The 114,510-nt window shown below is 56.2% G+C and overlaps 8 protein-coding genes and 1 pseudogene across 17 annotated transcripts; 6 read left to right on the top strand and 3 right to left on the bottom strand.

Annotated features, from left to right (window-relative positions):
- Window positions 1–1,280: 1,280 nt before the first annotated feature.
- Window positions 1,281–3,225, top strand: SPEGNB (SPEG neighbor). The gene is made up of 4 exons (XM_029224489.1): window positions 1,281–1,408; window positions 1,754–2,061; window positions 2,650–2,791; window positions 2,988–3,225. Exons 1-4 carry the CDS (start codon window positions 1,281–1,283, stop codon window positions 3,124–3,126), a joined length of 717 nt encoding a protein of 238 aa, XP_029080322.1. The 3' UTR covers window positions 3,127–3,225.
- Window positions 3,226–3,796: 571 nt separating this feature from the next.
- On the top strand, window positions 3,797–10,734 carry GMPPA (GDP-mannose pyrophosphorylase A). Of its 3 annotated transcripts, none has more exons than XM_029225779.1 (13): window positions 3,797–3,888; window positions 4,766–4,826; window positions 4,932–5,029; window positions 5,919–6,022; window positions 6,291–6,477; window positions 6,830–6,889; window positions 7,947–8,077; window positions 9,154–9,288; window positions 9,402–9,499; window positions 9,668–9,714; window positions 9,877–9,969; window positions 10,071–10,239; window positions 10,435–10,734. In XM_029225779.1, the coding sequence occupies exons 2-13, from the start codon at window positions 4,787–4,789 to the stop codon at window positions 10,533–10,535; spliced, it is 1,263 nt and encodes a 420-aa protein (XP_029081612.1). In that variant the 5' UTR covers window positions 3,797–3,888; window positions 4,766–4,786; the 3' UTR covers window positions 10,536–10,734. The 3 variants fall into 3 exon arrangements, with proteins under 3 accessions (XP_029081612.1, XP_029081611.1, XP_029081613.1); XM_029225778.1 differs by having other exon boundaries at window positions 3,814–4,117; XM_029225780.1 differs by lacking the exon at window positions 10,071–10,239 and having other exon boundaries at window positions 3,814–4,826; window positions 10,435–10,732.
- Window positions 10,735–18,229: 7,495 nt separating this feature from the next.
- On the top strand, window positions 18,230–40,212 carry ASIC4 (acid sensing ion channel subunit family member 4). Its single transcript, XM_029225731.1, is given in 12 exon segments — window positions 18,230–18,298; window positions 18,300–18,596; window positions 18,599–19,222; window positions 34,716–34,860; window positions 34,947–35,074; window positions 35,265–35,427; window positions 35,942–35,998; window positions 37,878–38,031; window positions 39,223–39,314; window positions 39,391–39,470; window positions 39,801–39,905; window positions 40,111–40,212. Coding segments are annotated over 12 exon segments (2,016 nt in total).
- Window positions 40,213–41,332: 1,120 nt separating this feature from the next.
- On the bottom strand, window positions 41,333–46,289 carry CHPF (chondroitin polymerizing factor). The gene is made up of 4 exons (XM_029225863.1): window positions 45,689–46,289; window positions 44,071–44,644; window positions 43,377–43,556; window positions 41,333–43,045 (listed from the first exon to the last, which is right to left on the bottom strand). Exons 1-4 carry the CDS (start codon window positions 46,000–46,002, stop codon window positions 41,786–41,788), a joined length of 2,328 nt encoding a protein of 775 aa, XP_029081696.1. The 5' UTR covers window positions 46,003–46,289; the 3' UTR covers window positions 41,333–41,785.
- A 180-nt stretch (window positions 46,290–46,469) lies between these two features.
- TMEM198 (transmembrane protein 198) lies at window positions 46,470–52,631 on the top strand. 2 transcript variants are annotated; one of them, XM_029225865.1, is made up of 6 exons: window positions 46,479–46,491; window positions 46,610–46,829; window positions 47,142–47,346; window positions 49,554–50,129; window positions 51,182–51,384; window positions 51,740–52,631. In XM_029225865.1, exons 3-6 carry the CDS (start codon window positions 47,181–47,183, stop codon window positions 51,875–51,877), a joined length of 1,083 nt encoding a protein of 360 aa, XP_029081698.1. In that variant the 5' UTR covers window positions 46,479–46,491; window positions 46,610–46,829; window positions 47,142–47,180; the 3' UTR covers window positions 51,878–52,631. The 2 variants fall into 2 exon arrangements, with proteins under 2 accessions (XP_029081697.1, XP_029081698.1); XM_029225864.1 differs by having other exon boundaries at window positions 46,470–46,829.
- A 977-nt stretch (window positions 52,632–53,608) lies between these two features.
- Window positions 53,609–72,326, bottom strand: OBSL1 (obscurin like 1). Of its 4 annotated transcripts, XM_029225745.1 has the most exons (20): window positions 71,022–72,326; window positions 69,210–69,479; window positions 68,874–69,125; window positions 68,406–68,708; window positions 67,937–68,233; window positions 66,406–66,678; window positions 65,076–65,348; window positions 64,162–64,434; window positions 61,081–61,353; window positions 60,025–60,300; window positions 59,664–59,951; window positions 59,192–59,467; window positions 58,300–58,569; window positions 57,890–58,162; window positions 56,605–56,871; window positions 55,633–55,745; window positions 54,937–55,093; window positions 54,598–54,759; window positions 54,188–54,292; window positions 53,609–53,886 (listed from the first exon to the last, which is right to left on the bottom strand). In XM_029225745.1, exons 1-20 carry the CDS (start codon window positions 72,031–72,033, stop codon window positions 53,609–53,611), a joined length of 5,691 nt encoding a protein of 1,896 aa, XP_029081578.1. In that variant the 5' UTR covers window positions 72,034–72,326. The 4 variants fall into 4 exon arrangements, 3 of the variants coding, with proteins under 3 accessions (XP_029081578.1, XP_029081576.1, XP_029081577.1); XR_003793996.1 differs by lacking the exon at window positions 55,633–55,745 and having other exon boundaries at window positions 53,654–53,886; XM_029225743.1 differs by lacking the exons at window positions 53,609–53,886; window positions 54,188–54,292; window positions 54,598–54,759; window positions 54,937–55,093; window positions 55,633–55,745 and having other exon boundaries at window positions 56,764–56,867; window positions 71,022–72,325.
- Window positions 72,327–72,884: 558 nt separating this feature from the next.
- INHA (inhibin subunit alpha) lies at window positions 72,885–75,706 on the top strand. Its single transcript, XM_029225553.1, has 2 exons — window positions 72,885–73,344; window positions 74,715–75,706. The coding sequence occupies exons 1-2, from the start codon at window positions 73,083–73,085 to the stop codon at window positions 75,545–75,547; spliced, it is 1,095 nt and encodes a 364-aa protein (XP_029081386.1). The 5' UTR covers window positions 72,885–73,082; the 3' UTR covers window positions 75,548–75,706.
- A 5,921-nt stretch (window positions 75,707–81,627) lies between these two features.
- On the bottom strand, window positions 81,628–82,353 carry LOC114896541 (annotated as a pseudogene).
- Window positions 82,354–89,353: 7,000 nt separating this feature from the next.
- Window positions 89,354–104,135, top strand: STK11IP (serine/threonine kinase 11 interacting protein). 4 transcript variants are annotated; one of them, XM_029225820.1, is made up of 25 exons: window positions 89,354–89,408; window positions 89,579–89,664; window positions 91,734–91,939; window positions 92,154–92,228; window positions 92,507–92,602; window positions 93,000–93,107; window positions 93,233–93,304; window positions 94,334–94,460; window positions 94,691–94,794; window positions 94,924–95,019; window positions 95,271–95,312; window positions 95,510–95,656; window positions 95,834–95,918; window positions 96,461–96,757; window positions 96,930–97,135; window positions 97,443–97,559; window positions 97,658–97,835; window positions 99,893–100,117; window positions 100,212–100,315; window positions 101,353–101,450; window positions 101,554–101,732; window positions 101,930–102,011; window positions 102,216–102,286; window positions 102,765–103,012; window positions 103,731–104,135. In XM_029225820.1, the coding sequence occupies exons 2-25, from the start codon at window positions 89,604–89,606 to the stop codon at window positions 103,878–103,880; spliced, it is 3,174 nt and encodes a 1,057-aa protein (XP_029081653.1). In that variant the 5' UTR covers window positions 89,354–89,408; window positions 89,579–89,603; the 3' UTR covers window positions 103,881–104,135. The 4 variants fall into 4 exon arrangements, 3 of the variants coding, with proteins under 3 accessions (XP_029081653.1, XP_029081654.1, XP_029081655.1); XR_003794004.1 differs by lacking the exon at window positions 103,731–104,135 and having other exon boundaries at window positions 101,846–102,011; window positions 102,765–102,880; XM_029225821.1 differs by lacking the exon at window positions 97,443–97,559.
- The last annotated feature ends 10,375 nt before the right edge of the window (window positions 104,136–114,510 follow it).

Below are 114,510 nucleotides of genomic sequence, written 5' to 3'. Positions count from 1 at the left end.
TTGATAAATGGTAAAATTCTTCTCCCCCCTCTGATCTTGAGCTTCCTTCTCATCTCAATTGGAAATGGCATGTGAACTGCTTGTTCCAAACCCGGAGGAGCAAAGGTAATTTATGTCAGCAAAGCCATGTCAAAATTGCTCTGATCAAAAGGTGACAGTGCCCCAGACCTGGGCAGGCAGTTACAGTGAATTGAAGCAAGGCTTACCTGGTGCCCTGGCCTGGGCAGACTGGACTCCAGGCAAGTCTCAGAGGGATTAACCCCTTCATCCCAGGTGCTCTGATGCCCCTATGCACCAGCTGATGCCCAGAGAGGGAGCTTGGCTTGGGCAGACCTAGAGTTTTAGAGTCAGTATTAGTGCCAATCTCCAGGGACAGTGTAGCCCAGCCTGACCGACCATGTCACATGGAGGGGAGTGAGTGGGAATGGGGTGGCAGGAGAGGATGCTGTTCCCCAAAATCTTTAAGGTCCCCTCTAGGTTTATCTCAGTTTACCACCAGGAGGCACAGTGTGGAAATGACAACCCTAGACTCCTGGGGTGGGGGGAGTAAGGCGCTTCCAGATTGGTTCTGACTGCCACGTGACCCTCTCATAATTGGCTAGATGGGCAGTGAAGTCCATCGCTATTCTAGCTTCCGTCAAGGGCACCTCCACAAACACTCGCACCCCTTCACTGACTGTGTCCAGGAAGGACATGTTGTCCCACTGTCCAGGGACTGACCTGAGTATAAACTACCCCAGCAAGGAGCTGAGTCTCTTGTCGACCTGAGGCCTTGTCTGTTCCTCCTGGGAGTGGGATGGCTACCTCCTGCTCTGGGAGGGCATGGGGTCACATCCAGCTGCCCAGCTGTCAGGGTGCTGACGTGTGAGGCACCCCAGAGCCGCTCAGGTTTCCCCCCGGGGCTGCCCCTGTGGCTGAGTTAGCATCCCAGGCATTCTCAGGCTAAATAAGGAGCCTGTCTGGGTCAGGGGGCGGGGGCTGGGGTCCCCAGGGGCTTGGGGCAACCACGCCAAACAAGGCAAGGAGAGGAGAGATGTATAAAACCTGGGCCTGGGGCTGAGCACCTGCCCGCGCCCTTGCTGTGCCATCTGGAAGGGCTCCGAGCCTCCTGCTACACAGCCAGTGGACCCGAGTCCCGAAGTCAACCCCTCACGGTGAGTTCAGATCCTCAGGTCGGCCCTAGACACTCCCACGTCGGGAGATGTTCTGAATCTGCAGGGAAAGGGCTGAAGTTTGGAGTCTCTGTGTCAGCCTAGATCCCTTTGTTTTCTGTTCTCCAGATGTCCAAAGCAGCTCCTGCCAAAAAACCAGTGGCTGCAGCCCCGCCTCCAGGATGTACCCTGGATATCAAGGACCCCCAGGTCCAGAGGGCAGCCATTCGCATCCAGGCCTCTTACCGGGGCCACAGGTGAGGGGGAGCCTTGGAGAGCCTCTGGAGGAAGGGAGCTGGAGCTGCAGAACGCTCATGACTGCATTTGGGGGATGGATGCGGGCTGAGCACAATGTCATGGACCACTAGGGTCACTGGACTTAGGGGAGAGCAGTTACTGAGGTGTGGAAGGGTGGCTGACACAGAGTAGACAATTTTATTAGGGTAACAATTCAGTAGCCATCACCTTCCCTACCCACCCCCATGTTTAAGGGTCTACTGGGCTGAGGGGGTGGGCAGGGGACGGTGTACGGATGGACAGGGCTGCAGGCCGGCCGGGGCCGTGTCATGGGAGCTCTGGGCCCTGACCTGGGCTGCGGGTAGGTCCCGGAAGGAGCTGCGCGAGAAGGGGCCGCCGCGAGTGCTGGAGCCGCTGAAGGATGTGGTGCTGATTGAGGGCAGCGCGGCTAAGCTGACTTGCCGCATTTCGGCTTTCCCGGACCCATTCATCCGCTGGAGCAAGGACGGCAAGGAGTTGCGCGACGGGCCCAAGTATCGCTACGTCTTCGAGGACCCTGACGTAGTCGCACTGGTGGTGCGCGACGGCGAGCTGGCAGATCTGGGCCAGTACAGCATCAACGTAACCAACCCCTTCGGCCAGTGCTCCGACTCGGCACGCATCCTCGTGGAAGGTACGCGCGCCCTGGGTGCAGGGCCACCGTGCAGAGCAGCACCACACAGCGGGCGGCCGCAGCCGGCTCCAGCCGCGTTTACCTCTGAGCCTTGCCGAGTCCGGATGCGGATGTGACCCAGCCCCGGCACAGCCTAAGGCACGGAACAGGGCGCAGCGCCGGCCGCGCGTAGTCCTTTCCTACCCCAGAATTGTGTCCCATACAGCCTAAGAAGTCCGCTATGGGCTTCAGTCACTCGATTCCAGAGCCTCAAGGTCACAGCGAGCCAGAAGCAGAGCCAGGGTTAGAGCCCTGGTCTTCTGGCTCTCAGCCCAGGGCAATTTCCAAGGCGCCGGGAGATGTGTGAACATTCCCGGACTTTCACCCCTAGAATCTCTTTTGATCCTCCCTTCACCTCTGCGAAGGGCAGGGTTAGTCCCGTTTGACAGTTGACGAGATGATGCCCCAGAGAGGCTAAAGACTTGCTCAACGTCACACAGCAAGCTTAAATCCATCTCCTATTTAGAGCCGGGTATTAGCTGGGGAGGTGATGCCCCTGCCCGCCTCACCTCTAGGTTCCTCACTGGGTGGCCCTTTCCCTTCCTCTAGTACCGGCGAAGATTCAGAAGGGACCGGGTAACACTAAGGTGCGCAAAGGCACCACGGTAACGCTGACTGCCGAGATCATGGGCGAGCCTGCGCCCGACGTGGGCTGGACCAAGGACGGGGAAGACATCGATGAGGACGACAGGTGTGGGGAGGGCGGGGCTTGTAGCAAGGACAGCGCCTGGAGCAGGAGCTTGGGCGGGCGGGGTCCAGAAACTGGAGGGAGTGGGATGGGGGCGGGGAATTTGGGAGGCGAAGAACAGAGCTGGATAGTTAGCCCGACCCGACCAGGGTGCGCGTAAACTGACCGCAGGCCCTGTCCTCCCCTTCTTCCCACCTAGAGTGTTCTTCGAGATCGGCACTACCACCACGACGCTGACTATCCGGCGGGCCACGCCTGAGGACAGCGGCAAGTACGAGGTGTACGTGGAGAACAGCCTGGGCATGGACCAGAGCTTCGCTCGCGTGGACGTGGCCTGAAAGGGACCCTCAGACACTTCACCCTGGCTGGAGCCCCGGGTGGGTGGGACAGACAACCCTCCTTCATCTTGCTTAATAAAGCTGCTCTCGCTGACCCTCTGCGTCTATTCGGTTCTTTTGAGACGCCATTTCCCCTGCATTTGCACCCACGCTTTATTCCCAGACCTACACCCCAAGGTCACAGAATGTTGAGGTCATAATGTTTGGGGAGTGCCTAGTCCAGTGCTTCATTCTGCAGACGGTAAATCTGAGATAGAACTTCTCTCACGGTCAGAAGTTCCTTCACTTCCCAGACAGACTGGCAGAGGAGTCTACGACTCCGCCTTCTCTTCTTTTGTATGCCTCAAGCCCCACCCTCTCCTGGGGGTTTGCACTCTGGGCCCTCCCATTTCAAGGCTGGCCACACACCCCTCAGGACTCTAGCCTCGCTCTTCCCTGTGACCCGGCTCTAGGCTTTGGCTGGTACCCCTGGGCCCTTTCCTAGACAATTTAGGTCCTAATCTTAAATTCCAACCTCTGCTTCTCAGGCGCCATCCCTCTTATTTATAGCCGCCCCTAGATTCCTTGGCCACGCCCCCGTACTTTCCCATAAATCCCACCTCCTCCCTCGGTTAGAAAGCAAGGAGATAGTAAGAACTACAATTCCCGGCAGACTCCGCGAAGGAGTTCTCGCGACTTGCGAGAAGACACGTGCGCGGAAGGAGCAAGCAGTAGTGGGCGACAGACCTGGCAAAAGGGAACTAATGGTGAAGGGAGCCAGTGGTAAAGGGACCAGGTGGAGGGGCGGCGAAAGGGGTAGAGGGCAGAGGACGGACGGTAGACCGAGAGAGGCTCGGAGGCCTTGGCTGGCTCTCCGCACTTCCGCTCTTGTGTTGGTTCCACAACCCCTGGCTACGTGAGGCGTAGTAGTTGTGGGGTTCAGAGGGTCAGCAATCAGTTCTCCGAATCCAGAGATTCAGTACTTGTCGTCAGTATCGGTACTCAGGGCTTGGTAGGTTCGGTGTTTGGGATGCTAAAGGAATCTGTCTTTTGGGTCAGGGTCCATCACCTGGAGGTTGGTTTTAGGATTCAGGTTCAGCCTATGTAGGTTTTTTTTGCTAGGATTTGGGATGCATCAGATGCGGATCAGTATTAGTTCAGTACTTGGGATTCATTCTTAGGATTGTAGTTAAATATTTGGGGCTCACTCAGGGTCTGGGGTTCAGTATTCAGGCTTCACTATTGGGGTTCAGGGCTTAACATCTAGAGTGAGGATGCAACAATTGGGAATCGGTGGGTTTGGGGTTTCGGTTTTTTGAGATTTGGGGTCTGAGAAGGGCTTCTCTTGCTGAGTTTCTGAGTTTGCTGAATTTGTGGCCAGAGGGAGGTCTGTTAGGGGTCAAATTGTGGGGTGTGAATTTCAGAATTTGGGTGAAATCCCTGTGGGATTTGAAGGCTGCCTGGAGGCTGGGCTAGGATTTGAGTTGTGTGGGATTTGTGAGGTGTTGTGTCCGGGGCAGGTCTATATTGAACTTCGGATTTACATCCTCCGAGGGGACTAAGTGTTGCTATTTGGGTTTTGGGGGCTTGGCTGGGGTATGAGTCAGGTTCCTGGGTTGGGGTGTGAGATCTAAGCCTGACTTCTCTGTTGGGATTTGAGGTTTAGGTAGCAGTCGCCATCATGCTCAAAGCTGTGATCCTGATTGGAGGCCCTCAAAAGGGTGAGGAGCCAGGGGAATTGGGGGAGGAGGTTGGGCTGGAGTGGTCGGTGGGGTGGGGACAGAGGGAGGCCGGAAGCTGAAATGTGCTTCTTTCTCCTCTCCCAGGGACTCGCTTCAGGCCTTTGTCATTTGAGGTGCCCAAACCACTCTTTCCTGTGGCGGGGGTCCCTATGATCCAGCACCACATTGAGGCTTGTGCCCAGGTAACCCCATAGGCTCCCCTCTCCCACCTCACTTCCTGCTCATCTCCTTCTTGCTGTATTTCCCCCTTTTCCAACCATGACCTTCCCACAGGGACCACCATTTACAAGTGAAAATGTGAATGTCGCCCCCTGGAGTTGTGCAGTACAGCTGCTCTGCTGTCTTCCTCTAACCTAGTGTCTCCTCTGGCCTCCTGCTCAGATTGCACTCCTATTTATTTTTAAAGCATGGAATGTGAGATCAGGCAAGACTCTTAGAGACAATTTAACACTGCAGCAGGGGGAACCTTAATGATAGCAAAGCACAGAACTCATACCGTTGCTCATTGTGGAGCTAATTTCTTTATTGCTTTTGGTATTGAGGCAGGCATGGTTTTATTTGAATCCAGTCTCTGCCTCCTGTAAGGACTTGAGCAAATTTCCCATCCTTTCTGAGCCTTAGTTTCCTTATTTGTAAGATGGAGGTGATTAGACCTGCTTTGCGGGGTGGCAAAGCTTGCAACGATGTTTGTAAAGTGCCTTGTCCAGTGTAGGCGCCTGATAAATGATATCCTCATCTCAAGCTCAGATTGACACATAATAAATATGGGGGAAAATTATGGGTTATTCTTTAACGCAGCTTGGTAGGCAAAATCTTCCCTAGGGTGAGCCCCAATTCAGATGTGAGGGCGCAGGGGATAATAGAATAATAAAAGGTTAAAAGGTCAGGGACTGAGACTGCCTCCAACTTCCTCATTGTCCAGAGGAGAAAACGGGCCAGAGTGGGAAAGTGCGTGCCCAGGGGCCCCATAGCTGAGAATGAAACTGGTCTCTCCAGACTTATGGGCCAGTCCCAGGGATTTCTCCCTCCTATCAGATATTTTTTTCTTCCAACCTCTTCCCTTGTCCCCAGGTCGCTGGGATGCAGGAGATTCTGCTCATTGGCTTCTACCAACCTGATGAGCCCCTTACCCGGTTCCTAGAAGCTGCCCAGCAGGAGTTTAATCTTCCGATCAGGTGTCTGTGCACACGTGCTGTATGGGGCTGGGGGGTCAGTACCTTAAGCCTCTGGTTCTCGGGAGTGGGGTGAGTCAGCATTCGCCAGACTTCACCCTCACACGCTAGGAGGGTTCCTATTTGGGCATCTTTGAATCCCTGAGTATATTGCCTTCTCTGTGGGCCTCGGGCAGGTATAAGCCTGGGAACAGGAGGAGTCAGGTGCCCAGGATCCTGGTATCTGTCTCCTCTGATCTCACTGAGCTGGCCCTGGGGTCCCTGGGGACAGGTACCTGCAAGAATTTGCCCCCCTGGGCACAGGGGGTGGTCTCTACCATTTCCGGGACCAAATTCTGGCTGGAGGCCCCGAAGCCTTCTTCGTGCTCAACGCTGACGTCTGCTCCGACTTCCCCTTGAGCGCTATGTTGGAGGTCCACAGACACCAACCTCACCCTTTCTTGCTCCTTGGCACCACGGTGAGGGGGCCAGGGGGGCTGGAGGGTGCAGAGGGGGTGATCCAGAAAGGTTTCTGGAATGCAGGATGTCAGGGAGGCAGGGGCAGCCCAGGTGGTGGGATCAGGCATCAGATGTGCCTGATACCCCAGCAGCGGTGGAGGTGGTGGCGGAGACCCCAAGCCCTTTGGCTGCTCAGCAGTAGGGAGCAGGCGAGGAGTGGCGGCAGCTGTCAGTTCTCACCCTTGCTGAAGCCCTGTCCACAGCAGCAGAGATGCGTGCCAGGTGTTATAGGAGAGGGAAAGAAAGAAAGAGAAAACAGACCTTGCTGCCGTGGAGCTGGCAGGTCACTGTCTCGGTGTGTCTGTCTTTCAGGCTAACAGGACACAATCCCTCAACTATGGCTGCATCGTGGAGAATCCACAGACGCATGAGGTGAGAGCAGAGAGGGGGCTGGCTGGGCGCTTGCTCTGTGTATCATCATTCCCACTCCGCCTCTAGAGAATGCTGGAATGCTTTGGGATGGGCCCCAGTCTTCTCAGGCAGGTGGGGCATACCCTCAGTTCATCCTATATCCCTTCTAGAGAGATCGTTGAGAGTGAAGGGGTAACAGTGGATGAATGATCAGGGTGCTATGAGAGCACAAAAGGAGGCCCAACCCAGCCTTGTCTGGGTGGGGGAGGGGAGGGCTCCCTGGAGAAGGCAAGGTCTGAGCTGAGTTTTAGATTTGTTTAGATGACGGAGACAGGAAGGCATTGCAGGTAGAGGGACCAGCATGTGCAAAGGCCAGGAGGCAGGAAACAGCAGGCCTCCAGAATTATGGAGGGAGGCACATAATCAGCAAGGCAGAGCGTCTCTGTCCTTGTTTGTGAAGCTCCCTGTCCCTGAGTCTGACTGACCTTCATGCACCCCTTTTATTTGTTCAAGCTTTAGTATTAAAAATACATATAAACACACACACACACACACGCATTTTTTTTTTTTTTTTAAGTTTTGTGCTAGGCACTAGCTAGGTGTGAGGGAAACACAGCCGAACGACAATCCCTGCTTCTCAGGAACCCTTGGACTAGTGGGAGAGACAGTCAAAAACCAACCATCGCAAATGATACAAGTGCTACTGGTGAGGTGTGGCCAGAGGCCAGGGGTGCCCGGACCTGAGAAGCCAACTCTGGGGCAGAGTGGACTCATAGAGGAAGTGACAACGCCAGCTGGGTTTTGAAAGCCGAGTTTTCCAGATGAAGAGATGGGAAGGGACATTTCCGGCGCAGGCGTGCAATGGCATGGAGCCGTGTTCTGGAAGCTCTGGGAGGTGGGGAGGAGAAAGGCCTGTAGTTCAGATTTATCTTGAAGGTGAAGGCCAGCCGCAAGATGCGATGCAGTCTGCGTTTTAGGAAGACCACTCCGGCAGCAGGGAGGACCTGGAGGTCAGAGGGTCTTAGGGGGTGATGGCAGTGGCCTCTCCTCCACTGATCCCAGCCCACTGTGTCCTCAGGTCCTGCACTATGTGGAGAAACCCAGCACTTTTGTCAGTGACATCATCAACTGTGGCATCTACCTCTTTTCCCCGGAAGCCCTGAAGCCCCTTCGGGATGTCTTCCAGCGTAATCAGCAGGATGGGCAACTGTGAGGCAGGCCCCGTGGCCCTGAGACCCCAAGTGCCCCCGGTCGCAGACCGCCCCCCCAGCCTCTGCAGGCTCATCTCCTGAGCCCCCGCTCACCTTCCTTCCCCTTCTCATCTCTGTTTGTCCTCTCCAGCTGAGCCTCCAAGTCCCTCCCTTCCTAACCTCATTCTGTCCCTCTTCTTATCCATCCCAGTTCCTCTTCTGTCACCGCCTGCCCACTCCCCTTCTGGTCCATTTCTCTCAAGCCCCGAGTGTCCCAGAGATGCCTTTTAGAACAGACGGCAACACACACAGTTGGGTGCACACAGGCTTGAGTGAGAGACACACACACACAGACAGACACACACACACACACCCTCTCTCTCTCTCTCTCTCTCTCTCTCTCCCTCCCTCCCTCCCTCCCTCTCAGGCTGAGTGCCCCAGAGCCCTGCTCGCCACAAGCCAAAGTCCAGGGTCATCCTCCTAGGCCTGCAACCTGTTCCTTTCTGTGGATCCCTGCCTTTGCTCCCTCCTCCCCCACCCCTCTCCCCATCTCAAGCCTCATTCACTCATCACCATCTTCTCACTCCCACCCATCTCTCTGCTTCTCTCTCCATCTCTCCCGGCCTCTCTGTCTGTTTCTGCTGAGCTGGCATCTCCACCATCTCTCTCTTCTCTCTCTTTCTGTGACTGTCTCTGCCCCCACCAGCTGCCTTCCTCTGGGGTGAGTCTGTCTGTGTTTCATTCCATCCAGTGAGTGAGAGGGAGGGTGACCAGAGGCAGGGTTCAGAGGAGTGGATGGGGTGGGGGAGAATGGGAAAAGGGGGAGAAGCCAGGTCTGGTCGAACTCCATCTGGATGTGGGGCAGGATGAGCAGCAGGTCTGTGCCTGGGGACACAGACAGCTCAGGGAGGAGAGGAGGTGATGTGTATGAGGGTGATGGGAGAGCTTCCTGGGATGTGAGCATCCTTTTGGAACAGATCTGAGCAGACCTGGAGAGGTGGTGGGATTCACTCTCATTCCTATCCCCAGGAGACTGTTGGCCCCTGGTTGGGCTCAGCTGGGGAACTGATGTCAGCATCCCTTCCTCTGTGCCAGGGAGGACTCGTCAGGCTTGTGGCCTGGGGCAGGTACCATCCGCCTGGAGCAGGATGTGTTCTCCGCCCTGGCCGGGCAGGGCCAGATCTATGTGCACCTCACTGACGGCATCTGGAGTCAGATCAAGTCTGCAGGGTATGGGAGGGGCCTCTGATGGGGTGGTTGGGTCACCTGGGGCTTGAGACTTTGGGGTGCTGGGCACAGGCCCTGCTGGCCCCTGAGCCCCTGCACCACTTTCTGGCCCCCAGGTCAGCCCTCTATGCCTCCCGCCTCTATCTGAGCCAGTACCAGCTCACTCACCCAGAACGCCTGGCCAAGCACACCCCAGGGGGTCCACGGATTCGAGGTACCCATCCGGCCCCAATTCCTAACCTTTGCCCCCCAGCCCAGCCCCCTCTCCCCGCTGAGCTGTGACTCCTGACCTTAGACCCAGAGGTGAAGTCTCAGTCCCTGCCCTCCCTGAACCAGATGTGGTTTGGGGTATTTGCCCCCAGGTCCTCTCTTCTGCTTCTAGGAAACGTTTACATCCACCCAACAGCTAAGGTGGCCCCGTCTGCTGTGGTAAGTGGTGGCCCAGCCCAGGGGAAGCATGGGTGGGGCAGTGCTCGGAGTAGCGGTCTCTCCACTTTGTCACAGCCTGTCCTATGGCCTCAAGCCTTATCTGTTTTATGAGGGGATTGGATTGGGGGCCCTCCAAGGCTATGGGTGTGCTCTTCTCCACAGCTGGGCCCCAACGTCTCCATCGGGGAGGGGGTGACCATGGGCGAGGGTGTGCGGCTCCGAGAGAGCATTGTCCTCCATGGAGCCACACTGCAGGTAGGCACCCGGGCAAACACAGCAGCCGTGGCACCCCGAGAGGCTGAGGGGAGAGTTGAGCCCCTTCTCACCCCCTCACCTCACATCGTCCTGTTTGGCAGGAGCACACGTGTGTTCTGCACAGCATCGTGGGCTGGGGGAGCACCGTAGGGCGCTGGGCCCGCGTGGAGGGTACCCCCAATGACCCCAATCCCAACGACCCCCGAGCCCACATGGACAGTGAGAGCCTATTCAAGGATGGGAAGCTGCTCCCTGCCATTACCATCCTAGGTATGCTTCCCAGGGCCCTAGGCTGTGAGAAACCTCCACAGGTGATGGCCATGCCCTGTGGGAGCATGAGGCCAGGGCACAGATGGGCAGGGAGGGATCCCTCCCGGATGGCGGTGGCCCCCAGCTCTTTGCCCCTCGCCTCCCCTCCCCTCCCCTCCCCACGGCCTCCCCCTGGTGCCCTTGTCCACACTGCAGGCTGCCGCGTCCGGATCCCCGCCGAGGTGCTCATACTGAACTCGATTGTTCTGCCACACAAGGAGCTGAGCCGCAGCTTCACCAACCAGATCATCCTCTGAGGGGGGCTGCCTGAAGTCCCCCCCAGCTCTGATCCGCTCCCTTTGAGGCTCCTGCCTGCATGGCCAGCCTCTGTCCAGGAGGGACCGGAGGAAGCCAGCCAGGCTCTTCCTGTGCACGCGCACGCGGGGAGCAACGTGGGTGGCTGGGGGACTGGTGGCCTCCCTCTCCACTCCCTAATAAACCTGGGTGAACCTTGGAGCCGGTAAGCACTCCGCTTGTGCCTAGGCTGGGGGGTGAGAGTGGAAGGGGGCAGCTGACTCAGTCCCCCCCCCCCCACATTAGCATTTAAATTGGAGTCGTTGCTTCAGGCTCATGAATAATGAATCTGGAGCCCTGGTAAATCTCCCCCTCCCACTGCCTCAGCCTCTCGCGCTGCTCTGGAGGAAGGCCCTCAAGGCTCCCAGCCGGCTGGCCCCCGCCTTCACCCCTACGCCGACGCCGCCTTCCTGTTCCTCTTCGCTGGGCCTGGCTCAGGCTCAGAGTGGAAGGATTCCGAAGGGAAGCGGGGAGGATTTTGCTTGGGCAGTGGGGTGCGGGCTGGGAGCGCTGGGCCCGAGGTTGGATCCCCCGGAGCCGCCCTCGGGTGCTGCCGAGCCCCGGCCCGGCCTGCTTTCTGCTCTGCCAGCTCCATCTGCTCCCAGCCTGGCTTTTGGCGGGGTCGGGGGTTTCTCTCCCGCCCGAGGCCCGGTATCTGCCTCCTAGTCCCTGGCAGGCAGGGTGGGCCTGAGCTGGTGCCTTTCTCTCCAGAAGCACAGTGGGAGCTACTCCGTTCTGGGAGGGGAGGGGCCCTGGCCACCTCCCACCACCCTGGCTCTGCTCTTTGGGGGGGTCTCAGTCTTCCTTTCATATTCCTGAAGCCCCAGAGATACCCAGCCATCTCTAGTGTTTGCCCACGACCCCCGTGTGCCCCTCCCGGTGCCCCCCTTTCCCCAGCTGTGGGTGCGGAGCTTAGTTGCCAGATGAGCGGGTAATGATGGTAATCTGCTAATTGAGAGGAATCTAATTACCCGAAGAGAATGGGGGGGGGCAGGGCATGGGTGGGAGGCAGGAGGGGGTCCTGGCAGCAGGCAGGGGTGGCAGGCAGCAGGGTGCTGGGGCCTGGTTATCAGCACCAGGGTCTGGGACAGAGCCCAGGATTTCAGAGCTTCAGGGCTGGGCTTTTAGGAAGATGCACTTTCTCAGGAGCTGGGCTGACGGTGGCCTGGGGATTGGGCTAGGTGTGACCACCCAGCCCCTGGAGGCTCTGCAGGCTGTGTCAGAGCGCGTGTGCATGTGAAACAACCGGGGGTTTTAGCGGTCCTGACCTACAACCTGCCTGGACGCAGCCCTTCTGGTTCCCGTTCCTGGTCCCTCCAGTCTCTGCCTCCAGCCCACACCTTCCATCACCTCTGTATGGGGTCCGGAGGGGTCTGCAGATGCCTCCTCTGGGCTGGGGTCAACCCCCTGAGGGCAGGGCTGGGAGAGGGGTGGGCCGCAGGGCCAGGGGCTGGGTCCCTTCCTCTCCTCTCCCCAGTCCTGACCCTTCTGTTCCAAGTGGTTGGCAGAAGCCATGGCAGCTTCATCATAAATATGATAATTTAATTATTTTCTCAGCAAAACACCGTGAAATCCAATAAGTCTGTGTCAGGCCCTGGCCCCCGGGACCCCCCTCCTGGGCCCAGTGGGGGTGGGGACAGGCACTGGACAGGGACAGGGTCAGTGTTTAAAGTGAAGGGGGTCTGGTGAAGCTGAGGTCTCTGTGGAGCCCCCCACCCACCCCACCCCACCCCCGCCACGCGGAGGGCGTTACTGATGTACGCGTGCTCAGGTGGAGCAGGGTCTAAGGAGAGAAGTTCCGATGCCCCCCACTCCTCTCCAGCCTCGTCTGCCCTGGGAGGGCCTAGCATCCCTCCACCTCTGAGGCCACAGCCCAGAGCCCAGGATGCGGGAGTACCCTGTCTCCGGAGGGGAGAGGGCAGGGAGCCCCCTTCACCACCTCTGGGACCTCACTGGCCCTGTAAGGGTAGGAGGGTGCTGGCCCTTCGAGAACAGAGGGAACTGGGGTGGGAAGTAGGGGATGAGGGGGGGAGGGATGCGGGGGAGGGGTGCGCTCCTGCCATTAGTGCTTTTTTCGGTTTCCATAAAAAGATTATTCTGTAAAATCATCGAGGGGGAGCGAGCTGGGGGCCGGGGAGTGGGGGCGGGTCCCTGGCACTGAGCTGGATGGGGTGACAGAGGAGGAGAGCTGGGGACCGACCGGGACTGAGCGTGGAGAGAAATTTGGATGGGCTTCGGGAGCCAGCTAGGGGGAAGAGGCCGAGCCAAGAACGCAGACGGGGGGCAGGCTGGCCAGGAGGGGGCGGGGGGAGTGCCAGGGCCCTCATCTCCCTCCTGCCTGGGCCTCCTTCCCACCCCCACCCCCATCCCCTCCCCCTGGCACTTAGCAGCCATCATAGGGGAGCAGATTGCAGCCCCTTCCCCCTCTCCGGGAAGCAGGCACAGCTGGGGCCCTGCCACATCTGCCACATCAGCACGGAGCACAGCTGGGTGTGCCCAGAGCCGCGCTCCCCAAAACACAAAGTTGGGGCGGGGGCCAAGGAGAGCCCAGACCCCTGAGACAGACGCACTGACACTTCTGCCAACAGACACAGACTCCTTGAGGCGAAGCCACACTCACCACCACACACGCTCCCTCGTGTGCAGAGACAGGAGAACTGACAAACATGCAATTACTCTGCCCCGCCTGCCGCCCCCACCCCTTCCTCCTCCTTCCCTTCCTTCCCTCCAGGCGCCCCTCCACCGCCTTGGCCACCTCTGAACCGCTCTCGCCCTCGTCTGGAGGGAGCATGGGCTTCACCCTCCCTAGGCACACGCTTCTGGGAGGCTTGGAGAACAGGAGAGCAGTGGGTGGTAAGGGGCATCTGAGTCCGAAGCTTGAGCCTGGGGAAGCCAGTCCCCCGCTCCATGCCCATGCCCCTTCCCACAAAGAAACCCCTCTGAAGCACTGGTCCTTGCCACCCTGGACGTGATGGGGTCTCCATCCCAGGGGGGACTGGCTGGGCACCCTGGAGTGTGGTCAAGGTCCCCGTGACACTCTGTGTTCCACTGGCCGCCTCAAGGAGGTGCTGTATGTCCTGCACGTCCAAGTTCTAGCCAGAGCTCGGCTCTCAGGGCCGGGCCCTGGCACTCCCGTCCCCAGCAACCTGCAGTACCGTCCACTCAGCAACGCACCCCTCTGCTTAGCTTTGCTACCCAAAAGGCGCAGGGTATGGGGCCTCCGTCGGTGGCGGAAAAGTCCCCCCTCCTCGGCAGGGGTGATCAGGAGTCCCTTCTCCCCACCTCCACCATCCCGCTTCCCAGGCGATGACCACCTCTGGCCTCTGATTAAATCCTGCCCCTTGGCAGCCCTCGTTTCTCGCGCTCATCTCCTTGGCCCCGGTGTCTTGCCCTCAACCCTCTCCTCCCTGCCTGCCCCCACCCCTGTGTCCCACGCCTCGTCCCCGCCTCTGCCCCTCAGAGCTTTAATCCCTGCTGCTGCCGTGCCGCCTTATCTGCTCCCAGCAGCTTTCCCTGCTGCAAAGCCCTCTCCCCCTCCTTCTCGGGATCTTCTTCCCCCCTCCTTCCTCGGCTCTCTCTGCTCTCTGACCAGCACCCACTGGCCTGTCTCTGCCTCTCAGGCCCCCCATGATGACTCCTGGCTGACACCAGATCTGCACCCCAGTGCCCTTTGCTCTCTCTCCAGCCTCAGTCCCGAGGTTGCAGCTGCCCACCCAGTCCCACACTGATCTCCTTCCGCCTCAACACTCGCCCACAGGCCCCACAGACTTGGTCAGTTTCTGACCAGCCAAGATTTTCCATCTTTCTTCCTTCCCTGCCCTCCATCTCCTGGCCCCCTCCCCCGGTTCTTCCAGCAGCCCCTCAATCTTGGACATGGTCCCCTTCAATCCCAGTAACCCACTGCCTCGGCTTGGGTTGTTGGTGCCTGCCACAGGAGAGGGCTCAGGGCTGGGCAGGGCTGGGCTGGTCCTTGGACAGGGCAGGGCGTGCAGAGTGCTGGTGGGCAGTGGGGGCAGGGCCTGGTGGCGGGACGCTAACCCTCTTCAGTTGCCTCAGATCACGTCCGGGACTCCCCACCCCCTTCGCTGGAACTCTCATTAACCGCTTCTCCTGCCTCGTCCGCAGCATAAATAACCCAGATAAATCAGCCGCCGTCCGCCCCCCGCCCCTCGGCCCCGCACAGCCCGTTTGTCACCGCTGCTCGCTCACCAGCCAGGTCTGGCCCAGCCCTGGCCTCCGCAGCCCCTATCCATGTCCCTTCCCGCCCACGTCTGTCCCACGCTGGCTCGTGCCTTGGTCCGCAGCAGAGCCAGGCCTGGGACAGGTGTCTGATCTGGGCAGGGTGGCAGGGGGTGTACTCTGCGAGCAGGGGGAGACGGGGCCCTCCCCCTAGAATGCTATCTAGGAGTTTGGGGGTCATGTCATTTAGGAGTGGGGCCACCCAGGCTGGGAGTCTAAGGCCCACAAATGGGGGAAAGGGGCAAATGCAGCTCAGCTTGCGGGTCCCTGCTGGAGAAGAGGGAACCCCAGAGCTCGGGGTGCGGGATGCGCCTTGGAGCCTCCTTGGAGCCCCGCAAGCAGGATCCTGGGAGGTCTCCAGGTCTACCTTTTGGAGCATTTTGCCCAAAGATAACCTCCGTGCCCCCTACCAGGTGCTCTGAGTCAGAACCCTCCTGCCCTCCCTACCTCTCTGCCCCCCATTCCCGTGCCCTGCCTTGTCAGGCTGTACAGATGGCACTCTAATCTCTGCCTCTCAGTCCATCCACCATTCTCTCTGTTAGGAAGCCTAGTTCAGCCCCTGGGGGGTGGGTGGAGAATTGGACTGCGAACAAATCTGGGGAATGGGGACAACTGGTGGGCAGAGGATGCCTGGCTGAGGCTTCACATCCTGACCCTGCACTCCACACTCCCCCCCGCCCCCCCCAACCTGCACCCACATTCCCACCACCAGAGTCCTTGGCAGCCCCTCCCCCTTTGCTCACACCAGCTTGGGTCCTGGCTAGCCACACTTGGCCCTGATGCTCACTGCAGGGGGCAGCTGGTCCCCTGGGAGTGGGTGGGGGAAGCAGGGAAGGGATGGGGGAGCTTGGGCGCAGGGCTGGGCGTGGGGGTGGGGAAGAAACTGGGCTGGGCCCCAGGGACCAGCTGGGCAATGAGCCGGGGAAGCAGCCGGGAGGCTAAATGAGGGAGATTATCACCCAACTGCAGCCGGGCAGAGAGGGAGGCAGGCAGGGAAGGGGGGGGAGAGGGAGGAGAGAAAGGACGGGGGCCAGAGGGGAAAGGGGTGTAAGGGGACAGGGTGGGTGATAGAAGAGGCTGGAGGAGTAGGGGGAAAAGGCCAAGGGATGGGCTGAAAGGACATGGTGGGGGCTCCCACTGAGCACAACCATATTCCTGGGGCCTGGGAGACTGGAGGATGAGGGCTTGGGGACAATTGAAGACAGCTCGCTGTAGGGCAGCGGGGGGTGGGGGGCGGAAATGCAGCTAACTGCTGCTCCACTTCCCGCTGGCCTAGAACTCCCCTCACCACCCTGCCCCTGCCCCGCCCCCCAGTACCGGCTTACCACCCACCTTCATTCCTTCTAGAGGTTGAAGGCTCCCCGACATGCCCTCAGGAGAAAAGAGGGCGTGCTTCGGGCTCGTGATGGAGGCCAGTATGTTGGGGAGAAAGACCCTGTGATCTCATTGGATGGCAGGACAATTTAGTGACACACTGAGTCCTGGGCGGCAACCAGTGCTGGGGAGAGCTTGGGGGGCAGTTCCCCGCTTTCCTGGCACAGCCCCAGACTGAAGTAACCTTAAAAAAGCAATTAAATCACCTTTAAAAAAAAAAAACCCAGTAAAGAAAAATCAATACCAGGAGAAAGGGGAAGAGAGAGGCTGGGGAGGATAAGGAGGTGGGGGAGGAGGTGCTGGAAGGGTCTGGTAGTCTAGCAGGGAGGGGTGAGCGTGGGAGGGGGCTGCCCCTGGGCAGCCGGCAGAGATGGGGACAGTCTGTCATTGCTTGGGGGCTCTGGGTGCCAACCCCTTTCCCCTCTGGGATGCTGCCAGGTGCAGCCCCTGAGACGCCAGGGGTCTCAGCTCCCCAGCTTGGGGGAGACGGCTGGTGGGGAAGCCCAGCCAAGGGGCCGCTGGAGACAAACCCCAACAGGGTGCCCCAAAGGGCCAGGGTTGGTGGGCGGCTGTGTGTGGGTGGGCTCCGTGCTGGGGTGACCTGTGATGGACGGGGCCTGACCCGGCCTTGCAACCAAGGGTGAGCAGAGTGGTTCCCTGCTCCCCAGGGGAGCCATCCCTGGGCCCCTTTCCCAGGCTAGGCAGGGGCTGCGACCGGCAGGGCAGGCCCGCCGCAGGGGAGAGGTGGCCACTGGGCAGCGGGTGGACCTTGGACTCTAATGGCCAGCAGCTGCTGTTTCCCTCAGATCGATTCCCTTCTCACTTTTTTTTTCAGCTGCCGGTTCCGCGGCTCGGATCGATGGAGCTGCCTCCCCCACCCCTCTGAGCTTCCTCTTCCTGCTGCTCATTAGCGCCCCGATTAATCAGCCCCCCACCTTTCCTCTAGGGGACGAGTACTTCCTCTCCCATGAGGGCTCTCGCTCTCACACGGGCACCCCCCCCAGAGCACAAGCTGCTCACGGTGACCACCCCCACCCTGGGGGCACCCAGGCACCACCTCCTCTCCGCCGGCCACCAGGGGCCCCATCCCTGCCTGTGATAGCAGCCCGCATGCCTGCTTCCCCTCCGCCAGGCGGCAGCCACCCCAGGGCTCCCCTGCCCCTCTGCCAGGCGCCCCCGTATCCGTTTCCCTAGGACTGCGTTCCTTCCCATTCAAGCGCAGCACCTCTCTGCTCCCTCCAGCACCCCCATGTGGGCTCTTCCTGACCTCCGTTCCATACCCTCTCACCACATCACACCTCCTCTGCTCCCTGGCCTGTCCACCCAACACGCGCCCCCAACCCCCGGCCTGGCAAGGGATTTGGGAAACATTTGGCGAAGCAAAGCGGCCACAGATGTGCAAGTCAGCCAGGGTGCCCTCTGTCCCAGACACATGAGACACTGAGTTTCGGGGGTGGAGGTGAAGTCGGGGAGAGGGCGGCCAGCATCCCAGAGGGGGCAGGGGTATGGTGGGTGTTAAGTTGGGAGCAAAGCTGCAGGGAAGCCAAGAATCTTGGTGGAGCCACCATTGTCCCCTTGTCTGTCTCGCCTGCCCTTCTCTGCTCTGCCCTCCCCTCCCCTCCCTCATTCAAACAAGTGGCTCTCCCAAGGAGTTTCTGGAAGCCGCCGTGAGTGGGGTAGTGGGGCCAGGTGGTGGCTGGGTGGCTGCAGTCAGGAGTCAGGGAGGCCAGGAGGTCGGGGATGGAGTCGGCTGACCCTTCCTGGGGTGCGGTCCAGAAAAGTGGCAGAATGAGCAAAGGACTCCGGGTGCGACCCTCCTCCCCAGGTGGCCTGGGAGTGGGGCCATGCGGGGACCCCACGAATGGCTAGGGTGTAGCAAGAGTTTGGGGCTATCCCGACGAGGTCTCAGGCAGCAGGGACGGGCGATCCTTGTCCCGGGCTGGGGGCTGCCCCCTCCCCTGGCCTGGCTCCTGCCGCCCGTGCCGCCGGTGAAACGCTGTTGACATGTCCTGAATTATTAAGCACGGGGTGGGCTCCGGAGCACATGCTGAGCAGAGCGGCTGGGGCTGCGCGGCGTGGCGGAGCAGCGCTCGCTCCCTCGCTCCCTCGCTCGCTCGCTCGCTCGCTCGCTCGCAGGGACACACGCAGGGGCTGACAGCTGTGCCGGTGCTGATAAGGGAAGCCACAAGGAGACGATCGAGGAGAGAGACAAGCGGCAGCAGAGGCGTCAGCGGCAGCGGCAGCGGCAGCGGCAGCGCCAGGGCTGCGGAGTCGCCGGGAGTGGGAGTGACTCCCCCACCTCAGGCCCCCACCCTGTCCCCGTCCTCTTCCCGTTTGCCCTGAGTTTAGAAGAGCAGCCGCTGCCCCCGCAGCCACTCCGGAGGGCACCGGGGGCTGCTGGCCAGGGAGGGACAGGGGCAGGTAGGCTCCAACCAGTCCCAGCAGCTGGGCACAGATGCCGATCGAGATTGTGTGCAAAATCAAATTTGCAGGGGAGGATGCGAAACCCAAGGAGAAGGAGGCAGGGGATGAGCAGAGCCTCCTGGGGGCCGCGCGGGGGGCAGCAGCCCCCCGGGACCTGGCCACCTTTGCCAGCACCAGCACTCTGCACGGGCTGGGCCGGGCCTGTGGCCCAGGCCCCCATGGACTGCGCAGAACCCTGTGGGCACTGGCCCTACTCACCTCGCTGGCTGCCTTCCTGTACCAGGCGGCCGGCCTCGCCCGGGGCTACCTGACCCGGCCTCACCTGGTGGTAATGGACCCGGCTGCCCCAGCCCCAGTGGCGGGCTTCCCGGCCGTCACCCTCTGCAACATCAACCGTTTCCGGCATTCGGCACTCAGCGACGCCGACATCTTCCACCTGGCCAATCTGACCGGGCTGCCCCCCAAAGACCGGGACGGGCACCGTGCCGCTGGCCTGCGCTACCCGGAGCCCGACATGGTAGACATCCTCAACCGCACTGGCCACCAGCTCGCGGATATGCTCAAGAGCTGCAACTTCAGCGGGCACCACTGCTCCGCCAGCAACTTCTCCGTGGTGAGTCCTGCCAGCCGGCCCGCCCAGCCTGAGGTGGCCAGAGGCTGGCGGTGGGGGAGGGAGTGGTGCGCAGGGCATCCTCGTCAGGGCTTCCCCTCCTGCCGCCGCCAGAGGCTGGCCTCGTGTCGCCCCCATGCCCGGTGTTGCCCTCGGGCTCCCCAGCATGGAGCAGTGGACGCTCGTGGGGGCTTACCGTGCTGCTGCTGCCACTCTCTTCGGGCTCTGCCGCCGCTGCAGAGCCTAGGTCTGGGGGCCAAGGGTCCTGGAGTGGGCCCGGGGGCCCAGAAGCTGGTCAGCTTGCAGGGGAGGGATGCACCATGCCACAGCCGGACCAAGTGACCCCCGCTTTTCTCTTGCTCTCCTTTTCTCCTGTGGCCACTGGATTCTTCTCCCCACCCAACAAGGGCGATGGGGAGAGGGTGTTCTGGGGGCTCCAGCAAAGGGGGGACTCAGGGCTGCCTCTGGGGGAGCTGGCCCGGCAGGCAGCCTGGACAGAGCCGATCTTCACGTACACTGGGTGCCAGTGTCTCTCTCACACACCCCCTTTCACTGACTCACTCACACATCCCTCTTTCACGCTGCCCCTCCAGCTTCTCCCGCTTTGCAGGCCCTCCCTCTGTTTCCTGGTTCTTGCCCGGCTCTGGCTTTTACACTGAGGGTCACTCATTCACTCTTAGGTGCATGGCTCACCCTCACTGCTGCCCAGCATACACACACACCCCTACCACATGGGGACATAGTTTCCTGCACACTCTCTCACACACAGTGTCCCTGTCACTACACTCACGTGCACACCTGCACACCCACGCACCCAGAGAGCTGCTCATCCCCGTGCCCACATCCCAGCTCTCACTAAGCTGCTGAGGACAGGGTCACACCGTGGATGCTGTCCCCTCTTGTGACACCCCCACCTGCCTCAGCCCCTGCTCCCCGTCTCTCACATATGTGCAAACACACACACACACTCTCACGAGGAGTGGAGTGGAGTGTTGGCTTGGGCTACCCTCCCATGCACACCTCCCACAATCGGGTGTGTGAGGTGTGTGTGGGGTGTGTGTCTTGTATGCTGTCTGTCTGTCTGTCTGTCGGTGCTCCGTTCACCCATAGTCACAGGCTGTCTATTATTCCTGGTGCTTGAGTTGCTGTCCCCAGTCCACAGTTTACCCCCGGCATTGTGTACGTGTGGTGTGTGTGGGGTGTGTTTTCACTCTTGTGACCACCGCCCAGCGCATGCGAAAATACATGGCATCGACGTGGTGCCCATCCAGCTCAGCCTCCAGCTCCAGCCCCAGATGGGGACCTTTTCCTTCTCGTGGCCGGTGCCGCACGCGGGCTCTCATTCACTCACTGCCTCAGTAGCACCAGGAAACAAGCTCCACCCGTGTCCCTGCCCCCACCATGCCTGCAGCCTCGGGGTCCTCCTGCCATTGGGTGGCGGGAGTTGCGTAGAAATGGAGGAAGGGACGAGAAGGAGGATGTGCTGGGAGAGGAACCGGGGCGGGGAGGGGATGGCGGGGCCCTGTTGTCCAGCTGCACGCCCCTTCTTCCAGGAAAAATTCAACGCTCTCAAAGCGATTGTCCCTAAGGAGCAGTGTGTGAATGTGGCCTTTTGGGTCCGTGGGGCTCCTCTGTGAGACATCGTCACTCCTGAGTTTTGGGGGTGGGGACAGAGCCCGTGTCAGCAGGTGCTGTTGGGGCAGAAATCAATGGGGCCTTTGTGTCCCTGAGTGGGAGTTTGTGTCCCAGGCCCTGGTGAGGGGTGGAAGGGCAAGAGGAAGAGTAATGAAGCCTCGGGGGGAGGGGAGGGGAGGGGAGGAAGAGATAGAGGGGCAAGGAAGCAAGGTGAGGGAGGCTGGGGGTAGCTGCCTGGCCTCCAGGAAAGGAGAAGGTGCCTGGAGGATATGGGAACAGGGAGCCCCCTGATTAAAGCTGGCGAGTCCCTGTGAATCTGGGGATGGCCAGGCAGAGGTGAGGGTGGACATCCCACAGGCCCTTTCGTACCCTGAGGATGGAGAGAAAAGGACAGAAGTTTGTGGGTCTCTGCTCTGGGGCTGCAGCAGGACAATGAGGGGCAGAGAAGCAAAGCAAGCACGGGGGGGTCAGGGATTCCCCTTGGACCCACCTGTCCCCTGGGGAATTCCTGTCCCCCCCACTCAGCCTAGTCCCCATACCCTTCTGCCCAAACCCCACCCCCCATGTGCTGAGTGTAACTCTCCCTTGGACCTGGCCTTCTAAGGCTGAGTCTGCTGCCAGTTTACAAGGGTCTGGGATTATGGTTGGGATGGGATGATCCACGGTAACGGGGAAGATGGGGGTGTATTGTGTGGGCAAGACTGGAGAAGGGGTATGGAGGCAAAGACATCAGGGGTCTCTGATGAGGACATGAGGTCCACAGTAGACTCCGTGGTGAGAATATGGAGCCCATGATGGGGATTTGGGATCGATGGAGGGGTGATGGGTGCAGGAATCAGTGGTGGGAACCTGCCAGGGCACGTGTGCTGAGATGGTCAGAGACAACGACGCGCTTTGGGGAAGGTATGTGTTTTCTGTTGCTTTCCCCATTTCCTCCTTCCCACTCCCCACTCTGCTGTGACCTTTCTTCCGGAATCCAAGTTAATAAATGTCACATTTTCCAGCCTATTTTTACTCCGGGTAAAATGCCCTCCCCCAGTCCCCTCAGCTGCCGCTCTTGCTTCTGTTACCACTGCAGTCGCTCTCACCCCCATGCTCCCTAATATCCCCTCACTGATTCCCAATCAGTCACTCAATCAACACGGAGTTCTGAGCACCTACTATGTGCCAGGCTCGCTGCCAGGTGCTGTGGTGGAGAACAAAGAAGGGGAGCCCTGGTCCCCAGTCCCTGTCCTCAAGCAGCCTCCAGTCTTGTGGTGGAGCTGGGATGGGGACATTAAAATGCTTTACCAATGGAAGAGTTAACCAGCCATGCAAGCAGTGTCAGGAGGTGCTGGGATTGACTGCCAAATGAGGTTACATGGATAGTAAGAGCCTGGGTTCAGAGAGAGGGGCCATTCTGGGCTGAAGAGGGCTGGGAAGGCTTAACGGATGCAGCAGCCTGGGCGAGGTTTGGAGAGGAGGGGAGGGGAGAGAGGCGAGAGAGAGGAGTGATGCTTCCACCTCTCCACCCATATGCCCCTCCACCCAGCTCACCCCCTCTCTTCTCTTTGCTGCCCCCCTCCTCACCCAGTCTCATACCAACCCACTCCCACCTCCACCACCACTTATATGTTCTCTCTTCCCCCTCAATTCCTACCGCCGTCCGCTCCCCCAGGCCAGCGTGCCAAGCCCCATCTATACTTTCCCCCCTGCGGCTGCTCTCAGCCTGCCCACTTACTAGAAGGCAGAAATCACTCTTTCTTCCTAGGCTTCGTTTCTTCAGCTGTAAAATGTGGCTCTAAATTCCAGCGTCTCCTCTCAGCTGGGGACTGTACGGTGGAGTGGTCAAGTGTGTGGGTTCTGGAGCCAGACGGTCTGGACTCAAACCTTGGCTGGGTGGCCTTGGAGAAGTTAGCTTCTGTGAGCCTCAGTTTCTGTATTCGTGATATAGAATATTAGAACCTAAAAAAATTCGGGTGGTTGTGAGGATTAAAAGAGGTGGCTGTAAAGGGCGTAGCACACTGCCTGGCACACACATCACGTGCACTCAGAGTGTCAGCTGTTAGAAATGCCACCACCCCAACTCCTGGCTCTCTTTAACCTGACTGTTCCCAGCACCACCTGCTGTTTTCCAACCTACGTGCTGGCATCTTCGCTAGTCTCCATCACCTAGCCTTCCTCCTCTCTTGACCCTCAAGCCTCCGCCCCCACCCTATTATAGCATCCCCATGCTTCCCAACCCTCCCCAGTACTCAGGCATGCGTGTGCATGTGTAGCAGTGCATACACTTGAGATCCGTGCTGTCCCACAGAACACTCTGTGATGACGGAAATGTCCTGCATCTGCGCTGTCCAACGTGGTCATCACTAGCCACACAGGCCAGTGAGCACCTGCAGTGTGATTAGTGCGACAGAGAGCATGAAGCTTCCATTCAAACAGCGGAGTGTGGCCAGTGGCTGCCGTATCAGACAGTGCTGCTCTAGGTGGTCCTGGGGGCGTGGTTCAGGCTGCCAGGTTGGGCAGGGCTAGGCTTTCCAACGGGCATCAAAGGATAGAAAGTGATGGTGGTGGGCTGTGATCAGAAGCCCGGCCATCTACTCTCCGGGCTGAGGTCCCCGGTTGAGCTGAGGATGGGGCCTGTGTCTGGGGACATCGAGGTGTCTGGAAACACCACCGAACAGATACACCTTTCTTCCCAGGTGCAGGACGTGACCTTGGTCTTTTCCATTCTATTGTCTGGAAAATTGAGGCATGGGGAAGGTAAAGAATCCATGAGGAGGCAGGGGGAGGGCCAGCCCCTCTCTGTGGGGTCCTCTGGGGTCCAGGCAGCCCCTGGAGGTGCAGGTGACCAGAGACCTGTGGGCACTTCCCTGTTTCTATCCCCTCTCAGGGCTGTCAGCCTTCCCTCCCCGCCTCCCAACCCTCCTTCCCCACACGCTGGTGACTGCCTTGACTATTAATCCCTCGCCCTGTTCTCTTCCTCTCTGCTAATCAGGCACAATTAGACAAGGCCTCTTCCAGCTGGGCAGTCCTCCTCCCTGCCCCCTTCCCTCCTCTCCCAGCCCCACCCCAGCTCAGTCGGGACGGCTCTGAGGCAGAGGGAGCTGCGTGCCAGCCCTCCATCACTCTCTGGCTCCCCCAGCCCACAATTCCAGGCTCCTCCGCCATCCCCGGCCTTCTATGCAAGCTTCCTCCTGAGCCCGCCCCTTCCCTGGTGTGGTCAGGCCGGTACTGACAGTCTCTGCACCCACTCCTTGATTGTGGGAGGGGCTACTCCACAGACATCCCAACTCCAGGCCTCCGCCACTGGCGCCGAGGGCCTGAGGGCTGCCCCTTGCCCCCGTGACTCAGGAAGGGAGAGGATTCCCACTGCGGCCTCTCATCTACCGGATGAGCTTACCTCGGACCCTCACTCCCAGCCCAGCCCTCCGTGCCCTTCGGCCCCACCTTCTCCTGAGGCGTGAACCTTGAGAACATTTAGTTTAACATCTAGTTCAGGGGTGGTCCTGCCTTCGGGAGCCAGGCAGATCAGGTCGGAGAAGGCACACAGTAGGGAAGGGTGGGGTATGAGGGGAAGTGAAGGTCACTTACCCTTGAAGGGAGCAGCTGTTTCTTAGCCCCAGCTAACTGTTGCCCTGTGGTCAGGGATGCCCGGTGTTAGGGGGTCTTCCAATTTGTCCAGAGAAGCCCCGAGTCTTGATTATTTTAATTAAAAATTTACTGAGTAAAAAAAACATTCAGAGGGCTAGCTACAACTCCGACTGCAGGACCCAGCGTGCCTGCCCTCCCCACCGCCTGCCCCACTGCCGGCTGCTGCCCCTCAGGCCCTCCCGGAGGGGGCGCTCTCAGCCTGGCCGCCTCCCATTGGCCGGTGGAGTTGCTGGAGGGGATTTGAGCCCAGCAACCAGCGGCAGGGACTGTGACTGTTACCCGGGGCCGGCCTGCAAGGGCAACGGGGAATGCCAGGAGGGACGTGCCCCACCTGGCCCTGCTCTGCAGCCCCGTGGCCTCTTCGTTAATCAGGCATCAGCCCCGAGCTGGGCTCATTATCAGCTCCGCTCCTCGTGGCGCTGCCGGAAGATGCTGATTAGCATTTGAAGAAATGGCCCCCGCGTTTCCCGCTTGTCCTCCCTCTTTCTACCCGTGCTCCTTCCTGGACCCCCACCCCGGCCCTTCTGCTTCTCGGGAGGAATCTGCTCCCTCTCGCGGCTGGTGGCAGGCCTGTCTCTGCCAAGCCCAGGCCAGGGACAGAAAGGACCAGGACCAGGGGGCAGGGAGGCAGGGGCGCCCCAAGGAGTACTAGGAGTGCAGGGTTTCGGGACTACTCTGGCTGAGGTCACTGGGTGGAGGAGGGGAGTGAATGCGGGGTGGAGACTCAGGGTGGTGGGGAGAGGTGGGCAGCCTCCCTGGAGGAGGGGATGAGAGGGCAGCCTCGGGCTGAGTGTAACCAGTGTTTCCCTGTCCTTCTCCTGGCAATGCCACCTCCTTGGAGCAGCTGGGCAGAGGGGGTGGGGACAGCCAGAACCGTGCACAGGAGGCCTGAGGGTTTTGGGTTTTTTTGTAAATCCTGGTGGAGGCTTAGGGTCTTGGAGGCATCCCACATGAATGGCGGGTGGGAAGGCAGGAGGAGGACAGAGACCCCGTGGGTGGAGATAAGAGGCTTCAGAGTGCTGTGTGTTTTCCAGAAGAGGGAGGGGGTATCTGCAATTCTTCCCCGGCTCTCAGGCCCCGAGGCCGGGGTTGGCAGCGCTGAAAATCCAACCTCCCCCCCGCAAATGTTCACCATGCCCTTGGGACACCCATTTTCAGTCAGAGCAGGAACAGTTGCAGAAAGACAGGCATAGGCAGCAGCAAGAGAGTTCAGAGAGGAGCCACGGGATGATTAAGGGGAAATGGAGGATTGATTTAGGAGGAAAGATTAAAGGAGCTAAATCCGTGGCGCTTGGCTCAGCGGTGACTAAGCGTGGACAGGATAATAGCTTTACAAATGTGTGAAAGGTGTAAATACCAAAGGGGGGGAGGGGAGGCGGCTCGGCGGGCCAGGAGAGCGGGGCTGGGGGCTGAGGAGGCCCCCGGAAGGGCTGGGGGCCCTTGGGCGACTGCCCGGTAGGGCTGGCTCCTCTCCAGTAGGGGTTCAGGGGGAGCAAACGGGCTGTCGGGGAGCCCCGGGTTCCAAGCTGGGGTTCCATTTCGGGGCCGCAGCTTCGCCGGCCTGTGCTGACCTCCACGTCCCACTCCCGCCCCGCTGAGGATCTGAGGCCGCGGGTTCAAATCCCATCCGAGTCCCTCTGCGCCTCTCGGCACCGGGCCTTTCCCCATGCATCCATCCGCTGGGGCCCGGGCCGCCGCCCCGCCGGGCCGGCTCGCGCGCCTCGCTCCTCCCCGGCCGCGGAGCGCGGCGGGAGGCGGTGTCTTCCTCCGCGGTGGAAGCCTTTGGCGCGGCTGTGTGCGGAGGTCACTTTGCCGAGGAGCCGGGAGCCGGGAGCCGGAGGAATGCAAATGAGGCAAACCCCGGGAGGAGACCGTTGGGAGGGCGTCCGGGCGCCGCGATGGATGCCTGCCCCGCGGGAGGGAGGAGGGGGGCGGCGAGGAGCACGAGGCGGTGGGTGCGGCCTTCTGGGTGCGGCTGGGCCCAGCCTGGAGGCTCGGGCCACTCACCCACCTCCTCCATCTCCTCCACCTCCTGGGTCTCGGTTCCTGAACTCCCTCCTGGACACGGATGCGATCCACTGTGTAGGCAAGCTCTTAACGAATAACTTTGCATCGAGGGCTGGAACGTCAGGGAAGGACTTCGTTACAAATTAAAAATATTCCCGTCTGCAAAACTGACTTTCTAGGGTTTAAGGCCTATGCAGTCGCTACCTGGGAACAGGTTTGGCTGTTTACCTGCGTCCTGGAGGCCCCGCTCTCTCCTCTCCAGTGGAGACGCGGCGCTCCCTGAGATCACCGTGTTCTTCCACGGCCCCAAGGGCTCCGGGCTCCCATTTCCAGCTCGGCCTCAGCCTGGAGTCATACGGCCTTGACTGTCTCCTACTTCTCCACTACTGCCCACGCATTTACCTTTGCTCAAACGTCGTGCCCATTTCCTCCTAGACTCACAAGCACTTCTACCTTGGAGAAGAAGTCGCCTTGAAGAGCACCTGGGTGGCTGGGGGCTGGGGGGATGCTGCGTTGACCCTGTGGGGGAGGGCAGGTGCACTAGGGCCGGGGTGGGGTGGGGTGGGGGGGTATTCTCCATGTGTCTGACTGTGGTGTGATCGGATGCCCTTCCTGGGTGGATGAGTGTGCTTGCTCTTGGGAAGCTTTATACTCTCCAACCCAAGTCGAATTCCCGTTCCGCTCTCAGGGGACTTGGATTGGTCTCCCTATCATACCGCCTATCCCAGCAAGTAGTGATTTGCCTATCCCTGGGATTGTTGGTTTTGTGTGCTTTGTTCACCACTGCTGTATACCTGGCTCCCAGCCTAGGTGCTCAATAAACACTTTTGGAATGAATGAATGCCTTTGGGGCCAGACAGCCAACTCCCTCAGGGCAGAGACCAATGATTTTGTTCTCCGAATCATCCCCAGCAGCAAGCATAGTACCTGGCATACTGTACAGGCTCAAGGAACAGTGTTGGACAAGTAAGTGTGATGTGAACACCCACCATTTCTTTTTTTTTTTAAATAAATTGATTCATTTATTTATTTATTTTTGGCTGCGTTGGGTCTTCGTTGCTGCGCGTGGGCTTTCTCTAGTTGCAGCGAGCGGGGGCTACTCTTTGTTGCGGTGTGCGGGCCTCTCAATGCAGTGGCTTCTCTTGTTGTGGAGCATGGGCTCTAGGCGCGCGGGCTCAGTAGTTGTGGCACGCAGGCTCAGTAGTTGTGGTGCACGGGCTTAGTTGCTCCGCGGCATGTGGGATCTTCCTGGACCAGAGCTCAAACCCGTGTCCCCTGCACTGGCAGGTGGATTCCCAACCACTGCGCCACCAGGGAAGTCCCCACCCACCATTTCTTAAGCACCTCCTATTCACTGGGGCTGTGCCGGGTATGTTTCAGCACGCAGTGGCTGTGAGCACAGAGTCCACTGCCAGATCACCTGGTCCCCTCCTCTGCCACGTCATGTGACTCTGGCCAGCTCCTTACCCTCTCTGGACTTCCACTGTCTTGTCTGTAAAATGGAGATGTTTAGAAACCTCCAGTAGAGGGTTTTTGTGAGAATCAAGGAGTTATAAAAGGCTTAGGACTGTGCTTGACACAGAGTAAGCACTGAATAAATGTTAACTGTGGCTATTATCTGTGTACATTATTTCTTTCCTCATAACACCTCTGACATGCCTATTATTATTCCTATTTTACAGATGAAAAGTGGCGGGTCAGAGAGGTTAAATGACTGAACCCGAATCCCACAGACAGTAAGGGCAGGGCTGCAGGCCTGTACCCTCCTCTGATAGGAGAGCCAGATCTCAGACCCTGGGGGGTTTGCTCTGACAGAATTCCATCCTCTCCCACAATTGCTGAGAGGGCCTTTACCCAGGTGCATGATGCCGTGTGAGAATGGGCCCAGTGGGGAGCCAAGATCAAATGGCCGCACCATCTTGGCAAGAAGATTCCCTAAATGGGCTCCCCTGCTCTCTTGAGAACCTTGCACGCATCCCTCTGGACTTATCTCTGATCCTCACTACTAACCTTAGGAGGAGGAATTACCATTCCCCCTTTTACTGATAAGTAAACTGAGGCTCAGAGAGGTTAAATCGCCACCCAAGGTTGTTTGTTCAAGGCTGGTGTCAGAGCCAGGATTTGAACCCTATTCTGTCAGCTCCAAAATGTGTACCCGTTTTTCCACATTATGAAGCTTAGGTGGCTCCTTTTCCAGCACCATATTCAATGGTCGATCTCTGCCCCAGTTTGGGCCTTACTGGTCTCCACAACACTCTTATTACTAATATTGAGGCCTCATGTATATGATGTTACCTTGCAAATGCCTTTCACCTACTTCATTTCTTTTGAGACTTATAACCAACCTGTGAAATAAGTCGAGCAGGAATTTCTATCCCCACTTGACGGATGAGGAAACTGAGGACCAAAGAAGTAAAAAAATCACTTTACTAACCAAGGTTACACAGCTGTCACTGGTGGAGCCAGAGCTGGGATCAGGGTCTACTGACCCCCAGGGGGGTGATGGAGGTTAGTGGAGAATGCTGGGGCCCAGTGGGGGGCGGGGGACTGGACTCAGGTTCTGAACGTGCCCTCTTTTTTCTGTATGTCCTTGGATATGTCCCTTGCCATCTCTAGGCTTCCAATTTGGCCTTTGTACAGTGAGGGTTTGGACTGAGTTACCTCCCAGGTCTGACCAGCGCAGACACCTTAGGCATTCTGAGTTGGTACTATCTTCCCTGGCGAGGACAGAGGAGAAGGCTTTGAACCTGGATGCTTGGGCCACCTGAGTGAAGCTGGGGCCCCAGGGCCATCTGAATTGGGATGCTAGCCACAGCCCAGGGCAGATGAAGGTGTACCCACTTCCACTGGCCCACTCTGGACCCCAGGGCACTGCAGGATTAAGGGGAGTTCGTTCCAGGGGCCTAAGTGAGAGGCATGGGGCCGGACCACATCAGGAGAGGGCTGATGGAATTTGGAGGGATAAAGCAGCCATGGAAAAGAGGGCTGGGGGGAGGTGCCAAGGCCTTGGCAGAGGCAGGGTGCCCAGAAGGCGCTGGAGATAAAGCCCAGGCTGCAGATTAGCGCTGGGATTAGCCCAGCCTTGGCTGTTCCTGGCTGCTTCTTATCTCCTGGCGGCCCGGAGGAGCCCTCTCCCCCACCGCTCTGAGCCCTGGCCCTGCTAATTGCCTGTTAACCCTGTGGGCTCCGTGACTGCAGGGAGGATGAGGGGTTGGGGAGGGGTGGGTAAGAATGCGAGGAAATGGGAGCTGTGGACAGATGGAACTCAAGGGACTGAGAGAGAAGCCACTGCTCAGAGGAGCAAGCTCTGGACGGATCTCTCCGACCCTGATCATTGTCTAGGGCAGACCTGGAGGGGAGGGCAGGGAGAAGGAGGGAAGGGCGCCTGGGGAGGGGTTCCTGGCTTGGGGAGGTGGCTTTAGGCCCAGGGAAAAGTCAAGAGGAGGAATACAAGAGTCAGTGACTGGACACCTAGACTAGAGAATAGAGAGAAAAGGAAACAGTATAGAGATGCAGCGGGCAAAAGAACAGAGAGGCTGGGGGGCAGCCAGGCCAATGGGAGAAAGACGAGGCCAGGGCGACAGACAGGCTGACAGAGGGCAAGGGACAGAGACACAGGCCAGATGGATAACTGATCAGATGCTGAGGACAGGCCAGGAGGATGGAGAAAGACCTGAGAGAGAGACAGATCAGGCGACCGAGGCTAGGGAGATGGACAGACCCAGGGCAGGGTCCAGGCCAACACTAAAGGGGAGGTGGTCCGAGAGGGACAGGCAGAGGGCTGGCAGGAAGGAAGCTGGTCCACGGGTCTGCCTGCAGCATGGACATAGACCTATCTAGAACCCGTCCAGCCTAGGTCTGGAGGGCTTCAGCCCAGGGCCAGGGGGATGGACCTAGGAGTGAAGGCAGAGAGCAAGGGAGGGCCGAGAAGAGCGAGAGCCAGACGGAAGAAGGTGGGCTCTGAGATGGGGACAGGGCCCAGAGGCTGAGGCTGGTGGGGGGGGATCTGGAAATAGCCCCTTGGCCCATCAGGGCACATCCTAGCCCAGGAGCTGCCCCTTTCCGTGGCTGGACTCTGGACCCTCAACTCCTGTCCACACACCCTCCTCTGGGGCCATTCAGGAGAGAGCAGTGGACAGCCAGTGGGGCCCTGTGGCAGAGCGGCCGTGCCGTCCCCATGGAAGAAGAAGCTGGGGGCTGTGCTGCTACCAGAGTTCTGCCGCTTCGGAGCTGGTGGCTCCACCCGCTGCTGCCCGCCTGGCCCAGGGACCGTCTCCAGGGCAATGCTCTGCTCTGCCCCGCAGTCGGGCCTGACCCGGGCTGTGCAGGTGTCCTGGCCCTGCCAGTCTGGCCTGTCCACTCCTTGCAGACCATTGTCCATCAGCAGACCCAGAGTCCTTCCACCCATCTCCCTTTGTCACCCGCACTCTACACAGTCGCCTCAAGGGCAGGCGTACCAGGTAGCCACCACCATCTGAAGCCATTGGAGCCAAAGCCTTCCCAGTTGGCTCTGCCCTGTACAGGGAGAGGTTCAGTGGCTGCCCCAGCCCCACCCAGGTTCAGGAGGCTACCAGACTCATTCATTCACTGAACACCTACCAGGTGTTTTATAAGCACTAACTCTGCTTTGGCATCAGGCTCAGTTCTGCTCGAATCTCTGCTGTCATTTACTTGCTGTGTACCCTTAGCCAAGTCATTTTCCCTCTCTGAGCTTCCTCAACATGAAACGGGGGCTACAATGCTTACCTCATGTGGTTTTCTTGGAGGCTCAAAGGAGAAACTAGATCAAAAGTACAGGACCCAGTACAAAGTGGGAATGTTTGATAATGTTCACTTTGCATTCCTTCCCTCGACCTCACTCCTCCTTCTGCAAATTGCACTGGGCTCTGGGGATACCAAGATGATGAAACGGGGCTCCCAGCCTCAGGGAGTCCATGGTCCCATGGGAGAGACCATGACAGTGCCCAGCGGTCAGGGTCAGCCGCTGCACACTGGGGGGCGCGAGTGAGCAGCTCACTACTGGGATTCCCCCATGCAGCCCATGCCTTGTTTAGCCTCCCAACTGGAGCACACACTGAAAAATGGCTGCAGCAGCAAGAGCTGATTCCAGCATCTTCTTGGCCCAAAATAGGAAGGGGATGAGTGCTTTGAGATTTGGGACAAATACTTACATATTCCCCCCATCTGCCTTTCCCCCACCACTGAGGACACAGGGATCTTGCCCCCAGCCCTCTTCAGGGCTCTCCTCCCACCAGTGACATGTAAAAGCACAGGTCTAGAGTCAGGCTGTCTCGCTGGACTCTTGCCCCTTCGACTAGGGCCTTTCTACTCACGGTGCGGTCTGCAGACCAGCAGGTTGTTAGAAATGCAGAATCTCAGTCTTGCTGCCCAACACACGTTTACTGAATCAGAATCTGCGTTTTAGCAAGATCCCCAGGTGCTTTGGGTGCACATTAAAGTTTGAGAAGCACTGATCTTGGAGACCTTGGCAAATCAGCCAACCTCTCGGAGCCTCAGTTTCCTCATCTGTAGGATGTAGGATCATTGTGAGATTCGATAGGAAAGAGCGTATTAAGCATTTAGTGCAGTGCCTGGGGCAGAGCAGATGCTCTGGGACTGTCAGCGATGCCTACTCCTGCCCCCAGATGGACACACAACAGGGAGCCGCGGCAGGGGTGATGCAGACAACGTCAAGGAGTGGAACGCAGAAGGTGGCGAGGGTGCAGAAGGAGGGGGGGAGGGACAGGTGAGGAATTGAATTGAGAGGCAGCAGATATGGAGAAGAGAGTAAGGAAGGTATAGAGGAGTGGAGTGCAAGGGAAGGAGGGATGGAGGAAAAGGGGTCGAGCGTTGAGACTCCAGTCTCATTTCAGCTGGATGGGGTTGAAGCAGGAGCCGGGGCTTGGGGTGCTGTAAGCTTGGGTTGGGGGAGTTGCCAGCAACGGATTGTGGGAACACCTTGGGTCTTGCATCTCAATGAGTTCCACCTCTCCCCCTAAGCTGTGTGACCTTGGGCAAGTCACATCACCTCTCTGAGCTCTGGTTTCCTCATCTGTATTAATCAGGCTGATTAAACCTACCTGATAGCAGAGTGGCTGAGGAGATGAAATGGGGTGGCAGGTGCTGCCATGTTTTGTAAACTGTGCAGTTCTTGTTATTTGCGTGCTTTTGTTTTGGGAATCTGAGGCAGGGTGTTTGGGTGATAGAAGAACTGTCTTGAGAGGGGAGAATCAGCAGGGCAATTAACCTAGGGGGATGGGGATGGGAGACAACCCTGCCTCACAACGAGGGCACCCCCAGGCCCCCAATTCTTAGAACTCCTCGCTCCTACTGCCCTCCACCCAGCCCTCTCCCTTCCACAGCCTCCCCTCTGGAGCTAGGCATTTAGGAGTCTTTTCCCTTACACTGCCTCATGCCTTTTCTCCCAGCTTTCACCAGAGTGAAAATGTTCCCAGGGACAGAGGCCAGGGAGAGAGAGAGTGATTGAGTGCACTGACCTCCTTACCCCCAGGGAAGGTACCGCCTGTGATGGGTTTGACCCGGGGGCTGGTCTCTGTGGGGTGAGCCTGGCAGGGGGGAACTCCCATCTGCCTCTCCCTCAACCTCCTCCCGACCCCAGCTGCTCGCAACTCCCATCGGTAGCTCTGTCCCCGCCAGAGCCTCGGCTTCCATCTCCGGGGCTGCAGCGCCATCTGGTGTTCACATGGGAGGACTCTCTGCAGAGGAAAAGCGAGATTGGCTGCTTCTGCGCTGGCGGAACCGCGTATTAAAGTATTCCTTGTGCCCCGCCCTGGAACAGGTGCTGGACTCATTGCCCCTGTGCAGCATGAATTCTAGTGGGGGGAAGATGAGCAATGAACACGGAGGCAAACAGATAAGCAAGATCATCTCAGGTCTTGATGAGGACTTTGAGCAAACCAACAAGTGCGTTTGATGAGGGGAGGCTGACACTGGGAACGTGTGTGTGGTATGAGAGTGTGCATCTGAAGAAGGGACACTTGACCTCAGGCTTAGAAGATGAGCAGCTAGCCATGCCAACTGGGGGCAGGGGAGCATTCCAGGAGAGGGAACTGCGTGAACAAAGGCCTGGGCAGGGAAGTCGCTCCGAAAGTTTGAATTTGTCTCAGAGATCTGGGAGTGGAAAGGCAGGAGACAGAGGCAAAGGTTACCTCATGTGGAGACTTTCAGGCAAGGGAAGGAATTTGGCTTTATGCTGTGGGAGATGGGAAGCCATTGGTGGACTTCAAGTTGGCAAGTGGCTTGATTGGATCTCCTCAGTTTGGAATGAACACTCTGGCTACTGTGTAGTGAATGGCTTTGGAGGGAGAGGCAAAGACCGACGAAGCGCACCAGTTAGGAGCCTGCCGCCGTGGCCCGGGGGAGATGATGGTGAAAGGGGGACATGAGATGGAAGGAGAGTAGATGGATTCTAAATAGATATTGCCTGGGACAGCAGCTGGATTGTATGCCTGGTCACCCCTGTCCCATATCCCAGCAACCAACCTACAGGGAGAGGGAGATTTCAGGGATTCTGACTTGAGAAACTAGGTAGGTAGTGGGGCCCTTTACTCATAAGAGGAGAATGGGTCGGGGACAGGATTTGGGAAGACATCAAGAGTTCTGCTAATTTTTTAAAATTTATTTATTTATTTATTTTGGCTGCGTTGGGTCTTCGTTGCTGCACGCGGGCTTTCTCTAATGGCGGTGAGCGGGGGCTACTGTTCGTTGCGGTGCGCAGGCTTCTTATTGCGGTGGCTTCTCTTGTTGCGGAGCACGGTGTCTAGGCACGCGGGCTTCAGTAGTTGTGGCACGCGGGCTCAGCAGTTGTGGCTCGCGGGCTCTAGAGCACAGGCTCAGTAGCCGTGGTCCATGGGCTTAGCTGCTCCGCAGCATGTGGGATCTTCCCGAACCAGGGCTCGAATCTGTGTCCACTGCATTGGCAGGCGGATTCTTAACCACTGCGCCACCAGGGAAGTCCAAGAGTTCTGCTATTGATATGTTAAGCTGGAGGTGCCTTTTAATCATCTAAGAGAGGATGTCAGTAGAAAAGATGGAGCTCAAGGGAGGCTGGGCTGTCGGTTGGTTGCTGGGATATGGGACAGGGGTGACCAGGCAGGTCTGGTGGCCGTCACAGGGGACAGGGAACCCTAAGCCTAAGGCATTGTCTTTCATCTCCCCCTTCCACACCCCCGCCCCTCCCGCTCCTGTCTCTTATTCCCAGGTCTATACTCGCTATGGGAAGTGTTATACCTTCAACGCGGATCCACAGAGCTCACTGGCCAGCCGGGTGGGGGGCATGGGCAGTGGCCTGGAGATCATGCTGGACATCCAGCAGGAGGAGTACCTGCCCATCTGGAGAGAGACAAGTACGCAGGCGGGAAAGGGACAGGGGCTCCGGCCTGGGTCCTCTGCCTGGGGTGGGTTTCCAAAGGTGCCCATCTCTACTGTGCAGACGAGACGTCGTTTGAGGCAGGCATCCGAGTGCAAATCCACAGCCAGGAGGAGCCACCCTACATCCACCAGCTGGGCTTCGGCGTGTCCCCAGGTTTCCAGACCTTTGTGTCCTGCCAGGAACAGCGGGTGAGCACCTCCAGCTGGGTCCTGGGTCAGGCACAGGGCTCGGCCTTTGGGCTCAGAGGGGATGCTGACCAGATCTGCCTCCCAGAAGCTCACATCCCACCAGCCCTCCCATGGACTTTACTGGGGCTGTGGGCGCCGGAGGGCCGGGTGGGACGTCTGTGCGTGACCCCGTCATGCCCCACCTCTGCAGCTGACCTATCTGCCCCAGCCCTGGGGCAACTGCCGAGCGGAGAGTGGGCTCAGGGAGCCTGAGCTTCAAGGCTACTCGGCCTACAGTGTGTCTGCCTGCCGGCTGCGCTGTGAAAAGGAGGCCGTGCTTCAGCGCTGCCACTGCCGGATGGTGCACATGCCAGGTGGGCACCCCACCCCCTGCCAGCTCTCTGTGTCACCCTGCCAGGCTCCAGAACCTCCAAGGGCAGAACACTGCTCATGTGCAGGGGGGCAGGTGCACGTGTATGACAACATGTGTGCATGTCTCTGCCCACGTGAGTGTACATGGTATGTGTTCGGGATTTTATGCATGTTTTCACGTATGCATATGGGATGCACACGTGCATGTCTGTGTGCCTGTTAATATGTATTTATGCGTACATGTACTTGTGCATATCTGTACTTTTGTACTTGAGGTTGTGTGCATGTGCTTGAACACGTGCATGCAAATGCATGTGCATATGTGTGTGTGCAAGCACGCATGGATTTACGTGCATATGTGCATGCGTACATCTCCATGCTTCTATGCGCAGGCATGTATAAATTCATGTGTGCACATTTATGTGTGTGCATGCATGTATGTGCCCACATTTGGGAATATGGGAGGGGAGAGTGGATGGAACTATAGACTCCAGGAATAATCTTCTCTCCTTTCAGGCAATGAGACCATCTGCCCGCCAAATATCTACATCGAGTGTGCTGACCACACACTGGGTCCGTGCTGCCTTCTCCCCTCCCCGCCTCTCCGGGCCCCTCCTCCTCTTCGTCTCTCTGTGCACCCTGGTCCTCACTTTCTTGCCTCCCCTCCTCCCAGTCTCTTCCTGGGTGTTTTTTTCCCTGGGGGTTGAGCCTTATCCCGTACCTCCAGGGGTCTGAGGACCTTTGCAGTTGTGGTGGAGAGAGCAGGGTGGGGGGTTGCAGAGAACCGGAACTGAGAGTGAAGGGCGGGGCTTCTCATCTTGCTTCAGCCAATGAGCTTGCCTCTCTGGGAAAGTGAAATGTCTTCTCCCTTGGTATGAGAAAAGATGTATTGCTGGCTACCGGTGTGGGTAAGGCAACCCCATCTGTCCATAGGTCTCGCCTGATCCACACTTCATTCATTCATTCGTTTATTCATTCTACAGGTGTTTACAGCCTGCACTGGGGCCAGAGGTAAAAGTGGGAACAAGAGCCCTGCTCTTGTAGCACTTACCGCCTGGCGGGGCTGTGGACGGGCATCACAACACCGCGTGTTAGTCCTTGTGTAGGGGAACCTCAGCGATCCTACAGGGCCCCAGCAAGGGCATGCAGCCTCACCTGGGCAGGCAGGGAGGATTCCCAGAGGGAGTGACATATGAGCTGAGACTGGAAGGATGTGGAAGAGTCAGCCAGGTGAAAAGGGGGCACGTGTTCTAGGCAGTGGGAACAGCTCGTGCTAAAGACCTGTGGCCAGAGAGAGCGTGTGTGTCTGGAGCCCTGAAAGGTCAGTGTGGCTGGAGGTCAGAGAACAAAGGAGGGCTTGGAAAGAGCGGAGGAGGCTCTGGGAAGCCAACAATGGCTTAAGGCAAGGCAAGAATGTCTTCTGATTTTAGGAAGGGGACCCTGATTAGATGTGAGGATGGATAAGCGGGGAGGAAGACTAGGAACAGGGTGACCGGTCAGGAGAGCTTGGCGGTAATCCAGACGCTGGGGCCACTGGGGCGGCTTTGAGGTGCTGGGGCAGTAGAATCACACCTTCTCTGTCCCACACACCAACTACATCTTCCAAAGGGGTGATTGAAGCGTGTTTAATGAAGGAACAGATGTAAGTGGGGATAAGGGAACCACAAGGGGTGGTGAGACTCCACAGAACTAAGGAGCCTTTCTTGCCCCCGCGCCTTAAGGGGCAAAGGAAGGGGATGCTACTGGCACCCAGAGAGGGAACTGTGGCTGTCTGAGATGGACAGGAGCCGGGAGCCGGGACCACAAGTGAGGAAGCCTGGCATCTCTCCCCTCCTTGCCCCGTGATCCTGACGGGGCCTCCCATTGGCCAAACCCAACCCAAAGCCATAGGACAGGGAGTCTAGGTGATGCATTTGGCAGAGATCAGCATCCTGGGACAGAGCAAGGTGGGGAGAGTGGAGAGTGGATCTGTGGGGGCGAACATACTGAGCATAATAAGCCTGCCCATTTGTTCTTCTGTCCGTCCATCCATCCATCCATGTATCCACTCATCCATCCACTCATCCATAGGCATACGTGAAAACATGCATACATCCCATTCATCCCAGCATCCTCTCCAAGCCCCTCATGTGTCTGAGGCCTCATGTGGTTAATTAGCTCTGGTGGGTGGCCCGTGCCCTCCCTCTGAGCCAGGAGGACCTCTCTGTCCCAGGGGGCTGGGCAGCAGAGGGATGAGCCTATAGGAGTGTGCTGGGGGTTCTGCCTCCGCCCACTTTCTTGGATGGTCTGAAGCTGGTCCGGGAAGGGACTCCCAGCCAGTGCCAGTGCTGGCCAGACCGGGCCCTCAGTTTGGGTGTGCCTGCCTCAGGACAGCCCCTAAGCTTCCTCCCTGCAGCTGGTGGGCCTCTGGGCCATCCCACCCCGCACAGCAGCTGGCGCCTCTGTGTTGCAGATTCCTTGGGTGGGGGCTCCGAAGGCCCATGTTTCTGCCCTACCCCCTGCAACCTGACCCGCTACGGGAAAGAAATCTCCATGGTCAGGATACCCAACAGGGGCTCAGCCCGGTACCTGGCAAGAAAATACAAGCGCAATGAGACCTACATACGGTATGTATGTGTGTGCGTGCGTGTGTGCGTTTGTGAATGTGTGTCTGTGTGTGGTGGAGGCCACCCTCAACAGGCCTGGTGCATGGTGCAGGCTGGGAGTGGGCCGCATCTTTGTTAATAATGAGTCTTCTGCCAGGAATGCCTTTCACGATCTTTTTCTTCTAGCTAACCCCTACCCATCCTCCAAGTCACATCCTGTGTCTCCACCTCCAGGGGAGCCCTTCTTAGCCCAAACATCTTTCATCTGCGCCCCCACAGCACCCTGTACATACTTCTGTCGTTGCATGTACCCACTGTTTTGTGTTTGCATGTCTTTTGCACATCTGTTTGTGTGTCTTTCTCCCCCAGCCGTTAAATGCATGTCCAGTGAATGCTGTGCAGAGGGAAAGGAACTGGAAGGGATGGGGGAGGAGCCAGGTGGCCCACAGGAGGAGTCCCACTGAGCCTTGGGCCTGGTACCCTGCAGCCAATCTGCCAATGGTGGGCATCCTCTGAGTGCCAAGCCCAGCGCTGTCTCCTATGGGGACAGAGATGATTATAACACAAAACTCATGCCACAGTTTGTGGATGGGGCCATGTTTGAAGGTGTGGGACTGATTCTTAGGCCCCAGGAGAGATGAATGTGCATAGGGGAAGTAGGGGAGGCATGAGCTGGGCCTCTGAACGCCCCGGGTTTGGGTCCGTGAGAAGAGGAGAGAGGGGAGGCATCCCAGTTAGAGATCTGTGGGCTGATGTCAAGACCAGCCTGAGCAGCAGGGAGGCTGTGTGGAAAGAAGCAGATAAAAAAGCGGTTTGGGTAAGAAGGTACAGCGCAGCTGATCATGGGCAGCCTTGAAAGTCTGGAAGAGGAATTCTGGAGTAGACTGTCAAGCAATAGGGAGGCACTGAAGGTTCTAGAGAGGTATGGGGATGGGTCAAAGTGAAAACTATTTGCTGCTTTAGAGAAGGCGGGGTTGGGGCCGGGAGCGGGAATCTTGCCGGCCCAGGAGTTTTGTTTTATTCTCCCAGGCCCTTTGCTAGCCCTCAAAAGATGAAGCTGACAGGCATCTGGGCCTCTCTCGCCTCACAGCTTTTGGGAGCTTCTTGGCACAGGGGGGCCTCAGATCCGGATCTGCTGGGCCTGGGATGTCCCACCAGCTGTCTCCTCAGGAAGACGGCCCCTTAAGGATACCCTGCTTCCTGTCTCTACAGGGAGAACTTCCTGGTCCTAGATGTCTTTTTTGAAGCCCTGACATCCGAGGCCATGGAGCAGCGAGCAGCCTACGGCCTGTCAGCCCTGCTGGGTGAGCCCCAGCCCCGATTCCACGGGGGTGGACCGGACCCGCCTGCCCCCTCTGACCCTGCTCTCATGCTCCCCAGGGGACCTCGGGGGACAGATGGGCTTATTCATTGGAGCCAGTGTGCTCACGCTGCTGGAGATCCTAGACTACATCTATGAGGCAAGGGATGGGGCCCTGGTGGGGGCCACCCAGATGGGGAGGCGCAGGTAGGAGGAGGGGCTGGGGGGAAAGCAGAGGGGCAGTGCAGGCTTCCTGGTGGAGCTGGACTGCCGGAGGTCAAGCTCAGGGTCATTTACCAGCGTCCCCTGACTGGTGGGAAGACCCGAGCGCGCTGAGGAGTCAGGAGAGGGGGATGGGTGAGGAGGACTGGGGCGTCCTAGGGGGGTTTGCTGGGCCAGCAAGTCCTATGAGGTGGGCCTGGTGGGGCCCGTCCTTCTCCTCTAGCGAGTTTCCTGAGCCCACTGCTATCCCCCCACCCCGAACCCCCAGGTGTCCTGGGACCGACTGAGGCGGGCGTGGCGTCGTCCCAAGACCCCCCTCCGGACCGCCACTGGGGGCATCTCCACTTTGGGGCTTCAGGAACTGAAGGAGCAGGTGAGGGTGAGCGCTGTAGAGTATACAGCCAGCGTCCTCTCCCAGGACTGAATCCCCCCATAACTTCTGAACTAGACTGCGGGGGGGGGGGGGGTTCCTGGGCTCCCCTGAGGCCTCTGCCCCAGGGGACAGGGTAAGGCTGGCTGTGTGAGGCCTGGGGGTACCACGTGAGCTCTCCCTGTCCCACCCGCTCTTCGCCTCGCAGAGTACCTGCCCAAGCCAGGGCCGCGCTGAAGGCGGAGGCACCAGCGGCCTGCTCCCAAACCACCACCCCCCAGGAGGCCTCTTTGAAGACTTCGCTTGCTAGGATGGTGCTGCGTCCAAAAGGACCCAGGAGTCTGGGACTCCAGCCCAGATCCCCACCGTAGCCTCCCGCTCTTAGGACCGAAGGCTTGGGAGCAGCCCAAAGCTGAGGGGAAGAGGGCGGTGCTCACTGGGAGGGTGGGGACTCGGTCCCTGCTCTCACCCACCCTAGTGCCAGCTGCTTTGCACAAGGGTCCCTCTTGTCCACACCCTCCACCCCCAGGCTGGTGCCCAGGGAGGGCTGGGGACCAGGCCATGGGCCCCAGTGGAGGGGAGGAGAAAGGGAGGTGGAAAAAGGGGCCCACCCCAGAGGGGGTGGAACCCTCTGTACATTTGTATATATTTAGGGAGGACAGGGTGGGGGTGGGGATACAGATGTAGCAGGTGGGTGGGGCTATGAGGGTCGGTAATTTAGAGACAGCCGGGGTCCCAGCCCTAGAGTGTTAGCAGGAGAGGGCAGGCCCCCAGGACTCAGGACTGCTGGGCTGGTCCTGCTTCCTGCCCCTCTCCAGGCCCAGCTTCCCTTTTGGCAGGGGGAGTGTGTGGTCCAGCAGGTCTGGTCCAGCTCCCAATTCCCTCTGCCCCAACCCCACTCCCAGAGTCCCCTCCATAGGGAAAGGCAGATCTTTCAGAACTTGGCTGAGCTTGGGGGTGGGGAAGGGGGCCTTCTCAGGCCTCTCTGCCTCCAGTCTGGTTTTATAAAGTGCTGACAAAGTTGGGAATAAAGAGGCATAAAGAATTCTCTGTGTGTATATGTGACTAAGCTGGGAGCTGGGGCGGGGCTGGGCATATGCATGACTTGGTCCCTGGGAAAAGGAAATACAGGCCCCAGCCGGGACAAGGAGCCTCCATCCTCAAAGCCCTCCCTGTCCCCATGCCTGCCTTTCAAAAACTCAGGAATCACTAGCCGGGACTTCCTGGTGGTCCAGTGGTTAACATTCTGTGCTCCCAACGCAGGGGGCCCAGATTCGATGCCTGTTCAGGGAACCAGATCCCACATGCCACAACTAAAAGAGCCCGCACGCCGCGACTAAAGTCCCGCATGCCACAATGAAGATACCATGTGCTGCAACTAAGGCCCAGTGCAGCCAAATAAATAAATATTAAAAAAAAAAAAAAAGAACCACTAGTCCACACTCAGCCAGTTTATTAAAGGCAGGGAGCTTCATCAGGACTGCAGAGGAGAGAAGTTGGGAGACACCGCCCCTTCTCTCTCAGCTCCCCCGCTTCTCCAACAACTCATCTACAGCCCAGCCCCCCAGGGGACCCTAGGAGGTGGGGCTGGCGTCAGGCAGATTGCACTGCATAAATACTCGGAGGCCACAGCCTGAATCAGCAGCGTCAAGAGGGCAGGGAGACCGGGTTTGGGGCAGAAAGGGGTGGCTCCAAGGGTACCTCTTCCAGGGCTTGCTCTAAGCCCAAGGGTCCCCCAAGCCAGAGAGAGGGGGCCAGCGGGCTGCCCTGGGGTCTGAGGCTGCGGCCAGCCCTGTCCTGCGAGGCTGGCAGGTGGCTCCAGGTGGCTGGGGAAGAGCGAGGCGGGGCACCGCCTTGCCAGGGTTCAGGGGCGCAGGGCGGGGTCAGGTGCTGTTGCCCTGCTCCTGCTCGAACAGCAGCATGGCCAGCTGGGTGCGGGAGCCGAGGCCCTCGAGCGCACTCTGGCGGCAGCGGTGGTACAGGTCCTCGCTAAGCCGCACGCTGCACGTCTGGGCCCGATAGCGCTGCAGCAGCGCGGGCTCCACCGCCCGCAGCACGTGCAGGCTGGAGAAGCGCAGGAACAGCTCATACACATCCAGGCTCTCCAGGAGCTCCTCTTCCTGCTCCGAGGCCGCCGCCAGCCGCGCTCGGGCCGCCACGTAGTCGGAGTTGTAGAAGCAGGCCTCATTGGCCGCCTGGCGATCAAAGCGGCCTGTGTCTCGGCCTAATTCAGGGGGTCCCGGGCCCTGGGGTGGGGCCACGGCCGGGTGGAAGGCCTGGAAGTGCATGGGAAAGAAGGCTTGCCAGCCAGAGATGGCATGCATGCGGCAGCGGTTCAGGAAGTCCGGGGTGAGCACCGTGTCTGGCCCGGCCAGCAGGAACAGCGTGTCCAGTGGGTGCTTCTTGGAGAGCAGATCCATGAGGCGCAGCGGTGAGGGTGTGGCTGTCTGCACGCTGAGCCAGGGCACCCGGGCACCGGGGAAACGCCGCTCCAGCTCTGCCACACGGGCCTTGACAGGTGCAAAGACATCGGCGTGGGCCGCCCGCTGGGCCTGTCGTGGCTCATACAGTAGCAGCAGGGTCAGGGTTGCTGCAGAATCGCCAGGCTCCAGTGCGGCCACGGCGAAGGCCTCCAGGAAGCCAGGGGCCAGGTCACACTCGGCTGCAGCCAGTGGCAGTAACACGGTGAGACGCGAGGCCTCGGTGACATAGGGCACGGGCAAGATCTCCACGCGACTCAGTGGCCGTAGCAGCTGCACTCGGCGGGTGAGGGGCCGGCGGCCACCCTGCGGGGTCAATGCCTCCAGCTGCAAGTCCAGCGTGTACTCCATACCCCGGGCAGGATCGAAGCGTCGGTAGCCATTAACCAGCTGCTGCTTCTGGAGCCGCAGGGCCGGGTGGTACCGGCGGTTGAGCTCCTCCAGGGCTGCCCCCAGAACGTCGGCCACATCAGCCTGGTCAGCCCCACGCAGTGCGCAGCGGGGCGAGCCATCAGCGCAGGAGAAAGCATGCTGTTCTGTGAAATAGTCCCAGCGCAGCACCTCAAAGCGGGAGGCTGGGCGGGACGGTGCTGGAATGCCCACGGGCCAGGTGGCTGCCCACTCCCCATCCGCTGCCAGACGGCTGGTGTTCTGGATCTCCCACTGGGTTGGAGGAACAGGCCATGAGCGAGGCATAGATCACAGGGGCCAGCACACAGCTGGGGGCTGGGCAGGCAGAAGGTGCCACTCAGGACAGGTTCCCAGTCCCTTGCCAACCTCTGCCCACCCAGGGCCCCCCCTTATTCTTTCCCCAGATGGAGGCAGCCTAAGAGTTAAATGGGGGTCTCTGGAGAGGCTCCAGAGAAAAGGTAGAAGCAGACAGGGACTGGGAAGCAGGTTTGTTCTGTGATCCTTGTGCTAATTTTGTATTTCCCTGGGATCTCTGAGACCTCTCAGGGTGCCCTCACCCCCCCACCTCCAGCCTAGACCATACCTGTAACTCCTGGATCTCCTGGTATGTGCGTTCCAGTTCAGCTCGGGCAAAAGCCTTGTGCAGCTGGTACATGTGTACAGGGTCACGGACAGGGTGAGCTGTCAGGGCACTGCGGAAACGAGGGTCCCCCTCCTGCACGGGCTCCCCAGGGCTCAGCTCCAGGTAGCTATAGTGGACTCCCTGGGGAGAGGAAGGGAAGTAGGAAACATGAGGGGACAGTCGCCCCCCCACCCCACCCCACCCCATAGTTTGTGTCTCATCCCTCTATCCTATGACCTGTTGTGGACTTGGGGTCAGAATTCTGTGGGCTTCAGTCTACCGTGACCAGTTGTGAGCTTGTGTGACCTTGAGCAAGCCTCTGCTAGCTCATCTGTGAAACGGGCATGCATCCTATCTCAGAGCTGTCCAGGGGCTCAAATAAAATAATAATGGCCAACACCAAACACCTACTGTGTGCAAGCCTCCCTTATTTTTTCTAATCCTTATAACAACCCTGAGAAAAAATTATTTCCATGGGTATGGATGAGGATACCGAGGCTCAGGAGATTCAGTAATTTACCCAAGGTCACAGGGATAGAAGATGACAGAACTGCATGGAAACCCAGGCCCATATCTCCAACCACCCCCTCTGCCTCTCAGGGAGAAGTGCACACGCCCAGACAAGAGGCACCAGTGGGGTGGCTTATCTTCCTACCTCGTGGCCGCCAGTGCAGCCCACCCCGGTGGCATCGAGGATGCAGCGGCCCAGCCACTCATCCGGGTGCGCACTGACGATGTCGTTGCGGCAGGCTTCCAGGTGGGGGCGCAGCTGCTGCAGCAGCGTGCGTGACAGCAACACCCCAAAGCCACCGTGGCAGTAGCGGCCTGGGGCGGGCTCTCCACTGATGAAGTCCTGGGGCCGGCCCAGATAGAGGTGGGCAGCGGCTGCCAGGCTGAGGTGGCCAGCTAGGCGAGCCAGTCCGTGCGCCTCCGTGTAGGTGGCATCGGGCACTAGGAAGAACCAGTCAAAGTCGTTGCCGTGCTGCTCCAGCAGGTGGCGCAGTGCCAGGTGCAGGTGCCCGATGGGCCGCTCCTCGCCTAGCGTCACCACGGCCATCCCCGATGGTGCCCGGCGGCCCCGCGAGCCTGTCAGGAACACCACACGCTCTAGCCGGTGCCCCAGCGTGCGGTTCACAGCCACGCCCAGTGTGGGCAACGTGGCCTGTGAGGTCAGCACCGCCACGAGCAGCCTCTGCCTGATGCCCAGCTCTGTGCTGATGTAGCGGGTCCTGGGGGTGGGGGAAGAAGATGGCACAAGGTTACTAAAAAGACAACAGGGCAGGTAGAGGGCAGCATACACAGGTTCCAGCAGGTCATGTCCTCTTTGGGCCTGTTTCATTTATGATAGAATAACAACTCTCCCCCAGGGATCACGAGTATTTAAATGAAATACTGGCCTTACCACAGTGCTTTTGGGAGCTGGCATTATCCATGCAGATATGAGAGATATATTTGGGGTCTGATTCCCTGTTTCATTACTTAGTGGTTGAGTCCTTGAGCAAGTTATTAAACCCATCCGAGTCTTGGGTAGCCTCATCTGTAAAATGGGGCTGATTGTATCTCTTTAAAGCACTTAGCCAAATGCTTGGCATATAGGTGCTCGACACATCATGTATACACTAATTTCTAAATAATATGCCATTATACCACAAATACATCACATAAATGATGTAACAGAATAAACGGCATAGAGATGTAGTGAATGTGTTTGGGGGGGGGTCAGGGGTTCCAGTAACTTACCTTCCGTAACACAGAAGGTAAGTTGCAGAACTGGAATTTGAACTCGGTGTTACTTCGGAGAAATTATTTCAACTCATAGGCAGAGAGGCATTAATGGAATGGGTACATCACCCTTTTCCCACAAACCTCCGCCCCCCCCCAGGTGCCCACCCAGGAACAAGAGATACAGGTAATCCTAGTTCTCTCTTTTCTCTTTCCCTCTCTCTATGCACCCACTCTATATACTAGTCATTTCTCTACACCTAACACTGAGCCAGGGAGCTATGAGGACCTTTGGCGGGGGGTCCATGGGGTCAAGCAGGTTTAGGGCAGAGGCGGGCAAGTTCTGCCCGGGCCTGGATGGGGCCCAGAGAGGCCTCAGATGGGCTCCAAACCTCCCTGGGAAGCAGGGCCGTCGGAAATTATCGGGGCCCAACGACTTCCTGGCCGGTCAGACCCTTCCTTCCGGGGCCTGACCCAGCCCCTGGCGGCCTCCACTGCGCGTCCGTCCCAGCCGGTTCCCAGCGGGTGGGGCTGGCGAGTCTGATCCCTACCTGACGGCCTTTTTGGCGGCCTGGCCAGGCTGTGCGGGGTGGTAGGGCAAGACACGCGGCTCCCAGTTCTCCCCGGCGCCTGCACCGGCCCCGGGCCTCTCGCGCTCCGCTCCGGGCTGCACCGAGTTGGGCCGGCGCGCCGCGTTGGTGTTGCCGCGCGGCGGCAGCTCAGAATCTCCGGATTGGGGCGGCCCTGGGCCACAAGGCTCCTCCACCCAGGTGACGCTGAGCAGGCTCAGAGTGAAGCCCAGGGAGATGCCCACGGCCACGGGCCCTGCGGGCCGCAGCACCGACAACAGCAGCGATGCCCGCATGGCGCCCGGACCGCGGGCCCCCGGCCCTGGAGCAGCCCCAGAGCAGCAAGAGGAGGCTTCGAGGGGGCGGGACCGGGGAGGGGGCGGATCCGGAGGGCCCGAGCCAAGCGGGCGGGCCCCCTCCCTCCCCGCCGAGCAGAGCCCGCGGCCCGAGCCGAATCTCCTGCGCCTCGTTCCGATCGCCCTCCAGCCGCCGCTCGGTACCGCGCGGGTCCCGGCGCTGGGCGCGGGAGCCTCAGCCGAGGCCGCCGCTGTCCGACGTGTCACTGGGAGGGCCCCGCCCCCGGGGTGGGGTCTCGGGCTCCGGCTACCGGAGAGGGAGGAGAAGGGGGAGGTTAAAAGGGAAGGACCCCCGGAAGTGCCCCCTCCTCAGTGCGGGAGAGGCAGACGTCGGGGGCGGAGTCCCCTAACTCCCCCCGGCGTGGTTGGTGCGTCCTGTGTGACGTCAGAAGCAGCCCGCCCCTGCCTGGATGGTGCGCCCTGAGTGACGTAAGGAGCAGAGGCCGGAGCTGTCCATCAGCACCAAAGGCCGCGGGCGGGCTCAGGGCATGGGGCCGCGGCTCTGGTGCAGCCCGAGCCCCTGCTCCTGCTCCTTTCCCTTCCCCAGGCCCAGCCTAAGTGCCCGGACGTCGCGGGACTGGAGTGCCAGCCGGTGTTGGAGGCGGAGCGGCGTCGCCGCCGCGCAGGGACCGGTCCGTCCGGCTCAGCAGCCCCCTTCTCCTCACCGCGGACTTTTACCGGACACCAGTCAGCTGGAGCCTCTGGCGCCCGGCAACCCCGGCCGGAGAGCCTCCTTCGCTCAGAAGCTCAGGTCGCCTCCAGCGCAGGTAGATCTTGGACAATCCCAGATTTAGCCGCCCACAGACCAGTCTCCTGGCTGCCTCCTCACCGGCAGCACACTGCCCTCATCTCCCCCCAACCCAGTCCCCCTTTTAACTTCTTCATCCCAGCTCCCTCTAGCCAGGCACTTCCCCCCCCTTTGTCTTTTGTCCCTTACTTCAGGGATGCTTCCAGAGCTGTGTGATGTGGGCACCACTCCTTTGTCCACTGTGTCCTTCCCTAGTTCTCCACTCCTACTCTCACCCTCATCCTGGTGGAGACCCAGGACTCCTCCTTGACCCCAACTTCCTCTTTGTCAGGCTGACGTGGGAGGGTGACTCCCTACTGTTCCCAGCACTATGCCGGGCACTGCGGCGACACTTCGGTTCCAGCTGCTGCCCCCCGAGCCAGATGATGCCTTCTGGGGTGCACCCTGCGAACAGCCCCTGGAGCGCAGGTACCAGGCGCTGCCAGCCCTCGTCTGCATCATGTGCTGTCTGTTTGGAGTCGTCTACTGCTTCTTCGGTGAGACCCCATCTCACTCCTCACTCGGGCCCCCCACCGTTTCCTCAAGTTATTTTCCTGAGGCACCCCAAACCTTCTTTAGAACTTTACCACTACCATGAACTGTTTCGTTTCTCTTTTTTTCATCCCACACGTTTGCAGATAATTTAGACTCCAGATCCTAGAGAACACAGGGTTTTGAATTAGGCGTGCTTGAATCTGAACCGGGTTCTGCACTTTACTAATTATGATGCCTTGGGCACATTAAACTTTCTAAGCCTCAGTTTTCTCATCTGAACAGTGGGAACAAAGATATTTGTCTCACACGGGGGGCGGGGGCGCTGTGAGAATTAGTAAGCACTCAATAAATAATAGCTACTGTGGTGAAGATGTGTTTAGGTCACTGTGCTAGGTAGGCACTGAAAACGTTTAGGAGGGTGAGTTAACATGGTCCCTTACCACAGGGCGTATTGTCTGATGAAGAAGAGACTTCTGGAACATTCACATCTGTGATACATATTAGAGGAAGCTAAATGATACGTATCAGAGTCACACACATGGAGATGTGTGTACAAGTCAGCCTCCAGTAATTGGGGCTGCTGTGTGTCCAGGATGCACAAGGGAGTTCACTTGGAAAGGCAACTGGGGGCTGAAATCCAGCCCATGCTCTGCTTGCCAAACTCTAGACCTTGGCACAAGGCTGTTTTGCCTAGAGGAAGGCACAACTCTTTTATAATTTGCACCAAGGTGCCAGATGGTCTAGTGGAGTAAGTGCCCAGTGACTGTACAGCAAGAGGTACAGAACTTCAGGTAAAAGAGAGCTTTATGGGCTGGGTATCCAAGGAACGCCTCCAGGCAGGGCATTATAGGTGGCTGGATGAAGTGAAAAGGAGGCTTGGAGGTCTGAGTTCCAGGTTGAGCAGAAGTGGGGCAGGACTTGTGCTCGGCAGCCTTTACATCTCCCCCTAGAATGGCTGGATAGTAGGCAGGGGTGGGAGCCAGATGGTCCCTCCACTTCCACCCCCAGACTCTGGACCAAACAACTGCAGAGTGGGCAGGGGGAAGAGCCCCTCTAAGGGTTCAGGACACATTCTGGGTCTCCAAGGAGTCTGTGTCACCTCGCCCCCTCCACTATTCCTACCCACTCCCTCTACAGTTGCTCAGTGCAGCCTGCCATTCCCTCTCCTGGGCTTCCCTGACAACCTACCCTTCTTGGAGGCTTCCATTCTCGGGCTCTTGGACTCTTTGAGCCCTTGTGCATGCCCTACTCCTCTTTCCAACCCCAGAACCTCCTGGACTCCAATGCTTCCCCTCATTCTTAGAACGGACTCTCCTCGTTATGACCTTTCTCTTTGGCTCTCCCTGACCCTTTGACCCCCATCTCTGACTTCCATCTTCTCAGCTTTCCAGGATCTACAAGTCCCTCACACTTCCAGGTACCCTTAATGGGCCTAATGGCCCTATAACCTCCATTTTTCTGAAACACCACAACCACTGTTCCCCCCGATAATCCTCTCTGACCCCCTATGACTCCTTGTAAGGCCCAGTGACCCCTAATTACCCCCCAGCTATCTCATTACCTTCCATCCCTCTGACTCCCTCTATTACTCCTAACATAGGGGAATCCCTATGACCCCATTGTCTGTTTGCCCCCACCACGATTGCAGTGATTCCATTTCTCTGGCTTCAATATTACCCTCGCTCAGAAACCGTTTCATACTCTCAGTGATTCCACATCTGTCAATTCCCCTGACCTGAAAAGACCCCATCTTTCTGAACCCGTGTGACCTCACCTCTCAAGTTCTTTCTGACTTCCAAATACCTCATCGCTCTGAACAATCTCTCTCTAAGGAGCCCAGTGACTCTACTGCTGATCCACTTGTGACCCCAGTGGCCTCTCTCTCTGACCTCTATGATCCCAAAGACCCCAATGACCCTATTACTGAGTCACTCTTGACTTCAGTGATCTATTTCTGTCTCAGAAATCCAACACTCATCTCAATGACTGTCTGTTTTCCCAGTGACCCCCGATGACCTGTTTCTCTGATCTTCGTTGACCCCAGTGGTCCCTTCACTGCCGCCCTCAGGACCCCAATGACCCCCAATTCTCTGATCTTACTGTCCTGCCTCTGGTTCCCCTGGGATTCCTTGTCCTTGACCCCTCTGACCTCCTACCTCCAGCCCAGTGACCTCATTTTGGTCTCTCACGAGCCGCTGTTCGCTTCCAGGTTACCGCTGCTTCAAGGCAGTACTCTTCCTCACTGGGTTGCTGTTTGGCTCGGTGGTCATTTTCCTGCTGTGCTACCGAGAGCGGGTGCTGGAGACGCAGCTGAGTGCCGGGGCGAGTGCAGGCATCGCGCTGGGCATCGGGCTGCTCTGCGGGCTGGTGGCCATGCTGGTGCGCAGCGTGGGCCTCTTCCTGGTAGGGCTGCTGCTCGGCCTACTGCTCGCCGCTGCCGCCCTGCTGGGCTCCGCGCCCTACTACCAGCCAGGCTCTGTTTGGGGCCCCCTGGGGCTGCTGCTGGGGGGCGGCCTGCTCTGCGCCCTGCTCACGCTGCGCTGGCCCCGCCCGCTCACCACCCTGGCCACCGCCGTGACGGGTGCCGCGCTCATCGCCACGGCTGCCGACTACTTTGCCGAGCTGCTGCTGCTGGGGCGCTACGCGGTGGAGCGTCTGCGGGCCGCCCCCGTGCCCCCCCTCTGCTGGCGGAGCTGGGCCCTCCTGGCACTTTGGCCCCTGCTCAGCCTGATGGGCGTTCTGGTGCAGTGGCGGGTGACCGCCGAGCGGGACTCCCACACGGAAGGTGAGGAGGCACAGGCCAGGGTGGGTGTGAGAGAAATGGCTGCTTGAGGGGGGTGGGTCTGAGCGACGGTGCATGGGGGAAGGAGCTGTACACACCAGCAGCGGAAGGCCTCAGCTGAGTTAGAGAGCTGACCGGCTCTGGCTCTGGGAGCTTCAGTGCCGGGACGGGAGCTTCAGTGCCACCATTCCTGCCACAACAACAGATGGAGCAGCGGCTCTGTGCCAAGCCCATTCCAGGCACTGGGGATGCAACGGAGACAAAACAGAAGAGGCCCCTGCCCTGACGGGGTTGCATTCAGGGTGGGGGAGACAGACACTAGACACGCAAGTTAACGAGATAATTCCCATTGTGTGGAGTGATACGAAGGAGGCGTGCAGAGTGATGTGAAATACAGACAGGGTGGCCAAGGAGGGCCACTTGGAAGAGGTGACATTTAAGCAGAGACCGGAAGGATAAGGGGCCAGCCATGCAAAGAGCTCGAGAAGAGGGAATAGCAGGGGCGAGGGGAATGAGCTTGGCCTGTTGAGGAAGTCGGGCGGGAGTGGTGGGTGAGGGATGCCGATTGTGTGGGCGCCGTGGGCCGTGATGAGGACTCTGGATTTCATTAGATGGGTGGTGAGATGCCACTGGAGGTTTAAAGGAGGGAGGATATAATCTAATTTAGCGTTTGGGATGCTCATTCTGGCTGCTGAGTGTAGAAGGCGTCAGGGAAGGCAAGCACAGAAGGGGGACCATGGAGGAGGCAGCTTAGTTATCCAGTCGAGAGATGACGATGGCTGGTCTAGGTGAGTCACCTATGGCTCCAGACTGGGACAGGGGTAGCAGCTGGGAAGCAGGCACCTAGAGTCTAGGAATCCTCCATGAAGACCTTTGGAAGGAAAGAACTGCGGGAAGTCCCATCTGGGAGGTGGGACACCAGGAAGGTAAAGGAGGAGAGGTTTCGGATGAGGGGAATCTGGGAGCCTGGAGCCCGCGGGTCAGAAGGGACAGGGAGGCTTGGGCGAGACGAGGCGCGTGGGCCTCTGAGAGCCTGCTCCGCCCGCCCCCCACAGTGGTCATCAGCCGGCAGCGCCGTCGCGTGCAGCTAATGAGGATTCGGCAGCAGGAAGAGCGCAAGGAGAAGCGGCGCAAGAAGAGACCCCCAAGGCCTCCCGCCAGAGGCCCCCGGGCTCCTCCAAGGCCTGGGCCCCCTGACCCTGCTTATCGGCGCAGGCCAGTGCCCATCAAACGCTTCAACGGAGACATCCTCTCCCCGGTGAGCACCCCGAGTGGGGAGAAGGGAGTGTTGTGGACTCTGTCCAAGCAGGACTGGGCCTTCCCCAGGGGCTGGTCACTAGTCTAGAAGGCCTAGCGCTTGTCCACCCATCGTAACCCCTGTACTGGGAGCCTGATGGGTTGGGGAGAGGTGTCCTGAGCGTGAGTTTTAATGAGGTATAGTAGGGGGTAGCATCTCAGTGCTGTGGACTCTGGGTGTGGTGAGGTCCTAGGCCGACGGCAGACCGTGACACGTCTCAGGCTCATGACAGTGCAGGCTGAGCATGTCTGCCTGGGTGGCTTTCAGGGCAGGGGTCTGCAGCGGCACTCTCACAACTGTGTTTACTCTCCCACAGAGCTACATCCAGAGCTTCCGGGACCGGCAGACAGGGAGCTCGCTGAGCTCCTTCATGGCCTCGCCCACAGACGCGGACTATGAGTACGGGTCCCGGGGACCGCTGACGGCCTGCTCTGGGCCCCCCATGCGGGTATAGCAGTCTCTCTGCTCCTGCCTGCCTACACTCATTGGTCACCAGCTCTGCCAGCTTGGGGAGGCCCGCTGGGCCATGACTCAGCCCACCTGGCCCTGTGGCCTTTGGCTGTCTCTTTCCCCACCCCGGAGACGGATGGCCTGGCCGCCAGAAGGGAGGACCTATCTCAGGCTGCCTGGCCTGAGGGGAGAGCCTCCTCCCAAGCTCCCGAGGGGCTCCTGAGGGACGCGAGTGTGAGCCCCGCTGGGGTGTGCTCAGGGTTGTGAGTGTGTCGCCTGTGTGTGCGTGCGTGGAGGGGTGGGCTTGGAGAGGACACTGGGACCCCTGCCTTAGATTTCTGACTGGTAGGGCTTCTCCGAGGGTGGCCCTGCCTCCTCTCCCACTCCTGGGGTCCCATGGGCTACTCTCCTGCATGTCTAAGTGGAGGAGGTCTACCTTCCTCCCCCATCGCCTCCACCTCTCAGCCAGACTCATCTAAGACTTCTTGTCTTTGTCCATGGGGCAAACTGCAGCAGCCCTCACCCTGGTCCCCTGTCCTCTGCAAGCCACCAGCCTGAGGGCAGTGGCAGGGAATGGGGGTGGGCGGGTGCTGCTCTGGGCTGGGTCAGGGCAGGGGGCTGGGGGAGGGGCTTCAATGCACGGTGCATGTCTGGTGTCAGTCATGCCACCCTGGACACCTCATGCTTCTGTCTCCCCCCTACCCCACCCTGTTTGACATCTTTTATAAACGTGCCAAACTGTGAGGCTTCTGCCAGGAGTGGTGGTCTTTGGTGGCTGGCACTTCCATGGGCCAAGATGGAAGCACTGCAGCCCTTGGTCCCCTGTGTCACTCACTACACAGGGGCTCCAGGCAAGTTCTGTCCTCCCACGTCACACAGAGAGCCAGGAAAGGGGCTGTACCACTTTTATTGTCTCCCAACACCTCTGGTTCCCCTCCCTCCCCACCCCTTCCCAGGGTAAGGGCATGCGCCTTCCAAGCTGTCCGAGGGCACCCGCCTGGCCTGGTTCGGTCCTCCTAGCTACCTGCGGAGGAATGACTGCGAGTGGGGCTGGGGAGACAGTGGGCACCACACTCCTCTCCCCTGGCAGAGCCTGGGCACCCACACAGCAAGAGCTGGGCCCTCACCCTCTGAACCACCCTTTCTAGGCCTCTGTCAGGGCTGTCTGTGGGGGCAGGAAAGTGAGGGTGGCCAGTCAGAGGTGGGGAAAGGTAGGCACCTGAAGGGAACACAGGAGTTCAGGTGGAGAGGGGGGCACCTCCTAAGTGGAAGAGGAAAGAAATGGGACTAGCAGAAGCCCTCTGCCCAGGCGGAGTGCAGCTTGCTGAGATGGGCAGAAGCCAGCTGGGCAGAGAGCAGGAGAGGGTGAGGGACAGGCGGGGGGCACAGACCAGGGGCTGGTAGGTGGGAAGGAGAGGAACTTGGGTACAAATGGGGCATTCAGGAGAGACGAACATGGTCCAGAGGCAGGAGGGAGTAAGGAGAAGCTCGGACAGGAAGGGGTGTAGAAAGGTGGAAACAGAACCAAGTGGTTCCTGTTGAGAACACGGGACTCCCTCCTCTCCTCAGCCCTGGCTGTGATCTCCCACCTCCCCATTCCCCACCTCCAACACATCTCAGAACCAGCTTGCCGTCCCAAGTCTTGGAAAACCTGCAGGAGGTGTGTCTCAGCCCACCAGCTCCTAGGAGACCCCTGGCCAGCCGGCCTGCCTTTCTGACCTCTGCCCCGTCGGCTTTACTCACCCTCTACCAGCAGCCGTGTGTGGGCGCTGTCCTGGCCGGCCTGGCAGCAGTAGGTGCCCTGGTCCTCAGGTCGCACGTCATGGATGACCAGGCTGTGGGTGTGGCCATGACTGCGCAGCTCGTACTTGTCTCCCGGGCACAGCGCGACCCCCTCCCGCAACCAGCACACTTGGCCCCCCGAGCGGCACACAGTCACCTCCAGCACCGCCCGGCGGCCGACCAGAACTGTCTTCTCGCGAGGGGGGCGGCGGCATATCTGGAGAGGCAATGCTGGGGGTGGAGGATGAGGGCTTAATAGGGACACGCTGGGTCCCAGGAGGAGAGACGCATCTTCCCTCCCGCTGTGGCCTCCACTCCTGGTCTTAGACCTCTATGCCACCACCCTGTTTCTCTCTACCCTCAACCCAAAGTCTCCTGCTCCCCAGGAAATACACTGCTCTCTGTGATCCGCCCCCGGAGAGCCCCGGGAGGAAGGGGTGGGGAAGGTAGGGTTCCTCGGACCAGACGCCAGCTTGCCAGTTCCAGGGGTAGACAGTGTTCACTCCAGGTGGTCCATGCCCCAGTTGCTTACCCTCCACCTCCAGCTGAGCCACGGACTGGGCGGGTCCCGCCTGGAAGCGGACCTCACCAGTGTCCTCCGCGCGCAGCACGCTCAGCACCAGAATGTGTTTCTTCCCTGGGGGTGAAGGGGGCGCTAGCGAGGCCGGAGCCGCCTCTGGGGAGGGTTCGGGGATGAGGGTGGGGCCAGAGTAGGTCCCCGGGTCGGTTCGGACGCGGTAAATGTGCGCTGGGCGGGGCGCAATTGAGATGCCGAGGGGTAAGAGGGGAGGTCCAGGACCGAGGGCTCAGAGCTGGGGGCCAGGGAGAGATCGAGAGACTGCTCCTTGGGCCGTGGGGCGGGGCCCATTTGACCTGGAGGTGGGACTTATCCTGGTAGGGCGGAGCAGCGAGGGGCCAGAGCGGGTAGAAAGTCGGTCAGACCTTCCTGTCGGATGCGGACTCGGCCTCCGGGTCTCAGCGGGCGGCCTCCGAGCTCCCAGCTCCCGGTTGGCTCGACCTCCGACACGGTGCACTCGAACGTGGCTCCGTCGCCTTCGCGGGCGCGCACCGACAGAAGGTCGGAGAGGACAGACACCTTGCGCTCTGGGGCGGAGCCGGGGCCGTGAGGTGGGCGGGGCGGAACGGAGGGGGCGGTACCCTGCCCCGCCCCCGCCCCCCGCTCCCCTCCTTAGACGCCCCAGAGCAGGACTACGGGGCAAGTCCGGTCCGCAGACCCCGCACCCACAGCAGTGCCCCGCCCGGGCAGCGCCCGGTACCCACCGCGAACCACCAGGTGGACGGGCCCGGCTCGGGCCATCCCCACCACGCAGCTGTAGGTCCCGGCGTCCAAGGGACCGCAGCGCCGCAGCTGGAGAAGGCGGCGGGTGCCGAGGGCCTGGAGTCTGAGCCGAGGGCTGGGGGTGAGCGGTTGCCCGTCCTGGGGGCGGGAGTTGCAAAGGGTCGCGGTGAAAGCTCGTCTGGGCACAGACGGCCCCTGCCCTCCTCGTAGGCGGCCGCGCCCTCTGTTTATGCCAAGCGGTTTCGAGGCACGTTTATGCTGTGGAGCAGGGCCGTCCTGCGCCTTCCGGGACCTCGCCAGGAGTCTCACTGGGAAGGTGTCACCCTTTGGGGACGTTAGGGCTGAGAAGGGAGCCACGGGCGCGGGAAGCCTAGAGTCATGTACTGCTCATACCAGCCACGCGTGTGGATTCTGGACCAGGAAACCTGGATTCAAATATGGGCTCTACGTCTGCCCCTGGGCAATACTTCACCCCACGGCGCATCAGTCTCCTTATAGATAACATGGAGATAATAAGACCTGCCTCATAGGGCTGCTGTAAGGTTTAGAGGATTAAATGTAGAGTAAATCTTAGCACAGTGCCAGGCGCATGGCTCAATGAGTATTAGTTATTTCTGTTGGGGGTTGTTATTGATGTTATGATGCCGAGGTGGGCTGGGCTGGGGCTGGGCTCTGACCTTCTCCCAGGTGACATCAGCCAAGGCCTGGGAAAGTTCACACTCGAAAGTAGCTGTGTCACCCTCGGTCACTTCTAGGTCCTGTGGCCCCCGCACAATGGTCACTGGGGCCTCTGGGAGTGGGAGAAGGCAGATACATTGGGCACAAGGGGTCACTGGTGGGCACATTTAGACAAGGTGATCAACAGAGGCCACCAGTGAGTGGAGCGCATGCTGGGACAAAGTGGTCCAAAGGGGATGCTGGTCAGTGGGGGACACAGCGGTATCAGAGGGGTCAACAGGGTAGGAATGGCCTGCTGGGGGTTGGTCACATTTAAGGTGGTCAGTGGGGGGGACATGCTGGGGCTAGAGGGGCATAGTGGAAACTGGAGCAGAGATGCCAGTGGAGCTACCCATAGGCAAACGTGGTCAGTGGGGGCCACACTGGCTGGAATGGACAGGAGACACTGGCCAGTGGGGGACACCATGGGCTCACAGGAGCAATGGGGGAACCCTAGAGCAGATGTGGTCGGTGGGGAACAGACCAGGGCTGCAAACAAAAATGGGGGACACTGAAACAGAGTTGCCAATGGAGTCACCCTTTGGCATAGTCAGTGGATTGTTGGGACTTGGGTGGTGAGAGGGGCACACTCAGACAGGCAGAGGGGGCTGCAGCAGGCAGGCGTGGTCGGTGGGCTCACACTCAGAGTGGCCAGCAGGGCCATCGTCAGGCAGACAGACACCACACCGGCACAAGCACCTCACAGCAGCACAGTCAGTGGTCCATTGGGACGGGGGGCTTTGTGGAGACACACTCAGGCAGGGCACTCCCTGGGGCCACACATGGCCAAAGGGTCAGGGGAGTCAAACTCTGGCAGGGAGGTCAGTGAGGGCCACACTGGGACAGGGTCAGTGGGGGCCACACGGGTAGTGGGATCGGTAGAATCACACCCAGAGCGGTCAGCAGGCAGGCAGCGGCTCCAGAGGCCGCACCTCTCACAGTGAGTCTGGCTGCACAGCGCAGGGCATCCGCAGTAAAGGAGATGCAGCCCGAGTCGGCCAGTCCCAGGCCACTGAGTACCAGGCAGTGAGCGTGGCCCTCTGCGTGAATTTGGCACGTGGTCCCCGGCTGCAGCCGGACTCCACCCCGGGCCCACTCTCCGGTCACATCCTCCTGGGACAGCTCCAGCCGGAAGGTGGCGCTGCCCCCCTCGATGACGGTCACATCCTCCAGAGGCCGCAGCACCCTTAGCTGCCTTGCTAGTGGGAGGAGATGGGGGAAGAGGGAGGATGAGGGCTCCAAATCTGGGCGGGGCTTTCGGGCCCCCCTCCCCACCTCCCCCCCAGCTCGCCCGCCACACACACCTTGGCTCTGCCGGCACCACCCCTAACACCCAACCTTGTAAGGCCTTATAGAACTAAGTTCAGAGCCAGGGTGCAGGAAGAAGGGAGCAGAACCATTCAGACTTGGGTGGAGAGAGGGGCTTACTAGGGTTAGGAGAGGAGATACATGAAGGGGGTGATGTGTGGTTAGGGGGGTGAGGAGTTTGGGTGAGGGGTGCTGTGACACTGGAAGAAGTACAGAATTTGAAGTCAGACACACCAGGACTGGACCCTGCCACATAGTTTGTGTGCTGTGTAACCTCTGGCAAATTGCTTGACCTCTCTGGGCCTCAGTTTCTCCAGCTATACAAGGTAAATAGCATTGAGACATGGGTTTATTGTGATTAAATGAATGAAATAAATTAGAAGAGTATACACATCACCAACAACCATTTACCAAGCTCTCTGTGGGTATTTCTCATATTATCCCAATCAATGTTCCCAAAGACCCTTTTTAAAGAAAACTTGGCTCAGAGAGGTTAAGTAATTTGCATGAGGTCACACAGTTAATAGAGGGCTCCATCTTGGGGGTGTGGGTGCCATTTGCCACCCATCCCTACTTCTCAGCTGGGCCCATGTATCCTGGGGCAGGTGACTGAAGGATAAACACAGCAAGTCTTTCTGGAGTATAATATTTACGTTTATAGCAAAGCCAACTTGGACATACGAAATGGAATGCAAAATCCACATGGACTTCTAAGGTAAATAGAAAACATTAGAAAAAGAAGAGTTTTGCTTTGGGCAGGCTGCTTCAGGTCACACTCCTGGGGGTCAGCCAGGGCTGACTTGCCTTGTGGCGAGGGGCACTTTGGTGGGGGTCTGAGGGGCCTTGGGCCAGCCAGGAGAGACTGTGCCACGGGGCGGGCGATGTGTTAGGAGAGGACGGGGCACTCACGCTTCACGCTGAGCCTGGCCAGGGTGCGATCGTGGTGGCTCTCGCAGCCGTAGGTGCCCTGGTCGGCTAGTACGACGCCGTGGATGAAGAGGCGGTAGACGTGGCCATCCTGGGCCGTGGACAGGCGGGAGTCGGGTGGTAGGGGTGCCCCACCTCGCACCCAGCGCACGGCCCCTGCCGCACCCACTCGGCCTGTCTCTACTTCGAGGCACACGTCCTGGCCTTCCTCTGCCCGCACGTCCTGCAGCCGCCGCAGGAACAGCAGCTCCGTCTCTGGGGAGAAAGAGAGGGGGCCGTGGAGCCTGGTGGGCTGACCCCCTGCTCCCTCTCAGGGATCTGTCCCCTGTCATGGCCGGGGCTGGGAGAATAGGTTCAGGAACAAGACTACTGTGTCTCCATCAGGACCAAACCTCGAACGTGGAGCCGGGCACTTGTGGATGTGCCCCCTGCTTGGGCAGTCACGGTCCCCGCGTCCTCGAGCTGGCAGCCTCGCACGGTCAATATGCGGCTTGACCCATTCTGGGCCATCTCTAGCTGGGGCCCTGGGGTGACAATGGCCCCATTGTGCAGCCAAGTGATGTCGGCGTCCGGTGGGGAGACTTCACACCGGAACGTGGCATCATCACCCTCGTGGACAGCGAGTGGTGTCAGCTCCGAGACCAGCTTCACTGGCGGTGGTTCTGGGGGGTGGGGTCAGGCAGTGAGGTAGGCTGGGTCTTTCCGCCTCCCTCCTCCTCATCCCCTTTGCATCCCCTCACCTCCAGTAACAGGCCCTCATCCTCCAGTTATTGAACAGAACCTTCCTGAGGACCTACTGTGTGTCAGCCATGAGGTGTTTCAAAGGACAAGACGTCAACGCCCTGCTACTCCTAGCCACCTCCGCCCAATGCTGGCCTGGCACCCACCTCTCTGACTCCCTAGTAATAGTAGGTCATTTACTATGGACCCAATTTATCTCATTTAACTGTCACAACAGCCCTATAGGACAAGCATTATCCCTCCACTTTGGAGCTGGGGCTCAGAGAGTTTAAGTAAGTTGCCAGTGTCACACAACTACTGGGAAGCAGAATCCAGATTGGAAACTGGTGTGGGTGGCACTGACTCCAGAGCCCTGCTTTTAACCACTGGTCCGTGCCCCTCCTATTATTTGAGGGTTCCTGGAAAAGGGAGCCCTGAGCCCTCATCCCAGGAATAGTCACGCATGCATGGGTTGGAGCCAGAGGCAGAGAGGTGGGGTCGGGGCGCGGGGGCCCAGAGTGGTTCGGGCGTGTGGCCCTTGGGGCGTGAGTGGTGCACTGTTACCTTCCACGCTGACGAGGAAGATGCGGCTGTCCTGGGGCGTGTCACACAGGTACTCCCCGGCGTCCCTGCTCCGGGCCCTCTGCACCCGCAGCACCTGCCTCGCCCCGTCCTGCTCCAGCTGCACCCGCCCCTGGCTTGCCAGGCGCTCCCCGTCCTTGTACCAGCGCACAGGGCCTCCCGGCCCGGAGAGGTGCACCACCAGCTCCAGGTCCCCGCCTGGGGTGCTGCGAACCCTTGTCTGGGCTGCCTCGGGGTCCACCACCCGCACGGGGGGCTCTGTGGGCTCAGAGCCGGAGGTCACCAGGAGGGAGGGAGGGAGTGGCTCGTGGGCTGGGAGGAGGGCAGTGGGAGGCAAGACAGGGAAAGGGACCGAAAGCAGTGGGGCAGGGGGTGGGCCAGGTGTGCTAGAGAAGGGGGAGACTCATGGGTTTCGGGGTGCGACTCTCAGGCTTCCTGCCCGGGCTATACTCACCAGCCACTTGGACGGTGAAGCTGAGGCTGGGCGCCCCCGGGGCTGCCCCTGCCTGGCAGGTGTAGAGGCCTGCGTGGACCGGGTCTGCAGCCCGGATGCAGAGGATACGGCGGGGGCCCTCGGCTTGGAGCTCCAGGCCCTCACCCTCCTGCACCGGCCTCCCGTTGTGGCTCCAGAAGACGAGGGCGCCAGCCCGGGACAGTTCACAGCTCAGCACCAGCGGCTCCCCGGGGGCCACGCAGAGCGGGCTGGGGGCTGCCTCTGGGGCAAGGAACTGGACTGGGGGCTCTGGACAGAGAGGAGAGGTATCAGCTCGGTGATGCTCCCACCTCCCGCACCTTGGCTGGCCGGGAGCACCCACCAGCCAGGCTGACGTTGAAGGTGACGGCTTCATCACGAGTCTCACACACATACTCCCCGGCATCCTCAGGCTGGGCGTGGGGCAGGGTCAGGGTGCGAGTGGGCCCCTTGGCACCCAGCTGCAGGGCATCTGATGCTTCCACCTCCAGCCCATCCTTGTACCAGCGCACCTGGGACCCAGCCGGGGCCACCTCGCAGCGCAGCTCCACGCGCCCTGGAACCCCGAACTGCAGGTCCAGGGAGCGGGCCGCCGGATGCAAAATCCTCTCTGGAGTGGCTGGTGGGTGGATAGAGAGAGGGGAGAGTGGGCTCGGCCAGCAGGCCTCTACCTGCCTCCCCACTAGATCCTCAGCCCTTTGCAGTGCAGCTCTTGGGAACGGTGCCACCTACAATCCGTGGGCACTCACCGTGTGCCAGGTGTGTGCTAAGCGCACTGCAGCTCTTTGCTGAGCTACTCCTGACATTCCCTATTGTTGGCTTCACTTTACAGATGAGGACCTGAAGCCTCTTTATAGAGAACTGACTTGCTCTAGGTCACACGGGAAAAAAAGAGGTAGACCCACACTCACAGCCACATCTATCTGACCCCAATGCACATCCCTCCCTACCCCACCCGCACTTCCTATCCCCTTTGCCTGCTCTGCCTCCGATCACCACCCGAAAACCCGTCTATTTTCCTTATTTGCTGTCTGTCCACTCTCACGAGAAGGCAAGCTCCACAAAGACAGGTTTTCTCTCCTTGGCTCACTGCTGTATCCCTCAGCCTTCAGAACAGTGCTGAGCACATCAGCATTTGTTGAGTAAGTGAATGAATAAGTGCTCCTGGTTGCTGGGCTCTCTCCACCAGGTCTCTGGTCATTGTCCTGGTATGATCTGGGCAAGTCAGAGATCTCTAATGGCCGAGAATGAGGAGGCTGGGGGAGGGGGAAGGCTGGACAAGGGGAGAGCCGTGTGCAGCAGTCAGGGATCCTGAAGGTGCAAGAACTGGGAGGGTTGGGTGTCTGTCCCTCAGCCTCCTGCCTCTTTTCCTCCCCAGGGTGTCCCAGAGACTGCCCACCTGTGACGGTGACAGTGAAGAAGGCTGAGTCGTCTCCAGCGTCGCACACGAACTCGCCCCCGTCCTCGGGCTGGGCAGCAGGCAGCACCAGGCGGCGGCGGGGCCCATCACTCTCCAGCACCAGGGCCTCACTCTCCTCCACCTCCAGCCCGTCCTTGTACCAGCGCACGGGGGCGTCCTCCCGCGACAGCTCACACATCAGCACCACACACTCCAAGCTCACGGCGACCAAGGTCACCTCGTCCCGGGGGTATATGATGCGCACCGGGGGTTCTGTAGAGTGGGGACAACCACAGCCTGTCACAAACTCACCGTCAGTCTCCCTGGCGCCATCTGGCAGCATGAAGTCCCGGTCACCCACAATCGTAAGAGTAATAAGGATAATAATAGGTCCGAAATCTGTTCTCTGAAATCCCTGGGGCCAGAAGTGCTACAGAATCCACAATGCTTCCGATTCCAGAAATGGTGCGTTCATCATACATCACCTACCGCCCTCAGCCCCCACTGTGGTCCCCCCATAATCAATCACATTAACATTTCTGCAGTGTAACATATAGATTCACCCTAAGCAGGCTACTTAAAAAGTACAAATAGCTTCACAGAGTTAAGTTCAGATTTTACTGAAATGACTTTTAATACCAAACTTACAAAAAGCCTTTTGATTTTGAGCAGTTTTTTTTTTTTAATTTCAGAACTGTGGATAAGGGATGGTTGGATTTGTAATAGCAAGTACTTATATACAGCTTGCTAGAGTTCCAGGAACAGTCATAAGCACTTTACACCCTCGTAGCAATCCTAAGGAGTAGGTATTATTTTATACCCATTTCCCAGATGAGGCAACTGAGACATGGTGTGATTAAGCAACTTCCTTATGGTCATAGCTGGCTATACCTACTCGAGGGCAGGAGGAAGAACTACCATCTGATAAAGGGAGGGTCAGACTCTGCAAGCAGTGGTAAGGACTCCAAGCCAAGGCTTGCAGGAAACTCAGTAATGAATTTTGCATCTGTGCATGAGTTGTCAACACCTAAGATTTCCCCAGGGATATTAAACGCTGTTTCTAGGAGTTCATCCCCAGCTGCTCTGGAGTGGTCAGTCTTTCACAGAAAGGAGCCATGGCAATATTAGTGGTGACCGGTGCACTGAGCCTGGGCCTGCCCGTGCTTTCACGTACCTTGGAGGTCTCCCAGAATCAAGTCTCCAGGACACTTTCGTGTTCCTTTAGCATTTGGCCCCCTTGTGGCTGGGCTGGGGAACTGCTAGCTTCCTGGTCTAGGTCTTTGCAGAGGCGTGTAAGGGCAGATGTGCCCACCAGTGCACACTGAGCCCTTGCCTCCGCCTCCTCCCTAACTGGGCTTATTCTAAGAGTCTACAGGATGCAGGCTGGTTCTCTGAGGCCCAGCACCACCAGTAGATTGCAGAGTGCGGCTGCCTGAGTAGTGGGGGAGGTGATGGAGGCAGTGGAGTGAGAATGGGGTGCAGCCATGGGGCTGGGGTGCCTGCACAGCTGTGGCCCACAGCTTGGCATCAGACTTGATTCTCCTGGTCCACACAAGGTGTGTTGTGTGAGCCCCTCACGAAGAATCTGGTGTTTTGCAGGGAGGCCAGTTATGAGCTGGAATGTGTGTGTCTGCGGCCATTATGTCTGGCCAGGGGTTGGGGCGGGAGAGGTTGAAGGGATTCACTGCGGGACAGAATATGTGCAGAAAGGCCTCTTCGGCTTTGTGACTTGTGTGCTTCTGGGGTGCAGGGAGTCGGGGGGCCCTAAGTAGCTCAAGCCTAGGCGGAAGCATTGTTCCTAGGGCAGGGCAGGGACAGGGCAGGGTAACGAGATGATGCCAGCATCAGGATGGTCGCTCCAGTGCAGCCAGTGGGTTCTTCTGTGCCGCCCAGAGCTGCCTAGGTCCCACCCTCCCCATCCCCCTCACACACGCTGGGATTGGCGCTGTGGGCTGCAGTCCCAACGTTTCTGGCACTGAACCGTCACTTCCAGAGTCATCTTGTGCTTTCCCGATTTGAACTTTCTCCCCCCACCTTCAGCCCAAACCCTGACCCCCACTTAGCTAACTCAGCCGCTGCTCCAAATGGCCACTTTGAAGGCACTTCCTGCCTGCCAACCAGGTCAGCAGCCCCCAGCTTTGGGTACCCACTGTACCCTATCACGACACCCGGCAACCCTCACTCTGAGACCCTCTAATGTGCCCGGCTCTCCTGCCAGTTTGTGCACTCCCGGAGGGACGTGCGCGCGTGCGTCTGTGAGCTGCTGAGTGGCCGTCCGGAGCCCACCCCGGGTGGCACGGCGACCGACTTTCCCCGAGGCCCTCCCTGACCTCCTGCTCTCTTGAGACCTCACCCCTCACAGCACTTGTCACGAGGTGTCGCTGTACATTTATTTGCGTGTTTATTGGTTAAACACAGGGGTCGCAAACTCAAATGCCCACGGGGGCCAGGTAAGGTAAGGTCAGTGGCTGAAGTGGTCTGGGGGGAGCAAAAAGGAACAGCGGGTAGGGTGGGACAGAGGAATGTGGGCCCCGTGTTACAGGGGCAGCTGCTACTCAGCGCCAGCTGTTCGTCGCCAAGGGGGGAAGCGGGACCAGAGGCGCCGGGTCTTCGGCTTTTTCAAGAGGACGCATAACTCCGGGTTGTTATTTGAACTGTCCTGACTTTGGTAAGACTCTGCAGGCCAAACAAAACATATCTGTGGGCTGTATGGGGCCCTAGGGACTGCCCGTTTGCGACCCCTGGTTAACGGCTGCCTCCCCAGCTCTCTGGCAGCTGGGAGAAGGGACCACGTCTGCAATACGCACCAGTGACCTGCAGCACCTGGCCCAGTACCTGACACATAGAAAGTGCTCAGTAAACGAGCCGGTGGAGGATAGCTATTCCTGGCCTTGGGCGCCGGGGAGGAGCCTGCTTATTCGAACACAGACCCTGGGGTCTTCCGGGCAGGGCCCCCCGGTCCATGCACCTGCAGCCCCCCTCCCCCCTCCCCCACATGCTAGCTAGGGGCTATGTGGCCAGCTCCCGCAAGGGCTCAGGACTGTCCTCTGGTGACTGCAGGCAGCTGGGGTGGGCCCACACCTGTGACAGTGACGGTGAAAGAGGCAGACTCGTCATCGATTTCACACAAGTACTCGCCCGAGTCCTCCAGCTGGACGGCGGGCAGCACCAGGCGGCGGACGGCATCCTCCTTCTGCAGGAGCAGTGCGGGACTCTCCACCACCTCTTCGCCATCCTTGGTCCAGCGCACCTCGGCCCAGGGCCGGCAGAGCTCGCAGGTCAGCACCACACGCTCCAGGCGCACGGCTGCCACATACACCTTGCCGCTGGGGTACACGATCCACGAGGAGACATCTGGAGGACAGGGACAGCTGTGGCCAGGCGTCAGGGGCTGGGGCCGAGGTGCCTGGCTGCCCCACCTGATCCACGCCTGTTCCCTACTCCTGGAAAGTGGGCTGTGTGTTGAAGAAGAGGGTCTTCCCTCGGACCATGGCTCACAGCTGCTCGGACAGTCAGTCACAGTTGGGGCACGGTGGCACAGTGGGGACTGTGGTGCCAGCCTCGGCTGTAGAAACTCTTTACATTCTCTGGGTTGGGACAGGGACAATACGAAGGGTAGGACTGGGGAGAGGAGGGTTGGGTGCCCAGATGGAGCTGGGGTCTCCTGCAGGCCTCAGACCTTCTGACCCCTCTAGTGCCTGGGCACACCCACCCTAGACCCTGCCCTGTGGCAGCACTGCCACCCCTAAAGCTCCCCTTGGAGGATCTTCAGAACAGAGAAGGCAGGCTTTCCTTTGACTGATGTAGCTGTGACTGGTGTGTTTATGACAGTGCTTTTTCTGCGGGTGACTGAACCTCAGGGTGCAGAGCATGGTTTGGGGAGAAAGCTAGGGGAAGGGAAGCAGGGGCTGGGAACAGTGGCCCAGGAGTGTACCAGCTGCCCAGGCAGGGGCAGGGCACACCGTCCCCCTCCTGTGGACTGCCTGGAGCCCCACCTGTGATGGTCACGGTGAAGTAGGCGCGCTCGTCCCCAGCGACGCACTGGAACTCGCCCCCATCTGGAGGCTGGGCGGCGGGCAGCACCAGGCGGTGATGGGGCCCCTCGTTCTCCAGCACCACGAAGTCGCTCTCTTCTACCTCCTGCCCGTCCTTATACCAGTGCACGGGGGCGTCCTCCCGGTCCACCTCACAGGTCAGCATGACGCACTCGGAGGTTATGGCGTGCACAAACACGTGCTCCCGGGGATCCAGGATGTGCACCGGGGGCTCTGGGGGGAGCAAAGATGGGGTCACACAGACACCCCAAAACAGGAGACATGAGTGCACACTGGCTGCTTGGCTGGGGTGGGGTGCTCTGGGGCAATGACACGGACGACTGAGGGCGTGGCGGGTGAGGTGTGACAGATCACATGGCACTGGAGGGCTCTGTGAATTCCCAGAGGATCAGAGGGGGTTGGCTAGGGACACAGAGGGCTTTGTCTAGGCTGAGAGGAGGTCACATCAGGGCCGTACTTGCTGCTTTTTCAAGGAAGCCCCCGGAGGGCTGATCGCAGGACGGGGAAGAGATGGGAACAATTTAGTGGTGATACCGTGGGGCAGCGCTCCCTATCACTGGTACATTCAGGCAGGGGCCAGAGGACCTTCTGGCAATGGGGCCACTCAAAGTGAGAAGATGGAGCTGGATCAGTGGTTCCTGAGTTGTTCTCCCAGAGTGGATCTCCAGGCTCTGTCCTGGATATTCTGGCTCTGGAGGCCTGGGGGAGCCTATGCACTTATGGCTTCCAGGGTGGTTCCGAAGCAGCCAGACATGTACTGGCTTCTGAGAGCCTCTGGACCACTGCACCTAAAACTTCCTTTTGACCCTGGCCGCCTGGGGCAGTGGGATAGGCAGTCCTGGGTGTGAACCCAGCTAGGGTATTTGCTGCCGTGTGATCGTGAGCAAGTTGCATAACCTCTCTAAACCTCAGCTGCTTCATCTGTGAATGGAGATATACTGCCCCTCACACAGACGTGAGCACTGAATGCAAGTGTACATCTGAAGTATACAGCATAGGAACTGGCTAGTAGGTGCCTAACAAATGTTAGCTCCCACCTCCCTTCCCTTAATTGAATTGAGGCCCCCCCACTTTCCCACCAGCAAAGGCTACATGGGGGCCAAGTGTGCTAGAGGGTGGTGCATGGGCAGTGTGATCTGCAAACATGTCCCCTTGCCCTCTAGGGCCCTTCGGAAGGGACCCCCAAGCAGGCAGACCAGGGGGGCAGGGTTCAAACAGCCCCCAGGGTCAGCCTCAGCTTGGGGGAGCCCAGGCCGCCACGGTCCCTGACCTTGGACGGAGACGCTGAAGAAGGCTGAGACCCCTTCCGTTCTGCACTCAAACTCGCCACTGTCCTGGACCTGGGCCTCAGGCATGATCAGGCGGTGTTTGCGCCCATCCATCTTCACCACCAGCGACTCGCTCCCCTCCACCTTCTGCCCGTCCTTGTACCAGCTCGCTGGGAAGTCCACCCGGGAGAGCTCACAGGTCAGTACCACCCGCTCCGAGGTTGTGAAGGTCAACGACACCTTGTCCTGGGGGCTCAGGATGTGCACCGGGCTCTCTGCTTGGGGAGAGGTGTGGTCATGTGCGGCACCCTAGTTGTGCTCTGCTACCCCAATAAACACCCCACTCCAGGGTATGTGCTCAGGGTAGGGGGGTGGGCACATCAGGCTGGATGATTGCCATCGATGCATTTGCTGGTTTTAAAAATTAGTTTTGGGCTGGGACTTCCCTGGTGGTCCAGTGGTTAAGACTCCATGCTCCCAATGCAGGGATCACGGGTTCAGTCCCTGGTCGGGGAACTAAAATCCCGCATGCCACATGGCGCAGACAAAAAAAAGAAAAAAAAAAAAGTTTTAGGCTTACACACCAACTCTTAAGAGCAGTGGCTTTAGTGTGCATAAGAATTCCCAGGGAGCCTGCTGGAAATGCAGGTTCTTAGGCTCCTCCCCCAAGCGTGCAGGGCCCCGGGAATCTGCATTATAGACCAGCCTCCAGATGACTCTGATGTTGGTGAACCTGGGTTGCATTTTAGAAACGCTGCTCTGGTTGCTGGTTATTTCTCACTTTGTCCTCCTCCTGGGATGCTGGCAGCTAACCACCTCAAGGCCCTGCACTTGGGCACTGAGGAATTCCTTGATTGGCCATACAAACTCCAGCAGTGGTGCAACGGCATATGCCAGCATGGTCCCCGCACTTTCAGACCCCCACCAAGATCTGTCGTCCTCGGGGAGGCCTCGTTCCCTCTCCTTCCCTCTTTCCCCAGAGTGTGATTCTGAAGCCAGACCGCCTGGGTTCATAATCCAGCACCAGCACTCGTTAGCTTTGTGACTTTGGGCAAGTCACTGAACTTCTCTGTGCCTCAGTCTCCCCCTTTGTATAAACGGGATGACAAAAGAACCCATCCTGTAGGGCTGTTGAGAGGACTGTGCTAATTAACATATATAAAGCGACGTAGGATTGTGCCTGGCACACAGAAAGTTGCTCCGATAGCGTCAGCCGTTACGCGATAGGGCAGCAAGCAGTCAGGGACCCGGAGCCGAGCTCTGTGTCTCTGAGATGGCACACATGACAGAACCCTGCACAAAGTGCCCCAGAGAATTTCGCTATGATACTGGATAACCAGGGGTCCCCCATACGTTGCGCATGAGTTGAAACTGAACTTCGGGATCACTGAGCCCTCTGAGCTAGCTCACCATGGATGCCCCTTACTCTCCTGGCCCAGGTGTGAGAAGCAGCAATAGCATTTGCCTCATTTTGCTAATGGGACTTCTGTGTCTTGACCCTATCTGCCCACCCTGGTCCCCACCTGCACGAACCTTGGATGGTGAGGGCAGCCGAGTCCTGCACACCTGGGCAGCTGAAGCCAACCAGGGCCCCGCTGTCCTGGTGCCTGACAGCTTGCAGGATGAGTCTGTGCTGCAGGCCCTTCTGCTCCATCCGGTACCGCAGGGCCCCAGGCTCTACCTGGCCCTCTGGCTCATTACTCTTGAGCTCTTCCCCATTAAGGAACCAGGTGCCCTGGATGATGGTGGAGAGATCGAGGGAGAAGACGGCATCTTCCCCGTCATATACCTGCACGTCGTCCAGACCGGCCACCAGGCGAGCTGTGGGCACTGAGATGGGACAGAGTTCGGCCATCAGAACCAGGGGGCAGAGGGCAGAGACTGGCAGGTAGAAGGCATATAACAGGACAGGGACTGAGGGCCAGGGAAGGGAGGAAGGTGATGGGGAGGGTGTGACTTGGGGTGCAGCGGTTGTCAGCCTGGGCTGGCGGGACCGACTCACCGAGGTGAGCAGACCCATGGAACACGACATGGGAGCTGCGGCCGTGTTCGCTGACGGTGCAGACGCGGAAGCGGTAGTCACCCTCGGAGGGCACACAGTCTCCCGGCACCTCCACGGCCCCAGCTTTCTCAATGCTGAAGCACTGGATCCAGTCTTCTGAGCCCACCTCCTGCCGTTCCAGCCGGTAGATGAAGGGGGTCTCGGGAGCTGGCTCGGGAGGCTTCCAGGTCAGCAGGACCGTGTTCTTGTGGCCCTTGAACATTTCTGCCAACACTGGGGGTCCCGGGGGATTGTGCTTGACGCCTGAGACAAAGGCAGGGTTTGCGTCCGAGCCCTGTGCCAGCCTCCCACAGCCCTCTGACCTTAAGTCCACTTTGCCAACCCAGACTGTGGCATCTGATCACCTTCCAGCCCTGACCCTCCTGTCCAGCCCTTGAGGAGGCTGCCTAGGGATTTTCAGGCCCTCACATTTGACTCTGAGCAGAGTGGTGGTACGGGAGTTGCCCAGGCTGAAGGTGACCTCGCCAGCATCTTCTCGGGTGACCCCTGGCAGGACCAGGGCATGCATGTGGCCGGAGCTGCTCTGGCAGGTGGCCGGCAGGTCCTCCCCATCTCGACTCCAGCGCCCTTCCACCCCAGCCTCGCGGGTCTCCACCAGCAGCACCGCGTTCTCTCCCTCAAAAACATCGAGCTTCCGGGGCAGCCGCTTCAGGATGGGCCCTGAGACACGGATGGGAGTCCGTCAGCCGGGGGTCTGGGCGTCTGCCTGCCTCGGTCTCGGCCTCCTCCCACTGGCCAGCCGACCTTTGACTGTCACGTTGGCCACGGTGCGCACCCGGCCGCGCATCTCGCACAGGTAAACTCCGTCGTCATCTGCCTTCAGCCTGTGGATGATGAGGCGCCGGACCGTGCCCTCCTCGATCTGCTCGTACTTGCGGCAGGGCAGCAGCCGCTGGTCCTCGCGGAACCAGGCCGTGGGGATGCGGGAGTTGGGGACTTTACACTCCAGCACCACAATCCCATGCTCCCGGCCCTCCACGTCCTGCAGGGGCCTCATGAAGCGGAGGCGAGGCTCTGTGAAGAAGGGAGAGACCAGAGAAGGCTCTGGAGAGGGCCCGACCAGGAGAAAGACTCTCCTCCCATCACCTACTGCCTAAACCCACGTTAGCTCCGGCCATTTGCTCTTCTCCCAGAGCCAGCAGGCACTGTGGAATCAGAGAAACCCCCAGAAGGGAAGCCAGGGGACCCATATTCTCATCTGACCCGGACACTCGCTAGCCACATCACCTTGACCAAGGCCATTTTCATGATCCTGGGTCTCAGTTTCTTTCCTCGTAAAGTGGAGAAAGGGATGGAAGGGCTTGGACCACATCAGTGATTTTCAGATTGTTCCCTGGGGCCCTTCACAGGCACCACACACAATTCTGCAAAGGTCTGAGTTGAATTTCATTTTGAAAGTACTTTAACCGCTTTCAAAACTGCATTTAACAAAAAGAAAGCACGATGATGGAAACGGCCAGTGGGTTCACTTGGGCTGCTGGGGAAGCATGTCTGTCTTGTCATGCGGCTCTGGGAAGCTGTGCCATCATGTTGGGCTTTTCTCTCCTCAGGGGGTTAGAGTTCAGCCCTGCCCGGCCAGTTTGTGTACATCAAACTGTACCCAAGAGGCCACCACTGTGGCACAGGTGCCACACGCTTCACTGCGTGCCAGGCAGGGCTCAGGAGATTTGCCAACTCTTTTTCCTCTGAGGGAACAAGTTGGGTAATAACTAGTGAGGGTATAATGTCATGAGTTGTGATGAACTCCTATTACGGAGAGCTTTAACTTCCAGTGTGAGTTTGGGGTGTTTTCCCTCCCTGAATTTTCTATTTATGAGCAATGTAAGCAGTTATTAAATACTGTTGGGGACTCAACTTTGATATATAAATTTCCTCTCCTTCACCTTCTTCTTCTTGCAAACCTGAGAGCAGTCTAATGAGAGAATAGTCAAAAATTGCGGGGCATTTTTTTTTTCTCCCTTTGGTGCGAATCAGGAGTTTCTCAATGTGACACCTGCAACCAGGCCTTCCCCATAGGGCTCACAGACTAGACCCAGTTATGTGTGGTTAAAATGTGTATATTCAATAAAATAGACCCCTTGTTCTCACTGACTGACTTTATAAGTACATGTTATAAATTTGGATTTAGAAGTTTACACCCACAAAATGATCCTTTTATCTGTCTTATTTATTGGGGCCCCAGATGGGATTTCCATCCGGGGACAGGTTGGTGAAATAACAAAGAGGTTGAAAAACAATGAACTACAGGAGTTGTAGGTCCCTCTGGGTCTGTACATGAATCATTCCTTAAAGCCCTTTATCTAAGAGTGGTTTTCCACCATCTGCCTCAGAATCATTTGGGGAGCTTGCTAAGAAGTTCCTGGAGTAGGTACCCTGCAGACCTACTAAATCCGAATCCCTGGGGGTTGCGAGGTGGGCGGGAAATGGCATTTTAATACTTAGCCTCCCTTACCCCTCACCGTCTTCTGGACACTGAGTGGGGCTGGAGTTAGGAGGGTCTGGGAGGGCGCTGGAGGCCCCTCCCAGGGCCCCGGCCGCCCGGGGGCGCCGCGGTACCTTTGACATGCAGCTGCACGGCACTGAGGGTCTGGCCCGCCGAGTTGCGCGCGGCACACACGTAGAGCCCGCGATCCTTGGCCTGGCAGTAGAGCACCTTGAGCACGAAGCCGCCATCGCGGTCGCGGTACATGAGGCGGCGGCGGTCAGGGAGCAGCGGGTGGCCCTCCCAGTGCCATTCGATCTCGGGCTCGGGCTTGCCCATCACGTAGCAGCGGAACTTGGCGTGCTTGCCCTCGTTCACCCAGAAGGTCTTGGGCGCGCACTTGAGCGGTTCCACCACGGGGTTGGGGGCCTCGTCCGGGTCCTCGGGCGGGCTCTCGGGGGGCTGCTGCACTTGCAGCAGCGCGCCGGCCCGCGCGTGGCCGTGCGCGTTGCGGGCGTGGCACACGTAGACGCCGGAGTCGGGCAGCCGTGCCGCCAGGATGCGTAGCGCCAGGCTCGCGCCCGGGCGGCCCTCGGCGCGGCCAGGTTCGAGGGAGAAGTGGCTACTGTCCCACACTTCGTCCAGCGCCATCCCGTCCTTCTCCCAGTACAGCGTTGGCGCGGGGAGGCCCCCCACCTGGCACTCCAGCACCACCTCCGCCCCCCGCAGCACCCACTGGGACCGGGGCCCCGTCAGGAACACCGGGGCGCCCTCCCCGGCCCCGGGCGGCGGCCGCGGGCGTTCGGCAGGCTGGGGCTCGCGCTCGGGGGCCGGCGGCTCCAGCACGGTGACGGCGGCCGCCGCGTAGGCCTCTCCGGCCGCATTGCGGGCGCGGCACACGTAGACCCCCGCGTCGGTGGGCAGCGCGCCGCTCAGCAGCAGGCCGTGCTCGGCGCCGTCCGCCGGGAAGCTCAGGCGCTCCGAGGCCGCCAGCTGCTGCCCGCCCTTCTCCCACACGACAATGGGCGGCGGCTCCCCCAGCACCACGCACTTGAGCTCGGCCTCGGCGCCACTTACCACCCGCACGGGCCGCGGGAAGCGCAGGAAGCACGGGGGGCTCCCCTGGTCCCCCGAGCCCGCCTTCATCGCGGCGGCGCGGGGGAAGGCCGAGAGCGGCGGCGGGAGCCCGGGAGGCGGGGCGTGTTTGGGGACCGGGCGCCGGGACCCGCGGAGCTTTCCCCTGGCCGCCCGCTCCCGGTTCCCCTCCTTACCCTCGGCCCGGAGCTGCAGCTCTGGCGGCGGCGGTTCCCGGGCCGGGGCCCAGGGCTCAGGGGGCAGTCCTTCCTGTTTGCCTCCCCAGAGAGGGGCCCCTCAGACTCCCCTGCCTGCGGCCTGACTTCCTGCTCCGGAGAGCCAAGTCTTCCCAGCCCCCTCCCACAGCCAGGGCCTCTTTCCCCTCCTCCCTCCCACCTCCAGCCGCCAGGTCCCCAGCCGCCCGCCAGGCTTGGGCCTGAGTGGCAGAGGCGCCTGCAGCTGCCAATCCCCAAAATATTCTCTGATGACACAGCTGGAGGACGAGAGCCCAGACTGGCTCCTCCAGGCCAAGTTTAGAGCAGGCGGGACCACCTGGCCCCTGCCCTAGCCCCAGTTCCAGCCCCCGCCCCAGCCCTTCCCCCCAGGACTGGCCCAGCAGCTACGTGGTTGAAAGGGGCCCCAGAAGCTCTGAGGGGCTGGCGCGCTCTGTCTCCCTGACAAGGAACGCCTTTAGGAGCTGGCAGACCCCAGCTTCCAGGCTCCTGTCCCACCTGGTGTCACCTCTGCGCTGGGTGCTGGGTTGTGACTCACTCTGTGTGTGTGTGTGTGTGTGTGTGTGTGTGTAGCGGGGAGGGGTTGTACGTGTGGGTCAGGTCACTTGGGGTGAAAGCCCTCGCCAGCCCCTCCCCCACATTCCTGGCGGGAGTGGGAGATAAGGCTCAGGGCCACAGACATCTACGTCAGAGATAGGAGGTCTCAATGCCATGGGCAGGGGCAACTGGACTGCGGGGCGTGGGAAGGGCTGGGGAAGACTGGGGTGAGAAGGGTAGAAGAGGGCGGTGGTGGGATGGGGAGGGCAGAGTGGGGAGGCCCTGCGCAGACCCTGGCAGAAGGGGTACGGGGCAGGGTGTGGGTTCACCGTTGGCAGGGCCAGGTGAGCTATGTGGCCCCAGCTGCTCCTCTTGCTGCTGGCCCCACGGGGTGGGCATGGCTGCCATGGGCCGGAGCTGGACCGGGAACTTGTCCTGGCCAAGGTGAGGGCCCTGTTCCTGGATGCCTTGGGAGCCCCAGCAGTGACTGGGGAAGGTGGGAATCCTGGAGTCAGGCGTCTGCCCCGAAGACATGCTGTGAGGGGCTTCATGCGCAGGGGCTCTGAGCCCGAGGAAGAGGATGTCTCCCAGGCCATCCTTTTCCCGGCTACAGGTAACGAGGGTGGGGAGCTGGCACCTTGACTTTGGTAAACAGTGTGGTACTGCAGGGGCTTGGGAGCCAGGCAGGTCTGCGTTTGAATCCCAGACCTGCGACTCAACTGGCCTTGCAGTAATGCACCAGTTACTGAACCTTCCTGAGCCTCTGTCTCCTCATCTGTAAAAAGGGCAATAATGCCTACCTCTCAGGATTAAGTGAGATGGTGTATCTAGCGTGCATGGTTCACAGGAGGCATTTGGGAGATAGTCGTCTGGGAGGCCAAGGGTCTCTAGGGACAGAGATATCTGGGCATGGGCCCCTTCCTGCCATCTTTCCTTCTATCTTTGCTTTTGTTCCCTGCTCCAAACACTGTTTCTTTAGCCCCAAGTAGCTGAGACTTGAGAAGATATCAGGGATGCAGGAGAAAGATTAGCTGGGAAACTAGTCTACCTTCTCTTGAGTTCTCTCCTCATCTCCCCATGTTGCACTGACTCAACGAGTAAAGCCCTCCTGTGGCTAAACTTTCTTGTAATCTGGCCCGCTTTGCTCTCAGAGAGGATCCCTTGCCTCCCTGCACTTCGGGCCCCGTGCAGCACAGTGAGTGTGGCTTTGGGATCAGGCAGAATCCCAGCCTGGCTACTTAGTAGTTAAATGACAGTTCATCTTTCTAACCCTCAGTTTTCTTATCTGCAAAATGGATCAATTGTGAGGTTTATATTGAGATAACCCACATAACAGTACAGCCCCAGCTGCCAGTTTTTCAGCTCATGCTGGTTCATGATCGTTTGGTGCCATCTACATACCTGTCAGGGTAAGGATGCCAACTGCACTTTCTTAGAAAGCACTGTCCTCATTCTGAGTTACATCCTTTCTCCTCCCCCCTCCTCCTTCTCCTCCTTCTTCTTGGTGTTAACCTGCCTTTTTAAGGTGGAATTATTTTAAAGACTTTCTCATGCAATATTTCTGACACATAAAAATACATAAAGAGTAATATAACGAGTGCTTGTGTACACAGCATTCAAGGTACCATTTCATAGTATCACATGAACAAAAATTTAAATATAACTATCAATTCTAGGCGTTGGTGAGGCGAGAAAGTGCAGGCCCTCTTACACGTCGCTGATGGGAATATTAATTGGTAAAACCACTTCAGAGAGAAGTTGACAACGTCTGGTATTTTTGTAGTCCTTTAATGATGAAATAACAAACAGGGAGCCTCTGTCAGTCCCCCCCCCCCCCAGACTGAGGAGAGTCCCGCTCTGGCAAAGCACTCAGTAGGGCGCTTGGCAAGCTTATGAGTGGCAGCCACATCCCTCCTGCTGAGGAGGAGGGTCCCGGGTTCTGCCAGTCAGGGCTGCTCTCTCCCTTCCCTCTGCCTCCTACAGGTGCCAGCCTCGGGGACGAGCCAGCTGCCGGAGAGCTGGCCCAGGAGGCCAAGGAGGGCCTCTTTACATATGTGTTCCGGCCATCCCAGCACACACGCAGCCGCCAGGTGACGTCGGCCCAGCTGTGGTTCCACACGGGACTGGACAGGCTGGAGACAGCAGCCGCCAATAGCTCTGGGCCCCTGCTAGGCCTCCTGGCACTGTCATCCGGGGGTCCCACGGCTGTGCCCATGTCACTGGGCCAGGCACCCCCTCGCTGGGCTGTACTGCACCTGGCCGCCTCTGCCTTCCCTCTGCTGACCCATCCCGTCCTGGCGCTCCTCCTGCACTGTCCTCTCTGTTCCTGCTCAGCGCGGCCCGAGGCCACCCCCTTCCTGGTGGCCCACACTCGGGCCAGGCCTCCCAGCGGAGGGGAGAGAGCCCGCCGCTCCACGCCCCCGCTGCCCTGGCCTTGGTCTCCCGCCGCGCTGCGCCTGCTGCAGAGGCCTCCGGAGGAACCCGCCGCGCATGCCGACTGCCACAGAGCGGCCCTCAACATCTCCTTCCAGGAGCTGGGCTGGGAACGGTGGATCGTGCACCCTCCCAGTTTCATCTTCCACTATTGTCATGGGGGCTGTGGGCTGTCCACCCCGCCGGACCTGTCCCTGCCAGTCCCCGGGGCACCCCCTACCCCTGTCCAGCCCCTCTCTTTGGTGCCAGGGGCCCAGCCCTGCTGCGCTGCTCTCCCAGGGACCATGAGGCCCCTACGTGTCCGCACCACCTCGGATGGAGGTTACTCCTTTAAGTATGAGATGGTGCCCAACCTGCTCACGCAGCACTGTGCTTGCATCTAAGGGAGATCTGCTGGTGGCCGAGTCCCCACCATTACCAGCCTGGAGGAAGGGCAGGGTTCCCACCTCCCCGCTCCTTCCACCTCTCTGCCTGGAGGCTCCCCTCCCTATCCCGTCCCTGTCCCACGGGTAACGTGACAATAAACAGCATAGTGCATATGACTCGGTGTGTATTCTTAGGCTTCTCTGACACGTTGTGTGTGTCGGGGTGAGGTCTGGGCCCCGGGAGCATGGGATTGTGGGATCTCAGGTCACTCAGCCTCACTTGACCTCAGAGATGTGGGGTTTACCAGCTGTAATTGGATGTGTATCTGGTAGGAAGCTACAATGCTTGGGGATGACAAAAAGGTGCTTCCCAGCTCAGGACAGCCACTCTGGAGCCAGAACTGGCCATCATACAAGCTGGGCCTGATGTGTTGGTTGGGTGGCCTGCTGTGCACACCTCATAGTGCCTACGCCCAAGTGGCCTAACCGCCCCCTCCTTGCCACACTCTGCCCTAGCTGATGGACGCCTAGCTCGAGGTCAGGTGATTTATAGATGTGCCCTGTGTATCTTTACATAATCCCTTAACTCAGCCCTTAACGTCAGACGGTGGAAAGGCAGAGAAACCATTTGCTCTTGTGTGAACTTGTGCCACACTGAGAGCCCAGAGTGCACAGAGTCCTTTTCTTTTCTTTTCACGTTGCATCTCCTATCAGTCCATTCTGCCCCACCTTGACTGGGCCCCGCTTCCCTGGCCTTCCTGCTTTCTCTCTCCTCCTTCTCCCCTTGGTCTTAGTATCCTCCTGCTCTGCCCTAGGTCCTGGCTCTCAGCCAGTAGGTCCCATCCAGTCTCCCTTTAAGGTGTGTGTGTGTGTGTGTGTGTGTGTGTGTGTGTGTAGGGGCGGGTTGGGGATGTTCGGGTCCCTCAGATCGAAACTCTAGAGCACTTTCTGATGTTGCCTGCACAACTGCAATGTGTAGTTATGCTAACATGAGACTCCCTCCTACTAATCCAGATCCGCGGGGTGTGGAACGGGCCGGTAAGTTCCTGTCCCAGGAAGGGGTGTGGAGGGGGGAGAATCCCAGCCTGTCACCTTAGGCTAATGCCTTCTCGATACTTGAGCTGAGCTGGGTGAGCTATTGTTCCTCACAGCACCAGAGCCCCCAGGGCAGCCCACTCCGACTGCATGAGGCCCGGTCTCAGTTGATGCTGCTGCTAGGGAGTTGGGAACCCGCCTGTTCACAGGCCTGGGTCTCTTCCAGCACCTTCATCGACACCCAGCATTGCAACTGGTATGCTCAGGGCCCCTGGGCTCCCCACTCAGGCGGGGGACTGGGGAGAGGGCTGGTTGGGCTGGGCCAGTGGTGGGAATGGGAGATTTTCCTCAAGGCCGTCTAAGCACCGCTCTCTCCCTGTCTGGCTTCCCTTGCCTGGTCACCCCTGCCCTGAGCGAGGCTTGTCCCTGAGATCTTCAATCCTCTTCCTAGCCTTAGGATGCTCCCTCTTCCTGCTGGGGCCATCTAGGACCCTGTGATGTCCAGACTTTCCCTGTGCCAGGGATGTGGATGTCATCTGAGGGCTGGGGACACTCTACCTAGGGCCACAGGGTTCTCTACTAGGCCAGTTAGCAGATGGGTGTTGCTAGGGAAGTATTTTCACATATCTGATACAGAGTGAGAGAAATGAGTGCCACATAGTAACTTTCACAAAGCCAAAGGTATTCTTTCTAAAGGGCTGCCCTGTATTCTAAAATTATCCTTCCTGTGTGTCAATATGTTATTTCTTTTATGATATCATAGTGATGGTAGATGGTAGGGGTTTGGTTTGTTTGTTTGTTTTTAAGTTTTTACTTAACAAAATTAAAACTTGGCAATTCTAATTTGGATCCTAAGATTTTTCTTTGTAATTTCGCTGCTGAAATCTGTGAAATCTCTAAATCTGTGAAATCCTAAAGTCTGGGAGTCACTGGTATGGGCCACCCTTCCAGGGTCTCTAAGGCCTTTGATTCCACTAACTTAGCAAGTCAGGAAGAAATGTCCACCCCTCCCTAAGAGGGGCCAACAGTGGCTAAGAAAATCTGTCTTCACTCCTGGCCATGAGACTAAAAGCGGTAGACTTCAGAGATTTTCCCTGTTCCCCGTGGTAATCATTAGAGACATTTTGAATAATCTTCACTCAGAGACAAATTGAACAGAAAATTCAACTCAAACTGGCTTAGACCAAAGAAAAATAGAATTAAAAAAATCACTGGCTTATGACAAGTCCACAAGCATAGCTGGCTAAGGTATGGCTTGATTCTGGGGTCAAAAGACACTACTGTACCAGGATCCAGCTATAGGCTCTACATCCCCTGAGTGGGCTCCATCCCAGGTGCAAGGCAGCCTGGGCAGTTCCAGGCTCTCATCATCACACCACTTGGTCTAGCAGGAGGGAGTTTGCTTATAGAAGTCCCAGATTGGGTCCTGGTGGCCTGACTGTCCTGATTAGGGTCATGTGCTCCTCCAGGAAAGGTGGCTGAGGGAACAGAATGAGTTAATGACTTAGATCATGTGTCCTACCCCTGCAGTCCAGAGCCTAAAGCACAAGATGGAGTTATCACCTGCTTCCCCAAAGTAGAGTGCAGTTACCACACAAAGGTGGGATAGATGCTGAAAGAAAAGTACCGCTGGTTCCTCCTCCTAATTATGTCTCAAATCAAGCCCTTTCTCTCTCTCTCTACATAGACACTATTTTGCCATTTAAAGGGAACTTTTTTTTTTAATTGAAGTATAATTGATTTATAAAAATTGTGTTAGTTCCAGGTGTACAGCAAAGTGATTCAGTTATATACATATTTTTTCAGATTATTTTCCATTATAGGTTATTACAAGGTATTGAATATAGTTCCCTGTGTTATACAGTAAATCCCTGCAGCCTATCTAATTTATGTATAGCAATTTGTATCTGTTAATCCCATACTCCTAATTTATCCCTCTCCCCCACCCCCTTTCCCCTTTGGTAACCATAAGTTTGTTTTCTATGTCTGTGAGTCTGTTTCTGCTTTGTATATAGATTAATTTGTATTACTTTTTAGATTCTACATATAAATGACATCATATAATATTTGCCTTTCTCTGACTTACTTCACTTAGTATGATATTCTCTAGGTCCATCCATGTTGCTGCAAATGGCAATATTTCATCCTTTTTTATGACTAATATTCCATTATATATATAATATTCATATATATATATATACACACATGTATATGTGTATATATATATATATATATACACAACACTACATCTTAAAGCAATCACCTGTTGATGGGCATTTGGGTTGTTCCCATGTCTTGGCTACTGTAAATAGAGCTGCTATGAACACCGGGTACATGCATCTTTTTGAATTAGAGTTTTTGTCTTTTCTGGATATATGCCCAGGAGTGGGATTGCTGGATCATATGGTAGCTCTATTTTTAGTTTTTTAAGGAACCTCCATAGTGTTTTCCATAGTGGCTGCACCAATTTACATTCTAAAGGGCGATTCTTGATTGAGCAATTCAGCAGCCTCCTTAAGCAGTCTCTAAGCAGTCACTCCCTACCTCTCCAGTCCATGTCACACCTGGTGCAGAGAGGATAACTTCTTTGGTGATTTTGTCCCTTAGGTGATGAAAAGCTTGTCTACCCAAAGTTCAACTTGCTTTGCGTGGTATAACAGCCCTTTACAATAGACCCTACACCTATCCTTGCAGACTTGGAGTGATACAGTCATGAGCTAAAGGATGCCAGAAGCCTCTACAGGTTGGAAGAAGCAAGGAACAGATTCTCTCCTGCAGTCTCCAGAAGGAGCCTGTGATTTGTTACTTTACATGGCAAAGGGGACTTTGCAGATGTGATTAAGGTTACTACAGACCTTAAGGTGGGGGGAGATAATTGTGGATTATCCAGTGAGCCCAATCTAATCCCATGAGCCCTTAAAGACAGAGAATATTTCCTGGCTGCTGTCAGAGAGTTGTGATGATAGGGAAGAGTCAGAGAGATGCAATGTTGCTAGCTTTGAAGATGGAGGAAGGGGGCCAAAAGCCAAGGAATACAAGCAGCCTCTAGAAGCTGGAAAGGCAAGGAAATGATTCTCCCTCAGAGCCTCTTGAAAGGAATGCTGTCCTGCCATCACCTTGATTTTAGCCCAGCGAGACCCATACCAGACTTCTACATAATCGTAAGATCATTAATCTGTGTTCTTTTAAGCCACTAAATTTGTAGTGCTCTGTTACGGCAGTAACAGAAAACTAACCAGAAACAGTGACCAAAGATGAGGTGGTGTCTGGGAAGAAGAAAACCCTTTTCTATCATTCCTGATGTAGTCTGCCTCATCCAGGAAATACTTGGCTTCAGTACAATTCAGAATATTTATGCTGGTCATTCTTTGGATCCAGTATGTTTGACAAAAAATACATTCCTGAATTTCTACACTAGTTTTGTCTTGGAGTAGAATATATTCTGGGTTGAGCAGTTGGAATAGTGTTAACATAGGGTGTCCCCTAGAAAAATGTGTTGAATGAAAAAATGAATGTGATCAAGACAGGCTCTGAAAGGGATTGTAATCATTTGAATTTTTTTTTTTTTTGCGGTACGCTGGCCTCTCACTGTTGTGGCCTCTCCCATTAAGGAGCACAGGCTCCGGACGCGCAGGCTCAGCGGCCATGGCCCGTGGGCCCAGCCGCTCTGCGGCATGTGGGATCCTCCTGGACCGGGGCATGAACCCGTGTCCCCCGCATCGGCAGGCGGACTCTCAACCACAGCGCCACCAGGGAAGCCCCTCATTTGATTTTAAAGTGCTGTTTAACACATATTCCCAAGGATTGCTGACCTTAATGTCTTTTTGTTTCTAGTTTATGATGGTCATAGCTCTATAGGTAACAATGCCAAGCTGTATTTTTTTTTTTTTTTTTTTTTTGTGGTACGCGGGCCTCTCACTGTTGTGGCCTCTCCCTTTGCGAAGCACAGGCTCGGGACGTGCAGGCTCAGCGGCCATGGCTCACGGGCCTAGCCACTCCGCGGCATGTGGGATCCTCCCAGACCGGGGCACGAACCCATGTCCCCTGCATTGGCAGGCGGACTCTCAACCACTGTGCCACCAGGGAAGCCCCAAGCTGTATTTTTTTGATACTAGTGATATAGCTAAATCAATAAGTCAAAAAATGCATAAAATCTTAATAGGAGAAATAATTATTGAATCATCAAGCTAGTTCAAAATAAGAATACAAATACTTTTCAGTATATATCAAAAAAAACCTTATTTGACAAAAAAAAATGTTTCTTAATGGCTGTTGGTCAAGGCAGCATCGAGAAACTTGAATGCAAATTCTACCAAATGATTTATCAAAAAGGGGTTTTGTTCTTTTTTTTTTTTTCCTGCAAACAAATGTGGTTACATTAACACTGAGCACATAACAAACTGGTTTGCCTGGATGTTTAAACGTTATCAACATAAAACTAAAACATATTTATCTCAAGATCTATTCCTAGTCCAAATGTATCTATACTAAGGCTGGAAGACAGAATAAGTATAAAACCAAAATGTATCTGTAAAGTAATAAAAATAATTTGATTGTTTTTATGCTGGAAGTATGTTTCTTGTTAATACAGCACATCATCTTTCTGATCTGCTACTGCTTGGATATTCTTAAGAATATCTGTTTCAGGCCCTCATCAGTGAGCTCTATGGAAATGAAGTCCAAGAATAAAGTCAAGAGTTGCAAGTTCAGGATGGGACTGTACAATAAAGTCCGGAACATCCGGGATCCTGTGTGTAATGTATTGAATGACTCTCATTGGCTAACCTGATTGGAATTTTTGTGATTGGCACGGAATCGTCAACAGGAACAACTGCATTAAGTACTGACTTCTCTTCTGGGGAGGAAGGTGTATTGACTATTTCAGGTGTAAGGCTTCCAAGTTTTTGTTTTCTCTGCTAAACCTTATTTGAACCTTATTCTAGGTTGTATGTATTCTTGATCTTGATGATCCTCCATATCCAAATTCACTTGGCCATTCTGAACCAGTTGCAGAAGCACCAGAGGAATTTCTTTTGCAATCTTCTGCCAGCAATAATGCCACTTTAAAGGATTTCTAATATTAGTTGCTGAATTTCAGGTATACATGCAAAGAGAGTCACCCTTCCCTTAACAGACTCAAGAAACTGAGCATTTGTTGGGTTTGTTGTAAGGTCTCAATTCTCCATCATCTAAACGGAAACTGTTGCTTCACAGTTTAAGCAGAATCTGATATCTTGAAGCTGATTTTCTCCACTGATGCATTCAGATCGCTTACAAAAGGAATGACCCAATCTGTATCCTCCACCTGTAGATGACTTAGATTTGTCATCACCTGAAGCTCTTGAGGCTTAATTCAGAGGGACAGTCCCATTTTCCCTTGCCTCTTTGAAAAGTTCATTCACAATTTTCCCAGTAGAAGGTCAAATTATATGTAATCCACTGTACCCATGTTCACCTGAATAGAACCTTACTATGCAATGATGTGGTGGTCAGAACCTTAAACAAGTGAACATCTCCCCAATAGTGGGAAAACATTTGGGGTGGCATTTGTGGGCTTTTAAAGGCTGTAATTTTAGGTCTATCAGATTAGGAAGATTTGCATTTCACTTCATACAGTTCTGCTAAGGCCAATTTATTTCTTGATGCATCATCTCTTTGATTGTTTTCAGGTTTTTTTTTTTGCAAGCTCTTCATATTCTTATTAAATTCTGCAAATCCTGTGCTTTTGGGGGCCACAGCCCTGAAGACCTCCTCTCCCGACTCTGCAGGCTAGGTGCTGCCTTGGCCATTTTCCACCAGCTCCCTGGCTTCTTACCCTTTTAATGTTTCTCTCCATCCCCTCTCCCCCATTTTGTCCTACTCTTTAGTGTGAACAAATTTACTAAAGTCTTTGCTCACCATTGCTTTTAGCCTCTCACTTTTTTTTTTACGGTACACGGGCCTCTCACTGTTGTGGCCTCTCCCATTAAGGAGCACAGGCTCCGGACATGCAGGCTCAGCGGCCATGGCTCACGGGCCCAGCCGCTCCACAGCATGTGGGATCTTCCTGGACCAGGGCACAAACCCGTGTCCCCTGCATCGGCAGGCGGACTTTCAACCACTGTGCCACCAGGGAAGCCCTCACTTCTTTTTCTTGGGCTCCTTTTTCTTGGTACTGATCTATCCTCTTTTATTATTTATTTCAGAGCAAGTCTGTAGGTGATAAACTTTCTGAGTCCCCCACTACAGAAAAAGTCTTTTTATTTTTGCACTTGAATGATGGTTGGGCTGTGTATGTAATTCTAGAGTCAAAGTAATTTTTCCTCTGAATTTTGAAAAATTCTCTCCCTTTGCTTCTTGTATCCTGTTTTTCAATGAGACTATATGATTCTCATACCTTTGTAGTTCATTTTTTTTCCCCCTCATTGGAAGTTTTCAAGATTTCCTTCTTACCGTGGCATCTGAAATTGCCTCACACTAGATCTCATGTTAGTTTGGAAAAGGATCCTAACTGGCATTCGGTGGGGCCCTTTCAAACTGAAGATTCTTGCTTTTCTTCAATTCTAGGATATTTTGTTCTTTATTTGACTATAACTTCCTCTCATATTCTTTCTATTTTCTTCTTCAGAACTTTATTATTAGCTGATACTGAAAGTGTTAGATCGATCCTCTGTGTATCTTAGCTTTTAAAAAAATAAAATACTTTGCATATTTGGTGTTGTGCTATGTGATAGAAAAACATATTTAGTCAGTCCTCCGGGTCACACATGTACCCTTTAGCTGTGCTTATTCTGATCATTCTTTTGAGGATTTTGTTGCTTCAGAATCATGTTCAATTTTTCAGTTGATTTAAAACAATCAGTGTGATATCCTTTTCCACTCAAGAATGCTACAACTATTCTAAAGTCTTGGTCTTGCTCTGTGATCTATTTCACTGCATGAAAGCTCCTCTATGCACTGATATCTCTTTTAAGATGTTGACTTTCTCCCAATGTTTGGTAATTATTGGTTGGAAGCTCATCCTTTACCACAGATTCCAGTCTGATTGTTTGTACAATCCTTGGCAAAAGGGGTATGAGATAATGTCATGGTGTACATCAAAACCTTGTCAGTTACTGTTGGCAGGGGCATATGCTGTGAGGTAGGGTGTTCTGGCAGCTCATCTTCTGCAAATGGGTGCTCCCTTTACCTCCTACGTGTCACCAGTCACCAGGAACACTGTCCTTTCTCTCCATCTAATGATCTTATATCCACTGCTCCTACCTGAAGGCAGATAATCCTGCTGGAATTTCTTGGCCCCAGGAGACAAGAAGGGGGAGCGTGTGTGGAATGGCTGACGTGCTGTGGCATGCTGAAAAATCAGTGCGCTGTGGATGGCTCCTGAGCCCAGGACCTCTCAGGATCCGCCCTCTCTGGGCACAGAGCGCTCTTGCGGCTCCTACGGCACTCTGCTGCTATGCACATTTTGAGCTGTGGTTTTCTTCTCTGACCAACTTGCACCTGCCATCCTTCTTTCAGGGATTCCTCATGATTTCTGGGCCACCACGGGCTCTCCTTGCTGTCCAGGATGATTATGAATTTAGTTACTTATTGTTATATGTTTTCTGTTATTTCTAACCACTTGGGATGGGAGGTAGAGGCTGCAGCATGTATTCCGCTTGCAGTTTTGGACAGGAACCATCTCCCATAGTACTGTCTCTACCATAACATGCATCATGTTTGTGATAGACAGCATAACGGCCCCTTCCCCCAAAGATGTCTATGTCCTAATCCCCAGAATCTGGGCAAATATTGTACCTACACTCTAAATTTACACAATGTTATATGTCAAATTTATTTAGTTAAAAATGTTATGTTATATGGCAAGGGAGAATTGAGATTGTGGATGGAATTAAAGTTGTTAATCAACTGACCTGAGAATAGGATGGTTACCTCGGATTATCCAGGTGGGCCCAGTGTAATCACAAGGGTCCTTAAATGGGGAAGATGGTGGCAGAGTCAGTGTCAGAGTGATGTGATGTCAGAAAGACTCAATCAGTCACTACCGGCTGTGAAGATGGAAGGGGGCCATGAACCCGGGAAGCAGGCAGCCTCTTGAAGCTGGAAAAGACAAGAAAACAGATTCTCCCCTGGAGCCTCCTGAAAGTAACAAAGCCCCGCCGACACCTTAATTTTTAGCCCAGTGAGATCTAGTTTGGACTTCTGATCTTCAGAACTATAAGATAATAAATACGTGTTGTTTCAAGCAACTGTTTGGTGTAATTTGTTACAGCGGCAATAGGAAGCGAATACAATGCTGAGATGTGATTACAGGAGTCTCTCTTCCACCACACTGCCAGCTCTTGAGAACAAGAGCCATACTGTTGTCGCCGGTGTTTACCCGGAATCCAGCACAGGATCTCGCACATAGTCAGTACTCAGTAAACATTGGTTGAACGAATGAAAGAATGAAAGACTGCTCTGAATTTGAGGTTCTACAGAGGCTCTGAGATTCCCAAGCAGGCTCTGCCTTTCCCCTTCCCCTGGTCCTGGAGACCCTAATCCCTCTGATCTTGCTTGTCTGCAGGTTTTATTGCTATTCCATTTGCAGCTTCTTCCCTTGCTGTGGACCATTTCTCTCATCTCTTCAGCCCTGCGTGTAGGCAGAATTGAGATGGAAGACACTTGGCACATAAGTACCTCACTTTACCAACAGGCCTTCCCTGGGTTATGCCTGAAACAGTGACTTTTTCTTCCTCTCCCAGACTCTGCCTGCTTTCTTCTCTTCTCCATAGCTGCCTCCATTCACATTTCCAATCAGGCTTTTGCTGTTTTCCCACCAGCTGGAATGGGGAATGTAGTTTTCATCTCATCTTTTCCTTTCTGTGTTCTGAATTAAGCACAAGGCCGATCTTTCTTATAGCCCTTCTTAACCCCCTTCTCAGATGATTCCATGGGTTTCCAGGCTAGGTAATGAAAAGAATTAAAGGCACCCTCAGGTGACCTCAGGTCTTCTATAAAGCCTCTCAGGGAATCCCTCAATGTATTTTGTGCAGAACTGCAAATTCCTCTTGGGCTGGGTGACCATGGCTGCTGTTGGGTCACTGAAATATTGTTATTTTGTGGCTTTTCAGCCAGCCATTCTCAGGCTCTGGCTTCTCTGATTTCGCATTGAGCTTGGCTTCTGCCTCTCCAGCTTTCCCTCTGAGCGCCTCACATTCAGTCTCTCCTGGAACCAGGCAGGATGCTTGGTCACGGTCCAAAGCAGAGTTCTCATGCCAGATCTCCTCCAGTACTGCTTATTTGTCCCATATGTTTGATTTTGGTGACTCGATCAATGCCTGCACCAGTCTTTTGTGGCTCAGTCTGGCAGCAGAGCCAAGAGACATGGTATGTGGTTACTAACATAGAAAGAACTGCCTCCGACCACTCAGTCCTGGGGCTGAGGGGGCCAGGCGCACAGACAAACTAGTGCAAGCTCTTTTACCAAAATCTATTTTTGGAGGTGATATGCACCTCTTCATTCCTTTCCATTGTGCCCCCCTCCCCTGCTGCCTTCCTGATCCATGAAGATACCTAGTTGAGGAAACAAAGAAATCATGCAATTTCACCCTCCCTACCCACAATGCAATTTCAAGTGTGAAATTTTCATTATGGAGGAATCCTTAGGTTTCGGTTATCCGATCTGCTGCAGGAGTCTGTAGCACCAGAGTGGTGAGGTCCAGATCAGAGACAGTGGCTCATGTCCTAAAGGTGAACTTCTGTTCCCCCGTGGGCAACAGTCCAGGGGATTGCCTGCTCCAAGGCAGCAGACACAAGCAAGCTTTGGACCGGGATGCTGAAGTTTGTATCCTCCGGTAGCTGACTTTGTCATTCTTGTATGAAGATACCCTCTCTTTCCTTCTCTCCATTCCTGCTGCCTAAGTTATAACCAGCACACCTTCCCTTACCCCTTTGGTAACAAGCATTTTGCAGATGCTACCCCAGGGAACTTAGGGGTGGCAGGGAAGCTACCAGTGGCAGCCGCTTACAACTCACTTTCCTCCTCACACAATAACGTGGGGCTGAAACCTGATGCACGTTTCTGATTTTAGGTGGAGTGTTATTCCTGTGGAATAAAACTCAGAAGAGTGTTTGTCAATTAAGAGCATGATGTCATGACATTTCTTTGAGGAACATAATTTCATTCATGGTAACATGAAATTATGCAGTAGCAAGCCCTGTATATTATATTACTTTCTAAGGATAATTTTTTTTGAAATGGCATTGCATGTCTTTTTAATAAAGATAATAATTCTTTAAGAGGTGAATTTGAAATTCGAACTTTAAAGAGTCCTTTGATTTAATTTTTAAAATAATGTTTAGCTCTTTAATCCTCCTGGAATTTAATGTGTGTGGTGTAAGGGAAGGAACTTAGTGTTTTTCAGATGGACAGCTAGTTGTCCCAAAACTATTGAACAACTCACTTTTTTTTTATACCATTAAAATCAATTTTATCATGGATAGTAAAAAAAAAAATCCCCATGTAATCTTGGTTGTTTCTGTCAATATTTGTCCATCTCTTTGTCAGTATCATGCTGCTTTGGTTACTGTGGCTTTATAGGACATTTTGTTATCTGGTAGGGCAAGTCCCCTCTAAGTGCCTCTTATTCTTTTTTTCCCTCAAAGTTTCTTGGCAGTGCTCATATGTTTAGTCTTCCAGAGGAATTTAAGAATCAACTTGTCAAGTTCCAAAATCTTCCCACTGAAATTCTGATGGAAATTGCATTAAATTGACATCATTATAATACTGAATCTTCTCATCAGGAACATGTTATCTTTCAATTACTTAGGTCATTTCTAATGTCCTTAAAGTTCTCCAGTTTTCTCCATATATATATGGCATATTTCTCAAAATGTTCTAGGTTCTCTCTTTTTCTGTTATGGTGAACGGATAATTTTTTTCCCTTTCAGACTTTAAGTTTTTGCAAAGGTTTTGTTTTAGTCCAGGTCCTTATGGTAGCACTTTACAAAAATACACTCAAACTAACTTAGGGAAGAAAAAAGGGGTGGGGTGGGGAGAATTCTTTGGAAGGTGGCCAAGGCCCACCCTGCAGGCCAAGGGCAGAAAGGGGAGTGGGCCTCACACAGGGCTGGAGAAAAGAACTGCTTGGTCTCTTCTTGTTGCTTCTCTCAGGAGATGGTTTCCTCTTCCTCTGTAGTTCAGCTTTCTTTGCTGCTTTTTGTCCCCCTTTTACATTCAAGGGGATGCAGAACAAATATGGCTATAGGAGCTACCCACATGAATGGTGAAAAACGATGTGGGCTGGAGAGGCACCTCTGAAATTGATTTCAAGGCACTACAATGTCAGAAACATCAAAAGAATCTGTCTCTTCTTGTCTAAAAAGGATAGAATTAGCAGTAACAGTATGAGAGAACCCGCCCTCCCGGGTTCCAGGCAATTGCTAAACAGGGACTGACAATCATCACCCTTATGGGATTAATAATTCAACAAAAATATACTGAAACCTACTGTAGAACACAGGGAACTCAATGCTCTGTGGTGACCTAAATGAGAAGGAAATCCAAAAAAGAGGGGATATATGTACAGGTATAGCTGGCTCACTTTGCTGTTCAGGGTAAACTAACACAATATTGTAAAGCAACTATATTCCAATAAAAAAAAAATATATATATATATCGAGGTCCTACTTTTACTTCATATTTGTATACTGCTTCACTGATCATGACGTGCTTCCTCGTAGTCCCTTTCACTGCCTTTTAGGGTTTGGGCTCAGACCACACAAAGTATGCCATAGTCGCCAAACTGTGTGCTTTAGTGGCATAACTTGCCATTTCAAATAATTTGTCTTCAGAAAAGAAGATCCTTCAAATTTTGCAACTTGGGATAAAGATGACTATGACCTTATTCCTACTCTCAACTGGCTTACGATTCATTTTGAAAATAAATCAGAAAATTGGGCACTACATTAAAAAAACCCAAACAACAAAGCCTCCTTGAAAACAAGAAATTCTGTTAAGAGACATTATTCTTAATCTAATTCTGTAGTCGATGTCTGTTATTTGACCAGGAGCCAGGTGAAAGCTACAACGGGAACTTGGCAGTCTCGGCAATATCGGTTACTAATTGAACGACCTTCCCAAGTAACCTAAGCTTTGTGAACCGGTTTTCTCATTTTCAAACCCGAAACAATAACAACTCTTAAATTCAGGTGTTAGAAAACAAAGTAAAAACAACAACAACAACAAAAAACAAAGGGCGAGGCGCACGTGGAGGGCTAACAATCGCTAATGAGAGAGCCCGATATTGATGAAGGAAAAAACAAAAGCGAGTCTGGAGCGAGATTAAGTAAAAACTGTCAAAGAAACCCCAAAGATGGCACCTCCGCCAGCTCCAGCTCTTCCACACAGATGTCAAAAAAAGTCCCTCCATGGCGGACACGCTCTCCTTTAATTGAAAATGGAGTGTTCACTTTGGACGAGTCTTTTTCTTACTAACAGAAAATTCCTTTTCTCTAAACTTTGCTTCCCCGCCCAGTCTGCAAACAAGGAGTCAGATTTTCCTCACTGGCTCGGAGGAGCACCGCCGAGCCCAGCGGGCGTCTCAGGACGTGCGAAGCCCACAGCTGGGCGCGGTCGACGGAGGCGCAACTTGCAGCAGTGGTCTGGGCTCAAGCAGTTGCCACCGCAGAAGGCCCGCCTTCGACAGAACCAGCGGGCACCGCCCCGCAGCCGACACGTTCGCACGACTTAGGGCGTGGTTTCCGGCAGCGGAGGCCTGCTTTACGGCCGTCCCTCCCGCGCGCCTTTCTTCCGGGGCGGGACTTCCTGCCCATTATTGATAGGTGCCGGGCTGCAGAGCTGGTGGCAGGATTATACAGAAAGGTCAGTCTGGCTGGCCAGACCTTATGCTCCTTGAGAGGGCACCAAGGAGGAGCTCTTACTCGCCCTCTTTTTTGTTTGTTTTTCTCTCCGCGAGGCCTCGGTTTGCGCGGACGTCTTGGCCTTTTGGCACTACCACCCACCTGAAGCTCTTCCGCTTCCTCTTTGCTCAGGCTCCGCCCCCAGCGTCCTGTGGCCATGACTACCGCCCCGCGGGACTCCCTGGTGTGGAAGCTCGCTGGGCTGCTGCGTGAGTCCGGTGAGTAGACTTCCGGTTGGGCTGGGGCGAGATGGGGTACTTCCTACCTTCCAGAGACACGCCCAGTAAGAGTCTTGGGGTTACAGCTGTTTAGGGTTCCGAGGGTTTGGGTGTCGAAGAATTCATTTCTTTACTCCTCTGGGGTTTGTTCGTTCTGTTGTTCTTTGTCTTTGACAGTCTAGACCTTAGCCATCCTTCGAGGCCAAACTCCAGTGCCACTTCCTTCATGCGTTCTCTGATACTCTCAGAGGGAAGTGATGGTTACTTGGCCGTAAGCCCCTCGAGACCAAGGACTGGTCATAATCATCGTTCTGTGGCAAAGCACTAAGTTTAGCATAATTAAAAGCACGAGATTTGAAGTCAGACCCACCTGGGTTGGAATCCCAAGTCTTTCAAACTTGACCAAATTGTTTAAGTTTTCTGAGCCTTACTTTTCCTCACCAGCAGAACGACATAATGATTGTACTTATCTCAAAGGTTGCTATGGGGATTAATTTTAATTCACATAGAGCATTTAGAACAACGATTGCATACATAGTAAGTGCTCAAAATTGGTAGTAATTATTATAATTTCTTTCCTCGGAGCCTGGGCACAGTGGAGCCATAGTCGTTCAGTAATGGATGGCATTAGTTGTGGTAGAACAAGTCCTGGCTTTGAAATCAGATGGGCAACTTCCTACCAGCTGTATGATCTCAATCGAGATTCTTCTTTGAAGTCCAATTTCCTTATTTGTAAGAGAGTGTTAACAGTGCTTCTTAGGAGATTCTGATGACATTTAAATGAAGTAACATATGTCTGGCACATATTACTCAACGTTAGCTGCCTTCCATCACTCTGCTCTCCTATTGATGGTATCTGTGGAATCTCTATAGCATTTTTACTTTCTGGCTTGTAGTATTAACTGTGCACATGTCTTATCTCCGCTTGTAGACTGGGAGGCTCTTTGAGGGTGGGGAGAATCCTTGAACCTTGTCTGTATCTCCTCAGTGTTTAGTACATAGAAAATCCTTCATACAAGGTTGTAGGATTTGATAATTTATTCAGCAGAAATCTGACTTGGTTCCAGGGGTTAGGGCTGATGGTGTGTGTGTGTGTGCGCGTGCACGTGCAGGGACACAAGTGACTAAAGAGGTAGCAGGAGGGAGAGTGTGGCAGTGATGGAATAGATTTGTATCTTGATTGTAGTGGTGGTTACAGGAATCTACATGTAGCAAAATAGCATAGATCTATATATACACGTTGCACCAATGCCAATTTCCTGGTTTTGATATTGTACTCCATATAAAATATAACCATTGGGGATTACATTTTAAAGGTATGAGGGACCTGTCTGTACTATTTCTGCAAAATCCTTCTAGTCAATCCTTATTTTTTCAAAAAACTTTAAAAAAATTCTCTTTGCCTACCTTGTAGTTGTACTTTTTTAGTTGCAGTAATGAATACCAAAGATGCCCTCAAGGATGAGAGTTTCATTGGAGAAAGCAGTTTTAACATGGAGAGCAATAACAATACCTTAGTGCTGTAGAGTGGTTATTTCCATGACATGCATTTTAGTGTTGTTTGAAAGTTTCTGTAAGTGCGCATGTTACTTTTGCAATCAGAAAAAAAATACAGATAAAGCAATCAACTTTAATGTAAAATGAGTGATTATGGGAAAAAGTTCAGCAGTGTTGTGTGTTGAGGAAGCTTCCGGGAGAGAAGGTACGTCTCAAGATGGGCAGAGTGGAAGGGGGTGTGTCAGAAAATGAGGAAGCTGGGAACCAAGTCGACTGTATTTCCAGCACTGTGAGTAGGCCTGGCTCTTTTGAGCAGAAGGTGAAGGAATATTTAGAAAAGTTGGAGTTTTGTAGCGAAGCCGTCTGCTATATCAGGCTGAAAAGTTAGGAGTTTCTGAAGGTAGAGGGGAGCCGTTGAAGACTTTTGAGCAAGAAAGAGGTAAAAAATTTGATCCTGTAGTGGAGGATCGACGGTACGGGTTGGAGTGGGTGTGTGCTGGGGTCACAAGTCTTAGAATAAAAGGAAAGAGCCTTTTCTTATGTGCTCCTCCTGTCTGCCCCTCTCCCTGCAGGGGATGTGGTCCTGTCTGGCCGTAGCACCCTGAGCCTGCTCACTGCCGCACTGCAGCAGCTGAACCACGTATTTGAGCTGCACCTGGGGCCATGGGGCCCTGGCCAGACAGGCTTTGTGGCTCTGCCTTCCCACCCCGCCGACTCCCCCGTCATCCTCCAGCTTCAGTTCCTCTTCGATGTGCTGCAGAAGACACTTTCACTCAAGGTTCTGGGGTGGGAATGGGGTAGGATATACAAAAAGCCCAAAAGAGCAGTGGAGGTGGGGCTGGGGGTACGGCATGAGTGCACGAAGTCTGCAGGGCCCGGATTCAGATGAGGTGAGAGCTGTGCTTGGCCGTGGTAGGGAAGAGAGGCCAAGGAAACGGACATGTGCTGGACCTCAGTGACCTGAGTGTTTTTTTTTTTTTTTTTTTTTTTAGCTGGTCCATGTCCCAGGTCTTGGCCTCCCAGGGCCCATCAAAATCTTTCCATTCAAGTCCCTTCGGCAGCTGGAGGTATGGGGTGTTGGGGGATGTCGGTGCACAAAACCCAGCATGAACAGCCATTTGGGCCAGAGAAAGAGATGTGGCCTCTTCTGGTGGGGTGTGGGGGGCAGACCTGAGTGTGCTGGTTGCTCTGCAGGGATGTGCCACCCACTCTCTTCCACCTAATGCTGCCCTGAACCATAGGTGGCTTCGTCATCTTTTCCTGCCTCCCTGTTGGGAGGCGGGGATGAGACCTCTGTCTTCTGTGAAGTTCAGTCTTCCTCCCTCCCTCCCTTCCCTTGCCCCAGCTCCGAGGTGTCCCCCTCCACTGCCTCCATGGCCTCCGTGCCATCTATTCCCAGCTGGAGACCCTGATTTGCAGCAGGAGCCTCCAGGCATTAGAGGTGAGGAGGGTGAGGGGTGAACGTGGATGCCTTGTCCTGAGGGACGTGGAGGACCAAGCTCTGGGGTTCCCCCTTCTCTGCAGCCTTCCTGCCTCCTGCCTCCCGCCTCCCTCTGGACCCAGTGTCCTTGCTGCTTCTGCTGTGTTCCCGCAGCACTCTGTGCCTGTCCGTATGTTTACAGTCACACCTAGCATATTGTATGCAATACCCTCATGTCTGCCTCCCCGCTCTGCCCACAGTGAACTCCTTGGGGACAGGGCCCTGGGCTTTCTTTAAGTCTTCATCTCCAGACTGAGCTCAGTGTATAAAGAGTGAATGAACGGCCGGCTGATAGAGCGTGGTCTTGGCATGGTAGGGAGGGGAGAGTGGAGGTAACAGCACCTGCCTGCCTGCGCAGGAGCTCCTTTCAGCCTGCGGTGGTGACCTCTGCTCCGCCCTGCCCTGGCTGGCTCTGCTCTCTGCCGACTTCAGCTACAACACTCTGACTGCCTTAGACAGCTCCCTGGTGAGTGAGCCTCAGAAGGGGCTTTGGGGAACTGAGGAACGCCAGGGATGGGTTCTTAGGGAGGAGGGCCAGTTGGCTGCCTGGGGGCGTCCCATTTTTCACTTCCTTTTCCCATCCCCCCTCAGCGTCTCTTGTCAGCTCTGCGCTTCTTGAGCCTGAGCCACAATCAGGTCCAGGACTGTGAGGGTTTCCTGATGGTGAGTAGGAACAGCCTGGCTGGCCCCAGCCACTGGGGCCTCTGATTGTTCTACTCTGACCCTCTCTCCTGGACTCCTTTTGCTCCCACCTTGCCCTTGCCCTCGCCCCCAGGCCCCTAACCCCCTCGGAGCCACATTCTGGGAGGTGATACTGTTTGGAGGCACAGATTCCAGCATAAGACAAAGCAGTGTTCAAATCTCAACTCCTATCCCTGTGTGATTTGGGACAAATTAGTTAGTCTCTCAATTTTTTTATCTGTAAAGTGCACATGGTAGGAGTACCTACTTTTATAGTATTAAAATGATTGTGAACGGTATCTGATGTTACTTAGCCCAGTGCCTAGCTCCAAAAAGGGTAGCTTTCGTGGTGAGGATGAAGGACACTTCTCCCATGTCTCCCTGTTAGATAAAGCTGGATACTAGTTAAAATGGTAATAAACTATTTGTGATATTTAATTAGTAGTAAAACTATTTTAATCAGTAATAAGCTATTCAGCGTGAACTGAACTCAAGTTTGATTTGTGCATCGGTGGGCGTTTTCAACGGAGAGTGAGCTAGTGGAAAGGGGGACGATGGGGGGCTTGAGCAGATTCTCTCCTTGACCAAACTCTAGACGAGTTCCTCTGAAGTCAGGGAAGTGGAAATTTACAAAAAGCAGGAAACGGGCATTGGTCTGTGTGAAACATGTCTGGTTTGCTAACTGGCACTTTTCGAAGTCCCATTTGGAGGCTGGGAGACCTGGACCCTATCTTCAGGCATTGGCTGGAGCAAACTAAATCCTTCTGGCAGCCTTGAGTTTTTTCTGGGCAGCAGTGTAAGGGGACTGGAGTTGTCATTCTGGAGCTATCAGAAACTGGTAGATTTGTGCAAGCCTTAATGTGGGGGGAGGGGGGGGGGATGAAATCATTTGTGCTGACAGTCTGCAGTCTTTATAGGCCAAGGTTGAGGCCTAGTCGAGAAGAGGGTTCAGAGGAGCCTGACTAGAGTTTGGTCAAGGAGAGAATCTTCCTCACCCCCGCCCGCTCCCAGGACTTGTCTGAGCTCTGCCATCTGGACATTTCCTATAACCATCTGCGTCTGGTGCCGAGAATGGGACCCTCGGGGGCTGCTCTGGGGACCCTGATACTGCGAGGCAATGAGCTCCAGAGCCTGCACGGTGAGTGGGGGAGATGGGGCGGCCAAGCTGTAGGGGAGGATGGGGCAGACGTGGAGGGGAACGGGGGCAGTGTGAGACTCAGGGTGGCCTGGGACCCGTGTGCCCCCAGAGCCTCTCATGCGGCCTTCGGGCAGGTCTGAGGTGCCCAGGCTGGCCTTTCTGCTGTGCCCCCCCCCCCCTCCACTCTTGCTCACCCACATGCCCCTCCTCCCCTCTCACCCCTGCCCCAGGCCTGGAGCAGCTGCGGAACCTGCGGCACCTGGATGTGGCCTACAACCTGCTGGAAAGACACAGGGAGCTGTCGCCGCTGTGGCTGCTGGCTGAGCTCCGCAAGGTGAGGACCCAGGAGCTAGCTTTGTGCCCCTCCTTCCTTCCCTCCCTCCCCCCCATGCTGAGTCGCTCAGCATCCCTCCTCACATGGGGGTGCCCAAGGCCTGCCTCAGCCTCCTCTTCCTGTCCCCAGCTCTGCCTGGAGGGGAACCCTTTGTGGTTCCACCCTGAGCACCGAGCGGCCACCGCCCGGTGCTTGTCACCCCGTGCCAGGGACGCTGCTGCTGGGGTGAGTGGTCTTCCCGCATCTGCTCTGCCTTCCCTTTCCTGCCCAGGCCTCCCCAGCCCCTGCACCCTCTTGCCTCTCCACCCCCATCCCTAGGCTAGGGACCAAGGCCTCGGACCCCCTGCGTATCATGCTGTTCCCCCTCGCCGACCCTGCTGGTGCTTACAGGGCTAGGAGGACCCCCAGCCTTGCTTGGGGCTCCCCAGGGCGTGTGCTCCCCACCGACACTACCCTCCCCTTTTATCTTCACTCAGTTCCTTCTTGATGGGAAGGCCTTGTCACTGACTGATTTTCAGGTTCGTGTGGTGGGAATGATGGCGGGATCGACTTGGGAGGATGTGAAGGGAGGGCACTGGCTGAGGAAAATAGAGGGCTGTGCAGGAGGGGGCCGCCTGCTCAGCTGGCAAGTGGGTCCCGTCTCTCAGCTAGCTCGGGCGGGACAGAGGTGCTCCCTGGCTCCGACCTCTTTCTCCTTCCTGTTGCCCCACTCCAGACCTCCCCATCCTCAGGCCTTGGCCCCATGGCCCCACCTCTGCCCCGGCTGGTGGGGAGTACCACGGAAACCTCCGGTGGCGCTGACTTGAGTGACAGCCCCTCGTCGGGGGGCATTGTGGTCCAGCCCCTGGTTCGTAAGGTTAAGGTAAACGGTGTCCTAGGCTGCCTCGTGCCCGGGGTTGGGTGCCTCAATGGCGGCTCTGGTTAGCCAATGCACTGGGAGTAAGTAAGGGCTTATCCTTGCCTGTGGGTGGGTATTTTGGGCAGGTTGGGTGGCAGGCCCCTGGCTTTCATAGAATGTGGCCCCTCTACCCAACCTCAGAGCCGAGTCCGTGTGAGGCGGGCGAGTATCTCGGAACCCAGTGATACGGACCCGGAGCCCCGGACTCTGGACCCCTCCCCGGCTGGTGAGTTAGCCCACCGCCAGCCCCCCTGCCCCCGTCCAGTGCGCTCCAGTCTTCTGGCTGGGAGGACTTTTATTTTTGGTGGAGTGGAGCATTGTGAGGGGCCTCGTCCTTCCTCTTTCCTTTTAGTCTGGGGAAAGGAGAAGAGACTGCTCCTGGGCAGCACTTTCCAAAGGGTTTTTCAAAGAACACTGTTTTTGTTGGATGTCAGAGGTCAGGTGATGAAAGGATTCCGTGGCCCGATCAGTCTGGGAAAAGCTGAGTTAGACAAGAGTTAAGTAGTTTCTTCAGGACGTCTTAGGACCTTAAATGTGCTGCTCTGTCTGTCCAGTCTCCCAAAGCAGCAGGTGCTGCGTGCTTCTGAGTCGCACGTGACCACGGTGTCCCACAGAAGGCGCTTTGGGCCGTGCTCCCTCTGGCCTGGCTCTCCCCCTGCCGTCGCAGCCCCTTTTCCTTCACCCTGAGGGGCACGCTCAGGAGAGGCCAGGGCCGCCGGGGACTGTGGCGGTCCGGGCTCGCTAAGCTGCTCTCCCCCGCCTGCCCAGGGTGGTTTGTGCAGCAGCATCGGGAGCTGGAGCTCATGAACAGCTTCCGGGACCGGTTTGGCCGTGACTGGCTGCAGTACAGGAATCACCTGCAGGCCTCCGGGACCCCTGCCCTAGGCACCCTGCGTCCGGGCACCCCGAGCCCAGAGACTGTATGCAGCCCTCCGCCCCCTGAGACGGAGTCTGCACAGGAAGAGGCAGAGGAGGTCGGGGTGGAGCCGGAGCCGCGGGAGGAAGAGGAGGGAGGGGAAGAGGAAGAGGAGGAGGAGGAGGGGCAGGAGCCACGCGGAGTGGAGGGTGAGTGCGCGGTGGGCGTGGAGGCTGGGGCCGGTGGTGGGGCGCGTCTGGGAGTTAGGAGACCCCAGGTGCGGGGTGGCTGACCCCTTGGGAATGGACGGCCACCCCACGGGGGGCAGAGTCTTGGCTGCCTGTGTCTCCTTACAGGGTCCCTCTCTTGGTCTCTCCTCAGTGGAGCTCTGCCGTCCCATGTTGGTGTGTCCCCTGGAGGGGCCCGAGGGCTTGCGGGGCAGGGAATGCTTTCTCTGGGTCACTGCTGGCCACCTGTTTGAGGTGGAGCTCCAAGCAGCTCGAACCCTGGAACGGCTTGAGCTCCAGAGTCTGGAGGCAGCTGAGATAGAGGCTGAGACCCAGACCCAGAACGAGCCGGTGCCCGAGGTGAGCAATGGGAGCCGGGCTTCTGGAAGTGGTGCTGGGCTTCTTCGGGCGCCGGCTCTGACAGCATGGCGTCGGGTGCCAGGCACTGGGCGACGTGCTTCCCACACTCTCTCTGAGCTTAGAGCCTCGGAGGGGCGCTGAGCGGGGCAGGGTGGGCCCCAGGCGGCCTGGGAGGCTGGGCTGAGGAGCAGAGCTTCTGGGCTGGAGCATGGCGGTCAGCAAAAGCATTCTGACGGAGTCCAGAGCTTTGTTTTCCTCCATGCTCTCAGTATAACTCTCATCCCTCCGACCCCCTCTTCCTGCGCAGGGCTCAGATCCACGCCCTGGGGGCCCCGTCCTCGTTCTCCGCTTCTCCTACATCTGCCCCGAGCGGCAGTTGCGTCGCTATGTGGTGCTGGAGCCAGATGCCCAGGCCGCTGTCCAGGTGACGGGGCCTGGCGTGGGGCCCAGGAGGCTGCGGGAAGTTGGAAGCCCGAGGGCTGGGGTCCTGCTCACGACGCTGTTTGGCCCGCCCTGTTTCAGGAGCTGCTGGCTGTGTTGACCCCAGCAGCCACCTTGGGGAAGCATCAGCTTGGGGAGGCGAGGGACCCTCCCGGCGGCAGACTCCAGTGTCTGCGCTGTGGCCACGAGTTCAAGCCAGAGGAGCCCAGGTCGGGACTGGACGGTGGGGAAGGCTGGAGGCCTCTGTTCCGGAAGACAGGTACCAGCCCTGCCCTTGACCTCCCTACCCACGCACCTCCTGCTGCTTCAGGGAAAATGGTTTTGAGGTGGGAGTGGGGAGGGGGAGCCCTAGGGCAGAAAGGAGCGGGGACCAACTTTTCTGCGTGGAGGAAAAATTAAAACCCAAAAAAGAAAGAAAAGAAATTACATCCTTTTTCCCCCTTTAAAGTCAGGAAATACCGTCTCTGTAACTGCTTAAACATACCCATTAATTTTTCATGACTTGGAGCCTTCCCCTCCTTCTTTGGACTAATTGTCAGAATCTCTGTAACCCTCCTGAGCCCCCGCTGCGGCGCTGGGTCGCCTTGCCGCTGAGTACGATGCTGTGGGAGTTGGCTTAGACTGTCCTTCCCTGACTGACCTTGTGAGCTACTTGATACCCAGTAGTGCCTCGTGGCGTCTCTTCACATCCTGTTCTCTAAGACGAGAGGTTTTTCCATTACAGACCAGTCAAAAACTACGTCTTTGAAGACACTGAAGAAGAAAGAAATATGTTTGGTAACACCTGCGTTGAAATGTATGATTTTTTTTTTTTTGCGGTACGTGGGCCTCTCACTGCCGTGGCCTCTCTCGCTGCGGAGCACAGGCTGAGCGGCCATGGCTCACAGGCGCAGCCGCTCCGCGGCATGCGGGATCCTTCCGGACCGGGGCACGAACCCGCGTCCCCTGCGTCGGCAGGCGGAGTCTCAACCACTGCGCCACCAGGGAAGCCCAAATGTATGATTTTTATTAGTCACTTTTCCCTTCTTGGCAGCAGCTGGAGCAGGGGTTTAAATTTTATTCAGAAAATTGAGCCCTCTCCATCCCGCACCCTGAATTTGCCCTGGCAGCCGCAGGCCCCCAAGGCCCAGCAGCACAGCGTGTGCAACGGAAAGAGCCCCACGCCGTCCCCGACCCTGTCTGTACACCATGGGTCATGTGGCCCTGGGAGTCCTTTCGGTGGTGGCATTCGTCATGAACATTCCTATGTGCTTCATTCTCTTTTGATTTGAGCCTCAGTCACCTCATCTGAGCAAAGAAGAGAACGGACTTGCCCCGTGGTGTTAGGAGGTTTAAAAGTGACAGAACAGCACCAGGCACAGTTGCCTGGCACAGAACCAAGGGCCTCCACAAATGGTAGCTGCCGCTATGACCCTCCAGCCATGTGGTCTTGGGCAGGGTGTGTCAGTCATTTGATCTTTGCTTTCCTCACTTGCAAAACGGGCTCAGGAGAGTTTTTGTTTGTTTTTTTTTGCGGTATGCGGGCCTCTCACTGTTGCGGCCTCTCCCGTTGCGGAGCAACAGGCTCCGGATGCGCAGGCTCAGCGGCCATGGCTCACGGGGCCAGCCGCTCCACAGCATGTGGGATCTTCCCGGACCGGGGCACGAACCCGTGTCCCCTGCATCGGCAGGCAGACTCTCAACCACTGCGCCACCAGGGAAGCCCTCAGGAGAGTTTTGATACAACGTCAAAGGGTCTAGCACGTCCCCAGTGCGTTGTAGCTGCTCAAAGAATGTTTCCTTTCTCATCGCTGATCTGTGTCCTGGAATCTTTACCCGATTCCATTCCCTCGTCCTGACCACCCTCTAAGATAGATACCGTCATCATCCCCATCTCACAGATGAGGCACCAGGCACAGAGCACTTAGGTGACTTATCACAGTTGCTTGGATGACAGCCTTCAAGTACTGGAGCCTGGAATCGGACCCTTATCTGTTGATTTGGGGCTTTCAGACATCAAGTATACGCCTAGCCCAAGGCTGTGAGAGGAACCCAGAGCAAGGCCTGGCTGAGTTTGGCCCTCTTTGAGACAGCCTGAGATGAGAAGGCAGGGTGTATTGAGGTTGTGGGCCGAGGCTCCGGGCTTGCTCATCCCTCACTCGGGCGGGGAGCGATTGGTCAGCAGCCGCTCCTGCATAGGGCATCAGGTGGGTTGGGAGCGCCTAGAGCTAGCGTGTGAAGCTGGAGATGGGGGAGTGGGAGGGAGTGCTGTGAGCACAGCAAGGGGGTGTGGTGCTGTGTGTGTGATTCATGGGACTGTGCCCATCCTTCCTCCAGAATCGCCTGCTGTGTGTCCAAACTGTGGTAGTGATCACGTGGTTCTCCTGTCCCCTGGAACCCCCAGTGGGAAACGGAGGCAGGGAGAGCAATCGCCGGGCCCCTCGCAGTCTCCGAGCCCCGTCCATGGCCCTCCTGGCCACAGTGCCTACGGCACCAGGGCCGGCAGTGCCCCATCTCAGGCACCGGCCTCCCGTGACCGCCACAGTTGGAGCCTCAGCCCCCGTGAGTCTAGGCGAACAGAGATGGGGATGTTCGGGGGAGGGGCGCTGGAGCCAGGGTGGCCGGTGCAGGCTGACGGCCCACTGCTTGCCCCCAGCCCCTGAGCGCCGTGGCCTCCGCTCTGTGGACCACCGACTCCGGCTCTTCCTGGACGTCGAGGTGTTCACCGATGCCCAAGAGGAGTTCCAGTGCTGCCTCAAGGTCTGTGCCAGCCTGGCTCTGCCCTGTGCCCCCAACTGACCAGGGTTCGCGCCTGTTTCCACCACAGCAAAGTGTGTCCAGGCGGTTGTGCTGGAGCCTCCAGGTCTGGCTTCTGGTTTAAACTCCGGCAGCTGCTCTCAGTGTGGCTGTGAATATGTTTCTTGGTATTTGAGTCTCCGTTGTCTCCCCTCTACCACGGGGAGGATACTGCCTACCTCACGGGGTGTGGAGCACACGTGAGAGCCGATGTCTGCAGGCTGCGTGGTGCAGCCCCTGGCGCTTAGTAAATGGGGTCTCCGGCCATTATTGTATATCCCCCACGCCATCAGACCCTCTCTGTGAAGCTCTGAGCAGTTGCAGGACACTAAGTATCTAGAGTACATGGGTCTCGCCCTCCATCTTTTCCTCTGGTGTGAGGAGCAGTCAGTCATGACGCGGTATGAAGGTGCTGGAATCAGGCTCAGGCTGTAGAGGGGCATCTGACCCAGCCTGTGTGGGCCAGGGAAGCTTCCCCTTCCTGTGGTGGTGGCTAAACTAAGTCTTGAAGGATGAGTTACAGAGGAGGGAGGAAAAGAATGTTCTAGGACAAGGAAGCAGCAAATGCATGGAGGCCTGAGAGAGTAGCTAGTGGGGAGAACTGGCCATGATTGGGACAGCCACGGGGTGGGGGTCCTGAGAGGAGTCTGAACAGGCAGGCAGGGGTCATTCAGGAGCATTGTCTTGTGTCGGCCACGGAGTTTGGACTTGATCCTGAGTCTTGCGGGAGCCACTGCAGGCCTTGGAAGCAGGGGAGCGGCAACTGGTTTTTTGTTTGGGCACAGTTGTTCTGTCAGAGGGTGGATTGGAGGGGGCGAGATGACAGGCAGGGAGACCTGCTGAGAGCCTGCCGTGGGTCTGAGTGCAGGCGGGGCTGTGGGATAGAGAGCAAGGCTGATGCGCCTGGGATGGACGCGCAGTGTCACCGGTAGCTCGACCCTCAGCCTGGCAGCCGCCTCTCTAGTTCTCTCTGTTTCACATCAACGTCCTCTTCTCCTTAGGTGCCAGTGGTGTTGGCAGGGCACCCTGGGGAGTTTCTGTGTCTCGCGGTTGTGTCTGATCACAGGCTCTACGTGTTGAAGGTGACAGGGGAGATCCGGTGAGTGAGCGGGGCCATGGCCAGGGAGGGGTCCGTCCGGGGCCCCCATGCTCTCACTCTGCTCTCACTCATTCCTGCCGCTCTGCCCTCACTGTCTCCACAGCGGGCCTCCGGCTGGCTGGCTGCAGCCGACCCTGGCCATTCCCCTGCAAGATCTGAGTAGCATAGAGCTGGGCCTGGCAGGACAGAGCCTGCGGCTGGAGTGGGCGGCCGGGGCAGGTGGCTGTGTCCTGCTGCCCCGAGATGCCAGGCACTGCCGGGCCTTCCTGGAGGAGCTTACGGGTGAGAGAGGGAAGGGGGAGGAGGGAGGGTGGGGTGGGGGCCGAGGGCCACAGCGCCAGCTCTGGTGCCCGCAGCGGAGACAGCCAGGTAACGGGACCCATCCCTCTTGGAAGTTCCGCAGTGCAGAGGATGGGAAGGTGTTGAGAGGTTGGGATGGAGTCTTTGAGGGCTCCCTGTCCCTGGCTGGCTCTGTCCAGATGTCTTGCAGTCTCTGCCCCCCACCCGGAGGAGCAGCGTCAGCGCCACGGAGGAGGAGGTGACCCCGAAGCATCGGCTCTGGTGAGTCGATAAGGAGGCTGAGGCCAGGCTGAGGCCCAGATGGCTGCTTGTGGAGCACAGGCCCTCTCTCCACAAGCCCCTGGTCGGGCCCTGAGCGCCCATGCCTCCTGACCCGGGCCTGGCCTTCTCCCCACTCTACCCCGTCGTGGTACTTCCCATCCCCTGGCTGACTACTCCTTCCTGGGCCTGCCGCCTTCTCCCCAGGCCGTTGCTAGAGACAGACCCTTCCTTGGAGCCTCTCCGGTTCTTCTATCTTCGGGCATTCCTGGTTGAAGGTGAGGCCACCGCCCCGGCCCCCCAGCCCCCCAGCGCCTCTCCATGCCTTTGTAGCAATTCTCAGTGCTGGGATGTGGACTTCCCACCCAAATAACAGCCTCGGTGTTCCTGGCCCCTCTGAGAGGGGCCAGGAGGTGCCCTGGGGCGTCCATGGCTCAGAGACCTTTGCTTCTGGGCCCAGATCATCTGGGTCTGCTCCACCTCTTCCTTGTGGTGAAGATGAGAGCTGGTCCTTTCCGACGGGGAGGTGGGGTGGTCGGGCAGGTCCCCTTCGTCTTGGGCCTCAGCGGTCTTGGAGGCTGGAGAGCCCTGGCGTTTGGGAAAGGGGGGGGGCCTTGGCCCCCAGAGGCACAGGCCGTGTTGTGGCTGCCTCAGTGTGGTCACTCCTCTTCTGAGCAGCGCTGGGACACTGCCCGGGGGATCTGGGCTCTTCCATGGCCTTCTCCTCCGGGCCTCACCCTGCCTCTTTCTCTCTAGGGCCTTCTACCTGCCCTGTGTCCCTGTTGCTGACTCTGTCCACCCTGTACCTGTTAGAGGAGGACCCTGTAGGGTCCCAGGCAGAGACCCCTCTTCCAGCGGCATCAGGCGAAGCCTCTGAGAAGGCCCCACCCCCCGGGCCAGGCCCTTCAGTGCATGTCAGGGAGCAGCAGGCACTCAGCAGCCTGAGCTCCGTGCTGCTGTATCGCGTGGCCCCGGAGCACCTGCGGCTGGTCTTCTACGACGAGGTGTGGGAGCGTGTGAGAGGGACAGGGGCTGTGTGTGTGTGTGTGTGTGTGTGTGTGTGTGTGTGTGTGTGTGTGTCGGGCTGTATGGAACTTACCACGGGCAGTCAAGGTGGGGGGAACACAGAGGATTAGGGTGCAGGGAACCGGGAGGCTGTCACGGGGGGGTTGGACAGTAGGGAGGGAGGCAGTTGTAGGCAGCAGAAACACCCTGGACTTGAAGCCCAGCCTTGTGTTAGCTGAGAGGCCCTCCGGAAGCACCCGGCTACTTGGAGTTCGTGTCTGCTGGGGCCCGTGTGCCAGCCGTGTGATCTTTACAGCCTCCACGCGAGGAGGTACTACGATTACTAGTCCAGTGACAGTTGAGGACACTGAGGCTTGGGGATGTTAACCAACCTGCCCAGGTCACAAGTGGCAGAGCCAGGACTGAAGCCCAGGCAGTTCCTTGGAATTGACTCCAGAACTGATGATATTCTGGAAACAGGAAGGATTAAAGAAACCAGGTGGTAAATGCGAAAGCCCTTTTGGGGCCTTCAGTCAAGGCTGATTGGGTTCTGTTTAAAAAACTGAGTCAGGATCTTTTATGGGGAGTGACACAGGCTTGGGGATGAGAAGAGGCCATGAACCAGGGAGGGGCAGTGGGTCCTCCTGAGGCCTTCCCTGCCTCCCCTGCTCTGGTGTGGCCCTTGTGAGTCTCACCTCACTACCGGTTGTCTGCCAGGTGTCCCGGCTGGAGAGCTTTTGGGCACTCCATGTTGTGTGTCCGGAGCAGCTGACGGCCCTGCTGGCCTGGATCCGGGAGCCCTGGGAGGAGTTGTTTTCCATCGGACTCCGAACTGTGACCCAAGAGGCTCTAGACCTTGGCCAGTGAGGCTGCCATGCTGGCCCCGCCCCCGGCCTCAGGAGCCATGGCTACAGATGTTCTCTCTCCAGACTCTGGCTGCGGACTTCTCTGGCCTTTGGGCACTGGTCAGCAAGGCCCCAAATGACCCACAACTCAGAGGCAGGGTGAGAGGACTGGTCCAGCCTCCAGATGACCTGGCCCGAGGGAATGGGCTGAGTGGTCAGAAGGAATGTTTCTCCTGCACTTTTTCTCAGGTATCAATAAAGTTGTTTCCATTCCGGATGCCATGGGTGCAGTTGGATGTGTCACTCGTGAGGCCTGCTGTTCCCCTACTACTTCTAACAGAAACTGCCCCTCCCATGGCTCTTCCCCAACGGACAGGCCAAGCAGCCTGTTTGAACTGTGAGACCCCATCTTCCAACCCTGCTTTTTGCCCCCGCTGATGGGATCCAGTAGGACTCCTACTGGAGTCCTCAGCCAGCAGCACCTGTCATGAGGCCTGGTGTGGAAATCACTGCCTAACAAAGAGCTGGGACACTTAACATTGTCACTCTCCTGAGTTTCAGCTGGGAACTAACGAGACTCTCGGGCCATTGGCAGTGGGAGCTGAATACGAGTGCGACTGGGGAGCGAGTTCGTGGAGCCGGGCTTTGGAGGGAGGGCAGCCACCTGGTGGTTTCCGTTCCTGCCTTCTTGTCAGTACTGCCTCACTCAGCCCAGGGGCCTGGTTGGGTTGACCCCGCTCCTTTCCCTGTGTCTCTGTGGCTGTGGTGATCGGTTCAGGAATTCCCATGTGGCCCGGTTTGGCCTACCAAGGCCCAGTCCTGGCCTTTTGCTGGAACAGCCGAGAAAGACGCAAGTTTCCCCCAGGAGGGCTGAGAGGATGACCCTGCAGCTGCTGGCCCTGAGGGGAGGTGGAACCATGCCGAGACAGGGAGGCAGAGCTGAGAGGTGGGGCAAGCAAGGCCAAGTCTGGGAGGTGTCCGTGGTGTCCTTGGGTCCAGAGTGACCGCAGGCAGATAGCCCTGGAATTTTAGGTTATGTGAGCCAAAGGGGAGCCCCTCCTTTTTTCTGTTCGGCTTAATAAGCTAATTTGAGCTGAATATGAGCCGCTGAAAGGGTCCTAACTACATACACCCCTATTCTGACTTGACCCAGCCTGAGTAGGGATCTGTTTCCTGCACCCAAGAATGAACACAAAGGGAGTAGTGGCTCCCACACGTTCGTGTAGAGAGGTCCTGGTAAAAGGGCTTGGGAAGGGAGTGTGGGGATTCCCGTTGAGCCCCAAAGCCTGGCTCTGGTTGAGTGTGTGTGTGGTTTTGAGAACTAATGGGTGGGCCTTATTTCGGGAGCAGGTACGTGCCAGGCACTGAGTTCAGTGTTGACAGTCTGCTCCACGCAGGGGTCCTGGGAGGTGGTGGCATCTTGTTACAGGTGAGGAAACTGAGGCCTAGAGGAGGTGGATGACTTGCCCAAGATCTCGTCAGTAAGTAGAGGAGACCTGATGAGTCCAGGCTAGTATGACTTCAAACCTGCGCTGTCAGCAAACCACTGGGCGCACTGCCTGCCCCTTCACTGCAGTGCGTGGGCCTCTGTGCCAGCCCCGCTTAGAGAGGGATCACTGCGCACTTTATCCTGGGCTGGGGATCTCTGAATAACCGTACGCTTGTCTAGGACGGGGAGGCCCAGATGCACCATATTTGAAGTTTTTCTTTCCTCCAGAGTGTGGTGAGATGTTAGGAGAAGTATTAATTTATGGGTGGTTTTCACCCCTCCCAGCTGACTGGAGAGAACAAGATGCTGGATCTTGCAGTTTTAAGTGAAAGGGCTAAACTGTAAGAAGAGATTTGAAAGGGACCTTAACTAGATAAGAGGTCTGGAGGGGGAGAGGGGAGGGTTTTTAGAGAAGAGCATTAGAGGCAGTGTCGGTGCAACTCCCCTGACATTGGGGGGCTCTCAGGGCGGAGGGCCCTATGCCTCGCTCCCTGTTTGGAATTAGGAAGGACAGTGACCTGTCAGATGCTCCCCAGGCCACTGGGGCAGATGGAGATACGGCAGTTGGGAAGGACCTGGAAGAATAGGGCTGGTGAATAAAAGCAAAAATAAATAAGTGAGACCTAATTAAACTTAAAAGCTTTTGCACAGCAAAGGGAACCATAAACGAAATGAAAAGACAACTCTCAGAATGGGAGAAAATACTTGCAAATGAAGCAACCAACAAGGGATTAATCTCCAAAATATACAAACAGCTCATGCAGCTCAATATCAAAAAACAAACAACCCAATCCAAAAATGGGCAGAAAATCTAAATAGACATTTCTCCAAAGAAGACGTACAGTTGGCCAAAAAGCACATGAAAAGATGCTCAACATCACTAGTTATTAGAGAAATGCAAGTCAAAACTACAATGAGGGGCTTCCCTGGTGACGCAGTGGTTGAGAGTCCGCCTGCCGATGCAGGGGACATGGGTTCGTGCCCCGGTCTGGGACGATCCCACATGCTGCAGAGCAGCTGGGCCCGTAAGCTGTGGCCGCTGAGCCTGCGCATCCGGAGCCTGTGCTCCGCAACGGGAGAGGCCACGGCAGCGAGCGGCCCGCGTACAGCAAAAAAAAAAAAAACTACAATGAGGTATCACCTCACACTGGTCAGAATGGCCATCATCAAAAAAATCTACAAACAACAAATAATGGAGAGGGTGTGGAGAAAAGGGAACCCTCCTACACTGTTGGTGGGAATGTAAATTGGTACAGCCACTATGGAGAACAGTATAGAGGTTCCTTAAAAAACTAAAAGTAGAGCTAACATATGATCCAGTAATCCCTCTCCGGGGCATATATCCAGAGAAGACCATGATTCGGAAAGATACAGGCACCCCAATGTTCATTGCAGCTCTATTTACAATAGCCAGGACATGGAAGCAACCTAAATGCCCATCAACAGATAAATGGATAAAGAAGATGTGGTACATATATACAGTGGAATATTACTCAGCCATAAAAAAGAACGAAATAATGCTGTTTGCAGCAACATGGATGGACCTAGAGATTGTCATACTGAGTGAAGTAAGTCAGAGGAAGACAAATATCCTACCACTTTAATGTGGAATATAAAAAAATGGTACAAATGAACTTATTTACAAAACAAATAGAGTCACAGGTGTAGAAAACAAACTTATGATTACTGGGGGGAAAGGGGTGGGGGGGATAAATTGGGCGATTGGGATTGACATATACACACTACTATATGTAAAATAGGTAACTAATAAGGACCTACTGTATAACACAGGGAACTCTACTCAATACTCTGTAATGGCCTATATGGGAAAAGGATCTAAAAAAGAGTGGATATATGTATATGTATCACTGATTCACTTTGCTGTACACCTGAAGCTAACACAACATTGTAAATCAGCTATACTCCAATAAAAAGTAAAAACAAAAACAAAAACTGAGCAAGATCAAAAAAAAAAAAAAAAGAATAGGGGTGGTGACATTTGCTCAGACTTCTCTTGACTGGAGAAGGGAGGTGGCCCAGAAGATCCTGCAGGCCTGCAGTGGGGCCTGGAGGTCAGCTGAGAGAGTGCTGCAGGGGTCACTTCAGGAGAGCGGGATAGGCCTGGCCCCCATGTGGGGAAGTGACCAAGTTAGACTTGAATTGATTGAGTTTAAATCACTGATTGGGCTGAGTTTATCAGAATGTTACCAGGCTGACTTCTCTGTCGGTTAGAAATGGGGACTCATCACGAAGATAAAGTTGAGTTATAGAGGAAAAAGTTCTAGTTTTTTGCACACCTGAATTTGGGAGACCACTATGTTTCTGGAATTCCTATCTGTTACCTTTGGAAAGGTCAACACTGAGTGTTTGGAAGGTGTGGCCCTAGAGGGCAAGGGAAGTGGTTCTTTCACAGTGGTCTAGGGGGTGACTCCCTACCCATGACTAGAGGCATTCAACTTAGGGTTCCCCAGGGAGGGATGTGTTCTGATAACTTAGGCCTCACTGTAAAGCTTTGTTTTGGGGAAGTCCAAGGCGGGGGGGTGGCTCCTGGGACTGGGGGGCAGGGAGAAGACTTAAATCCTCCTGGGATCTTGTTCCACCCTTGACCCAGCCAGCCCTCTGCAAACCCTGGGCGCCGGCAGGATGGAACCGTGTGGGAAAGAATCAGTGCCACTGGAGGACAGTTACTCAGCGTCAGGCCCTCCTCATGAAGGACTGAAAGTCCCATATCGAGGTCCCTGGATTCCAGGGAGGGAAAAGAACGGCTGGGCCCCAGCAGGGGAGAAGGCGTTAGGGTGTTTAGGGCCACTCTGAGCAGCTGTGCCTTTCCTGACCTCCATGTGGGTCGGCTTTGTTCCTCTCCTGAAGCATGTGCATTACATACTCATTCATAAACCCACTGAATGGATGCATTTATTCATTCCTTCACTCCACAGAGATTAATAGGACACAGGTTCTATCGCAGAGTCCATTAGAGCATATGTCAGGGCCAAAGGTGTTCCCCAGTGGCTCATAAACTACTCCCTCGAAACAACTACATTCTCTGGGCCAGGACTGCAGGGAGGATGTGGTGGGGCCAGTATTTGAGGCTCCGTTAAAGATTTATAGAGGAACACTCCTAAATACTGATGAAGGTAACAACCTAACAGCTGTGGCTTAGTGAGCCCTTCCTGTGTTCCATGCATTGTTCAAAGCATCTGATCTTAAGTGTTTCTCCTGTTCCTCTGGTTGTAAGATACAGAGCCAATAAGCTCAAGAAAAGAACCCTGAGTGTATAGACATGACCCAGACCTGGAAGGCTGGCACTGAGGCCCCAGAGACAGGTTTTTCCTGTCTCTTGGAGCCAGATGGTTTCTCTCTCCCATCCCCAGCAGGGCCCAGGTCTGATCTGGCCGGAGAATGGGGAGGAAATGGTGTGAATCTTGGAACTGGCCAGTTGGGAAAAGCTGGCCGGGGTGGAGGTTCTCTCAGCGACAAGCCTCCTTCTGCAGGGGTGGAGGGGCCCAGAAAGGATGGTGCAGAGTTTCAGGAAATAAGTTCACCTACTTCTGTTTTGTGCGGAGCTGGCCTGAATTTTTAATTGAAGCAAATTAAAACTTCCCAAAAATATTAGTCCACTTTCTTGGCAGTGTGCACACCCCCCTTCCCCATCAGTGATTTTGCACCATCTGCAAACAAGAGCCTGTGCTGGTCCTGACGAAAGCCTTCCCCAGCCTCTGGCCCAGAGCTACCTTTCGTGGAAGCCAGGCCCATCAACAAGCACATTCCCAGAAGCCCCATCAGGTCATGGTCCGGATGGGGCAGAATAATCTCCAGTCATTTTAGGGTCATCTGGAAAGCCGTGTGAGGCTGGGGGACTTGAAAGAGGAGCTTCTTCCATTTCCGTGTGCTTAAAATCTCTGGGCACATCTTTGTTTTCTGTAACAATTCAACGAAGTCCTCTGCGCCCTTTGTCCTGAGGATGCTCTTTGTTTGGTGAGCCAGAGGACAGAGGTGCTGGTGTTGCCTGCCGAGGTCATTACCACTCCTGGGAGCGTCTGACCTTTAGCTCTGCACCCCACCTGGAGGAGTTGCCGGGACACACCTCCTCCTCAGACCCTGCTACATTCTGAGAAACTGGGGCTGCTTGCCACTGACACTTGTGCACAGACGTCAGTCTGCAGGACTTGCCTTACACACCCTGGACTGACACCGGAGATCGATTTGTCCGCTCAGTCTGGCCTTTCCCCTCCAACCAGTGCCTATCGATTGCCTGTCTGGCCTTGGGCTTGCTGGCAGTGGAGGCCCAAGGCAGTGGAGGGAAAGGATTCGCTCCCTGAAATTGTACATAACAACATATGTAGAAATAAGCTGGGAGGGGATAAAATATACATTCACGTTTGCTTCTATTTGTGTAAATAAATTCTGGAGGGAATAAACAGATATTTGTGGTAGGGGATGAAGATGAGAATGAGGCAGAAGGGGGAGGGGGTGGAATTGACTTTTATTTTTTATTTATTTTTTACTTTTTAGCTGAAAAGTATTTTAAAAAACTCTCAATGTGTTATGATTCAAAAATTATATTAAAAATTTATATGAAGCCCTGGGGGGCGGTCAGTGGCCCAACTGAGTGGGGTAAGCTTTGATTCCTAAGACTTGGAAGAGGGGAACAGGTCAGCCTGAAGACCCATCCCTCTTTCTCCATGGGAGAGGGTCCATCTTTGCTGATGAATTATTTCATGAGGAGTGAGGGGTGATGTCCTTCTCTGTTGCCAAGATGCTGCGGTAGCTTCTAAGAAGACCCCGCCCAGATTGGTTAGCTGTGGCTGAAATTTCACGCGCCGTTCTGTATGGCTGCTTTGCCCATCTCTGGGTGCGTGCAGCATTTTGCATGCACCTAATCAAGAGTCAGTGTGTGTGATGGTCATATAGGAAAAGGCACAGGGGATTTAGACCCAAAAGATCCGGGATTATGGTTTAGTTTTGCATCTCACTATTTAACCACAAGCAAGCAACTTGCCCTTGCTGCTCTGTGGCTCCTTCATCTACAGTGAGGAGAGGAGACTAATCCATATCTTATCCAGGTCACCAAATTGTTGACTGCAGTGATGTACATGGAAGCACTATGTGAATCATAAAGCCGTAAATAAATGCTGTTTTTAAAAACCCTGCCTGTTTGTTATTACAACCTGCTATGTTGCCTAGAAATGCCCTTTGTAAGCGGAGAGGGAAAGCCTGCATCTTCCTGCCTGTGTGTTTATGAGTGGCTATTTCTCCAGTGTGCTTCAGAGGGAACCTCAGACACTGCTGGGGATGTGAGCAGACCATGGCATGCTTTCTTCTTGGCCCATCTTCAGTCATTTGATCATCTTGGACTCAGTGACTTCTACGCCCTCCACAAAAACATTCTTCAGTTTATTAGTTACTATAACTACTTGTGTACTCGCCTTCAATGCCACAGACATTACTGAGCTCCTAAAGTGTGCCAGGCTCTCTGTGAGAGGAGGGGGTGGGATATGAGGATGAACCAGACATGCTCTGGCTCTCAAGGAGCTTACCGCCCGTGGAGGGAGTGGGAAAAAGCACCTTGGAGCTGGGTCATGAGGACAGGAAAGATTATGGAAAGAGACTATCATCCTAACAGCCGTTTTGGAGCATCTACTTTGTACTAATCATTTCATTGACATCATTGCACTTGGTACAACCTTGAGGGAAAAGTGTGATCTCTAGTTTACAGGGGAGGAAGCTGAGACTCAGGTTAAGCAAGGTGATTGTCACCAAGGGGATGCTGGATCTCCAACGCCAGCCCTTCTTCTCTTTCCCTGAAACCTTATTGCCTCTTAGACCTTCCAGGGTGCCTACCCTCTAGTCCTTTTCAATCTGCCCCCTTGTGGCACCAGGTTCCAGGGATACCGCATCCTACCACCATCCAGACCCTCAGCACCCAGATACCTGTGCAGATGCCAATCTTTCCTGCCACGGGGCCTTTCCCGAGCTCATCCTTCTGCCCGGGATGCTTCTCCTGCTTCCCCAACTCACCCCTCTTTGCATGGCTGATTCTTTTGTACCCTTCAGGTCTTAGTTTAATTGTCTCCTCTTTACAGAGCACGTTCTTAACTCTGCTACCTGAATGTTCCCTGTAAATGGGCTTCCCCCTATGGCGCTTGCCACATGTCATAATTATAATTTATGTTTTTGCTTGTTTGTTGTCTGTAAGCTGCCCCAGGGCAGGGACCATGTCAGATTTTCTTCACTGATGTATACCCAACACCTGGAGTAGAGTGTAGAGTGAGTGTGTGGGTCTCAGTTTACACACTTGGGAGTGAAAGAAACATTACAACATTTTCAAAACAACCTTTTATTTCAAGCCCCCATTCCATGGGGCTGGCAGGACTCACTGACCTCCCCCCATCTCGGGGAACGGGGGGTAACCTCCTTCTGCTTTGCTGATCGGGGAGGGCAAAGGGTGGCTCCTCCACCCCTCCCTCCCCTCCCCAGTTTCTGGCCAAGACACTGAGGGTCTTGCTAACCTTTTCTTTTTCTTCCTCTGCAAACCTCCCTAGGTTTCCTGAGATTTCGGCTCTGTATGAACAAAAGGCAAAAAGGCTTGCTGGCTTTCCGTCCCACCCATTCCCCCAAAATGACAAAATCCAAAGCAGGCTAACTGTTTGGGTGGGGTTGGGGGAGAAGAAAGGACCTAGACTCATATGTCAAAATGTCACCCTAGCACAGATGAATCTGTTCCTCTGGAGCTGAAAGGTGGGCTCCGCAGGGTGAGAGAAACTTCAAGGGCAGGCGGTGTTGTCCTGGGATTGGGTTTGTTTCAAAACTGAGTCCAGGCTTACTGATGGACACATGGATTATGACAGGATAAACCACTGCAGAGTAACAACAATAGTAAATAAGAAGAATGACATTTATTGAGCACATATTCTGTGCCAAGCATTGAACTGGCATTTATATACAGTATCTCTAACTCCAGAGTCTAGGCTTTTTATCAAAGCCACGTTACTTCTCTAGTAAAAATAAAATAAGGTCTTACTCACCACGAGGCCAGTCAACAGCATACGGCACTGGGTGCTCTGTTCTGGGAAACAGGGAGGAGGTACCGTTGGCAAGAAAGAATTCCAGGTCAGTCTCAGTGACAACCTGGGGCTACCTGAACCCACACCCTATCATCTTCCAGAAACTCTTCAGCCTGCCAAGTTAGGATTATAATTGCAAAGATTGGTTCATTGGCCAAGGACTGTCAGAATCTACCCTGATGGAGTTAGATCTCGGATCTTTCTGTCTTTGAATTGGCGTGGTTGGTATCTTCAGTTTGGCTGGAAGACTTACTGCACTTTGAGATATAAGCCAACTTCTACTTACTTCAGGTGTGTACATTTCATCATTTTTCAAATCTCAGGTTACCTGAGGGCTTTTGTGTCTCTTTGATTTGTAGTAATATTGAAACTAGCTTAGCGTTTATTGAGCACTTACTATGCGCCAGGCACTGGTCTGAGTGTTTCACACAGATGAACTCATGTCATCCTCTCAACAACTCTGTTCTTACTGCCATTTTGCAGATGGGAAATCTGAGGCCCATAGAGGGTGAACAACTTGCTCCAGGTCATGCAAGTATCAATGGCAGAGCTGGGCTATGAACTTGTGCTGCTTGATCACTCCCCTATATGGCTTCTAGTAGCAAAGAGGAAGTCTCCTTAAAAAACTCATCCGGGGAGCGAGTGGTATATTTCAGTTTGTGCTCATGGCACGGAAAGTTTAACATTTGTGGGAAGGCACCAAGGCGTAGTGTGGGTGGGCATGGGGCACTGTGGGTGTGCGGATAAACATGAGACATGAAGCCAGAAGCCCTTGGTTTCAGTCCTCCGTTATGCTGCCTATGAGCCTTGGACCTTGGCCAAGTCACTTAAACTTCCTGAGCCTCATTCTTCTCACCTGTCAAATGGGATTAAGATGCTCTTAGGCTTCCCTGGTGGCGCAGTGGTTGAGAGTCCGCCTGCCGATGCAGGGGACGCGGGTTCGTGCCCCGGTCCGGGAAGATCCCACATGCCGCGGAGCGGCTGGGCCCGTGAGCCGTGGCCGCTGAGCCTGCGCGTCCGGAGCCTGTGCTCCACAAAGGGAGAGGCCACAGCAGTGAGAGGCCCGTGTACCGCAAAAAAAAAAAAAAGATGCTCTACCTTAGAGGGTTGCTGTGAGCTCATGAGAATATGAATATTAAAGTGGCTTGTACCGAAATTTAAGGTAATAAGATGATCATGGTTGTTATCTTTAGGACTGAAGGATGGTGTTGGTGAGGAATGACGTCGTAATAAGAGAGGCAGGGGTTACCCGGGCCTGCTAATAGGATATTATTCTCTCTCTTGCTCTCCCCCAGCTCCCTGACATTGGTACCATTAATGCCTGGTGCCTGTACAGCTCGTGCCCTGGACTCAGACCCCGTTTCTCTGATTCTATCAGTCAGGATGCCGAGCTGCAAACGGCAGCTACTCTAAGCTGGAAAGGAATTTATTAAAGGGAATAGTGAATATTAGGTGGTAGTTTGGGGAGGAAGAGAGAGCTGGGAATAATGAGCAGCCACATCACCAGAGCTTCTATCTTCTATCGTTGGGCAACAAAACCTCCACCACACACACACACACAGACACAGACACAGACACACACACACACACACACACACGACATGCATACAGAGTGGCCATCCTTTGTGCATGCAAGGAGCACTCTTTTGTCATAGGAATGAAGACCTCATCGGGCACTTTCCACAGGGGACTGACAATTACAGATGCACAGTGAAAAATCCTCCCGGATGCCAGCAGATCTGAGTGGGAATAACGAAGGCACACACTGCTGTCTAATAGGATGAGTTGGTATGAAACAACTGGGGCCATCAGCATCTCTTTCTCCACCCTGGAAGGAGAGATGAGCATGGGTGTCTAGAGATCCTTTGAGGGGAGATTTCACTCCATCTCACGCCCCAGGGGTTAGGGGATAGAGGAAGGGGCTTGCAAGGCTAGAGACCAAGGCTGCTGACTGGGCATGGGGTGGGGGGAGTCCCCAGCTGGGAAGAGAATGGGAATCTGAGGGCCCCAGGAAGATGAGGCTTGTGCTCAGGCTGTTTCCTGGGGAGGGTGGGGCCTCAGAGGGATGAGTCATGTGGTAAGGCATCAGTGTCCAGGAC

Source organism: Monodon monoceros, unplaced genomic scaffold (assembly GCF_005190385.1).
Source record: "Monodon monoceros isolate NGI ecotype Baffin Bay Population unplaced genomic scaffold, NGI_Narwhal_1 Super_Scaffold_16, whole genome shotgun sequence".
In the NCBI taxonomy this organism is placed as follows: domain Eukaryota; kingdom Metazoa; phylum Chordata; class Mammalia; order Artiodactyla; family Monodontidae; genus Monodon; species Monodon monoceros.
The sequence above is the reverse complement of the archived record's forward strand: the minus strand, read 5'-3'. Positions and strand labels throughout refer to the sequence as shown.

Coding starts and splice junctions, on each gene's coding strand:
- STK11IP (XM_029225820.1), top strand. CDS start 89,604: ATGACTACCGCCCCGCGGGACTCCCTGGTGTGGAAGCTCGCTGGGCTG. Junction 95,919..96,460: donor TCTGGACCCCTCCCCGGCTG/GTGAGTTAGCCC, acceptor CCGCCTGCCCAG/GGTGGTTTGTGCAGCAGCAT. Junction 102,012..102,215: donor ACCCCGAAGCATCGGCTCTG/GTGAGTCGATAA, acceptor CCTTCTCCCCAG/GCCGTTGCTAGAGACAGACC.
- TMEM198 (XM_029225864.1), top strand. CDS start 47,181: ATGCCGGGCACTGCGGCGACACTTCGGTTCCAGCTGCTGCCCCCCGAG. Junction 47,347..49,553: donor AGTCGTCTACTGCTTCTTCG/GTGAGACCCCAT, acceptor GTTCGCTTCCAG/GTTACCGCTGCTTCAAGGCA. Junction 50,130..51,181: donor GCGGGACTCCCACACGGAAG/GTGAGGAGGCAC, acceptor CGCCCCCCACAG/TGGTCATCAGCCGGCAGCGC.
- SPEGNB (XM_029224489.1), top strand. CDS start 1,281: ATGTCCAAAGCAGCTCCTGCCAAAAAACCAGTGGCTGCAGCCCCGCCT. Junction 1,409..1,753: donor GCCTCTTACCGGGGCCACAG/GTGAGGGGGAGC, acceptor GGCTGCGGGTAG/GTCCCGGAAGGAGCTGCGCG. Junction 2,062..2,649: donor GGCACGCATCCTCGTGGAAG/GTACGCGCGCCC, acceptor CCCTTCCTCTAG/TACCGGCGAAGATTCAGAAG.
- OBSL1 (XM_029225745.1), bottom strand. CDS start 72,033: ATGAAGGCGGGCTCGGGGGACCAGGGGAGCCCCCCGTGCTTCCTGCGC. Junction 68,234..68,405: donor CCATGGGTCTGCTCACCTCG/GTGAGTCGGTCC, acceptor GTCCCATCTCAG/TGCCCACAGCTCGCCTGGTG. Junction 58,570..59,191: donor CTTCCTCGTCAGCGTGGAAG/GTAACAGTGCAC, acceptor CCCACCCCCCAG/AACCACCGCCAGTGAAGCTG.
- INHA (XM_029225553.1), top strand. CDS start 73,083: ATGTGGCCCCAGCTGCTCCTCTTGCTGCTGGCCCCACGGGGTGGGCAT. Junction 73,345..74,714: donor CATCCTTTTCCCGGCTACAG/GTAACGAGGGTG, acceptor TGCCTCCTACAG/GTGCCAGCCTCGGGGACGAG.
- CHPF (XM_029225863.1), bottom strand. CDS start 46,002: ATGCGGGCATCGCTGCTGTTGTCGGTGCTGCGGCCCGCAGGGCCCGTG. Junction 44,645..45,688: donor GCCGCCAAAAAGGCCGTCAG/GTAGGGATCAGA, acceptor CCCCACCCCCAG/GACCCGCTACATCAGCACAG. Junction 43,557..44,070: donor GCTGCACTGGCGGCCACGAG/GTAGGAAGATAA, acceptor TCCTCTCCCCAG/GGAGTCCACTATAGCTACCT.
- GMPPA (XM_029225779.1), top strand. CDS start 4,787: ATGCTCAAAGCTGTGATCCTGATTGGAGGCCCTCAAAAGG. Junction 8,078..9,153: donor AATCAGCAGGATGGGCAACT/GTGAGGCAGGCC, acceptor CCTCTGTGCCAG/GGAGGACTCGTCAGGCTTGT. Junction 10,240..10,434: donor CCCTGCCATTACCATCCTAG/GTATGCTTCCCA, acceptor TCCACACTGCAG/GCTGCCGCGTCCGGATCCCC.